General features: G+C 40.2%; 3 protein-coding genes and 1 long non-coding RNA gene across 12 annotated transcripts in view; 1 reads left to right on the forward strand and 3 right to left on the reverse strand.

Moving 5' to 3' along the window:
* Positions 1-27,425: 27,425 nt before the first annotated feature.
* On the reverse strand, positions 27,426-42,298 carry FDX1 (ferredoxin 1). Its single transcript, XM_027653142.1, has 4 exons — positions 42,126-42,298; positions 36,304-36,428; positions 33,303-33,432; positions 27,426-29,520 (listed from the first exon to the last, which is right to left on the reverse strand). Exons 1-4 carry the CDS (start codon positions 42,293-42,295, stop codon positions 29,406-29,408), a joined length of 540 nt encoding a protein of 179 aa, XP_027508943.1. The 5' UTR covers positions 42,296-42,298; the 3' UTR covers positions 27,426-29,405.
* A 6,324-nt stretch (positions 42,299-48,622) lies between these two features.
* Positions 48,623-61,349, reverse strand: LOC113951758. Its single transcript, XR_003529267.1, has 3 exons — positions 60,804-61,349; positions 59,969-60,021; positions 48,623-49,760 (listed from the first exon to the last, which is right to left on the reverse strand). It is a non-coding gene; the product is annotated as an uncharacterized LOC113951758 (long non-coding RNA).
* A 278-nt stretch (positions 61,350-61,627) lies between these two features.
* Positions 61,628-106,190, forward strand: RDX (radixin). 6 transcript variants are annotated; one of them, XM_027653162.1, is made up of 15 exons: positions 61,628-61,763; positions 69,943-70,014; positions 78,734-78,817; positions 83,623-83,718; positions 84,834-85,108; positions 87,007-87,090; positions 87,566-87,712; positions 89,210-89,306; positions 89,949-90,112; positions 90,732-90,862; positions 92,978-93,138; positions 94,096-94,188; positions 95,036-95,278; positions 96,278-96,438; positions 105,483-105,519. In XM_027653162.1, exons 2-15 carry the CDS (start codon positions 70,003-70,005, stop codon positions 105,517-105,519), a joined length of 1,785 nt encoding a protein of 594 aa, XP_027508963.1. In that variant the 5' UTR covers positions 61,628-61,763; positions 69,943-70,002. The 6 variants fall into 6 exon arrangements, with proteins under 6 accessions (XP_027508963.1, XP_027508979.1, XP_027508987.1 ...); XM_027653178.1 differs by lacking the exon at positions 105,483-105,519 and adding an exon at positions 100,961-100,988; XM_027653186.1 differs by lacking the exon at positions 105,483-105,519 and adding an exon at positions 100,964-100,988 and having other exon boundaries at positions 61,629-61,763.
* An 8,273-nt stretch (positions 106,191-114,463) lies between these two features.
* Positions 114,464-144,179, reverse strand: part of ZC3H12C (zinc finger CCCH-type containing 12C) — a 45,416-nt gene continuing 15,700 nt past the window's right edge. For 3 of the 4 annotated variants that reach the window (XM_027653240.1, XM_027653220.1, XM_027653229.1), the window contains exons 2-6: positions 138,067-138,833; positions 125,987-126,126; positions 123,354-123,588; positions 122,381-122,487; positions 114,464-121,603 (exon numbers count right to left, since the gene is read on the reverse strand). In XM_027653240.1, the coding sequence (XP_027509041.1) occupies positions 120,207-121,603; positions 122,381-122,487; positions 123,354-123,588; positions 125,987-126,126; positions 138,067-138,761 (2,574 nt within the window). In that variant the 5' untranslated portion in view covers positions 138,762-138,833 and the 3' untranslated portion in view covers positions 114,464-120,206. Of the gene's footprint in view, positions 121,604-122,380; positions 122,488-123,353; positions 123,589-125,986; positions 126,127-138,066; positions 138,834-140,639; positions 140,661-144,179 lie in introns of those variants that run through there. The other variant, XM_027653249.1, reaches the window with a different exon arrangement.

The following is a 144,179-nucleotide window of genomic DNA, read 5'->3' on the forward strand; positions in this document are numbered from 1 at the left end:
CCCTGCTGGCTACACTGCTTTTGATGCAGCCCAGGATATAACTGGCTTTCTGGGCTGAGAGTGCACATCGTCGCCTCATGTCCAGCCTCTCATCCACCAGCACCCCCAGGGTCTTCTCCACAGGACTGCCCTTAAGGAGTTCTTCTCCCAGTCTGTGCCCATATCTGGGATTGTCCCAACCCAGGGCAAGGTGCAGCACCTTGCACTTAGACTTGTTGAACCTCATGAAATTCCCATGGATCCACTTCTTGAGCTTGTGTAGGTCCCTCTGGGTGGCATCCCGTCCTTCTGTTGTGTCAACTGCACCTCTCAGCATCATGTCATCTGCAAAATTGCTGAGGTTGCACTTGATGATCTCACTGTCTGTGTCATACATCATATAATATATTAAAGTGATGTATTATCTAAATGCTTTGAGTTTGTATAATATATCCTGTTAAATTTTGCTATTATATATGTTCTGAATAAAATGTGTATTTTTGTACTTGCAAAAAACTGCTGCTAATTTTACAAGTTCTGTTTTGTTGTTACAGCACTGGTATTGATATGTATATGCATTCAATGCTATCTATTAAATATTATTTGTTATGTCATAAATTCAATTTATATTCTGTGTAATTTTTTTATCTGTCAGTTCTACAAGCTATTGCTGAAGCAAAAGTCCCAGTGATGCCGCTGCAAATCTTGCGTGAGGAGGGACTGAAGCATTTTTCTTCTGCTTTGGGTGGCATAATTCATACTGCATGCCATCATCCTGTGGACTTTTGTAAATTATAGTAATAGTCAAACAAGAATTCCTACCCTTTTTTTCTTCATCTAGAGGTAGGAGAGTGCTTTCAGCTAATGGGATGCAGTTAACAGTATGGAGGTGAAGAGAGATCTTTTGGGGTAATAGATATTACAGTCGGGAACAAGGAAAGGAGGGGAGCAAGTCACTGGATGAAATCAAGATTTATTCTTTAAATTTAGCAGCGTTATAGAGAAAGCAAGAATGTCAGGGATAAACTAAACACATCTGAATGTGTGTGCATGCATACAGTGCTTCTGAAATTGCACTGATTGTTTCCTTAGCTTTCTGTTTTCAAAAGCCCTCCCCAACTAAAATTAATACTGGCTGGTACTGGAGTTTCAGATCCTGTTCTGCTTAACTATGCTGTCCTGAAGGTGCTGATGTTCCTAAGTCACTCACGTGTCTGAAAAATGTAAACACTGTCCAATGCACTAAGCTGCTTCCAAGTATTATCAACATAACAGGCTTTTTAGCTCTATATGAAACAGAATGGATACTCTCCAGCTGATGCAGAAGAGGGAGGAAAGTCTGTTAACAAGGTTAGAAATACCTTTGCTTGAAAATATAGAATCAGAAGACTATTATTTTGGGCTCTAGTCCTGCAGATGTTGTAAGTAGAGCTGCATTTGTGGAGACCCACGTAATGCAATAAGCCATCATGCGCTTTAGAACAATACCAGCATGTATAATTGTGTGCAGGCTCAAAGACTTGACTGCAATTTGTTCTTCTTTTTCACATTCAGCTATTTTAATGAAAAAAGTACTATGCAGAATCTGATCTGTAATAGTCACCTTCCGAAGGTAAAATACTTCGTATGCATTTTGAGACCTGTCATATGCACCTCCTTCAAAACAAACAAAAAAAGATGCTATTTTGAAATAAAACAGTTACTCTGCATTTCTTTTTGAAACCGTAAAAAGCGTATTGCTGAGCTCCCAAGATTGCATCAAGTAGCAAATACTGATTCATTGCAACAATAATAAAGCTTTAGAAAATCTCTGGTCTCTGCAAAATAAATGTTCTGTCCTACAAATGGTGTCTTCCAGCAAGTCATTTATCTCTGCTAGTCTGAGGTAAGAGTATATCCAAGTGTGCTTCGATGTGAAACAAATTATGTGTCTGCTTTGAGCTGTAGCTAATGCTAGAGTGCTTTCAGCTTTAAATATATGGCGAACAAGTTGGATGTAGACCCAGCACAATTTAAAATGCACTTCTTCTTACAAGACATACACCCTGCTGCTGCATGAGGCATGTTCTGTGATGAGCACTAAAAAGAGCGCTAATGGAGAAGATCACTGTCTGCAGTGCCTCAGTGAAGGAATTAAATGCTGTTAAGATCCAAAATGAATTGCAGTGAATGTTTTCAGAGTGTCAGATGTGACTCTAAACACTACAGTAAGCAGCAGCTTTAGGTATGTTATTGTTGGGAAGCCAACAATTTAGTGTACAGGGGTCCCAGCTGCTCTCCTCCCCTGGGCACCCTGGTGGGCTGGAATGGAATCTTGGGTCCAAGTAATATTAAAAATAAAATTTTGTAACTTTTTTTATGTCTTTACTGATGGCCTCTGTGGTGGGTTACCCTTTCTGGATGCCCACCAAAGCTGTTCTATCACTCCCCTCCTCAGCTGGGCAGGGGAGAGAAATTACAACAAAAGGCTCGTGGGTTGAGACAACACCAGGGAGAGATCGCTCACCGATTACTGCCATGGGCAAAACAGACTCAGCTTGGGGAAATTAGTTTACTACCAAACAAATCAGAGTAGGGTAATGATCAATAAAAACCCAGTTCTTAAAACACCTTCCTCCCATCCTTCTCTTTTTGCTGCACTCAACTTCACTTCAAATTTTCTCTACCTCCTTCCTACCAGTGGCACATGGGGACAGGGAATGGGAGCTGTGGTCAGTTCATCACATGTTTTCTCTGCTGCTCCTTCCGCCTCAGGTGGAGGCTCCTCTCACTCTTCCCCTGCTTCAGCCTGTGGTCCCTCTCCCGGGAGACAGTTCTCCACAAACTTCTCCAGTGTGAGTCCTTCCCACAGGCTCCAGTTCTTCATTAATTGCTCCAGAGTGGGTCCCTTCCATGGGATGCAATCCTTCAGGAACAGGCTGGGTAGGTCCCTTGCAGGGTCACAAGTCCTGTCAGCAAATGGGCCCAGTTTATGTCTGCCTCCATAAACTGCAGTGGCTGCTTTGGAGGAAGTGCCCAAGTTTTAGTGACAAATGGTAGGTGAGACGTTTTCCAAATATTTTCTTCTTTCATGAAGTAGCAAAACCTTGTAGAAAATAATAGAATAAAAAGATGACTGAGTTAAAGAAGAAACATGGCAGTGACTCCTCATCCGCTGCTGTCAAGGACACAAAATGAAGCAAACTGAAAAATTACCTTGCTCGTTTGGGCATTCTGTCCCACAGGGGTTCATGTTCGCATTGTTAATGATCATTCTGCCTCTGTTTCACAAGTACTAACCATCATTCCTTTCAGATAACTTCAGAGATTAATATAATATAAATTTGGAGTAATTTATTCTCAACCTGCATTGAAAGTCTTTGTCTTTTTTTAGCCCTGGTAAAAGACTTCTGTGCCTGAAATATCACTGTTCGTGTTTATCAGGGGTTTTTTTGTGCGCTTTCCCATTTTTATGAGCTCTTCATCGAGCTCATAAATGCTATTCCTTCATCCCTGTAAATTTTCTCTCTCCAGAACAGCCCAATCCAGGAAGTGGAAAGACATGTACCATCTAATTTTTGTTTAAGCTAGTTTGTAGAGTTCAAGTGAAATACATTATAGGTCTGGGTAATGAAGCATGACCTTTAAACTGAAGTTGTCTCTCTATCTGTGACTCTAAATCACTGGATTTCTGTTAAGACCTAATGTTCCAGCTCCTTTTTTGTTCTAGGGACATATGTGGTCCCAGGACCTGGTGGTCCACATCTCATTTCCAGCTCTGTTTCTGATCTGCTGTATGACATTTGGCAAAGTTATTTGTCTCCTCTGTTCCCTGTTTTGCATCACTAGTCTTTTCTCTAAATATCTTGGTTTGTTGCTGGTGTTTACGCAGCACCCAACAAAGGGTTGGGTACCGGAGGTGAGGGAAATGGACAATGGTGCTGATACAATCCAGGATACCATTGGCCTTCTTGGACACCTGGGCATGCTGCTGGCTCATGTTCAGACACTGTCAACCAGCACTCCCCGGGTCCATTTCTGCTGGGCAGCTTTCCAGCTACATTCCTCTGTGGTGCATCACTTGTAACTGGCCACCAGTTGGATTTAACTCTATTCCCCTCCACTATCTTGGCTCAGACATCCAGCCAGTTTTTCATTCTGTGAAGAGTTCACCTGTCCAAGCCATGAGAAGCCACTTTGCTCCAGGAGAATGCTTCAGGAGACAGTGTCAAAGGCTTGTGTCAAAGACATGTAGCTCATGTCCAGAGGAGGGATAGCAATGTTCATCAAAGCCAGAAAATTTTGCTAAAAGTAGCTAAGTCAGACAAATAAATAAAATGTTTTGGGACAGATTATAATGATAACCCAGAAAATGTCTGAGAAACCAGAAAATCTATAGTCTTACACCCAATCTTCAGGTTATCCAATAAGCTTATATATTAGGAACAGAGGCTATGATGTTTTTTCTCATTATTTAACATATCCCCATCTCCTGTGTCCAGAAAACCTGAATATGCATAAGGAACTAGGCTCAGTGACACCACTGGACATCCTCATGCACTCACAGTGTTTTGAGGAATCATCTAGAGGGAGACTCAAGGCATCACCTACACTAGGTGCTTCTCCTTCATCAAGGGCTAACGTGGCAAGAGCCTGAGCAAGCAGCTGCAGCTGCATTGAGACTCCTCCTTGGCATTTGTGCAAGCCCACTTCCCCATGGAAGAGTCCTTTGCTCCTGCCAAGAGTAAGAGGCAGTGGAGCCTGATGTCTGCCTGCTAAGCAGAGCCCTACATAAACATCACAGGAAGGGAGCCAGCTTTCTCATTCAAAGATGTGCTTGCATGATTTCACTTACTCTCGAGATTAGTTACTGATGTCTCTCTCTGTATTGAGGCCACTGTCAAGCTAAACTAATTGACCCACTGGTGTCCAAAGGGGGAGACCCTTTGGTTAAAGGTGTTGAATATGTCTGTTAGGACATGGTTGCCACACAGGACCTAAAGGTTTTGGACATCATTTGTGTCTTATAAATATGTACAATGCAGTCTGCAATGATTTTTCCTCGATACTGGGTTTGCTCCAGGCCCTATTTTGTCAGTTTCATTGTGGCTTCACTGCAAATGTCAGCAGTTCCTTGAGGACAAGTACTCGGTAGCTGCTGCCAGTTGCATTAAGTTAAATATTTCAGAATTTAGCCATTCTGTGACCCTACATTGGAGAAGTGTTTTCAGTACAGAAATTGTTTCTCTGCACTTGATTCTCCTGTCACAAACTATTTCCATCAACATGCTACAAACCTACTCTCAGGCGCAGAAGTAATTCTGATGTGACCATTGAAGGCAAGGCTGCCTCCTCTTCCTCCTTCTCCTCCTCCTGGGTTTGGAGAACATCCATAGGATTCCCTGCTGCCCTGAGGACTGGGATGAGCAGTGGGGGCAGGGTGGTCTACCAGTCCCAATGTCAGCCAGGAAGGGAAGGGACAGGACTGTGCTGCCAACGTGCACAGCTGAGCCTACACAATCCCAGCTGAGAGTTTAGACAATGAGCCCTGACAGTAAGGGCTGAGGAAGGAAGAGTGACCTGTGACCTGCTGGTGGTTAAAGCCTGGACTCAAGAGGATCCCCCCAGGGATCAGAGTGTGATGCTCCCTTTGAGATCCCAGTCACCCCACCTGGTCCAGGGGAGCCCCAACCCATTCCCTTGGACTGTCAGAGAAGTGCGGTCAGCTCGGGGTTCCCCCACCAAGGCACTAGTGGGGCTGCCCCTCCCCAGAAGACCCTGCAGAATGGCAGGGATCCGTGCTTGCAGGGGCACAAGACTCAGGGGGCTGGGGGGGAGAAATATTTGAGGGCATTGGACAACCTCTTAGAAGGTGTTTTAAGGGGGCTGTAGGAATGTACAGGACTTGTTATGGGATGTTTAGGGTAAGGATCAAAGGCAGGGAAAAGGAGGGATCAAGGTGGACTGGGGAGGAACCCACATGAGAAAATAGAGGGAAAAGGGGATAAAAAGGGCCTGGTCTGGGTGACAAGTACACACTTCTCTAACTGAACCCTGTACCACATCACCACAGCCTGCCCTAGAGTCTTACTAAATATTTGTATGTAATAACACAATTAATTACTTATTACTAATAATAATTACTCTTACATTCTCTCAGTTAACCTTCTGTGTGGGCACACACTCTATTCTGAGAACGTGTGAGAGACCACCAGCAACCTTCAAGCTGGATGAATGGGCAGCAGCACTTGAGCCAAGCACCGGCAACTGGAATGGAATCCGAAACCTCAGAGGCTGGAGGGTGCCAGTGCCAGCACCTGGGGAAACTGGGGCCTGAGGGAGGCCAGTTCTGGGACAGACTGAATAGCTAATGCCAGGTAGCAGAGAGACCCATTTTCCATGTGTCAGTACACATTTCACTAGCAGACACCAATCCTGCAGAGCTGGAGAGGAGCGGTATCTGTCACCTGTGCTTGTTCACTGTGCAAGCACTGTGTGCAAGGGACTGCCTTACAACAGAGTCAGTGAACAGTTTTGACCAAGAAGGGGGTTTTTAAAAGTCAAATGCCCCATGGATAGCTTGCATAGGGGATGTAGTATAAAATGCTTTGAAAGGACTTAGTGCAGGAGGGGGTGATCTCCACAGATCCAGTCAAAGCCACCAAGGGGTCAGTCACTACCGGCAGCAGGTCAGATGGACCCTGACCTCACAGTAAGCAATAGCAGCTTTGTTAATGCTACTACTTAAATGTTTTATCTGAACAAAATGTTTTATCTAAAACACCACTGAAAGCACCACTGAAAATTCCCCTAGCAGAGCTGGGGGCCTGACTTGGTGGGGGTGGCAGGAAGGAGGTGGGGCTGTGCTTAGATGCTTTATTGGCACATCTGATTGGGAAAGGCATGTCTGACAGCATGCCCACATGCTGTCTTTGACTTGAGGAACCTGAGGTGCCCAGGCAGCCAAGGAAGTTCATGCTCCAAAGTCACCTTTCCAAGCAGGACTTGATTTCCACAGATTGGTTGTCACTGAAATATGCTCTTCATTGCTCAGGCCCATCTGAATATGTCTGTGGCATTGCTATTCCTCTACTAAATATCTAAATACTTGCAGAAATGTGCAGCATCTAAATGACATCATACTTTTCATACAGAGATAGAATGAGGAGTCTGGCAGGTCACCTTCAGCAGAGTGTGTGGGCTTGGCCTTAGCTTAAATGTGTAAATAGTCCCAGAGAAGTGAAATAAGAGTGCTTCTGCACTTAAATTCCTTACTGGACTGGAGCCCATGTGCCTATTTTCTAAATAAATTAAAAATGATACTAGATGTTCCTGCATTGCTGAAAAAAAAAATATTCCTATGAAGTTTCCATTTACAATTTTAACTTATATTACAGAGATCTATCTATTATTTTATAGAGACTTCGAAAGTACTCTTTCATTGTGTAAGAAATAATAAAAAGTATTCAATACTTATGCATTCTGCCTAGTTTTAATTTAAAAAAATAATAAAAAAAAGAAGAATTTGTCTAATAAAATGTTTGGCAAAGCCAAAGTCTGAATTTCTTGCATTTTTTTTATCTTGGGATATGAGTTTACGGTCCACTTGTCTGAAGTGTGTAAATTCAACAGCATAGTAATTGGTTTATTACACAGAAACTGGAGGTTCCAACTTTGCCAAGAATTTTTACTATGTAAATTCTTCACTTCTCTCACATTCAAAAAGCTCATAAAAGCCATAATTCTGAAAACACATCTCTGTGAATAAAATTTTGTCCCTGCCTTGGAGTGAGGAGACCCACATGATGCAGGTGCAGAGTGGGTCCCATTGTAAAACAGGTTGTTAGTCCAGGCTCATCACTCCAAGGTATTTACAGCCTTAATACAGCCCCCATACTTAGCTTTCTCTTGGGAATGCTTAGGCTCTTATGAAACGATGGGTGCTCTCAAATCTGATTTTCTTCTGTGACTGATGCAGAATCAGGCCCTGAGACCTATTTATTTTAAAACAAATTTATTTTATTGGGGTATATTGCAATGAATGGGAGAAGGTGGGAATGGCTGCCAAACTTTCAAATGCAGGGGACAACACCTCGCTGCTCTTCAGGTCTGTATCATCAGCTGGGATGTCAAATACCTCCTGAGGAGGGACAGGGAAAGGACAGTCCTCTAGAGCAGGATAGGGACAGAGGTGGTCAGGGACACTTGGAACCTGGATTCAGGTCTAGAACGAACACTGATCTGCTTCTCCGTCCTTGAAGCAACCCAGGAGACCTTTTGCTGCTTGTTTGCAAGAGAAACAGTTCGAAAATATCTTCTGGATTGTTTTCTTAAAAAAGGGATGTATTGGCCAGGTTTTGGTAGTGGAGTGGAGACTACAGGGTTGGCTTCTGTGAGAAGCTGTCAGAAGCTTTCCCCATGTTCAACAGAGTCAATACCAGCCAGCACCAAGACAGATGCCCTGCTGGCCAAGGCCGATCCCATCAGAGATGGCAGTAACACCTCTGTGCTAACATATTTAAGAAGAAAAAGAAAAAGTTCTTGCACAGATGGAACTGAGCTCAGAGAAGAATGGAGAGAGAATACGTGAGAGAACAGCTCTGCAGACACTGAGGTCAGTGGAGGAAGGGAAAGAGGTGCTGTGGGTGCCAGAGCAGAGATTCCCCTGCAGCCTGTGGTGCAGACCATGGTGAGGCAGCTGTGCCCCTGCAGCCCAAGGAGGACCACGGGAGTGCAGAGATCCATCTGCAGCCAGTGGAGGAGCACAGGCTGGAGTGGGTGGGTGCCCAGAGCAGGCTGTGACCCTGTGGGAGGCCCATGCTGGAGCAGCATCCTGGCAGGGATCTACAGACCTGTGAGGAGAGGAGCCCATGCTGGAGCAGGCTGTTCTTGAAGGACTGCAGCGTGTGGGAGGGACCTCACACTGGAGCAGGGGAAGGACTCCTCTCCCTGAGCAGTGGCAGAAACAACCTGTGATGAACTGACCATAACCCCCACTCCCCATCTCCCTGCACCACGGAGGGGGGGGAGGTAGAACTTGAGGAGGACAGAGGGGTGGGGGATTTTGATTGGTAATAAATTCAGTTGCTATTCCCAAGTTGAGTCTGTTTTGCCTGTGACAATAATTGTGATCTTTGCCTGTCCTTATCTCAACTCATGAGCCTTTTGTTATATTTTCTCTCTTCTGTCCAGTTGTGGAGGGGAGTGATGGAAGGACTTTGGTGGGTACCTAGCACTCAGACAGGGTCATCCCACCACAAAAGTTCATTCCTGGGATGGAGAAATCTCGCTACTGTCATCTCTTGAGTATCACATTCTCACTGAACCTAGCCAAGGTGTCTGCATGCTTTTCTCACTAGGTACTTGGAGGGCAGATAACACATCAGGTTTGAGGCAGGAGGCTGGATTGCTTTCATATATTTTCTTCTTGACAAATGTTATTACAAAATACCAGCCCAACTGTTACAGAATCAGACTGTTTCCTTGCTGATTTTGGCTTTTTTTACAGGGGTGTTATTGATGAAAAGGAACTGACAAAAACATGCACCTAAGATTTTTTTTTCTGTCAGTTTAGCTATTTCCAAAGGTAAAAAATTTGCATAGAATGATCTTTTTAAACAAAATACCAAGCCCTTCTTACAAAGGTGAGTTTACTGTTTAAAAGAAATAAACAGACAAAACAACAACAAAAAACAGCAAGCAAAAATTTTATGTTAAAAAGATAATTTTTAGTCATGCACTCATTTACCATGAGAGTTAACCTAGGGATTTAGTGACACATTGCCATGTTTCAGCTCTTCATTGGAGAATATCTGTTTCCGGTCCAGCTCCTAACATTCCCCACTGAGAGCTGTCCTTGAGAAGCTCCCCGGTGGTTCTCAGATCTGAATGGTTCATTGCTCAAGAACACAGACAGCACCAAATACTCAAGTAACCAATACTCTTGACAAAATTGCCCAGACCAGCAACTCTTTCTGGAGGTGAGGTGAGGACAGGGCTGTCCCATGCATCTGTTCGGTGATGGGACCATTCATATGGGAAGAACTTCCCTGCAGCTTTGACTCTGCCTCCCTTTTCCCTCCTTGAGGGCAGTTAGTGGGTGCAAGGGAGAGGAGGGCCATCTCTGCCTCCTTGCACAGTGATACCTGCACTTTTCTGTGTAGGTAAATTAGGCAAAAAGTTTTTTGGGCCCACATCAGCTTTCAACATCTTAAACCTGCTGGTAGCAGCGAGTTCATGGCTGAGCTCTGCCTGCATAAAATAGCCATCCTGGGGCTTTGTGTTGGATCTGCCACCTGCAACAAAGTGTTGATGAAGGGCCAGCTAAAATCCCAACCAAAGTGTCCCCAGGCCCAGGGCATCAAAAAAGCCCTGGGATCAAGATGTTGATAGGTCTGAGCCTATGTACTGCAGGACCTTGTCCTCCTCAAGCAGCTGAGTCACATCCCACCTATTGCTTTCCTGAAGCAATGGAGTTCACACGCTTTGAGCAACCACATCTCTCCACTTTTCAGCACAGAGCTTTTTGCTGGTTGCGAGTATTGGGGAGAGGTTTTAATTTGTCTGAATATCAGGAAGTGGATGTGTTTTATATGTAACATTGAGCCTCATACCAAAATCACTTCAGAAGGATGTCATCTCAGTTCCTTATTTGTGGATTTACTGTATGCAATTGGTCCTAACTGGAGTCTGGGCACTGTGTGAACCACCAGCATGGTGGTATGAAAAGCTCTATATACATATGCATGTGTGTGTATTCATCTATGTGGGCAGATGAGGAACATGCTCAGCATTGCTTATTGCCTTCTTTCCCATTCAAAGGTTTACTCAGACCACTAGCAGGACCTGGAGGCTGTCTCCCTCCTCCTGCTGCCTCCCTGACATGTGCACACACACTCTGACAATTAGCAGACAGCACAACGAGCTGTGCACTGTGGGTCGGTTGCCCAAATTGTTGTAAAGACACTGCTGGCTATGGAAAAGGGCATCAAAGAAAGCAGGCTGGGCTCACAGGCAGTGAAAAAAGGACTGTGTTCTTCAGATAATTTATTTGCAATGAATAATTCAGCTAGCTTTTGCTGTGAAGCTGGATTAAATACAGAGCATTAAGCACACTGAGATCCGCACATAAAGAGCGCTATTCACTCCTAGCACAAAGGAATATTATTTACTACCATTAATTAACTTCTACACAAAACCACAGCCATTTCTTTAGGTTCTGAGAAAGAATGGGAGCACAGAGCTGCTATAATGTCCCTTTGGTTTTCTCTCTCTTTGCAGACACCCATTGGCTGCAGGTTGATCTTGGCTCACTACGACATTTTTGGCAGCATCGTCCTGTGTTGGAGCACAGGCAGGTCGTTTATTACAGCAGGGAGGGATGAACCGAACCCACTGCCCCCTTGCCCTCGTGGCCAGGCTGTGCTGGGGATCCTGCCCCACAGTGCTGCAGCACTGGGTTAGTGCTGCCTCACAGCCCCATGATGACCCTGGGGCAGCACCCAGGCCTCCCAGTGCTGAGGCAAAAAGCTGGTATATGGTATAAACTGCTTAAGGGATTCAGATGCTCTTGGTAAAGCCTTAGGAGGCAGAAAGGCATTTGCCTTTGGGAAATGGGTTAAGGGTCTGGATGATCCATCTATTTAGTGAGAGCGTTTTTTAGATTTAATGAACCTCTGTGCTAATTAGTTCTCTGAAGTCTCTGCTTTGAAATACAAAGCTTTAGGATAAGCAGAAATGCAAATTCTCGGCAATTATCATTACTGCTGCAGTAGTGACTAGAGAGATGCCCTTTGCAAGCAGACAGGGAGATAGGGGGCTTGTGCTGGGTGGTTACGGAGCTTGTCTTCAGCTGTTACAGTATGCCCTTTGTGGGTGATGTTGTAGGTCAAAAAAAAAGGCTGGGTGGAGATTTAGATTTTTGGTCCAAATATTTTTCTGTTGGAAGACAAGGGTTTTGGTTATATTGAAACATTTCATAAATACACATCCATTTTTTTCATTTTTTCTCTTCAAGAAGTGCTGAAGCCCTGTTCCCTTTATCAATGAAAATCCACATTTTCTTCTGACATTTTAGATGAAAAAAAGAAATTTAAATTCTACATCAGATCTTGCTTCGATTTATGACATACTTTTACAAATGTCAAGAAAAAAGTTAGAAAAATCAATATCATAAGTGGAATTAAAGGTTCCATTTGATTCCATGTGATTTCCTTCAATTTCTCTTTTTGTTGAGAAGCCTCTAAGGCTTTGCAGCCCTAGCAACCTGCTGGGAAGAGGATGTGGGGTGGCTAAGCAAGGGAGAGAGCTGTCAGCAATCACACAATGCTACACCAACCAGCTCAGTCTGAATCTGGGGACAGAGCCCTGACAAGGGGCAGGACGTGGGATGTAAAGTGCCATATTTGACTGAAAAAATATCTGGCTAGGATATATCTGGAGCAAAAGACCTGGCTCCCTGCCCTGAGTCCAAGATGGTCAGGTAGTCCTCCTGTGCTATGATCCAGACAGCTATCCTGCCCTGGATGTCCTACAACCCCTCGTGGCTGAACATGAGCTTCCTGATGTCTTGTTATAACTCCAGTATTATCAGGTCCTTATGAATTTAGATTTTCCTATTGATGTGTAGAGGGGTTTGGCAGGGGAGATACCTTGCCCAAGCATCATTTATTTGAAATGTCCTAGGATGGTAGATGAATCTGCACAGGGTTGGAAGATGCCACAGAGGACGTGCAGGGCCCCTGAGCCCCTGGGACAGCACCTGGAGACCAAATAGGGTCTACAGCCTCCAGTATGGCACTAGACATCTATGGTTTGGCAGCCAGATGCTTTCCTGGTTCTTGCTTTAGAGGAGTGGATTCATTCTCTGTACTCCTCTGACCACAGTGACTATATCCCCAGGAGCTACCATGGGAAATCAGCACTTAGCTCACATGTGGACACCTGTGTTTACACCCCTAATCCTTGGTGGACACCTGAAGAGCCCACACCCAGCCTGAATCCCAAACTCACATCCCTTTTATCCTACCACTGTCTGTAAAAGCATTTTCTCAGTTCAAATCTCTAAATGGTCTTGAGGTTCAGAGGCAAACAGGGAAGGAAAGAACCTTGTGGAGCCCCTTTCCATGCAGACAGCCATGGGGCCTTCCATCTGCTGGTGACAATTCTCCAGCAAAACTAAAAGGTAGCTGTTTGTCCATGACGTATTTCCACTATTCCCTGTAAGTATGTCATGCTGCTTGGCATCAAACCCAAGATAGAGAGTATCTACTGCCTCCTTCATCTCCTTTTATTGAGGTAGTTCTCAGACTAAGAAAATAATGAGGAGGCAAAATAGACAGACAAGAAGTACTTTTTACAATAGATTTTTCTGAATGAAGTGTTTTGGTTTTTTTCCAGATTTCTCTTGCTGTTTGAATTGGGAAAAGTTTGAGCAGGAGAGAGTATGGGTCCCGGCCAGCACATGTGTGCTTGCAGAGCAGGAGAGCTCCACTGGGCTCAGCCAGGGAGACCTGCTCTGCACCCAGAACCATCATTACTCTCCCTCTCATGGATATTATGGGGAACTTTTCACCAGAACAGTGACTCAGGCTTTATTTATTATTTCTCTCTAGTCAAATGAACTCTTCCTCCTTAGTTAGGCCACTGAGAAAATGCTTTTACAATGACCATTAGTGTGCACCCTCAGGAGCCAGTGACATGCTGAACAGCATCTAATGGAGCAAGAAGAGTGAGAATCTCTCTGTGTCAGAGAAATAAGTTCAGACAAGGAGAGCAAAGCACACTGATCTCATAATGCTCTGAAACACAAAGGTCAGAGCTCTACATTCAGCATCTTGCTCCAGGAATAATTATTGGAGGAGTCTTTTCTCATTAACCATGAGGGACAAGTGACCATAGCCCAGCTTGGGACGAGGGGTAGCTCATCTCACACTGAGCACACATGTACACTGTACTCATGGTTGTCTCCTGGGATGTTTTCAAGCCCCTCCATTGTTCCTGTGACCCTGCAAGCTCCCAGTAACTTCCTGCTCCAGAGCAAGTGATGTAAGAGGTCCCAGCTCAACTCAGTGTGATGGTCTGGGAGTATAAGGCACCCATACCAGCCATCACACATATCCCCCAGAGTCATAGGGGCTCTCAGGAATAGTGTTCCTTGCCTTAGTCTGTGAGCTGGCTCAAGGCAAAGTTGCCTTGCAGCTGAAGGATCTGCAGGACTGGATCCAGCCTGCATTTTTCTCTGAAACTGTACTTACTTTAAAGCAGTTTATTACATAGTTTTGGACTCCAGTGTGACATGACAAAAATGAACACTTCCTCATGCTGTGAGGCTGTGCTCAGACATCAGTGAGGGGGAACTCATGCAAACATGTTGCAGAAATAGGAATGGTGATTCTTAATAATTCCTTCTTGAGATGGTGAACTATTTTATTTCAAAGCTCCTTTGCTTAGATGTTGTTGAATGATGTCAAAAAGACATTTCCACTGCAAGCTGTACTCAATAGCTTTCCATCCAGGATTGTGTGCTTTTTAGAGAAGGGAAGGGAGGAAGAACTCGTACTTTACCCAATGTAGTATGGCTGTGCCAGAGGAAACAGCCAACAATGGAGGTACAATCACTTACTCCTTTGCCTGCCAGTCCTTGCAACTGCCAGAAGTTTCCTACAGAAAATCTACACTAGTTTTTGTCTGGAGAGTTCGCTGAGGGAATCTCTGTCATAAGCTAAAGAAAAATTGAGCTGCTATTCTTTTAGACCAAGAGCACATTTCACCCTCAAGGGCTGTCTGTGGGACGCTCTGTAGACCAAATTGCTTCTGTGCTTATTAAATTCTTGGGAAGCAGCTCAGGGGTGCAGGGGCAGTAAGCAGGGAGATTGGGTGCCCCTATCCTAGGTCTGCTGATTTTGTGGCTGCCAGAATGTCTTAAACCCCTTTTTAAATTAAACCTGGGCAGACACCAGTCAGCTGCCATGTGTAGGACAGAGTTGATGTTCCCCCATGTAGAAGAGAGTTTTTTTCTAACATAGTCCATGGGGACTAGTGACTAGTCATTCACTAAAGGGAAAAGACTTCAGTGATGATGCTTGCATGTAAGACAAGGAGCCGTGATTGATGATGGGAGAATCTGGGACTCAGATGTGTGCAATGACTGAGGGATACAAAGGAGCCAAAGCTGCTGAACGTGCCATGCATTGGAGACCTAAGGAGGACTGTGGGATAACATTCGCATATGTTATTTCCACAGTTTTCAGACCTTCTAGTCATGGCCACCTAAGATTTTCTTCTGAGCCATACTGCACATTTTTTAATGAAAATCCTGCCTAGGGAAGTGCGGTAAACCAGGGGCCTGCCATACATGACAGCCCAAGGGACCACGGTGAGGATACAGGACATGCACGACTTACCCAGGAACAGACTTTAATCAGACTCCCAGTCCTCAGTAGCTGCTTGCAACTCCATAATGCTTACTTATTTTGTTCAGGACAAACACACAGTGATTACCAACAAAGAGATAGTTGTGGCCTTAATGTTTAATAAGTAAGCAAGCAAAAAATGCATTTTCTTTAGCTGTGCCTTCATCCAAGAAAAAAATAGGCTCATTACTGGGAGTTTCCAAACACAGCTCCTGCTTTCTTCTCACTGCTGAACCAGGTCATTTACGCACAGATTGAGTGTCAACCTTATGTCTATTTGGACCTGAATTTGATACTGCTAACTGAAGGAGATGACCCACTTTCCTAAGGCCTGGGTGAGGTTTTATCTATCCAAGAATTAGTGTTAGGTTGGTGCTGGGTTTCCTCTACAGCTGAAGGATTGTCCAGAGGTGTCTTCTCCCACTCTGAGCTGTTCTTCATGATGAACGAGTGCCTTCTTCAACCCCCCCAAAAAGTGCCTTGACCTTCCTACCAGGTAGATGGAGGTACTTCCAAGTTCAGCCAAGTGGTGCTATGACACTGAGGCTCCCTTGTGGGGGACTAAAGTTTCCAAAGCCTAATCCAGAGCACATGAATTTAAGCCTCTTCTGCTCTCTGTTCACTAAGATCAGGTGCCTGCAGAGAGCAACTTAGGGGGTCTGTGAATTGCACATCCCAGAGACTACCTGAAGCCAGAGGTGCCTTTAGCAAAAGCACTGCAGCTGTCACCCACCACAAAACCCCTGCCTTGGAGTACCAAGGGGGCTCCTGTGTGTCCAGGTGCCCTTTGAACCCCTCGAGCTGCCTAGGGGTGGCCTACTTTTGGTCTTGTAGAGGTAAGAGCAAAATGTGGTAGGGTGGGGTGAAATTCACAGGTAGAAACCTGGCACAAAGTAAGGGTCAAGTTTTATATATTTGTCCTTTCTGTTCCCCCACAAGAGCTCCATGGTCCCACTGAGCTTCTGACACAGGGAACAAGCTGTGATTTTTAAAAGTAATTGCCTGTGGGAGATATTCTATTTTTATCCTTTCCTGTAATAAAAGCTTTCCAATAATGTCCTCACTACTCATCAGCATTACCAACTAAATTCATTTAAATAACACAGTTGCTGTATTATCCTTTTAACTCCCTGCTTACTTCTTGATAGAAATGCCACATTTCTATTTACAACACTGTTGTATTTATACACTCTCAGGGAACCTTCCAAATTTCCTAAGATAGAAAGATTCTCTGTTGTGAAGGGGACTGTCCTAACCTGGAAAACAAGAAAACAGCACACACACAACTCACAAATTGACTGAAAATACACACTGTAAAAAAGAAGAGATTATGAGTCAATTTGAGCTTCAAATTCCATTTGAACTACAAGGATTAAGCAGAGAGTATGCATTAAGGCACTTGGTTTTATAGTCCCTGATAAAGCTGAGATTCATAAATATTTTGAGCATAGAGCTCCATCAAATATAAGATATAAAACCACCCTAAAACAAACACAGGCATAGCAAACACCCAGTGAGGAGGAAGATCTATTGTGAGGTACTCAGCTAGACCTAAGATGACTGTCACTCTTCATCAATACCCCTCCAAAAACCTCAAAACCCAAAAAAAACAACAAGGCACCTGCCTCCAGAAACTATAGGGAAAGAAGTAAACCATAAAGCTCCTCCGATCACCCCTCATCCTTTGTCATATGGACTTTGTCAGAGAGAAGGTTTTGGAGAGACATACATACTTATCTTCTGCAGGTACCTTGGTGGTCACAGGGCTGTCAGTGTGTCCTTGCGCTGTCCCTGAGCCACAGCCTCCCACGAGGGGCTGGGCAAGGCAGGGCAGTGCAGGTAGGGAGGGAGCACACGGCCCGGGGGGCAGAGGTGCACCATATCAAGCTCCCTACATGCAGACAACTAAAACAGCCCCGGATCCACAAATGGAGAGATTAGAAGTCAACCCTTCAGCGCTGGCAAATGGACCTGAGGGTTTGCACACTCTGAGGTACAGCATAGAAGTTCTTTGCCCATGATGAAGGTGAATCGCAAAAAAAAATTATTGGATGAAGGGCCAGGGCCAATTAAAAATGTCTCTAATCCTCCCACTCCAATTTCCGTAATTTCCCAAGACAAATGATAGCATCTGAGTTTTTACATACTTTGTGCAGACTGACAGGAAAACAATGAGACCATCTATCCCCCCAAGATCATACGTTTTCTCCTCTTTCTGGCTATATCTTGAAAAATGTTGAATAACTACGACATAGTTGATGGGTCATACCTTAAAACAACTTTTCTTAGAACTACCTTTTTTTCTCCACAGCCTCTCTCGCCCTCCAGGCACCTCCCAGCCATTCCAATCTCATCAGCAGAAGCAAGATACCTAGTGTTCCACAAACACCTAATGGAGACAGATCTTGCCAAAGCACACGCAAAAAAGGCTGATACAGCTCTACAATGTGTCCTCGTGATAGAAACACCAAAAACCATGGACGATAGTTGTGTTCAATCAAAATGCCTTTGTGGAAATTATTTGAGTAAAAACTAAATGACCATTAGTGACTAAAACTGACTAACTGGGAGAGTTGATAAAGACCCAGAAGTATCCAGTTACCCACAAGAGATGGTAATCCACAGCACTCCATTTCTGGCTCTCAGCTTCTGATTTTCAAGGGATACAGCCACCTTCAAAAAGTAAAACTTGGAAGAGATATTCATGATTACTTCAGACACTAAATATCATGAACTCTATGAACCTGCTTATTTTTCCAACTTGGTGGTGTCTAACAATTATTATTTTCCCTTCTCAGCCCTGATGTCTGAAGAGCTTTTTTCAGACTTTTTTCATTTGCTAGGAGAACAGTTCTGCATCCTAAAGCAACATATTCCTGCAGTGGCTACTCTGCTCATGCCAGGGAAGGACACATTGGGTTAACATATATCACACCAGAAGCTCTACACTTAAAATAACCTTTAAACTAACTCTTCAACTAAATCCTTGCTCCTAGGATTTTATTTATAAAAAAGAGAACCAAACCCACTTTTATATCCCAGGATCCTCCAAGGATCTGGTGACAGCGCAACTGGCTGTAGTTTGGGTTAACTTTTAGGTTTATTGGTACTTGACTCTTTATGAGCAAACACAGCTGAGAAGCAGCAATTTGATCTGCACTCAGTTTTCATTGGACTTTTCTCTACAAATTGCCAATGCTGACTGACTTTTCCTGGTAGGCTTCTGACTGACAGCTCCTTTCTTTAAATCCATTCTTAATGTTTTAATCTGTAATACTTTTTACTGCTCAGCTGCTGAAGCCATCTTGTATCCTGACTCTTCCTGTGAGTACCAAGTCCCCACGGTGGCTCATTCCCTCAGGGGTGCTGGCACTTAGTTGCTGGCCGGGGTTAAACCATAACAAGACAATGTCCAATATGACACTAATTCTCTCTGTTATCCTTCAAACATGCTGAGCATTGTCTAGTGGCCACCTGCCATGGACTCATAATCACAATAGGCTCTTGGCCAGGAAGATGGAATCCACACCTCCAGTTCTTTTTGGTTTACTTGTTTACTTCTTGGTTTTTTAATTGGAAAAAATTTAAATTTTTTCCCCCTATAGATCATATTGAGAAATTGTCACATGTGCGCAATACTCCTGGTATCATACTCGAGTAAAAAAAGATGTTAATGACAACTGGTTTGTAATGTATCATGAATTATTTAGCATATTAAACCAATGAAGTCTTTGAAAACACACCAACTTTCAATACAATCCATTTCCTCAAAAAATCTGGACAAGTTTGGCAATAAGCTTACCAGATACACTAGAAATTTTATGCAATAATCTTATCAGATGCACAAAGTTTATGCAGTTGCCTAATCAAGTACACAGGGAGCTCAAGTGGGTGCTCTCTGAAGGTGCCTTTCAACCCAAACCACTCTGAGACTGTGTGACTCCCCAGCCAAATATCTGGGGTTTATAGCCCTCTGTCTGTCATTTTGGAAAACATTGCAATGTTAGAAAAGATATTTTAGAGCCTGTGCTATAGTGAGATAATTTCAGTATTCAGATTTGGAAAACATTATGAACAAGCTTACCAGAATTAAATGGTATCATGTGTAAACCAGCAGAATTGATTTTCTGCACATGCCTTTTAAATGAACAGATTTCACTGTATGAAGAGCAACACAAAAAGAAAAATATTCAAATTTCACACTTTTTTCCAAGAAAAAAAGAATTATTTTATTCAGCAGTTTATTTCACATTTTCAATGAAAAAAAATAAAAGTAGTAATTGTGAAAATAATGTAGACTGAAATTCAGTTTGGAAATCAAAAACTTCTGGCCAGGACCTTGAAAAGTTGTCAGCAATGGAGATTTTTGCCAAAAGCCCTAATACCAAGGCTATGAAGTTAGAAAAAGAGCACTTTGACATTACAGATGGCATCAGAGCCATGAATACACCTGGGAGAAAATAGAGAAGCATGCCCCAGATTTCTGCTGCTTTATCTCTTCAGAAGCAAGTATGATAACATTTTTAAGGAGCACATCAAAGTTAATAGCACTGGAAGAGAGCCATGCCTGGCAGAGGCAGCATACAGAGGATGCAGCCCTGGATGAGGCTGTTCAGACCTGTATTGAGTTTTGTATGTAGTGTCGCCTTGGAGTTTTTGATTTTTAAATTTTTATAGGTTTTAGAAGTAGTTATGTAGTGAATGTAAGTTTTAGAAGTAGTTGTATTACATCCCTTGCCCTTTAGCATAGTAGTTACACATATACCCAACCCTGTTACCCCAATTCCATATCAAGTCCCCTAAATTCCAGTAGTATATTTAGTCTTCTTTTCAAGGTAGGACTTTATTCTGGTTAAGAACATCTGCCCCCTGGCCTATACAACAAGATATCACCCAGGACTTTGGAAAGCCTCCAAGGACTTTATGTGCTGTGAAGAAGAAGATGAGGAAGAGAGGGTCCCCAAACGCCCCCAGACTCAATTCCCGAGGGGCGGGGCGGGGGTGGAAGGGGGCAAAGGCCGGGGGATGGACGAATGGGGACTGGCTGGACATCATTATAAAATTATAATGCCTGGGTCAGGGGGTGTGCGCGTGGTTTGTATCTTCATTAAAACCTTCCCTTGTCTTACCTCCTCCTTAGATTGCCCCAGAGTTTTTTTCTCCCTAAATCTTTTAGGCAACAGTAGTCACTAATTATCCCTTGCTGTGTGCTCAGCCATCCAACACAGCTCCAGCACTTTGCAGCAGGAGCTTTGGTGAAAGCCAAACAGCAGAAGAGTGAGGTTTTCAGGTGTTGCAGGGCTCTGAGAACATGCCTGATCCACAAATTCATTTTGGTTGTTCCTCTGTGGCCTCGTGTACCAAGCAAAGTTATGGCAGGGTCAAGCCCTGGGTTCCCCCTACAGCTCCTGGGGAATGGAAGAGGGGCCACAAGCAGTGCTGAAGCACAAGGATGCGGCACTGGAGCCAGGAGCTGCTCCTGCACCCCTTCCCTGTTTCCTTTGGCAGCTTCTGGAGGGCTTGTATTCTACCAGAATGTTACCCTACCAGGATTCCAGGCATCATGGTTACTCAAAAAGTAAGAGAAACCTGAAGAATTTCATTATTACTGAAATGAGCAGAGTTTGCTTTCAATGCAATATTGACTTGTGTGGTATATTTTTGCAGGACACCTGATTTCTGTCTGACAAAGAAACATCATAAAAATGACATAAACTGAGCCAAAAAAACCCTGAACAGATGTACCCACTGAGTGAGTGGAAGTCATGAGAAGCTGCAGGCAATGGAGTGGGAGGGAAACAGTCAATAAATCAGGAGATCTCTGGGAGAAGCAGCGTAGGAAGTAACAGCAGAGAGGGCTGGAAGCTCAGTGCATGCACCAGTGAGGCCTGGCCAAGTGGTTTATTTTTATTTCTAAATATTCAGCATGCCCTGGAAGGAATATTGTGGTTTTCACTTCTGAAATAGTACTGTGGCTTGTATTAAATATAATTTGTTTCAACATTTTTGCTAAACCAAAACATACCAATCTGTTTGTTTTGGAGAGGTGAGGAGAAGTGGCAACGATTGGCTAAAGGGTCTTTTTCTTCCCTCAGTGGATTTGGGCCAATTGTTTACAGATTCAGACCTGCTGTCAGAGCAGCATCCACTCAAATTTGCTGCCAGAAATGAACTCCTTAAATAATACAGGTCTCCTTCCAAGCTTGAAGGTGACCACAAGTTTACAGCAAAAGGACCTTCCTGTGTATTTATGATTGCACTCCAGATTTGAAAGGGCAAAAAAATAACATGGTTTGGGAAATAACATCTCATTGCAGAAACCATGAACTACTGGCAGTACGTTAAGTGCTGGGGCAGCTGCACTTGCACTGGTTACACTGCAGCTCAAGCTCACCTCAGGCTTGGACCTGATTTTTCACTCACTAAGATTTGGGGAAATTATTTTCCTGGGGAGTAAGAATTTCTGGCACATGACCCTCAGAGGAAGGTTAATGTTACAAAATTCCCATGATCTAGAGCCATTATGGAGGCTGTTCAGCTGGAAGGAAGTGGAAATGGATTAAATCTATTATATGTGGCAATGGATTTGCCATATGCAGAATGGAAGAAGTCCTGTCAGAGATGGACTAGTGAAGAAAATGAGAGCAGTTCAAATGTTACAGAAACCGAAGTTTTTAAGGTGGTTTAAACAGGTTTTAAAATGGCTTTTACCTTTTTGCAGAGTCACTGATCTTCTTCCCAACACCCCCTGTGCTCCCACACAAGGTGTCCTGAGATGTTTCCCATTGGCCTTTGTTAAACCCTTTCTATTGGCTGTTGACCCTTCACCTGATGGTTTTTTCTATGTGACCCTGAACTTGTGATTGGTCCCCTTTTGACCCTCCTGAAAGCCTTATAAACCCCTACCCCACAATAAACTTCCTCTTTCGTCCGTCCCTCCCTGGCGGTCTGTGTGCTCCTTGCGGGGTCGCAGGGCCACGTGCTGGGGCGAGGGGAAGGGCATTCACCTCGCAGGTAATGGGCTAGCAGCCTAAAGCCTGGAGATCTCCCCCATTCCCACTAATCCGTCGATTATATATGGTGGCTTTATGGTAAACCAGGAGCAGCCCAGTGCTGGGCAGTTGGCAGTACTGATTAACCAGTTATATAATGAGTGAAATACCATAGCAAATATCTGGCAGTTACTCTGTACTTTTATTCTAAGAATTAACTCCTGCTCCCCAGTAATTGGTTTTCCCACTTTATTTCTGTGTGCTGCTGTAAAGAAAGGTCTGTGATGCCTTGTGCCTCCTTTAAGCATTTTTACCTCCAAAAGTAAGTACTATGATGGGCAACTCAGAAGTTAGACCTTTCCCATCCTTCTTATCCAAAGGCAAATACTTGATAAAATGCAAAACAATAGAGAATAAAGACCAGTGATGAGATATGTAATAAGGTAATTTTTAATGTGAAAGTTGCATTCAGTGCTCAGACACAGGCTGTTCAAGTTGGACATACATTTTCTGTATACATCACTCAACAGAGGGAGATCTCAGTCTCCTGAACTTCCCTACCAGGACAACATTCACCCTTGGAGCAGCTCTATTCTGCGTCCTCAGATCTCTGCCTCAGAGACTCCTGTGCTGCTCTTCTCCTTGAAGGGCAGGAAACTTTAAGGCAAGAGACATTGTTTTTTCTTCCCCATGCCAGGACAGAATGTGTTTTTCCTAGTTTTCTGACAAAAATCCAATGGCTGTGATGATCATAACAATTATGTTGGAAGAAAAAAAAGCTGATATTTGAAGAAGAGACTCTCCTCCAGCCATCCCCTGCTGTGCTTCCTCCTGGGAGTCATCAGTCCCTGGAACTGAATGAGCTTCCCCATCACTCTGAGCTACCATATGCCTTGTCTCTGTGACACCATTTGTTTTCTTTTACAGTTATTTTCATCCATTGTTAAACATTCCTCTGAGATGACACCTTCTACCTTTATCTGCAGCCAAAACCCACTGCTTGCTCTCTGGGTGGTATATGTCTGCCTCTCTCCTGGATCCAAGAAACTGCAGCTGCATCACTGTGATCTTGTGTCAGCTTTCCCTCTCGCTCTTTCTCCCCTCCAGTCAGAGTTTTCTAGGAAGGCAATGCCCTCGTTCTTCCGAACCATTACCAGTAAAGCCTGTGAGCACTCACCAGTTCAAAAGCTAATGTTGGCTTACCTATGCAAAGCAGGGCTGTTAGTTGAGGAAGGGTAAAATGAAAGCAGGCTGCTAACCCGCCTCTGAACCTGCTCAGATGCGCTTGGACGGAGTAAGTACATCTAACTTATCTGGGTGTTCCTTTGATCCAAAACTGGATCCTTGAGGAGAGCCATTTTTGATCAAACACAGCCTGAAAGAGGAACGCCATCTATGGCCTGACATTTTCTTCAGTGATAATGGCACACACTTCTCCAAACCCAGAGATTTCAGCCTACCAGCTGCCAGTGGCAGTTTGCTGACAGTGGGAAGAAAATCAATTCAGCCATAGCTGCAACCCAGGTACAGCTGCCACAGGTGCCCGCAGACTTCCCTGGAGTACCTGGAAGGGTTTCCTTACATGGCACCAGCACCCCATGTTGTTATGACTTCTCATGTGTAATGCATCCTCTCTTGCCTGCTGCCATGCTGAAGAAACCAGGAGCACAAATGTCCCATACTGAACAGTGTTAAGTTACGTGATTGACAGCTCGTTGCCACGAACAGAGGAACCATGACAGGCAGAGGAACCCCCAGAACCTCACCATAGCTGGCTGAGCCTCTGACAGGGCTGTTCCCAGGACTGTCATGGGGATCCAGTAGTCCCACGGCCAATGACAGAGGCTCCCTGTCAGCTCCCAGATGGAGGGTGTTGCCTGCAGGGCTGGGAGCTCATGGGACAGATGGCTGGAGCCGTGTTTTCTGTCTGCGTTTCACCGATGCCTGTGTGTCTGTGCATCTGTCCGTCTGCAGGACCACATGCTCAGCCTTGCCGCGGGCTGGGCGCGGGTACCCGGAGCCGTGGCAGCCCGGCCTGACGCAGCAATAGCTCTTTTTCACTGTAACACCAAAGCCGCGTTTCTTTCACAGCAATAGGCATCCAAGCCGGCCCCGCAGCAAGCAGCTGCATCGAGAGTGGTACCTGAGCTGGGCTCACTCACACACACGGCTGCTTTAACATGCTGCGCTGCTCCCGTACGTGAATTTTAATTCCCGCGAGCGCTGTGCTGCAGGGATTTACCACCTGGGATCAGCACCAGCCCAGAGAATTTCTGGCACAGACGTGCTCTTTCCAAGAAATGGAAAAGCTCTGCCGTACTTGAGCAGACCTAAAGAAGGTCGTACCAAGCCTGTTCAAAGCCCTTTTTATCCTTTCTCATCTCCAGAAGATGCGAGGGATGCGCTCTAGTGGCTGCTTGGGGGAGAAGGCCTCGCGCTATGGAAGGGGGTAGGCACAGAGGGGATCACGCTGCCCGGACTAAAGTAACATGGCACACGGGAGCACACGGGGCGTGTAAGGCTCAGAGTAACGTTTTTACGGCTGGGCTGAGGCCACGGGAACTTCCAGAACTGTGGAGGGCGGTCCCAGAGATGCTTCACCGAGCACAGTGAGGCAACAGCTTTAGATGAAGAGTTTGGCCCACTTGCAAATGCTAAATCACTGCTGGCTAGAAATGACTTTTAAAATATTTTTAAATTTGGATTAGTTCACATCAAAAAAACATTTAACTTCATAAAAAAGCAAGTGGGTTAGAAAGTAAACCTCAGGGTTCCTTTTAATGCCTGTTCTTTTATGGACAGATGACGCTTCTTGTCGCTCTCCCGGCCGTTCAACAGGGAGAGAAAGAGCACCAAGGCACCGCAGCCCGCAGCAGCACATGGATCTACATGGCCACCCACAGAGACAACAGCCCCCGCCACAATGCAGGAAATTCTCATTCCCCTTGTGCATCTTTTCAGATCATTTGAGGAGAATCATCTAGAGCAGCTGCAGACTCTTCCCAATGTTTTCTACTATTTGGTATCTCATGACAGCTTGAGTATCTCTTCTCCTCCTTTTTTCTTCCAAGCAATGAGGATTTTTCTTTTGTCTCCCTTATCTTTGTATACCACATCGTCCCCTGTGAGGGCAAAACACAGGCTATAGAGAATCCCTCCCTGCCCTAGGCCAGGCCTGTGAGCAGGGCAAGCACTGCCACTTTCACTGCATCTTTTTTGGACACAGCATTCTCAGCTTGCCTCTAACTGGGATGTAATTTGAGTTTGAACACAGATGCCTTGTATCTCTTGGTGCCTGTAGCCAAAAATGGTGAACTTTTAAGATTTAGTTTTTCTGTCTGAGAAGTCAGAAACTGCCTGGAGAACTTGCCTTTCTCTCTCATGACAGCTTGCAGTCCAGATGATGGGAACTTCTGACATATCAAGATGTAGTGATGCGGCAATGCAAGGCACCCCCTTCTTTCCCCTTCAGACATCACACAAACACACCAAATGTCACAGAGGTGGGGACTGCTGGCTTGTGCCTGACTGTGGTTTAAGGGGGTGGAGGGAAGGGACACGACCTAGAGCCACAGACAAGCTCCACCCCACCCTTGGGAAGGCAGGATGGTTTTGGACTGGCTTCCTCACAAACCCAACCAAATCCAAAGGACCTTTTTAACCCCAAGCAACACAAGACAGCACAGCCCACTGGTCCCCTAATTCACTGCTTCTGAATTAAAGGTGTTTCAGCCCCAGACTTTGAGCATGTGTTATAAACTAACAGAAGCAAAGACAACAAGGTGGGTTTTGATGTGCTCATCATTTTTGATGGGGGAGAGACCGAAGAGACCCACTGACTTGATGTTTTAACAGAGAAAGGAAATGGTTTTAGAAAGCAAGTTACCTGTAATCTTTATTTGGATAAGGAAATAAATATGTATTCAACTAGTTTTGATGGTATAATTGTGTGTCATTGCACAAGAATTCATACTTACACTGGAATGTGCACCATTAACTATTAAGTTCCACTTTTCACCCAGAAATACATTCAATGGCTTGGAGAAGAAGGAAAAAAATCCATACAAACAAGGTGTGTCAGAAAGAGGTCAAAAATAAGATTTATTTGCAAATCATTTTGACAATAAACTAGTATCTCTGAGCTGTGCATTTTGGGGACTAGAAGTCAGTTCCTTTGCCCTCTGAGATTTCCATTTGCATGCAATATGGGAATTCAAAACGAAACTTCAAAGTGTCCTTTTTTGCCTTGCTGTGCTGAGTAATTCCTTCCACAGGCACACTACAGGAGAGTCAAAGTCTTTGTAATGAGAAGCTATCACAAGCAACCTTGTCTTAGAAAGAAAACTGTCACATGAGACCTGTTTCACATTTGTTTTACACAGTGTTAAGCACTTCAAGATTCCCACAAGAAGTGCCTGGTGCTGTATGAAAAACACCTCAAACAAGCCAATAAAAAATTCCACCACAAATCCAAAACAAAACCCAAGGCAACCCTAAAACTCACAACTATACTGAAACCTCAAATTTCTTTCTGATGTTAAGAGTGCACAGTGCGTCTTGTTATGACCCAAGTCCCCTCTCTTGGAAGCTAATGAGCTGTGTCTCATGTAAAAAGAAAGAAAAAAAAGTTGAGATTTAATAATGATGACTACTGTATACAAGTGAGCTCAGTACAAAGGCAATCTAAAGTAAGATTTACCTTTGTGCCTGACTGTGTGAATGCAACCTCTAAATTACGGTTAGAGTCACAGCAGCTGAAGAGGAAGACATCTTCAGCATCTTCAGAACATTTCTTCCATTTATGCCTGTGCTTCTCCCTGACCTTGATCTGCCTTTCAAAAAGCCTGGAAATTTCATCTCTGAAGTCACAGTTTGATTTAGATGAGCTCACAAGTGTATTCTGAAAACCCTACATGATTAAGTTCTGAACAGACAAGTTACTGCATCTTGCATTAGGGCAAAGCCCAAAGGTAACACAAGGAAACAAGGTAACTCAGAGAGGAAATCAAAGAATCTGACCCACATCTATTTTCAATACAGTTCTAGAAAATATTAATTTTTATAAAAAAAGAGGGACCTTTTTTCCTGTTTATGAAGCTCAAAACAATCCCAATATTCCGCACTGTAAAAATAATTTCCCCCCCTCTCCCATATATATGTAATAATACAAGAAAAATGTCCAGATATCATTGTTAGCAGTTCAAATAAAGCAATAATGACTGCATTAGATCATTCAAATGTAAATAAACATTGTTTATATATAAATGTATATAAATATGCCCCAAATATCAAAATTGCCTTATAAGGGTAACAACTCTTGGTTGTTCTTTTAAGTATTTACGCAAAGCTGGAGAGAATAATAGTCTTAGAGACATTATTTTATTTTGGGCTAGTTTAGAAAGAGTAAAACAATATTCAACTGGAAGCTCTTCATCATCAGTCCACATGTCATCCCACCATGGGTTCTCCCGATACCTTCTGGGGAACCAAGTCCATTTTTCTGGAATAAATATACTTGGTAATTTCACATCAGCCATTACTGAAATGATCCTGAGAGCAAGGCCCAGAAACTAGGAATCTCTTCAAGCTGAGCACCCTAGCTAACATCAGACTGCCTCCTGCATAAGCTCAAAACTGAGAAAGGGATAATGATTTCAGAATAAATCTCACATTGACAAACACTGCCCTGTCCAACATCTTCAGAGAACAGCAAGAATTTATCATGGGTAAATTTGCAAATCCAGTGGTTATGTTCTCCCATTAGACACCTCCAAGACTTCACTCTTCTAAGCCCTGTGTATCCTTTTATTTCTGGTGTAGTCAAATGTAAAAACTGTTGAGGTTTACTGACATCTGATTTGGGCAACAGTTAAGCTGCAGGTGCCAGCATTCTGCATCAGCCTGTACTCGTTTCAGCCCGCAGAATAAATTTCTTCCCAGTAGCTGGTACAGTGCTGTGTTTTGGATTTATAATGAAAATAATGTTGATAACACACTGATGTTTTAGTGTAAACATGGCTTAGCAACAACTAAATCAGGGACTTTTCAGCTCCTCACCCCACCCCAACAATGAGTGAGCTGGGGTGCATAAGGAGTTGGGAGGGGACAGAGACAGGACAACTGACCCCAGCTGATCAGAGTGTTGTCCCAGACCAGATGGTGCCATGCTCAAAATATTAAACTGCGGGGGAAACAGCGGTCACTGCTCAGGAACTGGCTGGGCATCAGTCAGCAGGTGGTAAGCAATTGCACTCTCCATCACTTGTTTTGTATATTGTAACTCATTTATCATTATTGTTGTTGTTTTCCCTTCTGTTTCTGTCTTATTAAACTGTCTTTGTATCAACACATGAATTTTACTTTTTTTTTTCCCCAACTCTATCCCCCACTCTGCTTTGGGTGGGGGGCAGGCAGTGGTGGGGTGTAAGCAAACAGCTGAGTGGTGTTTAGGTGCTTGCTGTGTTGGAGCCATAACATGGCCCCTAGAATTCATGGGTTTAGCAGTATTTCGCAAGACAAAATTTGACAGATCTCTTTAAGATTCCAAAGTTTGGAAAACTCCTACCCTGAAAGTCCACTATTTGCTGAGGAATTATCATGTTTACTGAGAACGTGAATTAACTCTGAGCATACCATCTTTAATGACAACACTTCAAAAAGACCCCATGCAGTCTCACAAGTTTTGTTCTCTTACACATCCATGTCTGAAACCAAGAAATACTAAGAGGTTTTTTTAGGAGGAGTTTTGTAGAAGTGATCCAGTTTCCAAATGTCATTAAATGTTTTGGCAGAATAATTTTATATGAAATCTGTAATACACTTGATAATGTTTATAATCCAGTGATTACTTACATGAAGTATTATTGCATTTTAAGCGTAAAAATATAAGAGGTTCTATAAAGAAAATTAAAATAGCATTAATCTAATATTGATAGTCATATAAAATAACTCACAATTATGTAAGTTTCCATATTTAATTACACATTTAAAAATAAGTTATAAAAATAATTAAGCTTCTTTAAAACCCCCAAGGTATTTTCTTTTAGGAGTTTTTACTCATATCTACTGATTGTCTAGCATCAGCAACAGCTTCTGGTACTCGAACAGTCATATCATTCATTGATTTCTTCAAGCAGATTTGGCAGCCTAAACGTGATCTGTAGGGAAATATGACATTGTGGTTAGTTCTAGCCCACCAGACATCTAACAGCATTTAACCCCTTATGCCTCCAACATTCAGCCACCCCAAACACATCATGAACTACAAACAGCCACTCTTGTGCATGGTCTTAATCAAGCCCCGCAGCGAACCGCATGTGTCAACACAAGGGTCTGTGTGGCAGTAACAATGATTTATGTTCAGTATCAGAGCTCAGCACACTGGAAAGTCGCTCACCAAGTACTTCCTGCTTACTGAGACAATATGTAATAAGGGTGACCCTTCCATTTTCAGTGGGACACTAACAGGTCAGCCAGGTGCATCTGGCATCTCTGAAGAGAAGAAGGCAAAAAAATCTAAATGAAAGCCTCAGAAAAAGCACAGCTTAACCTCCCTATCCAGGGTCCAATGTTTTCAAACTAAAAAGCTCAAGATTGGGTCATTAAGCCAGAAAAGTAGGAGTGAAAAGACAAGAAACACAGGAAGGAGAAGGATAAAAGGATAAAACACTCAAGGCACTCGAGGAGATGACATCCTTTTTTTTTCTACCTACCATTCATTCTGAACAAAAAAAAGATGTTGCATGCAAGCAATTAAAATCAAAGTATTTAATACAATAACAAAATTCTGCAGACATCAGAAGCCGCTTTTATTGCTGGGATATCTATATTTCAATGTTCATGTCTTTGTACTTAAGTATAGAATATTGAAAACATCAGCAAAGATGGGCAATGTTCTGTAGCACCAGTTCCTGGAAAGACACTAGCTAGCTGACAGCCTATTTCAAAAATCTAAAAGTTACCACTCTCCTGTCCACCCCTCCATATGCATTTATCTGCACCTTTTAAGTCCAAACATCACTTCCTATTGCTCAGTAGCACAAGATCCTCATACTTTTTCACCAACAGTTTTTGATATTACCACAGAGCAACACACACTATACACAAACCTTACTCTTCACTGTGTTTTCCCACATCTTCCACAAACATGCTAATTAATACCTAGTACTTATCACTTTTAGATCACACTGTTGATCACCTATTATTACCAGACAGCCTAATACTTCTACCTTGTTAAAATATAATTTTTCTTAATGAATTACTTATCCTTTACAGGGCCTTTGCTCTTATCCTGTTGCAACTCAAGACTTAGTAAAGTTTTACTAGACCTAAATAAATTACATGAACTGCAAGATCTTTCTTGGCACTCAGTGAGTTATCTGAAGAACTCCCATATCTGCTTCACTCCTCTACAAAAGCTCAGTCGAATTCTTTCCTTACCCATAGTAGACAGTATAGACTATCTATAGACATCTGATTAAAGTGTCCAGTACAGAACTTCAGTGTATTCTTCAGTTTCAATGATCTTTTAAAAGTTGGGTTGCTGCCTTCCCATACCTTTGCAGCAGAAGCAGTTTTAAACCAACCAATTAAGCCTTGCAGACAGTTCAGAAATGCCAGACTGAATTCCTGTAGAGCTCCTGAGTGAATGCTACCTAGCCATTACCATTTGTTACTCATTCTATTTATCTGCTGTAATACTTCCATGGACATATCAGTTTGAGAGAAGATCACAGAATACTCCAGGAAACCTTTTGCAAAGAAACCTTTCAGTGCATGGACATCCCATAACATCTCTAGAGACAAAATAAAAAAAGAAACTTTGCTTTTACGTTATCTTTTTCTATTTTAAGTGCACCTTCTACATCACCCATCAGCTCTTCATGTAGACAAAGCTTCCTGCTTCTGATAGCTTAGAAACAAAAATATTTTTTCTACTTTTTACAAGCTGTTTCTCAGCTTATTTTTTGCTTCAGCATTCTTCTTACACATTTAACTTGCCAGGGTTTGCATTCCCCTTATCTTACTACTTTTAACCATCTCTACTGTTCTGCAGTTAATCAAAACTATTTAATCTTAACCTTTCTAATTAATTCCTCATTTTAAAAAACATGACTTTCATGGCAGTTGCTAGCTGAAACTTCCCCAAATACAGAGTCACTGATAAAAATAAGCTTTTATCCTTGTACCTATGACAGAGCATAGAAGTGCATCTCCATTACACAAATCTGTATCAGCACAGGAGCCCAGGTAACCTGCAGTAAATATCAGTCACTTAAAGCTCCACATTCCAGAAGAGTCATCCTCTCACACATTTGAAAGGTCCCTGGCCATAGGAAGAACACATGATGCTAGGAACACCTAATAGAAGTACCAAACGTGTTCAGAGAGTCTAAAATTTAATTTGGTATGAAGAACTTAGAGAGAAAATAGAAACATTTAAACAAAGAGCTCTGGCTTTTTACTGTTTTTCAGTTCTTCAGTAAAATCTCCTTGCTTTAAACCTTTAAAAGATAGCCAAAGGAAAAAGATTTTTATTAGATCATTTGCCTTCAGAGCTATTTAGGAATTATTTTGGTCCTGAACCTAAAAATTCAGGAAAATTATGGTAGATGGTAAGGGTGAAGTAAATTCACACTTAATAGGCTTATGATCTTTTCAAAACCAAAAATGGGTTTTTGTGAGACAGGAAGAAGAATAAAACAAAAGAAGCTGCAACAAGTCTCTCGTAGTTTAACTTCTTTGCCTTTACAACTTCCCACAGAAGTTCAGATTAGTCTGAAGTGAGAATGTGTATTGTTATATAGAAATGATGAGTATGGGATTCCCATTACTGATACAAGGAGATAGATGAATTAATTCAGAGTGCTTCTTTGCAGAGACATAAAAAACTCTATGCTATACAGGCCAGGTATAAAGCCTCATCATCACTGGAAAGATTCTCAAAAACTTCAATAAGCTGCTCCATTGAAGGATGAAGAAAAGCGTTTATGAAACCTTGTAAGGCACAGCTGCCTACTGTTCATGGGGGCAGGGTTTATGATAAAGGCTACTTGTACACCAGCAGGTAGAACAGCCCACTAGGAATGGGTCTGTGATGAGGATGTGACAACCTAATTACAAGATGTGTGATGGTGGGGGTGATGCAGAACCGAGGGTTACTTTAGACTACCACTAGTCTAATCCTAATGCCTGTCAGCAGTCAGAGCACAGTTCAGGATCAGTTTCTCCCAAAAGGGAATCTGGCTTGTGTGCACCAAGAGTACTTTGAGTCAAAGCATGACAAGTAGGTACACGGACATATGGAACACTGTTTGTGCTAGAGAAGGCTCGGAGGAAGGATCTTAACAATGTACATAAATACCAGAGAGGTTGTAGAGTCTCCATCCTTGGAGATATTCAAAAGCCGTCTGGACATGGTCCTGGGCATCGGATCTAGGTGGCCCTGTTTGAGCAGGGGGTTGGGCCAGATGACCTCAAGAGGTCCCCTCCAACCTCAACCCTTCTTTGATTCTGTGAAAAGAAGATCTGACCAAAACCTAAAACACTAATGTTAACACATTCACTAGCTACAGACTAACAGAGACAGTAAACAGAAGGGAAGAGAAACAAGTACAAGAAAATTCAAACACAGGACAGCAGCAGCAGAGCTTTCGTTGAAGGAATTGGGTTTTCAGTTATACTTTAGTATCTAACATTTCTGCACCAGACACCTCTGAACAAGTACTGGCAACTGACGCTTTTCAGTTACAAAAGCAACACTGACATCTTTTTAGTATGAATTAAGATAGACAATATCTAAACTTAGCAGTCCCATTTTGTGTAACAGAATCCAGCTACTCATTAAAAGCTAATTAAGGTGCTCCAAGAATATTAGACTGCCCCATCTGCAAACCCTTCTCTCCATTCTTTGATGTAGTGAAGTGCTATGTTGCCTTACGTTTCTGTGAGGCCATATGCCAGGTCCAGCATGTCCATCTCTTCATCAGTAATTGCATCTAGTTTCTCAAATATGTGGTCTTCAAATATTAAATGACAAGTTGAACAGGCTAGTGTTCCTTCACATGCACCTAAGGAACAGAATAAATCAAGATGACAGAAAATCCAAGTTTCAAATTGCAGCAGAATTTCAAAAGAAATCCTACATATATAAGTGCTTGTCTCATACAAGAAGTCTCCGTTGATTAGTAAAATTAATGTTTTATATATTCTCACATTCATATACCTACTCTGCATTCAACTGTCAATAGTATTTCTACAGTTCCTATAGCATTAAGATTTACTTAAATATTTTAACTAATTTACAGCATTTAACTAATTCCCTTTCCACCTTTTAAAGAAAGAAAAGTTTTATACTATAAGAATGCAAAAGCAGACAACACTGTCAATCAACACTACTTGATTTATTTCCAAGGCTAATCCTTATCTCTCTTTTTCCCATGGTTTTGAGAAGGTTTCCTCCAGAAGTTTAACAGAAGATACCTGCTACACCAAAAAAAAAATTCCTAAGAAGTACAGGAAGGAGGGAATTTATACTTGGTGTTTCTTCTCACTTAACAGAACACTAATTCACAGTGACAAAAGTAGTCAGGCCAGAGAGATGGTTTTATCTGTGCTAAAGAGGTCTACATGTATTATTATGAGGCAATCCAGTACAAGTCAAGGATCTAATAATTTGCTAGGGTTGAGCAGAACAAGCATCAACAACACCTACATGCTACAGCAATGAGGTCACCACAGGACAGTAAAAGTTTGAACACTAACAAATTTGTCACTGTGTTGGGCTAACACTAAGTTCTTCACATTGCTGAAAAAGAAACATGCAAGTTTAACAGGGCAGGAAAGGCTGAATACTGTGGAGAGTGGGATTGGGGCACACAACAGGCTCCAATTTAAATTGATAGGAGAGAAGCAGGTAACACATTAGCCAATTATCATTTATTTACTCATTTGTAGGGAAGGCAGAACCAAGAATACAGTGACCCCATCACCTTTGTACTCGTAAGGAAATAAGGGAAGCAAGATCACAAGCATAACCACTGCTATGGAAAGAAACAGTGGAATTTATCATCAGACAAGAATTACACACAAAATCACCATGCTGTTACATGCATGCAGTAACAGTATCAACAGCATATATTCAAAGTGAGCATGACACTGTACTAGAATATTTGATTTTTAAAATATATCACATCTTCAAAGACATGTTAAAAAGTAGAGTTCAAATAGAGCGCCAAATACAAAATTTGTCTTGTCAGCAGTCTAAGGATCTTGAACATTGGGAAGGTGAGGGAAGGAGCGAGAGGGGAAGGAAAGAACTGATCAGTCTCCTTTGGACAGTGGAAGGTCTCTCCACAACTGTAAAGCTAGCAGTCATAAACAAATTGAGTGCAGCCAAATCATTCAAGAGTTTTATAAGCCTTTACACAAAGATATTTCTATTATTATTACTGCACATGGGATGCCCCCTAGTGATAAACAAATAGGTAAGATTTATGTTTCACTTTTCCCTCAGTTTTTCTCTAAACAAAGAACACACATTTTTCCTGTGTTATTTCTCCGCCCTAGTATGATGTTTCATTAGTAAGTGGTTATTGAAATGGGACCAGCATATGTTATAATTAAAGATTGCTACAGTATTCCACATTTTTTTTTTCAGTTTGGCTTCTGATTACTGACAGCATCATTTTTTCCCACTTCACCATAATGCCTTAACATGGTTGATATTTACACAGAGAACATTTACTGTAGGATACAGACCAGCCATAAGCCTATGAGTCATTTAGTAAGTGACAGATACAGCTAATTAAACCAGTGCATTAGATGTTTTTAAAAATGTCTCTCTTAAGAGACAATTCTTCTTCCCCAGACGTATGCAGCTCTAGATATAAGAGTTGTCTCAGATATTAAGTGTAAGATTTTAAATCATATCAAAGATTTCATTACTAGCAGTAAAACTTATTTGCACTTAACTAAAACACACCTCAGATTTCAAACTGTGCTATAAGTCTGCTTTTTTTTCCTCCAGTTGCTTCCTATTACATGTTCAGTCCTGAAAATTGTGCTTCCACTTCCTACTTTAGTTCTATTAATTCTTCAGCTCATATTCATATAAATACCTCTCTGGAGGTATTTAATTGTCATTTCCTAATACCACTGGTTTGTATGGGCAGAATCCTACAACTTCAATGGAACTACCTTTGAGCAATGTGGTCTAGTGGAGGGTGTCTATTGGAGGGGGATTGGAACTAAACAAACTTCAAGGTCCCTTCCAACCCAAACCATTTTATGATGCTAACTAAGGAAAGTGCAAAAGTTTGAAGTAACAGGGAGAAGTTACAACTTCCTCCTATTTTGATTTTAAACAGAACTCATACCAAGTTAGAATTTCATGAGGGCTTTGGTCTCTTTTACTCTAGTTCTTTAATAAGAATTAAACTTCTCACTCTTCCCTGCTAACTGACATGGATTTGGTTGTTTATTTGTCTTTGCACTCAAATACTACAAACTGTGTTACAAAAAGCTTGATAATAAATTGAGACAGTATGGCACTACAGAAGTAACCAGACACTTTCAGAAATACACCAGTTTTGTGTTGCCTCCAGAACCTTTCAGCTCAGAAGAGTCTGCAGATGGCATCTTTCAGATTCCACCTTGACAGCACTCTGTTCACATTCCCCTCCTTTAATATTCAAGCCAAGATCACCTCAAATATTTTTTTTTAAAACTTGAACCAAAATATTCTATGCACCTGCAGGAGAAAAAAAAGAGGAGAAAATCCAAGTAAAGTACAGGTAGGTTTTATATAAAAATTCATATTCATTTACGGTTGGACTTGATCTTAATGGTCTTTCCCAACCTAAATGATACTATAGATACTTATGCATAAACTGGAAAGTAATTTCTAGACACTGAATACAGTTTTCAGTGCATCTACTTACCAAAACCATCTATGTCTAGATTATTATCAACAACAACATCCAGCAGTGAATCCCCAGGTTTTCCCTTGGCTGTCAGTTTGTCACCATCGCGATTTATGAAGTGAACAGTTATTTTATCTTCTGAGCTGAAAAAGAAAATTACATACTAGAATTAAAGGATTCTAGACCTTTTTAGAGCTTTGGCATTGATTGAATACTACTAAACTAATAATCACAATCAACTCTAAGAGCTGAGAAATCTAAGTTATTGCCTTTTAAAAGCTGTTACAGGTACAGGCATTTACTGGTGTACATTGAACAAAGACCATGAAAAACAAAAAAAACCAAAACAAACCTTGGTTTGTGTTTTGTCACTAAAAGCTATATGGGATCTTGATGTTTTGCCTTTCACCAAAGAGGATCAGAGCTATTTTATTTTAGGCACAATTTTTAACAAATAAAAGAGTTCATTTTAAATGTTTCTCTCCCCACCTTTCTGTGGACTCTTGCTTTGGATTTATGACATTTTTATTGTTCTCATCATTATCATTTAGCATAAATTGTAAGTTTCCCCGTTTCTGCCTAGAGTTTTAGATATTTTACTTTATTAGTTACAAAATTTACTTCTCCTCTCCTGCCAAAACAGGAAATACTCAAAAAACATTCTGCTGTCTTCAAGCACAGATTCTCTTAGGAGTTCGACTTGTAAATATTAATTCTAGTGAAGTTCAAAGTTTTTACATATTTTCAAGGAAAGAAGGTTTTGTATTTTTCTGCTTTGCTTTTCAGACAATTATTTAAGAAAAAACTCTCTTGCAGTCTGCATAAAAATGTCTTATCCTAAAGCTTTTAATATGAAAAAATTGATTTTTTTTGCATTCTGTATTATATTATTTCACATGCAAATTAAATGAAGGCTTTAAATATACTAATGAAATACAGTTTGTTCCATTTTAAGCAGACTATTTTTTTTCCTACAGTAAGTGAGCAAAACAAGAAAAACTTATTGGATGGACAGTAAGAAAGCCGCCAAGAGATGAGAAAAAAAAATGGAACAACCAAAAGGTAATGCAAAAATTTATGTTTCCATGTGAAATCCATACATAAGAACCACTTATTATTCTTATGCTTCTTATTACCTGTACTCATTTTTAGTAACTGTGGGCCTTGAGTGATTTATCATATGCAAAACACACAAGCCTGAAAATCAAGTCATCCTCTGTAAAACTAACCTGTAGAGCTGAATATTAAAGCAAAAATTTGAAAGTGGCCATGCTGAAACATCAGTGAACAAATTACTTTTGTAACTGGCTGGAAAAGAAAATGTGTTTTCGGCAACAGGAGTCCTAGGTTGTTATGAGAAACAACAAATGTTTGTTGCTGTAGACTTTATATACTTGCCACAACTGTAAGATCAGTTGGCAGCAGTGTGTGCCAAGATGATTCATTATGATGTCATGCTCACTTCTTTTGCTATCATACCTCAGTCCATTCTCCAGAAGGCAGCCACAAGCTATTATTAACAATAAATTAATTCCAAAATAATTGATAATGAAGGATTGACCTTGCTGATCTGCTGATCTGCAATGCATTTGAAGCATGCACTATAATAAAATTCAGACATCTTAAATATACATCTTTACAAAATGTAATTAATGTTGCACAGTCACCTGTGATATCCAAGGACCACCTCCAGCAAACCGTTCTGTGGGAGTTTAAGTCACCACTCTGCTTTTTGTTGTGCTCCTCTGCTATGCTAACACCTCCCACAGCAGAACCAAGGAAACAAGCACCCACTTAGATAAACTAGTACAAAATTCAGCACCTCCACCGGGAGTTTAACACTGGTGGGTTTCGACTGCATCTGGAAAGGGTCACATTCCGAGAGCCAAAGTAAACCACTCACAGCGTAATTTAAAATGGCTTCAAAAAGCCCTTCCAGAGGTCAAAGTACACTCTCCTTTGATGAAATATTTCTGTTAAGATGACAAACACAACCCTGACAGGAGATACAGTGAGAGATGTACTTGCATTTCTGGGCATCCTCAGTACATGGCAAGTACTAAATATTTATTCCAATATCCTAAATATACCCTTTACTCTATTATAGGATGAGATGATCACAAATAACACGGACCAAACAGCAGGATGTGTGTCTGTCCAATAGATCACTGGAACTTTTGTACATGACAAGTCGACTCCCTCCCAGTTTTCAAAACACATTTGAAACTGTCTTCACTCGTGATCACGCTTTAATCTGGTACAACACCACAGTGTCACAAGAACAGTCCTGCCCCCGCTCCTTTGTTCCTTCCCTCTCCAGCGCTCACACTGTCATGTGGTAAACTGGGCCGGGAAAGAAAACTGGTCGAAAGTTGATCCTCATAGGCCAATGGCTACATAGATGTCAGAACTGGCACAGTCAGATCTGACCCTCAGACAAAATTTAACACCGGTTTAGAACAGTCGTGTTCCTGCGACTTTATGATGCGATGACACAATCTAAGCTTTCCGATCAGATTAAACCAATCTCCTTCTGGAGTAAAAATGTGGGTTTGGCTGATCCCCACTTCAGTCAACTCATTTTGCTAATCTGGATGAAAATTAACCATAAAAACAAAGTAGTCCCAGCTGGACCAGACAGCAAAACTGACAAAAGTGCCACTGCCCACAGCAAAAATGAGGAAACAGCAGTGGAGCAATCTTACATTTGCTTCAGCCAGTTGTGGATCTGTACCATGGCTGTGCTCGCCTGATGGGTGTGGCATGCAGCAAGGGGACAAACAGAAATATCACTTCTTCACAACTCAGTGGCATTTGTTGAAGACTGATACAGTAATTAATCTTTCCACAGGACCTAAATCCACCCTGATTGATAACTGAAGCTAAACTTCATTTATTTGTGTAACGTTAGATACAGCCTTCTACAGTCTTGCAGGACTGTAGATATGATTTTCTGCTATTACCACCTTTACCACTTCTCACATAGCCAAAACATTTAATTTAGAAAAATCAGTGAGGCTTTATTGAGTGGTGAAAACACTTTCAGAACCGTGGTGTATGTAATAATCAGACTAGTCAGACATTCAAAACACACTGAGCAAATCTTTTCAATGACTGGGGGATACCATTAGAAAATAAAATTCACACCTGCATGAAACAATACTTAGGCTTTATAAATTTCAAGTAACATAGCCTTTGTCTACCCAGACATTGTTTGCATGAAGAAAAACAACCAAGCAAATACCGACACGATGTGAACTAGTCACAGGCAGTTAATATGAAACATGTGTCAGGCCTATGCAAGTATGAGTAGCCTCAGGATTATCAGGAAGAACAAAACATAGTTTGTGTTATCTGCATGGAGCATAAATATTCCAATTCATTCCCAGATAAACCAGATGAAAAACACAATTAATTTCTTCATATGGTTGCCACAGCACTATCAGCTTTTTTATCAAGCTTCACTATGACACTCTATATTGAGCATACTGCAAATGCACAGAAGAGCACAAGAGAACTGTAAATGCTGTTCATTGTCTCTCCCGTAAATAAAAAGAGTAAATACTGCAAGAATCCCGACAGCTACCTCTTCCTCCTTAAAAGAAGTGTTCTTTTGGATCTCAGATATTACTTCCAAGTTAGGAATCACCTCTTACATTCTTCCAAACAAAACATAAAGGTAACAACTGTAGCCTAGTGTTGCAAGTGGCAAGACCAACTCTGTTATTTCCAGATCTTTTAATAAACAGCAGCAAATCCAACAGCCCTAAACACCTAAAGAGTCTCACAAATGAAACTATTAAACAGGCCTCAATTAAAATACAAAGTTATAAACCTGAACTAATCTCTAAAGCATGCAATAATTATGCTGTGCACCAAAAACATTGTACAGCTATCCAAACTGGTATAAAAGAATTCTGAGATAGCTTCTGTTCACCCCGAAAAGAAAAGGAAGGGTAACAGATAAAAGTGGAACAAAAGAAAACAGAAAATGGAAATCAAAACATAATGCCTGATGCTTCACTGAAACCCTTTGGAACCTCTGCTCACAAGAATCACTTCAGGTAATGTTTTGTATGATGTTTTCACCCTCTAGACACAAATACAGCTGATTTTACATATACAAACAATGACGTATCTTGTTACTGGAATAACACTGGCTGACTATATAAAGGTCAGGAACTGGGGCTCAAATAATACAATGCCCAGAAAAGGCAGGACTAGAGAAAGTAACTCTCACATATATTGAGAAAACAATAATATCCGAAGATTTTCCTTTTCTTCTGATTCATTCAGCCAGGTTATGATACGGAATATATAAACAACACATTTGAAATACTTGCTTGCATAATCTTTTTTGCTGGTGTGCTTGCACAATGTGAATAAATTCCATTTGTATTCAGCCTGTTTGTGAAAGACCTCAGAGATTACAGGTCTACACTACTACAACTACTACTATTACTGCTACATTACTATTAAGTAAGGAAATGTTTTCCCTTCTAAGTATTCTTTTCCCCTCATTTTTACCCTGTTCAATAATTTGAATACCTTTTTAAAAACTGACAGTATTTTGCAAAGGTTTTTTTTTTTTTTTAATTAAAAATCGCAAATCGGGGACTTTAAAATCAACTGATCAGCAGCAGGGTCACTCAGAGAAGAGAGTGACCAGCAACTTACCCATCTCATATGGGAGTCCTAGACTAAAACATTAAGTTTGTCTCTCCATATGAAAAGTATCTGCTGGAACAAAGTCAAAAAGCACCTACAGGAGAGTTTAAAAGCAAACTATTGAAACAGCTTTGATGGTGAGGGCACTATCCCAACCCTCTTGAAACAGAGCAGGGTACACCCCTGATGCTGGGCAAGTGATTGCAGGTCCTGTTCAGAGTCAAGGAAACTTTTCTGACAACCAATTAAACCAGGCTTTTAAAATTTCCGCATTTTAAATACTGAAAATTTGCTACAGACTATGACCTGTCTTCAAATATAAAAACTACAAGCCAGAAGGCTGTGCATAAACAGTTTTTGACTACATGTCACAGAACTACAGTTAAGGACTGCGGAATATTAAACCCGTACAGATGAAATGCACTTTGAAACACCTACTCTTACATACTGGTGAGGACAGGAGGGGTTCTGCATACTCCGATCACAGAATCAATTAGTATGGCAAAGACCTCTGAGATCATAAGAGTCCAACCTGTGACTGAATACCACCATGTCAGCTAGATCATGGCACTGAGTGCCACATCCAGTCTTTATCCTTAGAGAAAGACGCACAAGTGCTCTTCAGTAGTGGAAAACTATACCAAAGGCTGAAGAGACCTTCAGTATTGGGCTCTCTGATATGCGCTGTATTTTTACCACAAGCCTAGTCAAGCTTCCAAAAATGGGGGGAAAAAAAGCAAGCAACTGCACTGCACGAATAAGCAACTTTGCTAAGGTCACAACCTTTTAGAGAACTAGCCTGAGCACCACGAACCCTGGTTTACCGTTCCACAACACCACAAGCCATTCCAACGGGGTTCCAGGTCACACCGACCCCGTGCCTCACCCGGGCCGACCCGCAGCCCCAGCACAGTCCTGCGGGGCACAGGTAGGATCTCCGAGAGCGCTCCGGAGCCACCGCCGGCGGACGGCGAGGGCAGGAGCGGCCGTGAGGGGCGGCGGGGCCGGGGCCCATCCCGGGTCACCGCGGGAAGGTCACCCCGCGCCAGGCCGGCTCGGGCGGCCCGTGCCACGGGCAGCCGCTGGCCCCAGGTGCCCTCAGCGCCGAGGCCCGGCCCGGCACAGCTCCTCTGGGGAGCTCGCCCGGTGCCTCACGGCCGCGACCCTCTTACCTGAGCACCGCCCGGGCAGAGAGGCTGAACGGCCGCGCTGCCCTCACAGAAGCGGCGGCGCTGCCGCAGCCCGGCCTCATCCCGCCCGCCGGCGAGCTGGAGGAGAAGAGCCAGCGGCGTGAGGAGGCGGCGGCGGTGCGGAGGAGCCGTGCCGGCCCCGGGGCGGCCATGGCGGCGGGACGGGAGCGCGGGGCCTCGGCGGCAGCGGGGCGGGGGCAAAGTCCCCCCGCTCGGGCGCGCGGCGGCCCTGCAGCCACTCTCACTGCCGGCTACGGAGCGCGCGGCCCGCCCCGCCCGCGTGACCGCGGGGTTACGCAGAGTGTGCGCAGGGGAGGGGCGGGCCCCACGCACACGGCGCGGAGAGAGGCCGGCGCCGGCCTGCCCGGAACCCTCAGGGCTCGCGGTGATTCCCGGTTCCAGACCTTAACCCTGGTCTGCACGGGAAGGTGGCGACGTGGAACCCAGCGTGTGCTGGCCCCCTGCCCAGTTGTGTCCGTGAGGGATTTCTTGTCATGTCAAGGACAGGGCGCTGCGCGGTCGGTGGCACACACGGTGGAGGTGTCGCCCAAAGAGCCTTCACCACATCTCCAGTGCCCCTGTGGGGGGCCCGACGTGCGGGGGACTAGGCTCCAGCTCCAGGCTGGGCAAGTGGTCGGTGAGACCTGGAACCCCATTGAAACAGCTTATAATATGGAACTCCCAGGGAAGTGGAGCTGGCAGCTGGGAAGACTGAGCTGTCCAACAGGGCTGCCACAGAGAAATTCCCAGTTCCTCATTACTATTTCTTATGACAACAGATCCAGCTCCTAAAACCCGGATGTCAGCAAAAGGACAGCAGCACTATCAGAGAATCTAACAGGAGATGAGCATTCATGGTGAATAGCACAAAGATGAGTGTGTGCAATAGGAAATTTTGAGATATCCTGAGCAGTTACAGACTGCACATGTAGGCTTAATTTGTCTCTCTACCAGTTTTGATTAGATGGTTATGTAGAAACCCTTTACCACACCCAGACTGGGGAGTTCTGGGTGAATGAGAAGAAATGGAGCCTGTAATTTAAAATAATTAATTCAAACAGGAGTGGAAATAAATGGGGGAAAAAAGGGAATGTTGTTTACCTCTGATGCTCTTGAGGTTGCTAAGATCGTTCCTGATACCTTATGATTTTGTTGCATTAGAGTAAGATCAAAGAGGGAGATGTACTAACTTGAACCAGTGCATTTTCTTTAAGGAGAGGAGAAGGTCCCGGTGGACATGTCAAGAGCCTACAAACTGCCCGGCCAATTGACTTGAATGTGTAAGTTTTCTCTGCTTCAGGTATAAAGCTGCTAGCCTCGAAGCATGACTCAATGTTGCTAGATGGATTCCCTTTACCCATTACAGATATGGCCAATGTGAGATTTTAGATAGTCCGCATCTTGTCTTTTACACTTTATTTCAGTTATTGCTATGTCAAACTAGCTTTTACAACACCTATGCTGTAAAACCGAATTTGTTTCATGTCATTATCCTTTACATTACAGTATTCTTTCCACAAAAGCAAATATATATGGCTCTCCCCATCTAGATTTAGCATTGGACTTTAAAAGCTTTACAGTTACCTACATACACGGTATATCTCCACATTTCAGCTGACATGAGACTGACCACATTTTCTACGTAATTTCCTTAGAAATTTTACCTGTCACAGAGGCTGCAGTAACTTTATTCTGGTTGCCACTGTGTACAATACGGGAAGAATAGCTTTCAGTTATTCTTTGATTACTAGCAAAATAATAGCATTTGTTCAATATACCACTCATAGAATAATATTTTAAAAATATAACTGAAATCAGTGCACTCAATATGTTTATTAAATCATATATTATTATAAATGCAGTTAAAATATGTGAATATATCATAGAGAAGTCACCAAAATAAATACTCTGAGGGCTTGATCCTCAGCTACTTTACTGGTATCCCCTCACCCACAATGAGCTCTTTTTCATTGGTTTCTTTTCCAACACAAGAGAATGTGGCCATAAATAATACAGTTTCTTTCAATGCTCTTACTACAGCATGGGGTCATATATACATAATCCTATAGCTAAATACATACAGCTCTAGCTGGACTTCTAATATTGTAAAGCCCAAAGAGCGCATCAGATAATCTAGTTTGACTTCAACCAGAAGGCTGCTTGTTACAAATTAATGGTTAATGCAGGAAATAAGTCTGAAAGGGACCCTCTGTACCTTCTAATGTTGCATGTGACCTCTTTGCTGTCACATGCAACTCAAGTAAATAAATAATTTTTAAACTAAATATTTATCTTTTTCCTAAGTTTTCTTGCTGCTGTTAATTGCACTGAAAAACAGTCGCAAAATTTCATTCCTTGGAAGTGGAGAATGCCAAATTATTTATCAATTTTCAAGCAATTTCTTTTATTAGTTTAGTTCTTAGTATAGGATTATTTATGCTGATTTTTTCCTGGCCAGGGCTGCTTATGAATTTAGTTTTTCTTCTTTCTGAAGTTAACTGATAATTTGTTGTACCCTCTCCAGCCCTTTTAATTTAGCCTCTGTTATCACTATTGTCCTACCTTTTATTTTAGCCACTGTTATTTCTAGTCTCCTTCCATAAGACAGGAAACTCTCACTGTTCTGGTTATGCCACTGAGCCATTTGTGCATATGTTGATTTGAATTCCCTGTTGTTAAACATGGGTGACTAGTTAGTACATTCAATTCAGGTCTTGTACAGTGTCTCTATTAGAAGCATATGGCCCTGATACATCCCAAGATTGTATTTGATCTTTTTTCATGTACAAATTAAATTAGTAGCCTCAAATCAGTGAGCTTTAAATCAGTGTGATCAGTTAATAATTTAGATGTCCTTTGATGCTTCTCATTAATGAAGCCATCATTAACAGCAAGAGTTCTTGATTTGCCCAAACTGAACAACGTAAGCTCTTTGAACTTCGCTTCGATCCGCTTTCAAGTGGGATTTTCATCCATATACTGTTTTAATGAAGAAGGCCATCAACTTACTTTACCCCTGTGCTGGATATGTTCCATAGCTCTGTTCCAGCCCTCTGACTGCCATGGCCCTGAGCACATTACCCCTTTGCAAAAGTTTACTTGGCAGAATCCAAGGTCAGCTCCTCCACTGATAAGAGCAGTTGTGAGAAAAGCCATAGCGAGGGCCTGCCTCTCCTTTCTCTTCAGAGCCACTTTTAAACTGAGGCCTTGTGCTGGCCCGTGCCTGTGCCAGCAGCTCTGTTTGCACCATCCCACATCTCCATGAGTCTGGCCCTGATCCAGACTTGCTGACTTGGCATCCTAGCTTGGTCTCGGACCTGCCTTGCCACTGCAGCCCTGCTGGGTGACCACTGGGCTGTATCTGACCCTGACCATTGTCTCTCAACCCAGTATTGGCCAGGGGTTGCTGTTCTGCATCCTGGCTCCTTGTTGGTGAGGTGACTGCTTTTACCCACCTCAGTATTGTGCTTAGCTCCTGGCACACCTTCTGTTGCAGAGTAGCCAGCTCATGCTGCTCCCTGGAACCTCCCACCCCCAAACACAGGGCCCTCCTAATTCCCTCATAGTTTGTATATAATGTACAGTTTTGGGTAGGCAAGCTGGAAGGAAATGGTGGAGCAAATTAGATCGGGACATCTTGACACAATAAGAGGAATAGAGTGAAATAAAGGAGAGAAAAATTACCAGCGGGGTGTACCTAACCTCTCTCTGAATCTCACCTTGGTTGTGTGAAGGTTTTTGTTGCTTGTCTCCATGGGATGTTCATCCTAATGGTAGAGCACTTTACGGGAGGCACTTCATCTTTTTTCATATTTTTTTATAGGTTCTTGCACACTGGGGAACAGATGCAATACAAACATTTCCCCCCCCCCCCCCGAAATTATACCCACCAATTCTTTACTATTTTAAGTTTGTATTTGTAGGAGGCCAACAAACCACTAGATGGCGAAAAGTTTCAGCAAGATAATGCATGGGTATTCATATGACCTTCTGTCCTCAGCTTCACCATTCTGTTTCTGTCGAGCTTCATGAGCTGGACCTGTTGGAATGAGTCCAGAGGAAGGCCATGAAGATCATAGAATCATAGAATCAGCTGGGTTGGAAGGGACCTCCGAGATCATCAAGTCCAACCCTTGATCCACTACTGCTGCAGTTGCTAGACCATGGCACTAAGTGCCACATCCAGTCTCATCTTAAAAACCTCCAGAGACAGTGAATCCACCACTTTCCTGGGCAGCCCATTCCCATGCCTGATTACCCTCTTTGTAAAGAAATTCTTTCTAATACCTAACCTAAACCTCCCCTGGCACAACTTAAGACCATGCCCTCTTGTCTTGCTGATAGTTGCCTGGTGATCAGAAGGCTGGAGCACCTCTCGTATGAAGAGAGACTGAGAGTGTTGGGGTTGTTCACCCTGGAGAAGGCTCCAGGGAGACCTCATTGCAGCCTTCCAGTACCTGAAGGGGGCTACAAGAGAGCTGGAGAATGACTTTTGACAAGGGAATATAGTGATAGGGCATGGGGAAATGGCTTCAAAATGAAAGAGAGATTAAGATTGGATGTCAGGAAGACAGTTCTTTAGCCAGAGGGTGGTGAGACACTGGAACAGGTTTCCCAGAGAAGCTGTGGATGCTCCAACTCTGGGAATGTTCAAGGCCAGGTTGGATGGGGCCCTGGGAAATCTGGTTTAGTGGAAGGTGTCCCTGCCCAGGGCTGGCAGGCTGGCACTTCATGAACTTTAAGGTGCCTTCCAACCCAAACCATTCCATGATTCTGCGATCATTGAGGCCATAGCGTGTAGTACCATGACAGTTCATAGAAATCCAAGGTAAAGCTGACACAGTCCTTCTCCTCCCTGCCTCTCCCTCCCTTTTGCTTTTCTAGTGTTCATGAGTCAGGTGTGGTGTAGATTCATAGCAGTGATTTTCGCAAAAACTAACAGGGAAAAAAAAAGGAAAGAAAAAATAACAACAGTAATTAGAGTCTCCAATGAAAGAAAAAAGTATTTCCAACTGCACAAGATTGGTGCTGACAATGAATTGCAGCCTGATATCCACTCCTCTTGTCTACTGGTGCCCAATTTTCTTCTCTGAAGAATGCTGTTATTAACTATCAGTAACACATTTTTGCTCTCTTCCCGGAAGTCCATACAGTTGTTTTGTAAGAACATATGCAATGAAGTGTAAAAAATTTCTCCATTGAGCAAGGATGTTGATTGCTGTAGATGCTGCAAGACATGTTGTGCTGTCAGTAGTGAGTGGACGAGTGATGTATGAGGTCCTGCATGCTGGTCTTTACTACCTTTGAAAAATACATTTTGTATAGATGTCTGCAAAGGAATGCGTTTACTCTTACTGGTAGACTATTGGTTTGTAATGGGAAGCAGCTCAGTTACACATGAGAAAGGCTGTTTTATAAGATTCTTGGAGAAAGCGTGATGCACAAAGGTACTGAGGCAGGAGGTTTGTATGCCCACCAGGAGGCATAGCCGGCACGGCTTCCGTCTTGCTCACAGCCCTGAACGTGCTGCACATACCAGCAGTGAAGGGAAGAAAAAATGTTCATCAGATTTTTACATCCAGAAGTAGGAAATTGAGAGATTTTTAGAATAAAAAATTAAAATGTGGATAACTGGCAAGAGGCTGAATAAAATGCATATAAGTCAAAATGCTCTCTGGTCAAAGGCTATAATTTCAAATAAATTTTGTTGCTGTTGTTCACAGTCATTGGAAGTCATAACTGATATGACTGAAAGATAAAAAACACTAATCAGTGTATAAAGCAATATTGGGGCTCAGCTTCTTATGTTTTTGTAAGAGACCAAATGAGATACTTCTGTGTACATGTGGAGAAGGACAAAGTTAGAATCACAGAATCATAGAACCATAGAATATCCTGAGTTGGAAGGGATCCACAAGGATCATCAAAGTTCAGCTTCTGGCCCTGCACAGGACCGCCTCAAGAATCATACCGTGTGATGCTGCAAACATTTATGCATGTGAGAGATCATTTCTGTTATATCTTAACAATATAAAAGAGATTACAAAACCAGCTAGAAGCTTACAAGTAAGTACTTGCACATTTGAGACTTCGTGGGAATCCAGGCTGTAGTAAGTTTATCAGTTATGCTGCTCTCCAGCATAACTGGAGTTAGAAATTAGGATCCTTCTCTCTGACACCCCAGGAGCACGTATAGCACATCAGGAATGTGAACAGTAGTTTTCAAAGTTGCTAAATTTTGTAATTTTTAAAATATTGTGCTTAAATCCTTCTTTTATGTAATTTCAAAATCTGGCAATCAGCTAGCAATTGAAAATCTAAACCTAAGGAAGGAAGAAGTTCTTTTCCCAGGCTTGAAGAGAAACCTGAATGCAAGAACAAGGAAAGGAAATAAAGACAACCCCAAACTATTATTAAGTCCTCATGAATTTTGTTTTTTTAATGCTTGTCTCATGACTTTCTGGGAAGCGATTTGTTGAAAGCCTTGGTTTGACAATTCTGTGCTTGGCTAGCTTGGGCTTGACCCAAGTCCCCTTTTTTCTTGGCAGCACTTGAAACAGTTGAGATGCAGCCTACGCTCCTTTGTAATCCAAGATTGCTTTGTGCAGTCAAGAACCTTTAAGCGTGGTAAATGAATAAAGTGACCCAAAGCTGTGGGGCCCAGCTCACAGTGTGGGCCAGCAGGGCTGGGGTGAGGAGCCAATGGCCTCCTGCTCTGCTTCCCTGGGACCAGCTTCCATGTGGGTTTAGTGCAGCTGACACACTTCTGCTGGTGTAGAAATTCTGGTTTACTTTTAAATTGTGCTAGTTTAGCTGGCAATAGTCCAACTGCTGTAAACTCATTTGCATAGAGAGAACTCATCTGATATTTCCAGTTCTTCAGCATTTCCATGAGCTGCTGCTGCACACCATAGAGATGCAGTGTGCGGCCACCTCCCACAGCAGGTCACGTCCTGCTGGAACAGTGCAGCAGCAGCGCCAGGCATTTTCGTGACCGTTCAGCAATCTCAGCAGTAAAGCAGCAATAAAACAATGCTCCCAATGTACTCCACTGGCTTTGCCTGTCGGCTCTCATTTCAAGACAGAGCACTCTGCTGGTGTATATATATCATATAGTAGGTTTCTCTTGCTCTGCTCTGAGGACTCTCAGCCAAGCTGTGGGCACAAGGTTCGAGTTAGTAATCCATATCAGTTCCACTGTCGTTCCAAATTGCTGAGGTAGTGCTCTACCCTATTGCTCTTTTATATACTCCTGTTTTTTACATAGAAACAAGGGTAACAGAATCACGCAGCTCTCAAGTCTTAAAACAGGCCAAATTCTGTGATTTAAACCAGCACAGCTGCGAAGTTAGCTGAGTCCTGCTGTGTTACACCGGCTCAGAGCTGGGCTTACCGTCACGATGCAGAGACCTGTGCAAAGACAAGTAAATGAAAGTCCATCTCCAGCTTTTATGCCCTCTGTGATTAATCACGATACTTCTTTTAGTAGCCTTAAAAGCAAATGTCTTTTAAAGTTGCCTTGTAACATCTTGATCTCACTGACTTGCTTGCAGTTGGGATTTCAGGACTGGCGTTTGTTGCACTTGACAGCTTTTATCTGTAGACTGCTATCTTGCTCTGGGGGGAGAAATTTGAACTCTTCAGTTATATAATGGAGAAGCAAATGCTTTACCAGAAGTTACTATTTGTTTGTTCAGGGAGGGCAGGGGTGTGTGGGCTGTTCCCTGGGCCACCACTGTTGCAGTCATTGCAGGCCTCCTTGTGTCTTTGCCATTTGTTAGCTGGACCATCCAATTAATTAGACTGAACTTGTTTCCTTTTGTGGCTACCCATCTTGGGTTAATAGTTTAGAGTGTGTGTATGAAAGATGTTCCTGGCACAGCGAACATATGAATAGTTGTATTCAAAAGACTAGTTTTACTGCATGAAAGACCAAGATGTCACACAACAGCTAAAGGAAAAATACTTGGATTTTTTACATCTGTATTATTACACAACATGCAAATTTTACTGAAGCAAAAATATGTCAACTCGAACACAAGGTCACAGAGTTCCATGCTTTTATTTAAGCGTATCATATTTTAATAGAAGTACAACAGAAGTTAGCAGTTAGAACAGCACCCACCCTCCAGCACCACATTGGAGGTGTATTTGACCATCACACAGGTGTCAGCCCACGTGACACCTGCAGAAATGCTCACGGGCAGTCCATGGGCATCCTGTCTCTATACCGATACACAGTGGTGCCCAAGGCTGAGCTGACATACTGTGAACCAGCCTCTGAGGTCCTCTGAGGCTCTAAGATCCCCATGCTGTAGTAGGTGGCTTGACACTGCACAGCTGGGTTTATGCCTGACAGGGTGCATCTATTCTACAGGAAGAGTGTGGAGCATCCCTCAAAAGACAACTGACATACGCCCACTCAGACCGAATATGGAACCAGAATTACCCACATCCTTCTTTGCAGTATCAGTGTCTCAAGTGCCTCTGCCTCTGCTTCACAAGCAAAAGAATCTGGGGAAAATCCTGTATTCTCTTCCCAGATTTTTGCTAGAGCTCTGACATCTTGTGTAAAGAAATATAACAGTCACAATTTAGGGTAAAAAGTATCTCGTAATCCATCTTTGCTTGATTTGCTGAATTATCTTTCTTGTCCAACAGATTTCTTTGTGGCTTTGCTACTGCGTAGGAAAAATGCCAGTCCAGTGGTTTAGGTTTCCCTGAATCTGGAAAAGCTTAGACCATCAGTTCTGCAAACCAAAATGCATAGCAGTGCTTTGACTAAAATGATCAGTACTACTAATAAGACTCATAGGCCTTGTGAGATTAACTTTACTCTGTACTGCAATAGAATGTAGTGAGCTTTTGAGTAATAGATTACTTTAGGTGCTACACAAATATTTTTGTAATCAATTTCTGAATATATTAAGATACAGATTATCAGGTTGAGAATCTTAAACTGATGAAAAAAAAAGGTTAGCAATGAAAAATCTCTTCCGGGGATTTGTAATGAGAAGCAAATGACATCTGGTTATCCTAACATCTTGAAGGCGGCCTGAAATGTCTATAAAGCATTGTTCTGAAGGCTTTAGTCTTAATGGAGAAATTTCAGCAGTTGTTCTCATGTGACAAAGTGAAGAATGCACCTACACATCAGTGCAGGTGACAGTGCTGCTGCTGGTTTTATTCACAATATCTGGATTAAAAGCCCTTAAGCAGACTTCGGGTGTATCTTCATTTTGCTTGTAAAACCACCTTAATAATATAGCCTCCCTTGCTATATTTTCCAGGATGTGGTGTTTCAGTGGCATCATAGAACTACTAATGAAAAAGACAGGTAAGCAAAAATGTGTTCTGCTCTGCTACTATTGGCAATACTATTGTGACTATGCTACTCTTTGAAAGATAAGCAGGTTACAGTGAGAGCTGGACTCTCCTCTTCCTTTCATTTGTATAGCAGGACTACTGCCATCCAATTTTGGATATGTGGGAGATTGAATATCAAAATGAGCCTTCCCAAATACAGTGAACTATAGAGAATTTTGGGAGGAACCGTGACAGACTCTTCCATAGGGAATGTCAGCACTTTCGAAGATATCTTAGTAGTTTGTGATTGCATTTTTAAGTTAGAAATTTTAATTGCTAAGCAGGGCCATAAACAGGAATCCAATTCATCATTATCATGGTGAATTTCATGAATTTCCCAAAAGCCTAAGTTGCCTGAAAGAACAGACTTCCTGTAGTAGTTAAGGATTTTCTGAACAGAACAGTTGTGTAATGTGTATTTCTTTCATTCTCCTAAAGGATACATTCTCCTAAAGGAAGCTAAAAATTGACCTTTCAGAAAAAGGTAGTTTGGAGCAATTACTTGCTTTTCAGCAGTCTCTTTGAAACTTTGCTTTACAAAATTAGACCTTAGAGATTCCTTCTTCTGTTTTTCCTCAAGGCATGCATAGTTTGATCACTGACATGCTCTCTCTGTGGGCTAAACCTAGTTTTATTGCTAAGAAAATGTTGATCTCACTGAAGCATATTACTTGCCATACAGCATTAGGTTCATTTAGCCCAGTTATGTATCTGTTGTTAATTCCCATAGCTTCTGAGAAGATGCAAAACCCAAACAAACCCAAACATATTTTTGACAGAATTGGGGTGATGGAGGTTTCATCCTAATTACTAACTTGCTTAAACTTTATGTTTCAAGCTGGTTTTTTTTTTTTTTTTTAAATCTTCTTGTATGAATAATAAGAGTATCCAGAAATACAGTAATTCGGGACAAGAGAATATTTTTCTTCCTCTTAGACTCCTGCTGTGCATTTTGACTTTAATAACATCCTAGAGCAGTGAGTTTCACAGTCTATTTTGTTCTTTGATAAAAAGACAACACTTGATTTCAAATATATGAGTTGTCAGCTACAGTGTCTGCTTCCTCTTGTACTACAAGATTAAGAAAATTAAAGCTCACAAATCACATTCTCTGTGCTATTTTTATGTTCACAATCCTTTTGCTAGACCTTGATGCAGAATTTACAGGGAATATTTAGAAAAAAGTGGCCTAAATAATACTGTACCTCCCATTTACAAACAGCTTAATAAAACAGAACTTAGAAAGGAGGAAAGTAAAAGAAGGGAAATGAGACAGCAATTACACTTTCCCTAAAAGACAGTAGTCATAACTGAAGAGTTGTCCTCTGATTTCTTAGGGCAGGTGACAGCTACTTACCTCCTTAGGTAGTACGTTGTTCATTGGCACTTAATGTCAATTTAGGCTGTTGTATGTTGAAGCTTTACCATGTAATTCGGGTTAGTTGATCCCAGTCCTGTGCTGTCCTTTCCTACTGACCATCCTTCTGGCTGTTGATTCTTGTTAGTCACTTGTTAGTGATTTTGTGCTTTTTCATAGGAGATCACATGTAAAGACACAAATTATACTTGTTGCCCCGGGAAGATTGTCTTTTACAGAGCTTTCCCTGCTAGGAGCTGCTGCAACCCCAGGCTTAAAGAGAGGCTTTAGATTTGGATGACTGCTAGCCTTGAGCACATTTACGCTGAGTTAGTTTGCCCAGGCTTTTCACACATTAATGCAATTACATCACAGTTTCAAATTTATACCATGTTTTTTTCTCGGTATCTTAACTTATTAACAAAGCATAACCTTTCAGAAGAAGGTTTCGAGCCTGCCCATTTCTGTTCAGCTCCTGTTCTATGCACAGCATGCCAATGGAGCACTCACCCCCCTTTTGGTTTTCCAGTCTTCTACAGAGCTTCAGAAAAGGGCTGGTTTTGGTTTGGTTCGGTTTGTTCAGTGGTTTGGGTTTTTTTCCTCTCCTAAGCCTCAGGCCTTCATATTTGAATCTTTTCTAATTTGTTTAATTTCTAAGGCAAAAAGTTCTAATTCAGTTAGAGGCCCTTTTTCCATGCCCCTTCAGTTTCTCCAAATATCTCCTAACTCAGTATCCAAATGTCTCCTAATCCTGTAGGCTTCTAGACTGCAAGAACCAGAGCTTTTTTTCTTAAACATTCTGTTGATCATAGCCCCGTGCTGTACTGTCTAATTGATAGCTATGTCTTTTCCTGGAAACAATATTGTGAACACACAATGTGCACGATTAATTTTTTTATATTCTATACCTTGTGTAAACTTACTTTGCCATTGTGCTCCCTGTACACAAACACTGATGAAATTTCCCCAGTCTTTTGTAGATTGACAACAGAAGTTTGCCAGGCACAGCTAAAGCAATGAGGGGGAAAAAAAAATCTCAACTGTACTTAAATGATAGGAAATTATGTACAGAAGCAAGAAAAGGCAGATCTTCAAGCTACCAAACTTTCATTGTCATGCAAAGCCACAATGGTTTTGACTGGCTCCATGTAGAAGAAATTCCATATAGAAGATAATGAGCAATCAATAGGGCAACTAGAGTAACTCTCCTCTTGATCTGTTAAGTGGGCATAAGGAACATATTTTGTTTAAAAGAAGCAAAGAGTGAGCAAACCAGAGGTCTTTGCAGGAGGGATGCTTCATCTCATGTAATTAAACTCAAAAGATGAACACCTGAGCTATAGAGATCCATGTAGCAGACAGATGTTCAACCTACTGCCAGAATTCAAGTTTGAGATGTAATGAAATTTTGAACTTTCAGATGAAAAAGGTAGTAAACAAACCTGCTGGTTTCAATATAGGCTGTGAGTAGCATTTAATGCCAAATATCCTAATTAATAATGTGTTATCAACAGTCTAATCTGAACAGTAGTTCAGGATAGAAGAGAAAACTTGTTCATTGTTTAACAAGATAAATGACTGGGATTGGTATTTTTTCTGCCTTCGTAGCGGATCTGTTTTATAACTACTTTGTCATCAAACTAGGTTCCTCTGGAAGTTTACTTGATAACTTTTAAAATCTGTTAGCCAACTTCAACCAAATACAACAAAGGTAGGAGCCTTGGAAGAAATTAATGTCCTAGAAATTTCATGTAAATAGCCACGTGGAAGAAGAAAAAGACGACTGAGAAGGAAACTGGGAAGGATTGACTGAGCAATCTTGTAACTTCTTGGTCAATGGGGAATCCACACCAGGCATAGCTCTCAAGTTTGCCTCAGCCACAGGAAAGAATAACAGCTACACCAAGTTAGTCAGTCACGGAGCTCTGTTTCCAAGCATGCACAACCTCAGCCAATTTAGTTTCATGGAGCAACTTAACTATTTTGGAATTTCAACTTCAGCAGCATCTGAAGTATCATATCTGCCCTTACGTACCATCCTCTCGGTCTCTGTTCACCAGGTAATAGAAAACCATTAGCAGAATTTAGATCCTTAAGAGGACTAATTTCCCATTTCAATTTAATCATATGTCATTGTTTTGGTACTTGTAATATTGTAGCCCACCTGGTTCTTCAACTGCCGTTGAGGTATCCTTAAGGATAGCCAAAGACCGTGTCTTTTAATGTTTTTTCTAAAGCAAATAAATACTCTTAAATCTTTCAGCCTTCCTTCATACACAGTGAAAATGAAAAAGAAGCAGCTTTTAAAAATATACTTGGAGACACAGCACACTGAAGATCTTAGCATCCTAGAATTATCTTGCCTTTCTCCTTTTCCTGCCTTGTTTCTCTTTGATGAGTTTCAATTAAGGGTGATTTATTCTGATAAGGTTTGATTGCAACATAGCTGCTGCAAGAGTATGTGCCCTCTTAGGTCGAAATTACCTTCAAGACTCCAAATTACATCTCTGTAGGTGTGCTGATGATAAAGCTTTGATATTATTCTAGTTCAGCAAATGAAGTGCCTTGATACATTCCTACTTGCTATGCTTGTGAGGTGAGAAAAAAAATCAACTTGTGGGGGTATCCACTTCAGCAATAGAGCTATATCTGTTTTTTATGACACATGCTTTGGCTAATATCAGCTCAGCCTTTTTGTTCCTGAATTCCTTCAGAAGTTTAGAATGTCTGTGGACTTAAGAACTTGTACTCAGTACTAACAGATTAACTCTGAAATAAGTCAGTGATTTCATTAAAAAAAAGAGAGGAATTGTATTCAGTCTCTACCTCTTTACGTAAGGTTCATGATGAGACATTTTGGAGTTTTTGCTGGTTTTTTTTAAGCAGAGCTTCCTGATTAAGGTTTAGCTGAAAACAACTTTGGCAAAAATTGCCATCCGTTTTCTTCTAACGAAAACATTTTCTTCATAAAAATGGGTTGGGCAGACTGTTTTTGGAATATCCCCTTTAAAGAGGTGATGAGGTGTTTCCTTTAGTTCTGCAGGCATTTTTTAATCTTTTGTGATGCTACTGGCACACCATCAAAATTTCCCATATCCAGAAAATACAGTTCTGAACAGTCTACATCAATTTTCACTCTTTTTTTTTTTTCTTCCCCTCCATATATATAAATATTCCAGGAAATTCACGTCTTAAAAAAAGGCTTGAATTGTGGGGAAATATGTACTTCTATTTTGAGGTTTTGACATGTCCATTTTGGTAAAACTAGGAGATGACAAAGTCTTAAGAATACAGTTGAAAAGTTCTAGACACTCCTTCTACAGTTTTGCTTATTTCTCCTTGTTAATAAAGAAGCAAGTAAATGCAATAAAATTAGAAGGGTTCGGGACCTAAAAATGCTTCAGTGATGGATTCCTAGTAAAAAGCTCTACTTTTTATTATTATTTTACTTATTCACAAAGTTGTATGGCTGTATTGCAGAACAGTGTACATGCACCTTAGGAGAAACAAAAAACCCCCCAAAACATAAAACCAACAACAAAACCACTGAAAAGCATTTGCTTTGGTTCTAACAGTTATATACGCTTTTCAGGTTTTCAAACACTTGTATCCAATTCCTTGGTAATCATATTCCTTTTTTTCCCCCCAGAAATAGGTTAATTAAAAAAGTTGTTGTCTCGATTGGTGCCTTTTACTGTGCTTAGTATCTTACATACTATTGTATTTTGTTGTAAATACTTTATACTGCTGAAGGGAATACCTCCATCATTGCTTTGATTTCCAATGCTATGGGCAGGACTCAGCTACAGCCACATTATAACCAAAATAAACACTGTCACTAAAAAAGCAATGTTGTCACTGTGGAACAACTTGTACTTGTCATTATAATTATAACTATGATAAGATAAAAACATTAAGTGGACAGAAGCAGGAACTGCAGCTAAATGTCAGCTGTTAGATGACAACCTTATGTATCAGAGAAGGCATGTTTGGGTGACATGACACAAGAGCAGTGACATGAGCTGATTTGTCCCATCTCGGATACAGGTGATCAGACAGCCTGCCCCAATCTTAATTGCAAGCAGCTTTATTTGTTAATCTGCCTCTTGTGCAATTACTAAGTTACAGAAACAAATAATAAAATTATAATGGTCATTGAGATTAGCTCATTTGGTTAAAACTTGGTGCTCATAACGCCAGGGTCACATGTTCAATCCCCTGTATGGGCCATTCATTTAAGATTTAGACTTGATGATCCTTGTGGATCCCTTCCAACTCTGAATATTCTGTGAGAAATAATAGATGGAAGGTAAGGGCTGTGTAATACACACTTTGTGTATAAAAATTAAATTAGTGAATCATTACCACAGAGATGCAAATACTGATTCACTTATAATGAACTGCTGAGATCCATATTTGGCAGTTAAAAAACCACACTCCTCTACAAGTGATTCTGTTACTTCCTGTCTTGAGCAGAAAAAGTATTAAAATTTGGCCCTGAGTGAGGCTGACACCACTGTGGTATCTCTGCTGTAGTACCACAGACTAAACACCCAAGAGAAAAACAAAAATGTGTCACTGGAAGAAGTCGTCCTGTGTGAGAAATGATCAGTGGTAAAGCCTTTGGGCTTCTCAGCCCAACCCTGGGCTTCTGGTGGGCACAGTCATCAAGATAAACCATGTTCCCCTTTAATCTTCCACCCGGAGGAATTGATTGGGCAGCAGGAAAAGACTTTTGCAAACAACGGTTCAGATTTTCAAGGGTAAAGGTGTCTGCTGGCCAGCCAGGTTACAGTGTTGATGTTAGAGGCTAAGCCTCTCCAGCTGGGTTATTAAATGAGCAGGTAGAATGGCCTGACACTGAGCCAGCTGCCAGCACTGTGCTTCAGTAGGTTATCCTGACCCCTGTTTGCCAGGTGTTTTGGTCAGGCTTTCAGGTCCTTTCTGTTTCCTGCATGTCTCCATAGAGGAGGCAGAATCCCCCTTCTTTTTGCACACTAGGTCTGTCCTTCTCCATCAAAACACTCATGCTATCTAATTATCCAACCAAAGAGTGCTAGACTTGGACTCCCTGACTTCTTCACTGGAGCTGAGACTTGTTGAGGTGCTGCCAAAGTGCAGGACCATGGCCCCGGAGGACACCTAGGTAAGCTTCACACACCTATGGTGTTTCAGAAAGGAAAAAGACAACTCCCCCAGGGTCACACCATATTTTGCCTTTTGAACTTGATCAAAGCTGAGACTGTATATACACATGCAATAAAGGCAATTTGGAATGCTCAGTGTTGCTACTGGAAGCCTTTTATTTTTATTGAAATCTGGTCTTTAATACCATGCCTGAAAAACAATTTTTGGAATTAGATACATTAAATTTTAAATGACAGACGAATTTAACAACAGACATAAAACTATGACTTCAGACATTTGTTTTAACTTCACCAAATATTTAAAATATCTGTGAATTGGATTCATCTAATGACTGCAAAATTCTTTAAATTCCCTTTGTTGCTACTGCAGCCTTTAAAAGGCAATGTAATATACTTGTTGTAAAAATAAATACGATTAATGTCCATTAAGGCAACATATCCTTTTATTGTTATTTAAATATTAACAAAAGAAAATACAATTTGGTTTTACACCATACAATTAGTAATAGTAAAATTACCCTGCAATAATTTTAGACAACGTAAGGTCTGTTTCTGCAAACATATTAATAGCTGAGTACATGTGTGTTGAGTCATATACATAAATATTCCCAGAGTGGCTAGCTTCCAGGCTGGTAGACTAAGTCCACATATAGCTTTCCATGTTAGGGGCAGAACTATACTTCTATCCTAGCTGATGGCATAAATCTTAATTGAATTAGCGGATAAAGTAAAGGTGTTTTGCATACCATTTAAAGTTAAAAAAAAAAATCAGAAATTCCTGATGGTGATTTTTCTTCTTAGTTCTCCTTTCCAAAATGCCTTGTCTAGTAAATGCCCCTTGAACTGTACATTTAGCTTTATTGAAAGTAGATTCTAACACACAGTGAAGACTAGGTCTTTATTGACTGCTTTATGCTTTTGCAGATGCACTGGAGAAGCATTTGCCCAGAAATCTTTACTTTCAAAAGGGATTCTAGGATTGATTTCTCAGATTGGGCAATGAAAGTTTAAAATTTGGTTTTTAATGAAGAGCTGTATTTTGGCATTGCTGCTGGAAGATAAACTTTTATGTCTTGCAGTTAAGGCATTCTTATCATTACCTTTATCTTTATAACCTGCCTCTTAAAGAACTGTGTAATTTAAGTTGATATGGGTATCTGAAAGCTCTCTTTATTGCCTGTAGCTCTTTCTTTAGTTTCATTTTCATGGCTACAAAGAACACGATCTCTAACTACACTTTTGTTTTTACTGCCCTGTTTTATCATACAAACTGCAATTTTACACCTTGTTAAGGAAGCAAGGTGAGAAGGAAATCACATTATACTGTTGACAAGGAAGATAAGGCTATTATTTATCTTGACATTTTTGAGCAATAATATTCTTCATGTAATAGGATAAGAGATAAAGCATATCCTGCGGTGATAATGCAGGAACTGAAAGGAACTTTATTCCTCATGCTATCAACACTAGTAAAGAAACTGGGCCCTAGTGGAATAGTCCTATATCTGAGCCAGTTTTGAATGGACTGTTTTGGAAGCAAAGCAAGCCTTTAGTTCGGTCAACTAAAGCAAACATATTTTATCTGTGCATTGCAGTGAATCATAGTTAATTTATTTAGGTGGCTGAGTGAAACAGGGTTTGTTTTCCTGGGAGTTTGTTTGTTTTTTTTTTCGTTTCCCTTATTCTGACCCGCAGAAAAGGCCGTTTGAACAGTAGGTTGCATACTAATAGTGGCTGGTCAGTGAAACTGTGTAACTGCAGAGGCTGCAAGTTACACTTAAGTTACACTTAGAAGAGTAACATACTGCAAAATATTCTATTTCATGCCAGGATGTTCTTCAGAATGAAGAACAGAAAGAAGGAGGAATTAGTCATTGTCACATCTTCCTTGGAGCAAAATGACACAAACAAAGTTAGAAATGAAATTTTAGTCCATGGCAGGAAATTGAACATACCTTTAATAGACTGAGATGTTCAAGTTCTGTGATGATGACTGTGAGAGAAATGCCTGTTTCAAATATACAATATAATGCATAAAATCATCATAGATTAAACTCGTTAAATGTCTCTAGAAGTAATTAAATTCAAGCTTATATACCTCAATTTCATTTCACCATAGTTTGTATTATGTAGTCATCTACTTTATTGGAATGTTCTTTTAAGTTTTGTCCAAATAATTAAAAAAATTTTGTCAATGAGGCTCCCACAGATTCTCTGGGAGATTATTCCTTGTTTGCCAGGCTGATCTCCTCTTCTTCCCCTTCTCCCCACCGCAAATTCATCTTAGAATGTTCTTTTTTATTTGGAAGCAGTCTTTAATTGAAAATTCTTCATAGTTCTTCCCCCAACCTTTCTTTATCAGACAGCCAGAGGGCAAGGTGTATTAATAGCAGCTGCATGACTCAGAGTTGGTAGCTCAAGTGGATCCCTTTGCACTGAGCTTTGCTGTTTGGCCTCCCTGGTTGGGTTGCCACTGAGCTCAAGCAGCACCTTCACTTTCTTGAAAACAAAAATAAACTGAAAAAGCACAGTGAGGGCTGGGATTGCCTCAACCTCTCTGTCCTTCAGAAGGATTTTCCTTACTACTATTTTCTTCTCCATCCCCATTGGGATTGTATACAAAAAACTGAATATATGTGCATGAAAAAAAAAGTGTGATCCCATCCCCCAGTACAACTGTTTCACACAAGGGAGTGATGGAAAAAGGAGAGAGGGTCCCATCACTGCGATGAGATGGAGGAGGGGAAGATGGTCAGTGCTCTCCACTCAAACTTTATTGCATGCTCTTACCCTGAAGGTATCCCTCTCGAGTCACCACAGCTCGACCCCTCCCAGGCCCTGGCTCTGCACACGCCGAGCCCCGCTCCTGCCCGCTGCACCCCGGGACTGGTGGTATCGCCAGCTCCGTGGCTTGTCATCTGGCGAAACACCCGGCCTCCCACCGCGCCCCCTGAGCGCACGCTGCCAAAAAGGCGGCACTATTTCTGGCGGGCTTCGGACGGGAAACACCCACGCTGCCGACTGCCTCCTCCCTGACTCAGGCTTCACCGACGTTTCCTTTCCCGCCGCCCGGCCGCGTTAACGGGAGAGCCCCTGCTTCTCCCCCCCCTCCTCACTCAGGCGAGCAGGGAGTTTCCAGAGGGCAGCTGTGCCGCTGGAGCAGCGGGCACAGGCACACACGTCACACGGCCAGGGCTGCGCTCGGGCGGGTTCCGCGGGGTCCCCGAGCATCGGCTCCCACCGAGCGCCGCAGTTCCGGTGCGGAGGGACCGCCGCCTCACAAGGTGGGGGCTCGCTGATGTCTCCTCACGGGAGCTCCCTGTCCCGCCCTCACCGTGCCCGGCACAGAAGGCGCGTCCCACGTCCCTCCCCGTCCCGCACGGGAACCCCTCGCGGCCGCCGCCCCCGCGCCCCTCCGGGCAGCCGGCTTCGTGCCGCCCTCCGCGCATGCCCGGCCGCGCCACGCGTGCGCAGTGCGGGCGCAGGAGCCACATCTGATAGGGGGGAAAATCCGAACGGCGGCGGCCGCCGCCATATTGCGGAGCTGTCACAGTGCCCGCCGCGCTCCGCGCCCCGGCCCCGCCGAACAGCGCGGGGCGGCCCCGCAGCGCCTCCTGCCCCGCTGCGAGGGGGCGGCGGGGGGGGACACACCGCCCCGCCAGGAGCGGGGAGCGCCGCGCCCCACGCACCCTGCCCGGGGGGGCTCGTCCACCCGCTCCGCCCGGCGCCGCGGAGGGAGCGGAGCCCCAGGTGAGGTGGGGAGCGAGGGGCGCGGGCGGGCTGCCGGCGGGGCCGCGGGCAGGCAGCGCGGGGGCGGGAGCGGGAGCCCGCCCGCGGGAGCTCTTGGTGGGCGGAGGGGCACCAGGCGACTTGTTGCAGCGGCAGGTTCGCGGCTTCGCGCCGCCCGTGTGCGGAGCGCCCGCCGCCTCCGCCCGAGAGGGGGGCGCGGGCGGCGACCCCCGGCTCGCTTGGCTGTGCCGGGAGCGCGCCCCGCGTGCCCGCGCAGCCCCCGTGCATTATTGATGTCCCCGGGCGGCGCGGAGGTTACACCGGAGGAGACATGTGGCAGCCGGGTCGGGCCAGCTGACTGCGGCGGTGCGGGGGAATAATAAGGAATTACTTCATAAACAAGTGCTGTGGAGCATCTGTTGCTGTCTATTGTTTTCGACAAATGTGCGTTTTTAAGAGTCCTTAAGTACTGACCGACGTAATGGGTGCAGCGGCGGCCCTGAATGAGCCTTTGTGCATTGTTTTTTGAATGGATTAATGTGTTGTACAAGTCGTAGGCATTTGTAATTAACTTTGTCTCTTAAAGTTTAGCGCAGATAAGAGGTTTTAGTTTCAGCTTGGTGGAATTTGCTTCTCTTTTGTCACTTTTCTTAATTTGAACGTGTCAAAAAAACCTCTCTTTGGACTCTATGCCAACACAAATAATCACTTCAGTTATAAGGTGCTATTAAGCTGTCTTTTCCAGTCTATGTAACACCCTAGACAAGTATTTCATGTTCCTCTTTTTGGTACAGGCTTTCAGAAAGATTCAGTTTTTTAAACCGAGTCATGGGAGTGGCAGTTCTGAGTTTTAATTAATTCTGCCTTTGTGGCTGGTTTCTGTCAGGCTTCAGGCGTGCACCTCACTCTCGTTTTGCTTTCATCAGAGATGCCTGCCGTTGCGTTTGTGCCACAGGAGTGTTTCGGGGATGCATCTGCGTGCACGGCCCCTGACGTGTTCAGAAGATCGTGGCACTGCCGTTACTGCTGTCAGCTCTGAGATAGTGCGTTGGCACCGCGCTGCCGGGCAACCTGTGCCACGGGCGGGGACGTGGGGCTGGAGCGCAGTAGCGTTATGGCTACTGTGATCAAGTAGTTTTTTAATCGTTAAAGACGGGACAAGTTGTAACTGTTTATTGGATTATAAGACTTACCTCTATTGATCTATTGATTTAGCATGAGAGGGACTGTGAGAAAAATAAACTGCAAGTCAGTGCAATGTTCCCAGATAAGCAACATCCCAGCAAATGGCAATTGCAAGGCAGTGGCATATTTCCAAGCTTTGTCCTAAAGCGGCACGGCTCTTCTATTAGGTTGGGAGACTGGAGAGCAAAAGTATAATGAACAGCTTTAGAAAATGCACGGAAAATGACGTGGTGTGACAGGTCAGGAGCTGTCCAGAGAGTTTTCCTTGAGTGCTGACTGAAAGAAAAAGTATAAAAGTGTTTGTAGAGTTGATAGAAAGAGTTCTGGTCTGACTATTTCTGCCGTTGCAGTAGAGAGCGTTTCAGTGCTTGATGGTGGTAGAACTGCCAGAAAAAAACTTTCACAAAACATTGGGTGAAGCTGTAAAGAGGGTGAGGATATGGATCCACCTACAGGGAACAAAACTGGAGGGGGGGGTAAGAAGTGTAGAGGTTATGACATTAGAAGGCAGTTCCTTGTAAAGAAAGTTCCTTTAACTTTTGCTAGGATAGGTATATGGCCTTTCTTCTTCAACAGTCTTGCTCTGCTTTTTGAGAAGGGGCACTTCTGTTGACAGAGGTGAAGAGGAAAGTTGTTTAAGGCATTATGTCTTTCTGTTGGATGTGTTAAGTACATCAAAGCTGTCCTATGGCTTTGTATTGCATTAGGAGTCTGTAGGAGTAGAGGAAAGGGAGGATTTTCAAGTTTGTAAATGTAAACAAAGCTTTATACAAACTTCTGAAGAAAGTGCTGATTGTTGAAAGATACCGACCCATTAAAGCAGCACTCAGTGTATCTTACATGCTCAGCGAGTTTACTCCAGAGCTGAGGGGGGCCTAGGTGAACTCTTTCCTTTCAACACCGAAGAGCTGCATTAGTGGGCTAACTGTACCACTAGGCTAATTTTTGGGTGTAATTTGAGTTAAATTTTTTTTTCTTTCTGCTTTAGATGTTTATAAATCACTCTGTGAGATGAAACATTCCAGTCATGTGGTACAAGGAAGAAGAAATATTACATTGGCCCAAAAAGGGAGTTAGTAATCTTTACACTAGACCATTTCAATTTAATAACTCTAGTTACTGTATATGGAGAATGATGTGAGTGGTCAGTTCACATTCATAAGTTTCCTTTATGTTATGGAACTAGTTCTAAGAGACTCAGCAGTGTCATTCAGAAAATATGGCTTGAGATGGCATTATACCCAGCATTTCAGTTATGTTGTATTTCTTTGCTAACAGTATTTTTAGAGAAAAGCTTATTTTGCTTAGAAACAACAGTACTTCCATCAGTTTCCATTCTTAATTTCCATTTTTGTTGGTGCATGGGATATACGTGGTAAGATTGGCTGTCTTGTCATTGTAGGACTCTTCAGAATCTTAGGGTTGTTTAGTTTAGTGCAGTTGCAGGTACCTGAAGTGAAGATTAATACTTAATAAATAGGTTAAATAAATGAAATAATATAATATTATGATAAAATAATACATGTATATTAAAATATATAATACATTAAATACTTAATAATTAAGATTAAACTTAATAAATATTAACTGTATGTAAACTGTATAGCATGTCTAAAATGTACCAGTTCACTAACTGGCAAAACTGCAAGCATTGCATGAATATTCTTTGACCGGTCTGTGTTGCTTTTAGTTGAACTACTGTGTTGGCATCTGCCAAATGTGCTTCTGAGGTTCTCAGGAACTCCAGTTTAGAAGAAATACCTCACTCTTCAAAATGTGTTTTCCTATAGATACGCTGAATGTGTAACATTTGTACTAGTTATACTGCAGTTATTTTTCAGGTACAGCAAACCTATCTTGGGTATTTCAGGGAAGGGAGGATTGGGGAAAATAGTGGGTTTAGGAAGGGAAAGATCCAGTACTCAAAAAAAAAAAGTTGGTATGTAAAACTCTACCTCTGATATCTAGCACTGGTCAAATCTCAATTATTGCATACTAGGTATAGAATTCAGCTTTTTATTTTTCTTGGGTTTTTTTTCTCTCTTTTTTTTTTTCCGCTGTGAGATAAATGTCTTGTTTTAGTTCCCCCATGGTTTGCTTATATTGCAGACAACTGTGTGGGCGATCTCTGTGTCCGTCTGAAAAAGATGTATGCAGAAGTAAAGTCTGTGGCAAATTAACTGCTTTATTGGACTGCAGCAAGTGTGTCATTAGGGAGCTGTTAGTGTGAAAGATGATTGCCTTGCAGGCATTCACTGCTTTGGAGCGGAGAGGTGTTTCTGTAGAAATCTGAGACCAGTTAGTCAGGTACAGTGGCCTCTAAGTTACCTATTGCTGCCTCCCCAAAGATCTAAAACCTTTAGGTACCGCAAGAAATGGAATGGTATAAGACTTTGAAAAGAGAAAGTATGTGAATTTTAAATAAGTTCCTGTAAATAAATGAGTTATATTGCTGTGGCTAAAGTTCTGTGTTCTCTGCCATCTCTATTCAGGAAAACAGATGATGAACCTTTTGCTTGAGTTTAGGAGAGATGCTGCTGGGAGAACTGCTTCTGAGAGAAGGCCCTAAGCTGTCAGATAGGGACTCTGCTTTTAAGTGCTGGTTCTCCACCAGCCAAGCATCCTGCTCAAGCCTTCTATCCCATCCTCACCTGACCTCAGACCCATAGCTGTGTGTATGAATGTTTCTTTTGAAAACAGCTACTGCATAAATTATTTGACAGAATTTTGGCATCAAGCATTTTATGCACCATCATTTTCTGAAGAAAGCTTTCTTTGTCATCTTTAACAATTGCTTTTTTTGTTGGCTTCTCTGGCATAACTGGAAACATGGATGATACTGATTTAAAAATCCTAACTCTCTTGTAGTGAAATGAATTGACATCACAGTTCTTTATTTCAAGAGAATTCTTGATGTTCTGGATGATTTTTTTTTTGTCTGTTTGTGATGTGGAGCCTGCTGATACTTTGGTGGTTTTTTTTTTTTTTGGTCCAGAGTCCAGATTAGTGCATACGTTGTTGAAGGTCTTCAGTGTTGTAGCGGTAGGAAGTCTGCAAAGTCACAGCCCTGCTAATCCTGACTTGGAAGAGGCACCTTTAGGAATTGAAATGTCAGAGTGAGATGAGCTTTGATGTGTAGTAGGTCACAAGCTGGTTTCAGAATCCTGGAGGTGAAAGGAATATAATTTCTCATCCCAATTGACTGGGGTTTTTTCCCCTCTATTTGCAGTGCCATTTAACATGAGCGTTACAGGTAATTAGTTACTTCAAAGGTAAAAATTAAGTAAACTGATACGGTTGCATCTGCTAAATATATATTTATCTGAAATGCATTAGTAGCAAAAGTGAACTCCCACTCCAGTAATAATAGTGGAGATGCACAATATTTTGCCTGGCTGTGACTTTTGGTTTCTTTTGACCAAATGTTTTCCTTATATGTGTTTTGTTTTTAATGTTAGCTGGTGCCAATAACTGGGATAGATAAGGTGCTTTTTGTTTTATTCAGTGCTTATTTGATTTCGATTTCTGCACAGTTTTAAGATCTGCAAACTTCTTGATTTTTATATACATATAATAGTTGCAATGTGTTGGTGTGATTGGAATGTTTTGAAGCTGCACAACATTTTGAGTATGAAAGGGTATAGACACAGGCTGTTTTTTGCATTATATATAAAATGGAAACAAGTTCAGCATAGTTGGCTATAAATTTATTAATTTTCTTTTGTTGTTTGTTTGTTTTAAGAAATGATAGTGTTTTTTTTTCTTTACTCTACTGAAAGATTCTGCAGCAAGCATTTCAACAAAAATACCTGGACTGCTATCTGTTTTACACCGATTTTTTTTTTTTCCCCCTGTTGCTCATATACTGTGATAATTTCTCAGGCCCATAAGATCTGTGAATCTGTGGGGCTCACAGTGAGACTTTATTTGTATTGAGTTTTGCACAAGAGGATTCTTGCTTTTTACTGATAGCTTTGTTCTCTTGCATGCAAACACATGTCTACCAATTGTGGTTTGATGACATAGAATTAACCTATAAAACTTTGTAGTTGTGTTTCTGATTTTAAAAATTACCCTAAGGTTTTAAAATATGTTTTCAAATAAGTAATTTATGGTTTGTTGCTAGTATTATAACAACGGCTTTGGGTAAAACCCAAAGCAAAAATTTGGGACATATTCATGGAAGAATTTGTAATGAAAAAATGTATGAGGGTATGACAACCATTGGAGAAAGGGATAGACATGTTCTTGAGATCTCAGTCTTGTGCCATATGCTGTCATTCCTCTCCTGGAGACTGGACTTCCTTATCAGTCATCTTACCATACCCCTTCTTTTCAATGCTAGTGTAACTAAAGACGCATACAAATAGTGTGCTACTTTCTATTCCTTTTGGTACTGTTGAGTTGGCACGCTTACAAAATGGTGGATGAGAATCTAATTTAGCTTTTGCATAGTTAATTAACTGAGTATAACTCTAGGGCTTCAATCTACCTTCAGTTTTTCAAGAAATGAACCTCTGCTGTCAAAAAGGTGAACACAGGGAATAAATACTACAGCTTGGAATCCTGTGAACTTTAGCAGATACTAGAGCTAGGCTTGTTTTGCTTTTTATTACTCCCTTGAATTTTTCCAAGGAGTACATTAGGGAAAGGGGGGAGAAGAGGAGGCAATCTATTCTGTGAAATGGAAACGTGCTATTGAATTTTTATCAAAAGTCAGAGTTGCAAGCACCTGATTTTGTTGGTTTTTTTTTTCCCCTCCCTGAAAGCTTTTGTGGTTTAAAAAAAAAAAGAGGGCAGGGAATTGAGGAAAATGTGTATTCATATTTTTCAAGGATATATTTAAAAGTATCTTGGAATAGTAGTCTTACTGCTGATATCTCGGTGTTAGAAAGATAAATTACTTGTTGGTAGAATTGCCTTGTTAAGACTGAGGGCTTGACACACTTCGATGGTCTCAGATGCAGGGGAAGGTTAACAAAGCTTGGGGAGAAGGATGTACCACTGATAGTGGGCACAGGGAATGCAGAATTCACAAGCCACAAGGACATTTGGCAGAACTCCCAAGATAAGGAAGAAACTAACAAAGCCAATTCAGCAATTGTGCAGGAATCAGCTCCAACTGGGAAAAAGGTAATTCTGGCAGGACAGAGATGGGGCCCACCAAGTCACAAACTCAATAGAAGAGAGTGACTGAGCATGTGGACTGATGGGCATGAGAAGAGAGAATCATTTAACCAATAGAAGGTAGAATCCTAATCAGTAAGAGCTATGTAGCTTGAAGCCAATAAACCCTGATTCTTTGTCTGCTGCAATGTATAAATGTTGTAAAGTTTTGATGATTGTGGTGCCAGCCTTTTGTGGGTTAGCATCCAGCTCCCTGCTTTGCACAGACTAGAATAAAGAAAGGGAGATACCTCATCTCGGCGTGTAAACTGGTGCTGCACATTGGGCAGTGAGCCTGTGTTTGGGACATTACTGATACTGTCCAGTTCTTGAGAATATCTTCTGGAATTAAACAAAAAAAAAATGTAATTGTGTTTATGCTAAGCAAATGTAGTATTATACCTTTATAGTTGGGCTGCATTAGTTATATCATAATTAATATAGCTTAAAGATACTGTTTTAATTTTTTAGACTGATTTCTTGTTAAACAGAATTTTGCTCTGTAGCTGCATTATGCCATTAGATTTCTTTTTCTGTAATCCTTAATCTTAACATTCATTTTCTTTATCAGCTAACAGCATTGATGCTTCTTAAATTCTCTTTCCATCCTTTATCTCTGTTTTCAGTCTCTTTTTTCAAACATATCTGTACAGGTTAGAAAAAGAAACAAAAAATGAAGTGCTGAGGCACCTTACTTTGCTGTGCAAATGTTTTTAGTATTTACTGTAATTCTGTAATTTTTTATTGCCAAGAAGCAAGGAAAATTAACTTTTTTGGTAATTTATATGTAAAAATACTTCCTATTTTAATTTTTATTTGTGAATGAAAGATAGTTTATATAAAAGTTTGGTTTTGATAACTGGATTACTCTTAAATGTTCTGGTTTTATCCTTTTTTTTTTTTTTCTTTTAACAATTCTGAAAATTTTATTCATCTGTTGCAGCCATGGAGTTATAATAATGAAATCTCAGGTATATTCTGAGTAGTATGTCTCACTCATTTTTCTTAGTATAAGTTTAATTCCAGTTTATATTATTTTTGAAGGCACTGTGCCGCTTTTGATACTCTTTGCAAACCAGCAACAGGCGTGATTCATGGAAGTCATTACTGTAAATATGTGCAAGAAGGTGTTATTACTTAAATTTATGCAAGGAGGTGACTAGCTGCTTGTTCTTTCTGAGTTAGAATGGACTGAAAGGGAAACAGAATGCTGTCTACCGGTAGTGTTGCAAGCATATTTTTTCAAGGCATAGAAACTTTTTGGAACAGAACACAATAGTGAATACTTTCATTACTACGTGGTCATAACTTACAGCCTTTCTGCTTAAAAAAAAGAAAAAGGCTCTATTTCAAGCAGAGCAGATATTTTTTTCCTTTTTTTACTGTGTTGGTGTACTTGCATTTCTTTTCATTTGGGGAAAAATGACTGTATCATTCCTTCGCTTGGAAAAATGGGTGATTTTATAGACATGAAATACAGTTTTGATGCTTTAAAATTGTTAGGTTTTTTCTTCAAGATGTTTCAAACTTTTTACTTCCTTGTAAATAGTGTTAGAGGTTTTTAGTAGTAGATGACGTCTTAAAAAGAATTTCTAGCCCTTGAGGAACTGTTGCACATTAGTGCATTAATGCTCTACAGAAAATAAAAAGGGTGTTACTGCTTGGAGACCTGTAGATTCTGGTACTGGCTAATTTAGTAGCTTTTTATTTGTCATCTTCTGAAAAGTGTATTTTGTACATGTAGAGCACTTTTTAAACTTGTTTTGGAATGTGTACTATTTGCTGTGATATATATATGAACTCAGTTTTGATTAATTTAAAAACGTCCCCCTTATTTTGTTTTTGGCAGAAAGGGACAAAGAGTTTGTAGAAGATTCAAGTGGACAGGAGACTACAGAAAACAGGAAAAATGCCGAAACCAGTAAGTAGCTGTTTTTTTCTCATCTAAAATCTAAGAGGGTTTTCACATTTCAGAGTGGTGATCTTATAACAGTTTTTTTTTGTTTTGACTCTGCTCTTTCTAGATTTCATAAGATCTGATAATGCACAATTGAAGTTGAGATAGTTTAGTACCAACATGTGGAAAAAAGGTGAAGAGAGCTTTGTAGTGCAAGTTTGCAGGGAACACACCTGGAAGTGGGAGCACTACTTGGAACCCATTTGGCTGGCAGGAGGAATGACTTTTCAGGAATTGTTGACTTTGAGATGAGCTAACATACAGCGGTTAATGGAGGCATAATTTAAACCTGACTCAGTGTCTGTGAGAATCAGTGGAAGGGTTTGCTGCAGGATTTGGTAAGGGAAGACAGAACATGTGTGAAGTGTCTGCACTAAGTTAGGTTGTAGTTTTACCATGTTAGAGGGGATCACATAGAAAGTAAGTTTTGAAGGGAGGAAATAAGCAATGTTTGTGGTCCCCTCTTCCTCTCAGTTCAGCTGAGATAAGGGTTCATCAGCTTTCTATCCAGGGGGAAAAAAATCTCCAACCTCTGTTTTCGTAATAATTCTAGAAGTCTTTGAAGAGATAATTATTCAGCAGTTTGATTCTTTTTCTGTCAGTGTAATACTGGTTGCTTAGGATTTCATCTGCCATGTGTTAAATGAGTTTTGGTTGTCTCTTCCTCTTCTGTGCAGTGAGCAAAACATTCAGGAAGGGAACCGAATTGTCAGATTATTTCTACTCAACTCAGTTAGTTTATGTAATAGCCTTCAGGCTTTCTTTGTTTACTGATGTTTCATTCTGGTAGTAGACTGGGAGCAGGCAGATCTTTTACTAGAATAAATGAGTCTATGTGCACGTGTTTACCACATACATATTTATACATAGATGTATAAAAGATTTTTGCTATTAATCAGAAATTACCTATGTTAATAGTCTGTATTGCATTATTTGCCATTATTTGGAACTGGTACAGCTTGATGGATAATGTGAACATGGGACTGTCCAAGGGCTAGAAGTTCTGTTCTGAGCTTTGTGGTTGGTCTGCTGACCAGCTGACCATACTTTGTTGTTTCTGTAATTTCTTCCTTTCCCCACAATGGATGAGGGACAATATCATAGCACTTGCTGAAGTTGCCTGCTTCATACAGAAGGCTGCACTATAAAGGGCAGGAAAATGAATTAGCAGCCTACTGTTTTCTGATCTGTTTGAGTGCTGGCTATGAGAATTGAGTAGTGCCTTTGATGGAGATTCTCAGCTAGAAAACTGTGTTTTAAGAATGAGACAAAAAGTCACTGTGAGCTCATGTGATTTCTGAGACCTTCAGCTCTGTGCAGCTATAGAGCCATGAAGTCACAGAAGTGATGACTAGAAAAAAAAAAGCCTGAATGAGGTAACTTCTTTTTAAATTCTAGGATTGGAACTGTGAAATTTGGGCAGGCAGGGTTCTCTCTATTTTAAGGACCAGAGAAAATTGAAGGAAATAGAGTTTTAGGGTTGTTCACAAGGAAAGCAATATCCTTAGAACTGAGATTGCAGGGGTGTTGAAAGAGCACACAATCCACCCTAATAATGGAAATTACCAGATCTTGGGAAAGAAGCTGGACTCATGCCAAAGATAATTTTTTTCTTTTATGAGGGACTTTTTATGAAGAGTTCTCATATATCTTTTGACGATGTAGGTGCATGTGAGATCTTAGAAGGAAGCCAAGTGAAAGGAGCCATTAAAAATGAAAATAAATTGATGACATTTCTCAGTGTCTTTCTGTAAACTGCAGGTTGCTGTACTTATAATTGGTAATCAGTGAATGAAGAGGTAGCACACATGCCAAAGGTTAAGTGATTTTACCTATAAAAATCAAACCTCGGATTTTGGTCTCTGCATCTTAAATGGTAGATGCTTTAGAGCTCTCTCCCCTCTTTTTTTATTGGGGTTTTTTTTGCCTTCTTTGGAGACTGTAAGAGCCTAGTCATTGGTTATGTTTAAGGAATCTGACGTTGTTCTTTGAAGAGTTCTTGCTGTTCTGCTTGGATTAGATAGTACTGGACTATAGAAGGTCTCCTGCTGTGGATATTTTATTGTAGCTCTTGGGAGTTGTCTTTATGGACAATCCACAATAACCAAATGTACTTCTAGTCAGGAAACTATTTTTGCTTTAACTCCTCGTTGTTTGTTCTTGAGAGCTGTTGCAAGAAGACTGTCAGTGTTCTGTAGGTTTATTGTTGGAAATCTTCTAAACTGAAAACTAATGAAATAATCATGGGTAAGAACTAAGAAAACCTGCTTAACATGACTGGTGAGATTTTTGACAGTGTTATTTTATCTCTTTTTCTGTATTACTGTGACCTATTTAGATTTTCTTTTTCCAGATTCTGTTCTAATGATCCAGTTGACAGTTTTCAGAAAAGTCTAGTAGTCTTGTAACCTGTGCAGTAAATTCTCCCTGTGTTTTTGGAATGAATTTCTTTTTTTGTTATGCAAATAACAAATAATTAAGCCATAGATCAGTTTAAATGAATTCAGTGCACACTAAATCACAGAAAACCCAATAAAATAGATGTTGGTTTCACTTTTTTTGCTTTCATGTTGAAAAGTTATGTAGTATTCCAAACAAAATTAGGTAAATGAAGACTAATAAAAGGTCTTGATGAATTTGAATTTTATAGCAAAAATCTTTAATTTTTCCTAGAAGTCTCAGTCTGAAGTAAGTTTCATTCCACTGTGAACGACACTATACATGGTAGTATAAGGTCATTGTTCTTGTGTTTGGGATTTTCTCTCTCAGAGGCTAGTAGGTTAAATAGCTTGAGTGAAAAGGCTGTTTTGCAAGGGTAAAAGTGACTTTAATATATTGTTCTGAGTTATTAGGTAATGTGTCTGAAAAATATACATTATTGAAACATTTTCTCGTTTGACTGCTTCATAGAAAAGTCTGTTTGTTCGCTTTGGCTGTGTTTGTAACAAAGTGACTTTCCAGCTTTTCAAGCTGTTTACTCAGCATATCCTCTGCTTCTAAGACCAAATAGTTCTGAGACTTAATATTCTCAGTTCTACCTAGCAGTGTGAAATTGTTTCGTTTAGCATCTGTTGTGATCCATTTAAAAAAATCGGTGACTTCTTTGTTTAATTAGGTCTTTGCAGCTGTAATCAAAATTTGAGCTGTTATAGGCCTGTTCTCCGTGTGCTTCGTTCTCTGCATGCTGAAGAACAGAATATTTGTTGACTGTTGTTTTCAGTGCTTTCTTCCTAAAAGAAGAGAGAGAAAATGTTTTTCGGCTGTATGCCATTCTCACAGATCTTCACTGAAAATAGAAACATAGAAGCTAAAATTAGACATCGTGGGTTACATAACTGTTAATCATTTCATAGGCTGAGAAGATTATGTTTAATTGAGTGAAATATTAGTTGCATTTATATGGCGTAAGAGGAGTTAAATTATTGTCTTTTTGGTGGCAGTTTGCAGCACTTTTGTACAAGAATGCAAGGCATGAAAGAGAAAGCATTACACTGGGGAGTAACAGAGGCAGATGTCAAAGTTACTAAGATTAAAAAGGATTCCTTTTTAGACTTATTCAACGTTCTACAATACTGTGTATTCAGAAGGCATAAATCTAGAATAAGATAGGGGTTTAAAATTTGAATTAATATCTACAAGATCAAGTTGATTTTTGTAAAGTGGTTAAAATAGTATATAAATTTTTTTACAAGAGTGGTGTTTTACAGGAAAATCTTTGAGACCGTGTAGTGCAGTATTTGAATTATGGTTTGAATATATGATTTATTTCTGTAGCATAAATAGACAACTGATGTCAGCTTGGAGGACTACTTGCTTTTGATTTGTCTATTAGTAAAATCTGTTTGTCATTATTCTGTAGCCTTCTTTTCCTAATGTTGTTTAATCCTTACCTTTTTAACTTATCTTCATAAAGTTTTTTCTTTCATCTCCTCCTATGTCTGCTTTGAGGTTGGTATGGAGAGAGCATGCTGTGTATATTTGTGCAGTGTGTAAAGCAGTGGGACTAATATACTGCTACTCCTTAACACAAATAATTTAATATGCAAACTGGAAATAGTAATTGGCTGAACTAGTGAGAGGAAACTCTTTGAACAAATTTTTTTTGCTATATGTGGTTTTCTTATGAATATGAATTGGACTGGTTTTTGTGGCTTTTACATATGACTAATTTATATTGCATTTATTAAACCAAAGCAAAACCCTTGGAAACATTTTTTATGTTATTTTAAGTGACTTTCTTACTAAATATTGGTACCTACTCAGTTTTGGACTTCCTGATGAAAGTTGAAGTGCCATGACTACTATCTGTGATCTATGACTGAAGTACAGTAATAGAAAGTATTAGATTATTGAGCTAATAGTCAGTTTTTATGCATGTTCCATGGACTGGGTCTGTGTTTGAGGAGAGGTTTAAAGGTTAGTGTGGTGATGGTATAAAATCCCATTAAATTGTAGAGGGTTAGTACAAGGAAGAGTAATAATATTTTTTCAAGTCCTTAAAAGTGAAAGAATATAACAAAACCATAATTCCCATATGAAATGCATGCTTTTATTACGTGTACATGGATGTTTGTTGTTCCAGATATGTTCATTGACTATACTCTTTATTGGTTTTGATAAATTACTTAATAGATAATTTGCTGTAGATTGGATTTTTTATGAATACTATTTTATGAGCTATGGCAAATGTCCTCATAACCCATTAGGAACATCTGTTGTCAGAACATCAGTTGTTCCTTTCCCAAAGAATCATCTGTACATAGTTATGTATATGTTCTTCCTTTCCTTTAGCAGTGTTTAATCATTCTGAAGCAGGTCTGGTAAAATACAGATAAACTCAGACTGGTAGTTTTGATGCCAAGGGCCTGAACAAGCTTGAGAAGTGGGCCAGTGTGAACTTCAAGGTTCAACAAGACCAAGTGCAAAGTGCTGTACCTGGGTTGGGTCAACCCCTGGTATGAATACAGGCTGGAGGATGAAGGGATTGAGAGCAGCCCTGGTGAGAAGCACTTGGGGTTGCTGGTGGATCAGAGACTGGACACGACCCAGCAATGTGCGGTTGCAGCCCAGAAAGCCAGTTGTATCCCGGGCTGCATCAAAAGCAGCATGGCCAGAAGATCAAGGGAGGGGATTTTGCTCATCTACTCTGCTCTGGTGAGACCCCATCTGGAGTGCTGTGTGCAGCTCTGGGGTTCCCAGCACAAGAAAGACATGGTGCTGTTAAAGTAGGTCCAGAGGAGGATCACAAAAATGGTTGTTGTAATGGAGCATCTCTCCTATGAGGAAAGGCTGAGAGTTAGGGTTGTTCAGCCTGGAGAAAAGAAGCCTGCAGGGAGACCTTATTGTGGCCCTTCAGTACTTAAAGGGGGCTTATAAAAAAAGGTGGGGACAAACTTTTTAGCAGGGCCTGTTGCAATAGGACAAGGGTAGTGGTTTTAAATTTAAAGGATGTATATTCAGACGAGATATAAGGGAGAAATTTTTCATGATCGGGGAGGTGAAACACTGGAACAGTTGCCCAAAGAGGTGGCAGATGCCCCATCCCTGGAAACATTAAAGATCAGGTTGGATGGGGCTCTGAGCAAGCTGATGCAGTTGATGATGTTGCTGCTCATTGCAGAGGGATTGAACTAGATGACCTTTAAAGGTCCCTTCCAACCCAAGCTATTCTGTGATTCTGTAGGGTAAAGAAGAGAACTGTCACAATCTGTTAAAAAGATGTGCGATCCTGGTGAGAGCAAGTTTGAAAAGCAGGAGTTGAGTGGATCTTGTGGTATGAGTAGTGGTAGCCTTCCAATGCTTGCTACAGGAAACCTTTACACATATCCCTTGTCACCATTACAAGAGCTCCTTCCGGTTCCTGTGTTTGTGGTAAAGTTGGTTCAGATTAGTGCTTGTCTTCATAATTTGTGGTTCAGATAATTTCCCCCTGTCACCAATGTCACATAAGGAGAATTGCTTCCAAGTAGCTGGGTACCAACAGCAGGTTATATGAGTGACAATCCATCGCTTCCTAGGTCTTCTTTCTCTTGCCTGTGTTTTCTCAATTCCCTACCTTATTTCTAATGTGGAAACTCCCCCCATGACTCCCGTTAATGTAGTTCATTAGCTTTATTTTACAGGCATGCAACTGACCAGAGATTTGATTTTTGTTGAGAGGATACTGTGTGATCAAGGTTTGAATTAGATAAGTAAACCCTTGGGGCTCAGTCACAGGTTTTGACAAAAGTAACCTTCTTATTTTCCATGCCCAGAAATAACTGAGGCTGTGAAACAATGTTACGAGGTTGTAAACGTGTGGTATTTGTATGCCAAAAATCTGAGTCGGTCCAAATGCCTTCAGAAGGAAAATGATCAAGTGTAGTGTTAAATTTCTCTCTTCTTAAATAATTCATATCACATTTTAATATTGCCATTGTTTAATTTGTGTCTTTCTTATTAGAACTGAAAGTGTAAATATTAATTATTAAATTAATTGTTAATTATTGTTAATTATCAAATTATTAAATATTAATTAGGTGATCTGTTAATTGGAAGTTCAAAGAAAAACAGAATTGCTAAAGACTTAAGCAGTTACTGTAATGTGTGTAAGTGGCCATGTAGTCCTAATGTGTATTTGTACCTATTGCAGGTGCAGAAGGTGTGTACTCTTAGAGCACTCAGATTTTTTGAGGCAGTAACATCCAGAAGTGAACAGAATCTACAGAGTTTGCCTCTGTATTACATCTATTGTTTTATTGTTTGAGTATTTTAGTTCTTGTGAAGGATAAACTCTCAGGTAGTAATTCCTGCATTTGTAGAAGATGACACTTGTTATGAGGATATTTATATAAGAAGTTTCTACTGCCTGCTGCTGCAATTAGTTGAACTTGCTGTGCTTTGTAGATCTCCTGTGATGCTTCTTATTTTGGCAATGGTGCTGTTATATAACAGGGCTCTTTGGCATTTAGTAAAGTTACTTTTTGGCCTTATTCTTTGTAACTTGCTTACTTGTAGCTGCCCTGAAACAGGCTTAATTTTTTAAATTGAAAAACTGATTTAGAAAAATTAAGTTCTTGTAATTAAGGGGCAGTCCCTCACACTGCAAATAGTGCAACTGGCGGGGAGTTAGACCTGCCACTTAAAATGAGTTATTCTGTTCTGTAAGGATTTTTTTTTTCTGCTCTTGAAATGGGCAGAGTGAGGCAATCTACAAAAAACATCTCTTTTTCCCTCTTGCTGACACACACCCTCTAATTTTTTTTGGCAATAAAACTTTACTATCAGTTACTCCAGAGCCTTCAACTCTTACTCCTTATCCGTGTTTGCACACACAAAAAAGTTTACTAAGCCCCTTTTATCATCTTTATTTGCAGGTCTGTAACCTAGAGGTCCCCAGACTCCTGCTACTCTTGTCTTGTGTATCCCCCTCATGCCCAAAGTTGTTTACCTTGACACTAAAGGATGGAGTTAACAAGCTTAATCCTTTCATGAAGACAAACTGTTATCCAGTTTTCTTTTTCGCACCTTTCATGTTCTGTCTTGTCTTCTTTTCCCCACACTCAACTTCTCAAAGTATTCCACCTGGTGGCAAAATTAGGGAAATAGTTAATGGAAATGGTTCACATATGCATAGATCAAGTACTGTAAGAACCGGTAATACAAGTCCTAATTTATTCCAGTTCCCTTTTTTACAGTAGTGAGAAATGAGAATATATCTGTGTGCCTTAAATAAGTTTCACAAGTTTGGTTTTTTTGCATTTATAGCAAAGTATATTTGACCTCTGACACTTTATATTGCTATGCACTAAAGATAAATAAAATGTGATACCCTGACAGTAGGCACAGAGGACCATTCTAACACTGATAAGACAGTACTGTGTATTTAGTACTTTGTTTTATTTCATGAAAATTCTCACTTCTGTGTATGCCAGTTGCAGAGAAATTGAAACAGACTGTTGTACTTCCAAGTAAGGTAGGCTTCCAGATATCTCCTGCAATATTTGACTTCTTGTGTTATAGCAAATAAAAACAGTGATTGTCAGGAGTCATCTGGAAAACGTTCCTCCCTTTCAGGAGAAGAAAGCAGTTCATTGAATGGTGGTACTTCAGTCTTGTATTAAGGGAAAGGAAGGGGATCAATATTAAGAGGAGTTTAACTTCTGTAGTTTGACTACAGGTGAAAACTTTGCTATTACTCTGTCCTGAGGTGTGAAAACTCTGGTCCTATATACTTTAACACTGCCAAACTGCCTAATTTTAGAAATGGCAAGCAGGAAACTGCTTGTCTTTTTATGTTGCCAAGAATACATACCTTAAAATGATATGTATATTACTAGAAACTGTTGCACACACTTGGGAAACCCTCTGAACAGTAATGCCCAGTAGCTGAATGTCCCAACATTCTTCAAGTGTTCGGTAATGTCAGCTATCCCATTAAATTAATTTTGAACTTTGTTCTCTTGTTTGACCTTCAAACCTAGTGGTAAATACAATCCTGAGTATGCTTTTATAGTAAATAAAAGATGAGATTTTTTTTCAGATTCAAATTTTCTGTTTCTCTAACTGCTGTGTTCTGTGTGTTCACAAGACCATTAAAATTGTTGAATTTACTTACCATATGCTGTTTCTTACAGGCTTATCACAGGATATAGAAGCATTACACTGTGACAGTATTATTTAAATGTTTCCTTATTTTCTGTAGGTCAATGTCAGAGTAACCACAATGGATGCAGAGTTGGAATTTGCCATCCAGCCCAATACAACAGGCAAGCAGCTCTTTGATCAGGTAACTTGTCTCTGTGTATATATGAGTACAAACACATAAAAGTATTGTGTGTATTAAGGCATAGTTTGAAAAAGCGAAAGTGTTCCCATGTACAGATGATGTTTTTCTTATGTTATCTAGGCTGTGCTCTGAGTTACTGTGAATTTCCTCATTACTTCTCGTGAAATGTATTGAATTCAAAGACAACTCTGTAAATAGGTTACCAGTGAGGCTTCAGGTGAATCATGTATAGAACTGTTTTGAAATTAATAGCATTTCTTATGTTTAATAATATTATAGTTGCTACTGCAGTATAGTTGCTAGAATTACATATATTAGAAATTTGAATGTATCAGTAAGTTCATTAATGAAAGCTAACTTTTTTTCCCCAACAATGGAAGCTGTAGATTGTTTTTCACTTCCCAAATGTTAGAACTAAATAATATTGTCCTATGAACCAGTTTGAAATTTAAATTAAAAAAAAAAAGGGAAAAAAACCAATAAGGCAAAATAATGACATTAATTTGCTTATAGATTACAGACCTATCAGAACTGCACATTCTCACTTGATAGTGTCTCTGTACATCAGTCAGAATGAATGATTTCTTAAAACAGAATTGTTCTTGCGCTCATGTGATACTAGCCATCAGAATCTTGAAACAATTTTTTGATCTAGGTTGTGAAGTGTTATAGAAAACATTAAGAATAGAAACTTGTCAGCGTGTTGTTTTGTTTCCCCAATATACCAATAAATATGTTTTGTTTAAAAAATGCAGAAATATCTGAAATTACTCTTCAAAACCAGTTCAACTAGATGACTAGTTATGTCTCGTAGAACTGTTGTTTCTGTCTACTCCACTTTTGATGTTTGAAGTATGTACTGATGAGTACTAAAAGAAAGTAACACATTGCAGACTTTTAGTTGACCTTTTAGAGTCGATAGAATGTCCAAGTATGTAACTTGAAAACAGGAGAATGCTTATTGTATGTAACACTGAACTTTTTCTTTTAGATGAATGAAATTTCATTTGCAATTTTCATTTGAAATGACTGTCTGACTCTTATATTGTCTGTCCCTTTCTCTAACATCAGTGGTAGTATGTCTTCAGCCTCTACATAGGAATAGACTTCATGATTCTTACAAGAATTCTTGGAAAAAAAGGAGCTGTCTTGCTTTTTGTCTAACCAACATCACCATCAAATAAAAGTATGGTATTCTGTGATGTAGAAGGCTCAAGCTGTTCCTTGTCTTCTGCCAACCTTTGCTATCTTCTGCCATGCAGTATCGGGTGGGGTGACATTCTGCTGTTTAAAATCTTGTGTCCAGGTAATCAGGTTCATCCAAATTGGGGCATTTGGAACAAAGATACAGCTCTGAATTTGTTTTCATGCTCTCTTCTTTGTTCCTCAGTTCATTGTGTGGTGTCTGACATCTCACCAACTCTTACCTATGGAAGTTTAAATTGAAAAAATGTCAGGTCAAGAAAGAACAACCAACACAGTTGTGTGTGAAGAGAGAAGCATTTTCAGCTTGATCTTAAATTCATATATGAATTCTACAGAGTAACATCAAGAGCTGAACTGTATTGCAAAACTGTCATGAAATTTTCAGACAAAAGTTATCCGGTTTCTCTGGAGAAAGAGAATTTAATAGCACTGTTATTGAAAGGATTGGCTTATGCAGAAGTGGTGAACATGACAGCAGACTTGATTATTGATTGCAGAAAATAACCTCTCCATGAATTTAGCTGCTATTTAGTGCTCCTCTACGTTTTTGGTGAACAATTTGTCCTTTTTTCAGTCGGTGTTCTTTTAAGCTTTTAATTGGTATTTTCTGGAGTTGTTGATTTGTTTCCCATTCCATGTGCATGCATCATCTACTAGCAGACAAGAATGCAGCATTTAACATCTGTGGCTTTCTCTTTTCCATTTGCAAACTCAGCAAACTTTTTATTTATTGCACAAACTTTTTTATTATTATTATTACTTGCATTTCAGAAGGTATTTTAATATATTTGTCATTGGTCTTTCTGTCTATCCTGTCAGCAGTCAGAATAGGCAAGAGAGGATCTGTCCTCCTGTAGTCAACCAGTTAAGCATCTGTAGCTTTCCTAGGAGAGGAAGAACCCTGTGGTGGGTATGTTTCCACACACTGGTGGTATTGCTGGGGTTGTTGTGTTGTGTTAGCACTGGGCTTTAGTAACTCTGGTTTGCTGTAGTTGCCATTCAGAAAGAATGGGAGGGTTTTCTCTTTTATTTTGAATTATACCCCGCCGTCCTTTCCCGATGTCTCAGAAGCCTTCCTTTACGGCCTTTTGGAAGGTGACTGAATGAAATCCTTGTTAGGTTGTCTTCGTGTATATTTTGATTTGCCAAAATGTATATTATTCTGGTTGCTTTTCTTCAGTAAGTTTTTTTTTTGCCTATTAATAGTCAGGTTGTAGGATGTGATGGTAGATAAATCCGTTTTACAGATGTGATGAAGACTTGCATCTTCAGCTACTTAATGAAATGTCTGAGCGAGATTCAAACTGCTAAGTTTCTCATTCTGTACTTACTGTATCATGCTACTGCAGTGCATAAGTGTGTATATTAGCTTGGTACAAAGTTTCAGAAAGTTTTTCCTTTGGCCCGAGAGGCAGTGTAGGCAATGCTTTTTCCTTATTTTTGGAGTCTGAAGTAAAACAGGCTAATATGTAAGTTGTTTTTAGCGTTGATTTGCAAGCACGTGTAACTCTGCAGTGCTGTATCCAAGTTGTATATAAATAATAAGCAGTGTGCATCTCAGTGAAGGGCTGTAGTTAGTGGGTGAGAGCAAAATGTTTTGATGTGAGCATAAGCACGTCTCCTTATGCCTTATGGGCAGAGCTGTTGAGCATCTGCAGCTCTTTGCAGCTCAGAGAGCTGATAAGGTACAGAGGCTCAACTTGGACAGCTGCAAAGTAAAGAGCATTCTCTGTCATCTGATAAAACCATAAGTAGTTTGATCAACATTACATAGGAGATCTGTGTCAAAAGAAGCAGCAGGTCTGAAATTTCGGTGTTGGGACACCAAATTTAACCTATGTTACTAGGACCCATAGTTACTATGTTACTAGTGACATACACTTATTCTTAATGTTTATGTTCTGAAGTAAATGATGTAAAGGAAATAACTGTGCTCACTAAAGACATCAGTCAGGTTGGATCTGTGAACATTGTCCACTTTGTGCTTTGGAGCTTGACGGTGACAGGGTAGAGGAGGAAAAAAAGGTGCACAGTTGAATGATTGTTAAGTGATAATGCAAATATGCAAGGCAGCTGAAGTAAGTTTGCACAGCTATCTTATGACATTTTCTAATTTTCAAAATCTTAATTTTGCAACCCGATAGTACTACTTTAAAATGGAGGAGGATCTATGTGTAAAATTCTATTTACTTCACATGCAACTGAATGCTTCCATAAAACAGCCTTCAGTAAAGCAGCTTGCCAGCATGGTCCAACCTGAGAACATACGTAAGTACTGCCATACGGGATCTTTTGGAGCCAGAGTTTGCAGTCATTTAATAATCTTTGCTGGACCTTTCTGATTAATTGCTTATTGAATCCATATGTGCTTTTGCTATGCAAGACTTGTAAAATAGTTCCACGGTTTTATTGCACTCTGTAGTAAAAGTGCTTCTTTTTGTTTACTTTGAGCCTGCAATGTCATGATTTCTGTTGATTCTCTTAATTCTTATATTATGAGAAATAATGAATAATCATTCTCTGTTTGCCTTCTACATGCCATGCAAGTTTTACAGATCTGTATCATATTTTTCCTTTCCTTGTTTCTCTGTCAGTAGCCCTAGTTCTCATCTTAGCTATGCAGAAAATGTTCCAAGTCACTGATCATTCTTTTCAACACTTCTGAAACATTTCCAATGCTGCAGCATCCTTTTTTTAAGTTGATGTGACCATCAACTTATGTAGTATTAGAGATTTGGGAATACCATACACATGTATAGTCATGTAACAGCTTTATTGCCTTTTTACTTTACAACTAGAGCTTTGTTCACATAATTTAAATTGTTGTCTTTTATGTACAGTATTTTGTTTTTATTAAATACCATCTTTTATTGAGGCTTGTGTTTTTATGGTTCATTCACAGGAAGGTTTTCTACAGCAGATTTTGTCACATCAGTTTCATCCTTTTTAAAAGTCCTGTGGGACTTCAGTAGTGGTTACACTACAAGTCTGTTATGAAAACAGAGGGTTTTTTTCTTTCTTTTTAACTATTGTATCCATAACACAATCTTCCCTCTATTCAAGGACAATTTTGTTTCTTTAGTAGCTTTTGGTGACAAATGTGATCAGAAATCTTATAGGAAAGTCATGTATGGTTTATTAGCTGGATCATCCTTATCCCTTTTATCAGTAACTCTCTTAGAAGGTTGTAAAAATATTTGAAGGAGCCGATTTATCTTTGTACCTCATACTTGTCCACAAATGTTATTCTTAATTGTCAATTTTCCAGTTATCTTCTGTAAGTGGACTTACTTTTCCATAGGTCTGCAGATCAGTTCCCAGACGTGCTTTCCAGTCTCAGGGTCCTGTTTACTAACTTCTGTTCCTCAGGTGCTGATGGACGCAGTAAGCTGCACGTTCCACTTGATAGTTTTGAAACACAGTGTTTGCATTTATGTAGAGCTCTGAGGTTCCATGAACCTGATGTTTTGCTACTATTTTATCTTTTTTTTCTTCTTGTAAGGTTTGATTACATTTCAGTTTGAGATTTGTTTATGTAGGTTAATTACCATTTAAAAAATTGTAGTGATTACTGATGATAATGGCTCATTTATCTTTAGGTGGTGAAAACTGTTGGTCTTCGGGAAGTCTGGTTTTTTGGGCTACAGTATGTGGACAGCAAAGGCTACTCAACTTGGCTGAAGCTAAATAAAAAGGTAACAATTCCCTAATATTGAGCCACGTGTACAGTTTGAAATATACTTTACAAGGTTTGCTGCTTTAATGCTGTAGGTGAGATATAGCTGAATTCAAATTTAGTCGAAAAATTGCTTTTCATTTGCTTTAAATGACAAAATACAGTATTAAATTTGATTAGTTACAAAAGAATATGCAAAGCTGCATCAGTATTTAATTTGAGGAGGAGATAGTTTTCAGTATTTACAGTACCGTGGTGATGCATGCATTAGGAAAACTGATTCATATGGCTGTCTTGTTCTCATTTAGCAAAACATAATAGAATAAATGTTTTACAGTTTGGGCATGTGTACCAGAACAGTTTGAGCTTCAGGAATTTGTATGTGTATAGATCTTTTAAACAAAGCACAAACAGTAGGCTTCTAAACTTTAGGTATCTAATAGGTAGATTGTAGGATAACTTTTGTTTTGTTTTGTTTTGTTTTTTTTCCAAACAGCATTGAACTCGTATCTCTTAGCTATTGGGAACCAGATCATTTTACTTTAAACTGTATTTGTGAATTTGAATGGTCACATCTTTGAAAGACCACATCTCATCTCTTCACAAAAATCACATTGATAAAGCTTTTCAATTCTAGAAAAATAACATGATTAAAGAAATTATGGTTTTTTCACAGGAACAAAGCACATGTATTTAGTTTGATAGTTCAAAGACTTTTAAAAGAATGCAACTTTACACTGACATCAGTGAAATGTGCTGTAGTTCTTCCTAAAGAAATGTTGTTAGACCCCAATTTGTTGCTTCCTGAAAATCATCCATGGATATAGTTTTTATTTTTTAATGTCTGTTACAGCTTCTTTTTTTCCAGATCTTTATTATGATAAATACAACTTTCACATAAGCCTACAAAAAAAATCTGTTAAACAGTCTTTAAGTAGTATTTCAAGATTGTCTAGTCTATCCAAATTGGTGTACTTGATTGTTCCATGTGAACCTTTAGTGAGTTCCACAGTGGGCTTGCTAGGAAGCACTGTGTTTCAGTTTAGAGTAGCTAAAGAGTTCAGTACTACATAATAATATTTAATATACCTTTTAGTGCTCTTTTTATTTTTTTTATGTATTTCTCTCCCTCAGGTAACACAGCAAGATGTACGAAAAGAAAATCCTTTGCAGTTCAAGTTCAGGGCCAAGTTTTTTCCAGAGGATGTATCTGAAGAATTAATTCAGGAAATAACTCAGAGACTTTTCTTCCTGCAAGTCAAAGAATCAATCTTAAATGATGAAATATATTGTCCACCAGAAACTGCAGTTCTTCTGGCTTCTTATGCTGTCCAGTCCAAGTATGCAGATTACAGTAAGGAGATCCATAAACTAGGCTACCTAGCCAGTGACAGACTTCTCCCTCAGCGGTGAGTGAGACTGATTTTGCACCACCTGCTGCATATAAACTTAATTATTGCACATTTTTTAGAAATGAAATATTAAGTGATAACGTGCATTTAATGATGGCTTTCTTAGGAGTTCATGTTTTGCTAGTAAAATTTGGAGATCCTAATTTAGACTTTAAATAATGAGGAAGTGTCACAGCCACAGGTTTCTTGAGACGTATTTCCTGTCCTGTCCACAAACACCTGCAGAGATTTAGTTGAACACACTCCCAAAATACTCCAAAATGGGTTAATGTTACTGGAGGCTTGCTTCTACTAAACTAAAATCAAAATACTACAATATAGAAGCAACTAAGATTCATTTGATATTCTCTGCTTTTGTTCATTTTAATGTTTTTGTACATGCAAATGGTAATTATTTCCTGAAAGTAATTGTAAAGTGTACTGCAAATAAAATACATTGCAGGAAAATGCTAGCCTGAACAGAAAATTCAGAAACTAAATTGTTGCTGTTGAATATAAACTCTTTTGTATCAATCACTTGTCTAATTGGTTAGGGAAAGTAAGCACCAAGATTACAGTCCTATTTCTTTATGCAGCTGAAACCATGCTCTTGGTGTGTTTGGCATGAAGAGAAGCATTGCAGCACAAATGTACAAAGTTAGATGGTTTTGTTAGTGTAGATGGATACATAGTGATATATTGTGGGCAAATGTGTAGTTACTAAATATGTAACATAAATCATCAAAGAAATGAGTGACATGGAGTAATTTGAGGTTTCTTTAAGTCATATGCTTTGTAAACTAAAGACTCACTTATTAGCATAACTAAGCTCGAGAATTTTCGAGCAAACCAGTAGGCATTTCAAAGATTGTGGTGAAGTATTGAAAGAAATATTTCTGAAAATGTTTTTTAAAAAGGCTGGTGAAAAGCTTGGGTTTGGCTGTTTGCTTCCAGCTTATGACAGTGAAGTCTATACCTTTTCCTAGAAAAATACCTTTTGCTGTGAAGGCAGGGAGATGTAGAGCCAGTAAAACTGTTACTACAGAGTATGTTCACAAATCTTGGTTTTTGCTCAGTTATGATGACAGTCTGTGAACATGAGAGTGCTTGGGTACAATGGAAATTCAAATACTTAAGATCCTTTTCAGTAGACAAATGTTCAGATGATTTTTTTAATTGTCCTTGAAAATAATTTCTCCAGGAATGCTTGAAATGCTGAGTGCATGGAATAAAAACATAATAAAGTTATCATATGCATTAGATTTTTTACCACAGTACTACACTGAAGGTTTTGGTGTATAATTAGTAATATAATTCCATATTATGGAAGAGTTGTATGACAAGAGTTATGTCTGCATAACTCTGAGTTACGTCTGCATAACTCTTGTAGACAAATCTCAAATATTTTTTATTTATTTATTTATTTATTTTGAAATAAAACAAACCAACACACAAAACCCCCAGAAAGCTCATCTGCTAACTTGTCTGCTGGTTTGTTACACTCAGGCTTCCATTCTGTTGTAGTTTGAAAGAAAAAGTGTCTTTGCATACCTGGAAATTAATTTGCAGCATTGTTGTCTGAGGATTCTATAGGTCTGCATTTTCAAGTGTTCCAAACGTTACATTTTACAACTTTACTGCTAGCTGAGATATGCCGTGGTGTGACTTTTATATTGCAAAGAATATAGAATACCAGGAAAAAAGAAGTGACTTTCACACTATTTTAAAAGTGTATTTGTTCAAATACAAAGTTTGTGTCTTGTTTGTGTCAAAAAGATGAGCAGTGTATAGGAAGCCATCTTTAAGTTTATTGAATTAAAGCATATGTTATGCTTTGTAACTAAACTTATTTTTGTAGCTTTAAAAGGTTAAATTGGTTGTCAGTGTCATTTAATAACAACAACTTGTATTCACAGGGTGTTAGAACAGCACAAACTGACAAAAGAACAGTGGGAAGAAAGAATACAGAACTGGCATGAAGAGCACAGGGGAATGTTAAGGTAATAATGTAAAAATATTTTCCCAAGACCTTTTATTATTATTAGGATGTATTTTAGGAGGTGGTATATTTGGTTGGAAAACGACTTTCTTTTATTCTGACCAGAGTAGGTGGTTATGAAAAACTTGCATAGAAGCTTCAATAAGGACTGAATTTCCAGTTAAGGTATCGGTTTACTTACATAATTACTGGTAAGGCTGTCAACTGCCTTTGTCCACAGTTACCTGCCTCTAAAATACATTTAGGGTTTCCTTAGCTCATGGGGTGGAAAGACAAAGTGCAGTGATTGGACTCTACATGGATACGAGGGTGTAGAGCTCTTAATGAGTATCTGAGTCAAACTACATGTGAACTTCAAAGAGATATTTAATTCATAAGTAAATTTTACACTAACTGGTTATTCTGCAGTTCCCTTATTCTTACAATGTACTCGTGATTTGTTGTCTACACTATAACAATTTTTCTTCTTTCATCAGAGAAGATTCTATGATGGAATACCTTAAGATAGCACAAGACTTGGAAATGTATGGAGTCAACTATTTTGAAATAAAGAATAAAAAAGGAACTGAACTGTGGCTGGGAGTTGATGCTTTGGGTCTGAATATTTATGAGCATGATGATAAGTAAGTGCCTAATACTCATTTTCCAGTTCTGTTCTAGGAGATGCTATCTGAGATTATACAACCCCCACCTTACTGTGTGTTCAATAAGATCTGGCAAAACAGGCTCTCAAAGACCTTCTAATCTATGTAAAAAATAAAAAAAGAGAGATAGATGTTAACTGCCAGAATATTTGAATTTTAAAGAATAAGTAGGGATGCAAAAGAAGGGAAAGGAAGAGCAGTTCTGTGGAAACTTATATTTACGTTGCTTAATATGGATTTATGACAACTAGACCATATTTGTGTGGTTTCTTTCCATACTTTGCACTCAAAACTTCCCCTTCAGTCAGGATGAAAAGTACATTTTGAAGCTGAGCAAGATATTTAATGAGAAACGTTTTGTAAGAGCTGTGACTAGAATGATAGATGTTAGAGCATGAAAAACTTTGGTATCTAAAAGTGAAACCTTTTGGACATTAAAGAAAATAGGTCAATCTCATGTCCCGATAAGGAGATCAAATAATCTGTCCTACCCGAAGAGGTATAAAACTGAAATGTACAAAATTTGAAGAATTTGGAAATAAAATAACAGACTTAATTATTTTCTTTTTTTTACAAAGTAAAAAGTTGTTAGTAGTATCTGGTGTCAACAGTCCATTCACAGTGATTCGAAGTGAAATGTGATGTGTCAAACTCCAGATAGCAGCTGTCAACTTTTGATGTAACTTTTGATATACTCTGTAACAAAATTCTGTAAGCCTTAATTACCATTAGATGGCAATGTAACTCCTGAAGGAAGGAAATACTCAGAAAATGTTCCAATCAGATTGAATGATGAGGCAGTTTTCGGTATTCTTTAACTCCTGATAGTTAGCAATCAAATACTTAAATATTTTCTCTTGCTTATAATTAAGATAATATGAATTGAAAAATCTTTCTGTGCAGATAGGAGAAAAATATATACAGGTATTGAAGTCAGTGCATAACATTGTAGCAATTTCTGAACGTGATTTATTTTGCTTAAGATATGAAGGAAATAAATATAACTTTAAATTTTGGAAACGAAAGAACACATCTTAAATCTGAGCTAAACTGAAGTACAGCACTGCTGAAAGCTACTTTAATTTCACTATTTAAAATGTCAATTTCTGAAATTTAAGTAGGTGTACTCTCTTTGCTGAAAATAAAATCATCAATGGCTTATAAAGAATCAGTACATGATTGTGATGCTTAACATCTAGCTGATAGAAGTCACAAATTAAAATTCCTTTTGTTATAGTGCCACGTAGTTTATTCATTATGTAATTAATTTGATGGAATAATGTGTTTACAAAAAAAAGTCTACCAAAATATACTTGAACTGTTGTTAATGTTTTAATGTAAACATAATGTTGTAAATGTAACATTCTAAACATAACTAAGTGTAATAGTGAAAATGATATGGGAATAAACCTTATTGGATATATATATAAAGTGCACAGCCTTGCTGCTTCTAATGAGAGCTTCTTCTCTTTGAAGGCTGACACCCAAGATTGGTTTTCCTTGGAGCGAAATAAGAAACATCTCTTTTAACGACAAAAAATTCGTCATAAAGCCAATTGACAAAAAGGCCCCTGTAAGTAGTGTGTAGAATAGTATCCCTTTGTATATGGATACGAAGACATTTAAGCCTGCAGGGACTTGGTCTGGCATTATGGCATGAGTAAATACTTTGTGACAATTATTATTCTTACTGGTGGAATAGTCAGTAATCACAAGGAAATTTTGATTTTGAAATATAGTATGTTTATTTTCTGTCCTTTCTGGTTGATACTGTGGTATGTTTATTTTCTCTCTTTTTTTGGTTGATACTCTTAAGTTTTTGGTCTTTTGTTAAGTCAACTTACACTTCATAATGTGTTGAAAAGACACAGTGTAAGATGCTAAATTCTCTGCCCCCCTCTCTCCTTTGCTTTTCTTTTTTTTGTGTGTGTTACAGCAGCACATTTCAGGAGATTCTAGGTCAAATCTGTTCAGAATGGAATAGAGAACAGTTTAATGGGTTTAGAATTTTAAATAAATTATATAAACCAGCTAATTTCTACTTAGAGCATTCCAGATGTAATCTTGAATTTATCTTACAAGTAACTAGATTTATAGATTATGGTGTTCGCTTGCTCAAAGTGTCAAAATACTAGTTTTCACTTAGCCAGTGCAAGCATGCAGTAATGCATGTATTTATTTAGATTAATGGATATACTGGAATTATTTTTGCTAGGATTTTGTTTTTTATGCACCCCGTCTGAGAATTAACAAGCGAATTTTGGCACTTTGTATGGGAAATCATGAATTGTACATGAGGAGGAGGAAACCTGATACAATTGAAGTGCAACAGATGAAGGCCCAAGCTAGAGAAGAGAAACATCAGAAACAATTGGAAAGGTAATTAACAAACTTCCATGAAACAGAAAAAATTCTCTTACCCTTTTAAGGAGTTAGAGAAGTATCAGGCATCTTAGAATTCTAGAAAAGAGAGAGCTGCTTTTCTTTACCGCTGTGTAAGCGAGTTTGTGGATTGCCATGGCTCACCTGTCCTAATAGAAAGCTGTATCTTTTTTTAACTTTCAGCACAGTAATAGTAGCTGTACCGTTGTTTCTCATTATGTTTTTTGTGAAACAGCGTTACGTCTCTTTTGCTTGATCCTTAGGGACTTTCATACTCTACAGGTGAACCTTTAAAACAAGTTCAGTGAAGAATGGCATGGCTTACCTTTTGTGTATTTAAAAAATAATGTTGCCATTTCTAACCAGACTAAACACCATACCTAAAATGCAGATATAATTGTGGATTTATGTGCTTGAACCATAACCAAAGTTGCTGGTCAGTTCTGTTTGTAAATTGTTTTTCTGTACGGTATTTTGAAACAGAAACTGAATTTGAAACATTTAAAGTCATATGCTTCTCTTCTAGCTGAGTAAACTGCAAAGTAGGCTACCAGCATCCGAAGAGTAGAATTTAATATCCTTGAGAGCAAAAAACTCTTTTTGCTGTTTTTTTCAGGGCACAATTAGAAAATGAGAAGAAGAAAAGGGAGATAGCAGAAAAGGAGAAGGAAAGAATAGAGCGTGAAAAGGAAGAACTAATGGAACGCTTAAGACAAATTGAGGAACAAACAATGAAAGCTCAGAAAGGTGAGCTCTTGGTGGTCATGGATTTCTTAAATCTGATGACGATGTTTAGTTTCGTTGGGTAGCTCAGTTCCACAGTTCTCTCTGTCTGTTGGAGGGCTGTTATTTTATGGGTTTTTTTACAAGTTTATTTTTCTAATAATAGCAATATTTGATGTAAAAGATATTCTTTTTTAGTGTTCAGATGATGGCGTGCACGCATTTGTGTGTATCTTTTTAAGATAAAATCAATTTCTAGTATGACAAAAATTCCAGTTTAGTAAAAAGGAAATTAATGCATACACACTTCAGCTCAGGATTATGTGAGGCTTAAAGTGCTGAAAACCTGGAACTGGAGGGAGCAGGGAAATTAGAGACGAACATTCAAAGTACTTCCTCTAGGTTTTTGTTGAATTTAGCTTCTAATTGGAAATGCCTTTTTCCTTCATTTTCCTATTCCCTTGTAAGATCTGAGAAACTGAAAATTAAAATCTTGTCAGACTTTAGTGACAAAATACGTTTCACCAGTGACAATTTTTGTGTTTAATCACCTTGTAGAGTCCCTGCCTCCATGACTTCTGAGTCCCTCCTCTCCATGTTGTTTTGGGGTTTTTTGCTTCAGGTTTGGCTCACATTCATAAAAGTTTTGTTGCTCCTTTCTTTTCCTAACTGTTGGCTCAGGCACGATAGAGAGAATCACTGACTAAATCTATACAAATAAGTTGCCTGCCACTACTCTCCAGCTCTTCCACTGCATTTTTCAGTCTTTCAGTGCAAAATAGGTTGGACACATCCAGACAGGTAACACACTAACTGTGCTGTGGAGTTGTTTTAAGGGAGAGCTGTTTGGCCCAGGACAAGAGTCAGGGTGATTCTGGAGGTTTGACAGTATACATTTTCTCATAACTTTTGTAAGTGATATAGCCTAATTTCTGATGCAATACATAATGTTCATGTATTGCTGGTCTTTTTAGCCTTCTGTTCATGTATGGAAAAGTCTTTATGAATGGTGTCTGTTCTGTAGTTAACATGGTAGTTTAGTGTTCTCCATCTTCATGGAAAGGTTTGTTTGAGCAGTGTTTTCAAATAGTAACAGTTTTTATTTTATTTTCTAAGTTCTGCATTTGTAGAATCCCACATACTTGTGATGCTGTTCTTTTTAATTTTATAACTGAAGTAGTAGGAAGACTGGGAAAACAATGGACGAATAATGGTTACATGAGACCTACTTAAAACTACAAGTGCAAAGATGAAGCATGTGTCAGCATACCTGGGAAGATGCTTTTCTAGTATTAAACCATATGGTGAAGGGCAAATGGATTGTTCCAAAAAACGAGTCATTGTTAAGGTTTTCTGGTGAAGGAGTCTATGGCAGCTATGGCTAGCCAAAAACACAGTGGAAAATTTATCATTAAAGTCAGCAAAGAGCTTTAGAAAGACTTTTTTGTAGTCACTTAATTTTTCACATCAGAGTAGGAGCGTAGTTTGTCTGTTTAAATCTTACGTTGCAGTACTCATAGATTATTACTTCCTCCTATTTCACAAATGGTTCTGCCCTTTAGATTTCAGTACTTTGCTAACCAGGCAGCTACACAACTATTATCCTTCCCTTGATTTAAAACTGTTGTCTTCTTTTGTATAGAGAATTTTTCTGACCCTTGGAATTGGTCTTGGGTTGTTTTGCTGAAGGCACATGCCTAAATATTCAGCTGCAATTAAGGTATCTGTCAGGCAGTTCAATACAGTAGAAGAGTTTTTTATTTTTGTTTCTACAAGAGAGTGTGATTTAATGTACATAAAATCTCCTCACTAGTAAGAGTGAGGGTGTATGTTCATGTATATGTACATATATTTTGGTGTTCAATTTTATCAGTGAGGTGACAATTTTCTGAAACACTGGACTGTCAGAAATGTCAGGTGAGATGAAGTATATATCCAAAATATGTTGAGGGGGGAATCAGACATGTAATAAAGCTCCAGGTAGTGTACTCAACAGCTTTTCTTAACTTGAGGCAACTTTGTAAATCTTTGTTAGTGTTGTAGGTTACTTTATTTTGAGCGTGTTCCAGCTGTTATCTGTGTTACATATGAGGAAGACCTTGGTAGTGATACTTTGTCTGCAAACTTTCCTCTTGACAGAGCTAGAGGAACAGACTAGAAGAGCTCTAGAACTGGATCAAGAACGAAAGCGTGCAAAAGAGGAAGCAGAGCGCCTGGAAAAAGAGCGTCGAGCAGCTGAAGTAGCTAAAGCTGCTCTAGCCAAGCAGGCAGCTGATCAAATGAAGAACCAGGAGCAGCTAGTAAGAGATTTTAACCCTATTTTTTAAAAAAAAATCGTAAAAGGTAGTTGAAAATTTAGCTTTTATTCTTGTTTATGTCAAATGAAGAAGTACATTGAAACAGGTATGTGAGATAGCATTACAGATTGTTGTTGGGAACTGCTTTAGAAAACTGCATTAGATTTGCCACTACCTTGCAAGACAAAAATAAAACTCTGGAGCTGCAGGAAATAAAATGAAGACGACCTTTCAGACTGACAGCACTCGTTACATTCTCTTTCTAATAGTGACAGGCTTATCCAGCTGAGAACAAGAGTAATTCCTTCTGCTGTCCACTGGGAAGCCTGTTCTCTAGGACAGGTCTGTTCTGAAGCTTGGTGGTGGTGGAGAGTTGGTGACACTGTGTTTTGTTGTGGTTGGGGTGTTTTTTGTTGTTGTTGGGGTTTTTTTCTGTCCCATTTTCAGCATTTGCAGAATATTCTCACATTCTTTGCTAGACTGCTTGTAATTTGTGCATAATAATCGAGAAAGTCATGCAAATAGTAGAAGAAATGATTTCTCAACTATAAACCAGCTTTTTGTCTTCTGCAAATTTAGCGCACAATTCTGAAGGGAAGATTTAGTTTAGTAGTACTGAGATTATGATCCAGAATCATAATCTTAATGGTGGGACCATTAAGTTGTATTAGACTGAAACAGCTTGAAATACTAATTTGTAACTGCAGCCTGCTGTTTCCTGGAAAGCTTTGGAAGTGCAGAAGATAAATATTTTTTTTTCGACTTATTTCCATCAGGCAAGAGTACTCTGGTTCATTCCCTCTCTCATGTATGCCTAAAATTTCTATTTTTAGCAGAGAAGTGATGGATGGTAACTAACTCTCTTTAAGCCAGATCACAGCAAAGGCTCTGCTTTCTTCCACTGCAAAGCCAAAACGATACCAAATGTAAACTTCTACTTTGGTTTTTTGTTTGTTTCAGGCAGCAGAAATTGCTGAATTCACAGCCAAGATTGCACTTCTGGAGGAGGCCAAGAAAAAGAAAGAAGAGGAAGCTTCAGAATGGCAGCACAAAGTAATGAGCCCATGCTGTGTGAAGTCAGAACTTCAAAGAAACTAAGGGAGATGAGTGCGGAAATCCCACTGGAAGTTCATGTGGTTCAATCTCTCTCTTTCCCTTAGGCTTCAGAGAAGTCTTTCTTAAAGGTTTTTGTTCTCCAGTCTGCTGAAGACAGCCTGTGCTTCTATTTAACTCATGTCTTGATATTGCATAGTTGTGAAGGGAGGGGGAATTCCCATCACAAAGGCATGGTCAAAGATCAGAAATGGTTTTCTTTCTATGGTGATGAAATAGATTGGAGCTTTGTATTAAAGGAGAAAACACCTCAGGAGGAAGGTGTATAAAATCATGAGTTGTGGTGAAAGGATGAACCGAAACAATAACAAAGGCACGTGACATGCAACTGGACAATAATTTAAAGTAAAATTGTATTTCTTCACAAAATCTGCAGTTAGTTACGGAATGGGAATACTTACTGTGTGCACAGGTTCAAAAAGTGATTGAAAAAATTTTCATAAGTTTCGGTTGAGTATGAAATTTGAAGATATCATCTTTGATTTAGGAAATTTCTGAGCCTTAAATTTCAGGATGCTAAGAAAGTTAGAAAGCAATCAGTATGACTGCCCTATTCTTTCACTCTTTTCTCGTCTACTGCTAGAAATAGCTTGACTCTGGTACAGCTGATTTTGAGTCATGTCTTTTTTTAACATGTGTCTCTATTTGACAATTTCCAGTGTGTAAGCTAGTCATCTTAGTTATAAAGAATAATTCCCATGTGTCTGAGAACACCTCAAATATTTATTTTTATTTTTCTATTGACAAATAGTTTTAAAAGATGCTAAGTACTGTTTACTGTATTTAGGCTTTTGCAGCCCAAGAGGACTTGGAAAAGACCAAAGAAGAATTGAAATCTGTGATGTCTGCTCCTCCTCCACCCCCTCCCCCACCAGTTATTCCTCCAACAGAGAATGAACATGATGAACATGATGAGAACAATGCTGAAGCCAGTGCCGAACTGTCTTCTGATGGTGTTATGAATCACAGGAGTGAAGAAGAACGGGTAACAGAAACACAGAAAAATGAACGTGTTAAGAAACAGCTCCAGGTAATGAAGATTCATAGTTGTATCAAGATAATTCAGGCATTGGGTTTTCATTCTTTTTTTGTCACAAATCTTGTTGAAGTTATGGTGTGCCAAGGAAACAGGCTTTTTAAGATTTACTAGGTTTATTACTAATTTACCAACAAATATCATTCATAGTGTTCTAGAAGTGGAATAGATAGGTTGTATGTAAGATTGTGCTTTATAGCTTAAAAGCATTGGTATGTTGTTGCATTGGCCAGTAAACGTGTCTAATAATTATATAATGTCCAGGACACTGAATGTTATAATGCTTTCCTTTCTCAATACCAAATCTTATTAAATGGTATGAACAGAAGCTTGCTTAATATTATTTGTGTGTGTTTGCAGTCATTCACAGATGTTGCAAATGCAAAAACTCAATTATACCCATTTTGGATTAATCTTATTTCCCTGAAATGGAGTGTTTCCTCCTAAAAAGTCTCACCCCTTGAAGTATAATGTTTTATGTTAGTGGTAACTCTTTTCCGGGTTATGAAATGTCTTTTTGGGAAGAAAACAGAAGAAACGGAAAGCTGCTACTTTTTCTGGTATTAGTATCTTAGTAGCATGTATGTGTAATGTTGTTCCTGCTTGGTTGTCACTGAATAGGATCAGGGAGAAATAGAAGAGCTGTCTTTAGTCAAGCAAAAATTTAAAAATAGGTGATTTCCCTACTTTATCCTGCTGATCCCTTTCTTCTTGGATGCATTGGTGTATGAGGCTTTGGTGGTTTTTTTGTTTTTTTTTTTTTAGTTTGATGCTCATGCTTAAGTAAGGAAAGAATCCTATGCTCTCCTTGTCTTTCCTTCTGCATTCTTTCTGATAGACCTCACAACTTGAGTTACTGAACAGCACAACAAGCATTTCATAGGTTGGCATTCAAGAAATTCTTATCCAAATTGCAGAGTAGTTATTACCAGAAACTCCAGAATCCTTAAAAGATTAGTCAGAGCACTTAAATATAAATATTTTATTCAACAGGCTTTAAGTTCTGAGTTGGCTCAAGCCAGAGATGAAACCAAGAAAACACAAAATGATGTCCTTCATGCTGAGAATGTTAAAGCAGGCCGCGATAAGTACAAGACTCTCCGACAAATCCGACAAGGCAATACAAAGCAGCGTATTGATGAGTTTGAAGCAATGTGAGAGCTGTTATTTTGCATATATGTTCCTCGTAAAGCTGAACCACCAACTGAGAAAAAAAAGCAGGCCTTTGCAGATTTGATGGATTGCACCCCACTTTGCCAAAGCACTTAATACCAGGTTGACTACAGTGACTAGAAGACAAATTTTTAGGGAAGCTGTTCCGCAGTAAGGCAGTCTATCAACCCTAGGTTTTGGGGGGGGGAGGGTGCGGAGGTTAATAGCACTTTTTTCCTCATTGTGTTTTCAGTTTCTTTGCTTGTTTTTTGTTGGGTTTTTTTTTTCCCCTTTGGAAACAGATGTGAAGCATATAATGACTGACAAGTGTATATATTGCTTAACTTTAAGAAATAGAAAGAAGAATGGAACTGAACCTAAACTGGATAGGTACTATTTCAGTATGAAGTTTGAAATTAGTTTTCAATGTTAGCTACACTATTAAGAGTTTGATATTTGCCGACTTTCAGTTTTGGTTGTTTTTTCCTTGTTTTGGTTTTTTTGTTTGTTTTGGTTTTGGTTTTTTTGGGGTTTTTTGTTTGTTGTTTTTTTTTTTCTCCCAAGTGAAATTCTTTGGTGTTTCATATCCTGTCATCATTGATGGTTTTCTTTGCCTACCTGTTCACAAAGGTCTGGATGGCAGGTGGTAGTTCCAGGAAATGTTTTTAAATGGAACACTACCTGTGGGCAGCACATGGCTGCTGATAGGCTTGAGTAAGTATTGATTTCCTAGATAATTCTTTTAGATGTGTAAAGTGTTCTAATGCAGCAAGGAGGAAAAAAATAAACAAAGCTTAATGTGCAATTTGCTTGTAATTATTTTATTTGCAGTAGGGAGACCTGGACCTTTCTGGCAAGGGAGCATATGAAAACATCAGTCCCAGGGAGGGGACAGTATCCTACCTCACTACTTTGTACATGATGACCGGTCCTTCAAACACCATGAAAAAACTGTTTAAATTGACTATCACTACACAGTGAATAGTCAATTGCTAGGAGCCTTTACTCCTAGGATTTTATTTTACTTTAGGATGGATTTATAGTGCTAAGTACTGTCTAACTGCCTTCTGTTGAGTTTAAATTGTGAAAACATCTGATGTATTTTAAAGCTGTAACCTGTCACTGGTATGCTATCTTCTGGGAGGGGTGCAGAATGTGAATGTCAGTCAGCTTGGGTTTCCAGATACAAAATGAAAGTTCCCAGAATTGGAGTAGAAGTGTTGTAGCTTCAATTTTCTGTGAAGCTAGTATTGTAATTGTCATATCTGATGTCAGATCATTAAGTCCTTTCCCTCTTGAAAAGGAGACCTGCTTTTTTGAGAAATTTGCTTATAAATTGAACTTTAATAACAACTTTGCAGTTAATGTGGACTGCAGTTATCCCTTATGTTAGAGAACTCTACTAAATACCTACAGTGGAAGAACCTAACTTTCTCTAAGGATGGTTCAGCTTTTATTCCTGTTTGATATTATGCACTCATAAATTTACACTTATCTATTAAAATTTGCCATTTTATTAAACTTTTTTTTCATGCACAATAGGTTTAAATTTCTTACAAACAGTCCAACTAATTTTTTTTTATTTTGTGGAGTAAAAGTTTGGCTATGTGGGGTGACATCATGAAAATGAAATAAAGATACATTAATATATTTTTGGTTTGTGGGGCTAAACATATCTGCTTCACCTTGAAGACTGATGTGCAGATGCTGTGCACATGCTTCAAAATGCTGCTTGGTGGAAGTTGGTGTTTCAACTTGCAGTGCATTGTAAGAACAGTTTTTGTTTCATAGGCTTCATACACTGAAGCTTAAGCAAATTTCTGAAGTATTCAAACAGTTTGCCATAGCAGGTGAAATACTGTGCTTCCAGTGAGTTTTTGTTTTTCCCTGGAAAGTGTGCAGTAACACTGATACATCAGTTTCAGTGTTGGGAAAAAACACCAGTAAAGTTTATTGTTCATAAATCTACAACATATAGGGTAGGGCTAAATGAATTAGATCCATTTATAAAGCTGTGTGATTCTTTTTTTTTCTTTTTTTTTTTTTTTTGTTTTGTTTTGTTTGTTTGTTTTGTTTTTTTTAAATCTAAACAACCAGGAACAACCATTTGTAATACAGACTTTCACAATGAACAAAGTGGTAATAGCTGCTGTCACCAGCAGTTGGGAACACTTACTGGTGCAGAAATACTAAGAATACATTTAATGATTACTTGGTGAAGTAATTTTCCACATGCTTTTTCCTTTAGCATCATGTTTTTGTGTTGTACAATTAAGCTACAATTACATCTACTATTTTGGATAACATTCATTGGTTAACAATAAAGAGATAAAGTTAATTTCTCTGAGGTCCATTGTTGTTATTTAATGCCCTTTATTTCTGACAGCTTTACTGAGCACACTCCAGTAGTGTTTTCTAGAGAAGTGTACAAATTTTGATTGTCTTTTGTTTCACACTCTGGTCAGAATGAAAAAAAAAAATCATTGTATCCCTGGAGAATGGTGTTTTGCTTAAGAAATTATCACATACAGTTGGGAGGAAGCACTGGTGTTTGTCTATTCAAAATAGGATGTGAATCATCAGAGCAAATTTGCTCTCTTGAGAACAGAGGGTAATTTGGCCATATAAGAGCTCTGTGGGAAATGTAAGAACTTTCAATCACTGCCTACATAATGCTTAGCCCAGGATAAGTGAAATTTAGTTTGATGGGTCAATATCTTAAGCACTGAGAAACCTTGAAGTGTTTTTTTTGATAACTGCACATTACAGTGGACAGTGCTATCAAATGCATGTGTGGCCATATGTTTCAGATAAGAGCAAGTTAATGGGCTTTCTCATCTGTCTAATACACGTGGAAGAGTTCCATGTAAGTAGGTATACAAATAATCTGCTAAGCAGTTCTTGCATAAATTAGACCTCCTCTCAGGTGACATTCTGTTCTCATATTTGTTTGGCCTTATACTCAGTACAAGCACATGACCCTTTTTGTTACTCCATAGGGCAGAATTGCTATGAGGAATTAAAATGTTTACTTCATGCTTTTAACTGTGCATATTCCTAGTTTGATATTTCTCTTTTCTTGGAGCCCCTCTTGCTGAAGCATTAGATTTGAGGTTTGTGACTTTAGTTAGAGAGCTTCTGCATAGGTATGTAGCTTCAGAATATTGTGCTTGAAAGGGGAGGTAAATGCTTTAAGGGATTATATTTTTAAAAATATGCCTTCGAGGTGGAGAGAAAAGGATGCAAAATAGTGCTCCTGTTTACAGGCTAGACTAATACAATTGAACAGAGTGCCTCATTGTGAAAGAAGATATTCTGTCTTTTTGAAGTAGTCCCCTCTTCACATCAAAACCTATATTTTCTGTTGCCCATACCAGTTTGAAAAGCATTATTGTGCTTTTGCTTCTGAGTAAAAATATCACCATAAGAAAATTGAAAGCTTCCTTACAAAACAGCAAAGTTCCCTTATTAATAGAAGTTTTCTCATACACATAATTTGTCTTGGCTAGGTGATAGGGTTTTCCTGGAAAATGTAGTAAGTGTCAATGGATCAGCATGCAAACTGTGGTGATTTCTTTGACCCCCTCAGAGCACATTCTGCTGTTTGTGCTTGGAGATGGAGAGCACCTGCCTCCCAGCCGAGATGCTGTGCTGGCTGCCAGCTGGGCCGGTGGCTCAGGAGGGTGGTTCTGGCTGGCCGTCGTGGGCACCTGCCAGTCAGTGTGTCCCTCTGCTCCATTCCCAAGCAGCACGGAGCAGTGTCTTTCCTCCCCAGCCAGTTGGTCTGCAGGCATGTGAGTTCTATATGACTGGTCCTTTTCTTAGTTTGAGGACCCAGTCAGCAGCAAGGAGCAACTTAGGTCTGGAAGGGGCAGCATTAATGGTAGAGGGCTCTAAGAAGGAAACAAAACACAAATGTTATGTGCTGTAATCCCTTACTGCCCCACTTATTCACTTGTGTTAAAGACTCATTTTCAGTGTACTACTGCAGTATCTGTGTGACCAATAATTTGTTTAGCAAATTCAGCAGCCAATTTGCTGGAGTGAGTTTCACTTTTCACTTCAACTGGGCTGAGTCTAGATCTAAAGGCATAGGCCATTTTTTTGATTTTGTTTTGATTAGTGGCATTTGTCACTTGTGTTCATTTTACTGTTTGAGTTGATAAACTGCTGCTTTGGAGTGCATTTAGAGAAACTTTGGCTTTTTTTGCTTTTTCTTCCTTCCATGCAAGGAGATTGCTGCCGTGCCAAATGTGTGTGTTTCGTTCAGTGTGAATGAAGTGGGCTCACCAACCCCAAAAGGGTTTCCCACCAAACCATCACATTTCTTCACAAGAAGGGACCACAATATCTGCAGCAGTGCCTGCAATATTCTAGATATTCAGGAAGAGACAGCCCACATAGCTCATAGCTCAGGAAAGACAAAATTAGCAAAAGGAAATGGAGCATTTTGAATTGCTGCTATTCCATGAGGTGTTTATATTGGCTTTTGTAAATAATGTGTCAGAGTGTTTCTTTTCACAGCAGTAGGCTTTAGGCAGCAGAAGAAACGAGGGCAGATGGAAATGCACATCAAAGGAGAAGGCCTGCTTGGTGTAAATATTCCTAATGCACGTGTGCATAACAGTTAATGTTTCCTGTGCTCTGGATAAGTGGATCAGGTGAAAAGAGATCAAGCTCAGAGGTAGGACAATTGCATTGCTTTTTCTGCTTTTTGGGGTTTTTTTGTTTGTTTGTTTACTTTTAAGCTACCGTATTTACAGAGGAGGAGGTGCCATTATCTGAAGGCTGTTAGAAAGCCTGCTGCCCAGGACCAAAAGGTCTTGGAGTTCTTCAGGCCTTGTGCTCCCAGACTGGCTTCTGTATTATAACTTGCTAAATTTCAGCAGAAGACATTCTCTGCAGTCTGGTAATTTTGCCTTAGCACGTTTGTGCATTGACAAGAGCTGTCTGTGTCCATGCAGTGTTCTGGCTGTCCCACTGCTTGTTCCAGCAACACAAACCCCCTGTGTACCCATGTGAAACAGTAATCGCACCACAGGCTCCGTGACTGCATACGCTGAACTCTGCGGGATCTTGTATCCAATCTACAGCTCCCTATGGCCTCAGCTTTCACACTTCTTATTCACCCTTGATTTCTTCATTAAACTTGATACAGTATTTAACTTCTTAATCTCTAGCTTCAATAAGGTTCTACTAAACTGCACTTCCAGTGAATTGTTGACTACTGTGTCAAATGTTTTCTTAAAATACATTATACTGAGGAGTTGAAGTTGCCACACTTTATTCAAATAGCACTTTGATTAATTAATAATCCCTGTGAATATGGTAATTCCAGTTGTATTGCCAGAAAGAGATTAATTTGCATTGGGACTGAGGCTCAAAACTTTTCTGCCAAGCCTATGTTGATCTCCAACAAAATAAGTTGAGAAATAACACCCAGAATATACAGACCAGCCGATCCTGCCACCACCTTTATTTAGGGTTTTGGGACAGGACCCTTGTTCACACATCAGAAAAATTTCTACAAATGGTAAGAAATTTTTATACTATTAATTGGCACTTCTGCTGTTTGTTTTCTGTCTTTAATAGTTTTTCTTCAGTTAAATTCACTTTTTGAATTCTCGGATCTCTTCTCTTGTGAACAGTAGTTCGGGCATCCATCTTACTGCTCTGTGCTAATTGTTGTATTCCATAGCAATTTGGAAACACACCTCTTACTCTTCTTCTGCATTTAGGATCTTGGTGTTGTTTTCAACAAAGCCAGTGAACTCATCTTTAAATTTAGAGCAATTACTGCTGCTCCTTGGAATAATCTTTGGATTGATTTTGGCTACATGTCTTCTTGTCAGTTCACACATGGCATATGCCACCCTATAGAATAAATAACTGTATTGACTAGGTAATAATTTCTGGTAGCTTTCTGGAAAACAGAATGTCAGAAAACAACTATGTTAATACAGAATCTGAATTACAGTGTTTATACCTAGGAGGTTCAGCTTTGAGCCCAGCCCTACTCAAACACACAAGGGAGCATGTGGAAGAGAAGTTCAGTGCTGTCGCTGTGTAGCTCATCTGTCTGCGTGGACTAGGCAAGAGAAAGCACTGGAGCAGGATGGTAATGCCTGCCCAAACAGCAGAGTTATCAGGCACAACTGCGTGGTGCTGTGGCTTTGCTTTTCTGCACAACAGGTGTGCTGGATGTAAAAATACTGGGGAAAAAATAACAACAAAACACCTCCATGAAATAGTTGGTTTTTCCTGTGGAACCTTATTTAAGAGAGTTATGCTTATATTCCTGCCTGGCTTTGCAGGTCACCCTGGTAAAAACTCAACTCCTCTATAGCATAAGCGCAGATACCTGAGAGGAGGAGTCGGGTATCCCATGGCTCTTCAGCCCATCTTGTCTTTAAGAAGCTGTTGCAGGTGTGTGGGGGAAAGGTCTTACACCTGTCTCTGTTCATTTTAACACTGGGCCATGAAAATAAAATCTGGAGAACCTTCTTTCTGCCAGTGACTTCTGTATCCTTTGGGGTGGCCCTTTCGTATGTGTTTCTCCCACTCTCTGGACTGGTTCTTCTCACCTCTCTTTTCTGCTTTACTGCTGGGTTTGGCCTTGTCTTTGGTGTTTTGTTTGGTTTTTGCTTGTTTTTTCACTTGCTTCTTTTTCTTGCTAATGTGTCATGCCATGTATTTCATCCAAAGAATAGATTTCAGTTTAGATCACTGAGATCTTTAATGCAATTAAATAACTTTGTTTCAGTAGGAGAATGCAAATTAAGACAAGGAAAGGCAATGTTAGGTAATTGTTAGTTCAAAAACATTGTGGGGGGAGGTTTAAGCCTTAAGTCTTAGCAAAAAAATATGTTGCATTAGCTGACTACTTAAACTACAAGGTGAAAACTAAAGGCAGACAGCTACATATGGCATGGTGGACTTCTCAAAATACATTCATGCTAGAAAAGTAATTTGGTAAAATTCACGAGGCTTTTTATTTATTTGCATTTACTGGATTATTTAGAGAGCACTAAAGACGAAAATATTGTGTACTTCATTCTTCAGTCATATTTCCTTTAATTGCTTCTGTTGTGGCTTATTCTACCAATTTAAAAGTTATTGTACCAATTTAAAAGTAAAAATGCTTTTTTTCCTCCCTGGTGATTTTGTAAAATTTTGTGTTGCCTATGACACTGTAACTAGCTTGGCAATCTGAAGCTTAATGGATGAAACTGTTTTCTGAGGGAAAGGTAGTATGATTTGCTTTGTGTTTAACCAAGCTTGATAATTTGTGTGTGTGTGTGTGTGTATATATATATATATATGTATACACATACATACTAAAAAATGCGTATATAGCATGGTTAAACTGGAGATTTCTAATACAGCATGTGGCATCAGTCCTTGTAATGGCTGTATTAAAGTGAAATACACAAGTTGCTACTTATATAAACTTTGATCTTGAATAGTTTTAGAAATGATACTTTTTAAAACTGTGTTTAAAATATGATTTAATAGAATATTGTAGCAGGCAGAGAGTGAGTGTGGTTCAGTTTTGTCCTTGATCTCAAAATCAGGTCTACTTACCTGCATGTTTGATTTTAGTTTCCTGTGAAAGCCAGTTGTGTCTGGCATTCTCTTAGTACCAGGAAACACTTCATTGGTTTCAGTGGTGCCTTCACAGCCTACAGTTTTTCACTCACTGGCAGAAACTGATTTCTTCTCCCCACTCCTGTCCAGGAAATGCTGTCAGACTTTTAAAACACCAGAGACTTAACCACACGTCTTATTGGCTTATGCTCAAGCTCTAGAAGTTCTCACTGACTTTCTGTGCCAGAAAATGATTTGTGTGGGAAACAGGCTGTGGTGTAAATTTGATGTAATGTTCTTAAACGTTACATGTTCTAGCTGCATTTGTAAATGTAAAAAAGAGTGCTACTGAAGGCTTCTTACTTTTAAGTAGCTATTCCCCCTGCTTACTAATGACAAAGAAAATCTGGTAATTAAGTATTTTTCCTGACTCCTTTTAAATAAAATTCTGATATATTAATACTTAGAGCTGAAGTGTTTCATTCTCTAAAACAATTAGATTGAGAGGTTCACACTGTAAGAAGGCTGAATGCAAAATACTGGTTATTATTATTATATTTAAGGAAGTAATTCTCCAAAAGGAAAGCAATTTTCAAGCCACTTCAGCAATGAATTGTAAAAATTAACAATGAATTGTAGCAATTCAACAATGAATTGTAAAAATCAACATGGAAAATACACAGTTTTGAAGTGTGTCCTCACTGAAGTAAGTTTTGACTCATTGTAAAGATTTCCACCACAGAACTTTAGGAGAGAAATCAATTTGAGAGGTTTTTTATACTGTCATCACCTTTTCTCCAAAAGGCTCATGCAAGGCAACAAACTGAATAAACTAAGCACTAGAGCTTAGGAGATGTGTGCAAATGGCACATCTACTGTGCTAAAAGGAAAAGATGTCTGAAATCATACTGGCTGTGATTGAATGTTCTACAAATATGTCCTATATTGGGTGTATTTGGGCACAAGGCATCTTACTTAAGCCACCTTTGGGAGCAGTTTTAACACAGTCTTTTACCTATGTTGCACTCAGCTGTGCTTTGTGTTACCTGCAACAGCAAATTGGTCCTTTAGAACTACTCCCTGGGAGGATTTTCAGTTGGATTCTTTATACTGCTAAAATTTTATATCAAAACTGAACTGGTACGTGCAGAAATTTGGCATGGAAGAGTCCTTAAAGAGAGTTGGACCTGCTCGTCAAGCTGAAAGTCAACAAAGACGGGTTCTGGGTGTTCCTGGGGCCTTGGCCACAAGAATCATGTGTTTCTTAAATCACTCTGTTTCTAATGCTCCCTCATTCTGCTGACATCTTAAGAAAGAAAGTTCAGTCAGAAATTAAATACGGAATAAGTAGAGGGAGTGAGGTATGGCTCATGTGACATTGCTGCATATTTCTATCTATTGTTTTTGTTTAGTATTCTTTTGCTAAATCTATTTGATCTCTCTGTGTCTTTCTATGCAGGTTACAAAAGTACGATCTCTTGCAGCCCTTAGGATAGGAGCAAGGTAAAGATCAGCAGAAGACCTGGGGTCTGCCAAGGCCTGCTATTGCACTTCTGTAAATCCGGACAATATACAGCGATTTAAATTAGGTGCTGCCTGGTCCGTGAAGAGTTTTTGGAAGGACCAGGAAGTGCTGTTACAACATTTCATTAGTGTTTCGTTCTCTCTGGTCTTTAAATCTTTCCTTGTGGTCTTTTCCCAGGAGAAAATTAGCTTTTTGAAGTATTTAAGCTGTTGTTCTTCCCAGGAAAACAGGAAATAATACTAATATGTTAATCTTTAACATGTAATGGGATGTGCTAGAGTGAATGGTGATGTGACCTTTCGAAGTGCTTGAGGGATCCTGTAGGCTTTGCTCACGAGTGTTGTTGTATGGGAAGCCTGACTCTATATCCAGCCTGGGTAAAGTGTAATAATAGTAGATACTTTCCAAGTTTTATTGGTTTTCTACACAATTTCTAATAGCCTTGATGATACATGAATAGTGTCAGGTAATTTTCTAATGTAAACCTCCCAGTTTTACTATGTCTGTACATACATGTGCAGTGTAAGCACCCGTTGCTCCTTGCCCTTTTGTACGCTGTCAGGATGTGCATACTGTGTATACGTAACTGCGTCGAATTGTGCGCCCTGCACAAAAGCCTAAATAAATGGGTTTTAACATTAATCCGGAGAATCACTATTCATTTGACAATCAGTGGTGCTACTGAATTTTCTTTTGCTTCTCTCGGAATTTTAATTAATTTTGTTGCACCGATACAAAGGGGAGTTTTCTAGTGTTGTGCTGTGACCACATAAGCCAATGGGAGGCTTTATTCGCAAAGAATGGATTGCTCTTGAAGGAAAAGATATCTGGTAATTAAGGAAGCTTGTAATTGAGTAGATGGGCATCCAAATTATTCCTAAATTCAGCTAGCACCCCCTGGGAATGTAGAAAACCTCGGTATATTCCTCACAATGTGCCTTGTGTTCCTCACAGTGCCTTCTTGCACAATGGCCTCCTGCACTGGGAACTGTGCGGGTAGATCCATCGAAGGACTTGGATCTGAAACAGCAGTGCCAAAGCCTTACAACATGTGCCCAAAATCATTAGCTGATAACTGCCCAAGGAGGGAGCTGCCTCGATGCTGTGCAAGCATCTGGGAAGCTGGGTGTTGCTGGGAACAGCCCTCCAGCTTGGCCAGTGGAGGGGAGGCTGTGTGGGTTGGGAGCCCTGTCCCCTATTCTTTGGGACCGTGGGTGGGTAGGGTAGGCTGTGGGTCATTGCTAGCTTCCTGCTGAAACCCCTGCAGAGCCAGGGGCTGTCCAGAAGGAAGCTTCCTCTGCCTCTGACTGGTACACCAGGACACCAGCAGTTGAAGCAAGACCCTGGCTCAGCCCTTGGAAGACAAGGTACGGGTTTAGGATGCCAAGAGGACCATAAAATCCAGAGCTGTGGAATTTCAGGGGCTGCTTTGCATATGTGGGACAGCACTGGGGTCTCAAGACCAGCTTGCTCAGCACTTGAATGATTCTTGTAACATTGTTTCTGCAGCCTCCCTCTCCCTGTGTGACTCATGTTGGCAGTAAGAGATGTTCCTGGTGCTTAGCGGATCAAGGCACAGTGACCTCCATGAGTTTTATGTCTAGCAAGATTTCGAAGTGTTTCTGCAATAGCTGCCACTTGGAGCAGCCTTCTTTAGGACTGTGTTTGCTTCAGGTACCAACAGTGAAAGGTAATAAGACCCTTCCATGCAAACGCATCTTCAGTACAACCACAAAATGTTCCTGAGGATTTTACCTATTCTTGTGCTGCCCTTGCTGATGTCTGCCTACAATGCTTTTTTGGCTTCTCTTGTCAGTGTTGAAGTTCTGTGGTGCATGTTCTGAAGAGGGAGAATTGGGCAAGATGAAATGTAATCATGTACCTTAGCAGCCAGATTTAAAAACAGAAACATGGAAACAGTGATTTTGATGTAATGAAAGCTTTGGGCTCACTCTCACTGCTGATTGTAGTAGCATTTGTAGCACTGCTGATTTCTTCAAGCTGCTCTGGTCTAGCTATGAGTGGCAGCTTGTCAGCTGGAACGTGCAAGTTCACACCTGCTGCTGGGAGCTGGCAGGAGCTGGTCCAGGAAGGGGTGGCAGCTCTCCACTGGCAGCTGCTGGAGGACCCAGCCTGGGGACAGCACCTCCTCTGCTGCACCAGCCACTTGATATGAGCCTTAATGGCTGGAAGTGGTCACGATCTTCCCTGTGGGGTGGCAGTTGTGCCTGTGGTCAGATACAGGAGGTTTCTCAGTCACCTCTGCGCTGGTCTGGATTTTGCCCGGATGAGGATGTTGTTGGAATAGCAGAGTGATATTTACCTGTAGGCAAAGATCTGTCTGAAGTGTTGTAGCTGAGTTGTGTGATGGAAAGTGCTGTCCTGTAGGGAAGGAAAACATGAATTCAATCATGCCTGTGAAAACCTGAAATCAAAGAGCGGTGCCTGGTCTGTAAGGCAGGAAGCAACTTGATTGCCACTTGAAAGTGGTGGTGTCCTTCCCTGTCCCTCTCTTCTCCATGCCATTTCCACACTCAGTGTCTGGCCAGCAGTTTTGCTTGTCCTTGTGGAAGTTCGACATGGGTCTTTCCTCTGATTTTACAAGTGCTTTTTGCATTTGTGATGGCAGCAGGGTCTGGATTTGAAAGCAGCCAGGCTGCAGCTGGCCTGGGCCAGGCAGGCACACAGTCCCTGGGGTGCAGACACCCTGGGTCTCTGGGTTTGGCTACTCGCTGCCCTGATTGCAGAGGGCAGTGTAAATCTACAGCCATTTGGGGTTTTTTCCAGTTTTTGTGATGGCGTGACTGAAGTTCTGTTGCTGCTTTGCTTTCCATGGTTGATGTGAACTGACGAGTTAGTGAATGAAAGCCTGCACACCTTCCCAACTCAGCAGCATCCTATGGCAGCACTTGCTGACCCTCAGCTGTGGAGTGGTATCCCATTAAATTAGTTTTGAATGTCAAAAGGGTGGGGTGAGCAAATTAACTCTCATTTCAAGTCTGATCCAGACTTAGAATAGGGTAGCAGCCCCATTTCCTGGCAGCACGTGGCACACTAACACTTTCCATTTCTATCATGATGACATTTTCCTTTTTCTGAAATAATTCTATGGATGTAGCACATGCCAACCACAAACAGCTTTGTTGCGTCCTGTGTGCGCAGAGTTTCAGCATTAATTAAATCACTTTGTTGCAGAAGGAGCCAAGGGGAGCTCATTTAATCTGGTATTAAATAAACAAAAAAGCAAACATATCATGGCTCTCTGCAGTTCCTGGAGCATTTGCCTCTCTTCAACCATGGTGACCACGACGAGAGCAGGGCAGCCTGCGAACACTGTGGGCAGGTTGGTGCTGAGGGTCACCGTGGTCTGCACCCTACAAAAATCCCAGAGTGTTTAATGGTGTTTAAGCCCCAGCAGATCTGTGGTTGTAGTCAGTCTGCAAACATGTGGCTCATGCCAGTCACCAACAGTTGCTGGAGCACAAGGTGCTGCTCTGGTTTATGAGGTGGCTGCAGTGGGAGGTCAGGTAGGAAAACTCACTGTCTGAGGTGGGGAGTTCTGCTACTTAATTCAGTTCATTTTTTTTTCCCTAGAAAAATAGAATTTCTGTTTCAGAAAGTGGTAAAATATACATTAAAATCCAGGACTGTGAATACCTGAAAGCTTTGTATAGGTGGATGAAAATCAAATTCCTTCTCCCTCCTCACAGCCACCCTGGCCAGACCCCAATGTAATTTCCCCCTTTTCCAGCTGCTTCCTAAGGGCTGGAATGCTGGGTCACCCAAACCCCTGCTGTCAGGTCTGGTTCCAGGGTGCAGTTGGGGATCTGTGTAAGGTGAGCCCAGCCAACGTAAGGAACCTGCCTGGTGAACATTGCCAGCTCCTTATCCCTACACTCCCCTTGCTTACACTTCACCCAGCTCATGTAAATTAATAGCAGCGTTGGATTTCCATCATATCTACCTGCTGCTCTTGGCAAGTTCAACTCTGATCTGGGAAAAAAAAAAAAGCTTGACTGTTGCTATGGAGACCATTAGATAGAGTGATACCAGGAACATCTTCCACACTGGTACCACACGGTGCTCACATGTAGGTCCCAGCACTCAGCTGCTTGCTGTGGAGGGAGCGGGGCACTCCCCTGCTCCTCAACCTACCCCTGTAATGCTCTGTGGGACTCCAATGAGGACTGATCTCCTGGGTCTCCTACAATCTGGATTTAGGCAGGTCTTTCTCAGCTTGGAGCTTCTCTTAAGCTCTCTTTGAACAGGCTTGTGGGTTGGACATGTCCCCAGGAATGGGCAGAGAAATGCAAGGCAGCAGCTCCTTCCTGGTGCTGGCTCTAGGACTCTGGGAGCCTACTATGCGACTGGAAAGGCTCAATGAAACGGGGTGTGCGACAAAACTGGTTGGTGGAGGAAGTTTCAATCATTTTCAACGCTTCTGCTGCTTGTTCTGCCATGGCAGGTGTGTTGGGAGTGGGTCCTGAGGTTACTTAACACAGGTCCTCTGTTGGAGAGCGATGGTGACATTTAATGCATGTGCTCATAATGTCCCCAGTTCCTTGCCAGCTTTTTCGCTACAGTCAAAGCAAAGGGAGTAGTTCATGCACTGTGGCACAAAATCTCTAAATGTCCCTTCCATTTCTTCAGCAGAGAGTGAGCTCAAAGATTCTGTGAGGCTGGAGGATGCTGACCAGAGCAGCCGAAGTGACAGTTTGTCCTGCTTGGAAATGATCTTGCAAGGAGCATCCCTGTGTGCTTGTACAACAGCCTCTCCTGTAGCTCCTCTAGACAAGGTCATGCAAGTTGTCGAAGTTCAGGTTTCAGCTCCAGGATGACTGACAGAGCCCTTTCATCTCCAGTGTCACAACACTTCAACCTGCATCAGAGGCTACTCTGAGGCCTGTCAAGCTGACATGAATTTTGTTAAAGCTACCGCAAGAGAAATTTTTAACCTGGTGCCAGACTCTCCAGGCCTGCCTTGCCTGATGCAGGCAGATCCTTATGAGACTTAGACACTTGACTGAACTGGGGAAACTCGGTGTCCTTGATCAGCCCAAGAGAGAAATTAGAGCTGTGGAGGAGAAGCCTTGGGCAGTGGTATGACCACTATCCAGAGAGACCAAACTAGATTACACAAACACCAGCAGCTCAGTGTTTTGAGCAAAAAAGGGCTGCATTTGGCATTTGTGAAGCAATCTCCTAAAATGAAATCCAACCTATGCCAGCAAACCACCTATGAAGAAACCAGCCTGTCTAGGGACATGCCAAATCACACTTGTGGCTTTGTAGCTCTTCTGAATTATCCAGTTTACCAGTTTCCACAAAAATAAGGAATAAGTGTAACTGGTAGTGTTTGTGAGGTCTCCCTGAAGAGTTACAGCTGGGAATACTGATACTTAAAGCAGTTCATCAATCAAGATCATTTCTACTGCCCTTCCCTGAGTGTTTAACAATGCCACTGATGAACACCCTGTATGGAACAGAGTGGGTGGATCTTTACAACCGCTTGCATCTGGAAGCTGGGCTCTGGGCATCCTTGGCCCTCTTCCAGGAGAGAAGAGCATGATGGTCACCCAACATCTCACAGCTCAAGAGCTGGAGCATCCTACAGTTGACAGTCAAACAGGGAAGTGAGCAGTGCAACCACAGAAGTGGCAAATATTTGTTAGTAAATAAGTAACTTCAGTGTACTAAATAACTAAGTAACAGAAAGGTTATAACTGTTCATTAGATCTTGTATTGGGCTTATGATCCAAGCTCTGGATGTGCTCCAGGCCCTGTTACCTCTCACTCTATACAACAGCAATGAGCTGATGGTTGAGGTTGGGCATCCACCCAACCTCACTGACTGCTCCTCAGCTCTCAGGAGTTACAGCTCTTAGCTTTGGAACAGCACAGTGTCAGTGTATCTTCTGCCTGTAGTTTGCTTCTGCATCCAAAATGAGTGATGTGGGTTTTTATCTTCCTTTGTCCTAAGCAGTGCCTCCAAGTGACTTACAGGAAAAGCAAAACCCATCTTCTCCTTAACTCACCTGACTGGAGGCTACAGAGCAAGTGGAACAGAATAGGGCCCTCAGAGAAATGCATGTGGTGTCTTGGGACAGCTCTGCTCAGCCTGATAAATGCAGCAGAAATGATTTGGAGCTCTGACCCCATTAAGTGAGTTGTTCCTTTACTTGTGCTTTGGGAGATCAAGCCTCTGCCCTCCAAAATTGCATTTTCTTGCCAGGTGAATAATATGACTGTTTTAAAAAGCATAAAGGAAAGCAGCCGGAGATGCTATTTAATTTCCTCATCTACTGCAAATAGACGATTTCTGGATCCATCATGTGGAGACATAACAAAAATACTTTAGAGAGAGACTTCAAGCACCTGGCCAAAGGAACCAACAGCACTGCCATGCAGATCAGCAGCCAAGGAAATCTCACCTTAACAATCCCTCCCTTCCCACTGGAGATGTGATCATCCACCCAGATCCCTCTGTCTGTTTCCACACACACTCTTTGTTCAAGCTCCAAGCATTGATTTACTGAAAAGTAGCTACAACAATTCAAATAGCATTCCAGAAAAAATGATGTATTTCCAGGTGGAGAGTGTGAGGACTCAGCTGAGCTGAAGGCAATGCAAGCACCTGGGCCAGCCATGCCCCAGCCTGACTTCTGACAAGGCAACAGAGGTGCTTAGTGTCCAGCAGCAGATCAGAAAAATGCAATGCAAACAGGGACTGGTGTGTTAGAGGCTGAGCAGCCTCACACCAGAGCTTGCAGAAGAGCCATGAGTTCAATCCAAGCAGCATACCAGTGATATTTCCTGGGATGAGACCACCTCATCCTGTGAGCCGGGAAGCACCATCTGCCCCTTGCATTACATGCACATGCTTCCCATCGCTTCTCCACTCTGCTGCTCTTGTGATCAGTCTGGTTCATGCACACCAGGATGAGTCTGGAGATCAGCATCCCCGGAAGTCCATCACTGCAGTGTTTCCACCAAGCTGCTGGGGAGGGACCTTTATGTCTCACTCCAGTGCCTCTGCTTGCCCTGAGAGGAGGCACAGCCATATAATACACTCAGGCTGGATGCAGTGGAACAGCACATTTTCACAGCTGTGTAAAACATTTGCATTAAGCAAACTACTAGTGGTCACATCTAATGAAGGGCAATACTTTGTTGTTTTTTATTTTTTTCAGGAGAACTGCTCATTTTATCTGCATTCATACCAACCCACTTCATTCTGCACTGCAGGGCTGGCAGGATGCTCTTATGCCCACACATAGGGCTGGATAGGGAATGAAAAGGGTCCCAGTTTGGACGGCTAGCCCTAGCCAGGCACTGTAATTTGGAAAAATTACAATTCAACAGCTTTGTGTGTTTTGAGTAGTCATTTTATCAAGCTTATAGCACCTTCTGCTGCATCTTTGCCTTCGTCAGATAGCTTCTATTCTAAATTTTATTCTCTTCTATTTATCCCACACTATTCAGAGTTGGGCCACACTAACAATTACTCAATTGAAGACAAATAAATATGTAGCACTAGTAAAAAGGAAACCAGGTCCACTGGCATAAGATCTAAATCCAAAGCTTGTTACTATAAATGACTGATGTGTCTACTTAACCCTAGAGGTTTAGTTTTCTTGGTAAGCAAAATTAAGAGAAAGATTCTATTAAATATGAATTACCACATTAAAAATGAACTGATAAATATATAACCATATGTTTATATATGGGAACACATAACATCCTTATCTCCAAATTAGAGAGACATGGATTTGATGGATGGACTATTCAGTGGATAAGGAATTAGCTGGATGGATGCAGCCAGAGGGTTGCAGTCACTGCCTTAATGTCTAGGTGGAGGCTGGTGAGGAGTAGTGTCCCTCATGGCACTCTCTTGGAACTGGTGCTCTTCCATATATTCATAATTGACACAGATGAAGGGACTGAGTGCACCCTCAGCAAGTTTGCAGATGACACAAAGTTGGGTGGTGCAGGTGACATACCTGAAGGATAGGATGCCATCCACAGAGTAGTTCAGCAAGTCCAAGTGCAAGGTGCTGCACCTGGGTCAGGGCAATCCTAGACATAACTACAGACTGGGAGAACTCACTGAGAGCAGACCTGTGGAGAAGACTTGGGGTTTCTCGTGGATGAAAAGCTGGACATGAGTCAACAATGTGTGTTCACAACCCAGAAAGCCAGTCGTATTCTGGGCTGCATCAAAAGTGTGGCCAGCTAGTCCAGGGAGGGGATTCTGCCCTTCAGCTCTTGCAAAACCCCACCTGGAGCACTGCATCCAGCTCTGGGGCTGCCAACACAAGAAGGACATTGACCTGTATGAGCAGGTCCAGAGGGTCACAAAGATGATCAGTGGGCAGGAGCACCTCTCCTATAAAGTCAGGCTAAGAGAGTTGTTCAGCCTGGAGATGAGAAGCTCTGGGGAGAGCTCATCACACCTTCCAGTACCTCAAGGGGGCTTATAAAAGGGAGAGAGAGGACTTTTTATATGAGCAGATAGTGATGGGGCAAAAGGCAATCGTTTTAAACTAAAAGAGTATAGGTTTAGATGAGGCATTAGGAAGAAAATCTTTACTCAAAAGAGGGTGGTGAAGCACTGGAACACGTTACCCAGAGCAGTTGTGGATATCCCATCCCTGAAAGTGTTCAAGCCCAGGCTGGATGGGACCCTGAACAACCTCATCTAGTGAAAGGTTCCCCTGCCCATGGCAGGGGGGTTGGAACTTGATGATCTTTAAGGTCCCTTCCAACCCAAAACTTTCTATGATTCTATGTTTGAAACCATTCTAATTTATTCAAAGTGAGCAGTTTTGTTGTGCAGGTAAGAACACAAAGCTAGCTATAACTCACTGCTAACTGCTCTAGAGATTTTTTTTTTAATTAAACAAAAACAGCCCATCAATGAGGAAAATGAATCTTTATTTTTTTTTTCTCTAAAAGCAGAATCCATGTACATGGTTTTTTGTATGGTTTAAAGGTGGTATGAAGATGTGAACAGTCACATCACAGAAATAATACAGGACAAACCAGTGAAGGAACGAAGAGCCAGTTTGACAATTGCTTTATCAAGTAGTCCAAACATTATTTTTAACTAATGGTTTTGCCAGAGTGGACTTCAGGACAGTATTAAAATCTTACCTACTCAACACAAGTCCAGAGGAAATGAGTGGGAAAAGAACTACAAAACACAATTATTGCTGCCGTATCTGAATTTGTTTCCTTGCAGGATATTCTAGTATGCTGGGAAAACAGTTTTAAAATATCAGTTTCATTAAGAATGTCATTCAGATAAATAGAAATTAACCAACCAGCCAAACTAACATGGTAAATTAGACTTCATCTGAGATCAAAAGAAAATGGGCTGTTCTACAAAAAGCAAAGAGGTTTTGTTTTATAAGGCAAAGAGTTGATCGTTATACTTTGAAACACTGAGAATAGATGTGCTTAAGCAGCTCAGGAAATTTGGGTTGTAGTTGTTCCCAACAACTGCGAAGGGCAATCCTGGCCTAGTGACCTGTCAGCACCAGGGAGATCTCACCTCTCTTTGGGAGGAGGTGGCTCTCCAGCTGTGCTCCTCGAGGCCCCAGCCCTCCTGCACTTATACAAACGCCAGTTTTACCCAGGTCTTCTCTAACAGCAGTAGAATTGGCCCATGCAAGTACTTCTGTTGAAGTCAGGTGTATGTGTTCATGTTCAGGAGACTGGGCCCTCCAAGGGCTATTGAGTACAAGAGGGAATGAGAACTATTGCAATCATTTAGGTTAAAGGGTAGACAAAGTAATAAACACTTCAAGTGCAAGTTATGACAACCCCTTAAGACCTGAAAATGGAAGCTGATAAATTATTTAAAGCACACTCTTAACTATGAACCACACACTGTATTCGGTAGTGCCTTTATAAATACCTACTTCATAAGTCCATGTGTATCACTATATTACCTTATACTGCACAACAAGAAAAACCCAGCATACAGTAGGATGTTTCACACCAAAGGGACATTTCCCATGAGATTAGGTGCCTAGATCATCGGTTTCTGATGAAACCTTAAGATATATGAAATGTATTCTAGAACATCTGAAGATGAAGTCTGAACATCTCTCATGTTACTAAGCAAAAGGTTATCTGGAGCAACCATTTCATACAGATGATTCTAGATTTAGTTACATGATTAATCTAAACAATGTGTCCATACATATTTAATTTGAAGAAAATTCTTAAACTATGCCTCTAAAATTTATGAAGTATATAAACCACATGATTTTACATTTATAAAACCTCAGCCCTTTTATAAAAAACAAAACAAGGCCATAGTTTTAATTTTAAATCTACTGGTTTTTCTTCTCAGCAGTTTTAGTTCCTATGATACAAAAACCACAACAAACAGCACTCCACCATGGCCTTATAATGCCAAGAATAAATTATCAAGTCACACTGTAAATAAAAATAAATAATTTCTAAGTTATTTTTATTAAAAAAAAATGGTCTCTTTAATTGCACAGTATTTTAAATTTTCAGTAGCAATGAAAAGTCATTTGGGTATTTTTCTAAATGCTCCAGAGAGTAGGAAAGCACTGTGTCTCACTTTTCAAGCTTTACACATCGAAAATACCTCAGTCAAACTCATCAACTGATAAAACTGAAATATTTTGGCAGTCTCTTACTGTGGCAAGATGCTGTGGTATCTCTCACCCAGGGCATTTAGTCCTCTGGTGCTCCCCTTGCTGGGCAAATGCCCCCAGTTTCCTGTTCCAAGTGAGGTACTCTGGTTTACAGTGACAGCTTTGATATTTTTGGAAAGGTGTTCTCCATGAGTTACAACTTTCCCAGCAGAAGTTCATCAACAGCTCAACAACAGTCCACATCCTCCAAGGCTGCAAAAGTCTCCTTTGAGGGCTTCACCAGAATGGCACACCTTCTTTTTGGGTGTCACATGAACACATCAGGCTTTTGGCTCTCCCCAGACCTATTCTGCAGTGGAGGACTAAGCTACAACTCAAACATACCAAATCAAACAGGACACCTGAAAAGATATGATCTTAAGACCATTAGCAGTATCTTAAACCCACTTGCCAAATAGACGTGTGTGTATATACAAATATATATATGTGAGTCCACAAACTTTTTTTAAAAAATAAACGACAACAAAGTGATTAATACTGCCATAGCCTGGGCATGTTTAGCTCAAAGATAATTATCTACAAGACATATTTAAAAACTCTAAATATTGGCAACAAGTTGTTGTATAGAAAACAGTTGTGGGCAGATGCCTAATGTATGTGTATTCAAAATACTGTGTATCTATATACTATTACTGATGTAGCTACAACAGCTTGGGATTTTATCTAAAAATACAGAGTTTCTGCTAAGTATCAAAACAACTCTCAAGTACTGAAGACAAGGGAACCTGTTGCCCTCTTCTTAGCAGAGGGACAGCCCTAACTTGAAGGTACTTAATCCTTCACTGCACCTCTACAACTCAGCTGGGGTAAAGACAGTATCACTGAACTACCTTTACTATTTAAGTATCATGGGACATTACAGGTCAGTTATTTGCATCAATGCAATGACATAAACAAAGGTTGTATTTGACCAGTATAATTGTGTCCATGTTTGTTACTAGTGTCCTCTTTAAAAGAGGACTGATCTCCTCATCATGGAGGAATTCACATGCAACTCCTCAATCTGTTATCTCAGCAAAACAAAAGGAAGTATATTTTGTCCACAGTAAATTTGCTTTATCCAACAAAAGAGAGTCTAAGGAGAACTAGCACAACACTAAAACCCACCAAATCACTCCTGCTCTTACATTTTTAACGCATTTTCAGTGCTTGAGCACAAAGCGCAGAATCTATTACAAGAATTCTCTACCAATCAACACACTTTTTGGGATTCAATACACCATTGAGCGTACACAGAGGCAATCAGTACTGACAACTCAGGTCCGGGCACGGCACACACGGTCCCACGCACCTCCTTGCACCATTATCACCACATGGCTAAGCCTGCTGGTCCAGTGCTCTAGGCCAGACTGCCACATGTACATGGTAGGAAGCATTCTGATGCTCACGTGATAGAGAAAAAGACAAACCACTTCTATTATATGCACATGTTTCTGTTCATGCTTAAAGGAATTGAACTTTTGGCAGAAGTAAATCCCTACACAAAAAACAAAGGTAGAAACCCATTAAAAACACAAATATAATAATTGCATTATTAAAATAGCTGTATCTACACTATGGTGTAGTACTCAGTTTAATTCGATTTAAAAAATCTTAGTGTAAAACTAAGATGAGACCCATTTCCCAGTCCAAACCTCAGCATCAGCGCTGCATCAATCTCTACTTTAAAACATGCTCTACAGATGATGACCAACCAAATCCAGGGAAAAACTGTTGCCACAGGTGAAGAGGTCTTCTCCCTAAACAGACAATGCAGGACAGATGGTGGAGAGCCCCTCCGGTATTGCCGCAGGGACGGGCAATGGCAGAACCTGCAGAACACCAGCAGTGGGAGCTGCGGGAGCACTACGTCCTGAATTGGTTTGCTGAACATGGTTCAGATTATTGGATATTTCTATAGCACAATGCTCTTTAGAAGCATTTACCGTATACCCAAACTCTACTTGCTGCAACACATGGTGTCGCACAAGTAGTGAAAACATCTTCATATTCAAAGGTGCTTGGACATAATTTTCAGGCAGCATTTTACCTTTATTTTAGTGGGTTCCCACTACAAAGATTTTAGAAGGAAGATGCCAATAGCTTACTTTTTCTTTTTTATATATGAAATTGAGACAGACACCTAAACGAATACCTACTGTTACTTGCCTAAGTCTATTCTATGTCTGAAATCTCTAATTTTTAAATAAGGGATAAAATGTTGCCCAAAAGACTAGTTATAATTATACACTTGTGTTTCTACTAAATCTAAAAATCAAAATAGTTCTCAGTTAAAAAGATACAATTTGTATCAACAGTAAAAGGTACTTTCTGGTTCTTCAGGGCCTTACTTAAAATTCCAGCAAGTGTATCAAAATTATCAGCTGTAATAGTGTAAACTGGTGACTTTTTTTAAATACTGAACATTGTTATCATGGATGAAAACCTAAAACTGTCAGCAACTGATTATGTCATGTAAGTACATCTGACATCAATTGCAATATCTATTTCTTTTATTTATATATATATATATGTAAGGTTATGATGAGGTGCTAGTAAAACCCATGATTTAAAACCAGAAATATCCCTTACTAATGCTAAAACAGACTTGGTTTGTCTGTTTCTAAAACTACACTATTTGTGGCAAGAATCAGGCCTACATGATGCAAAAGGCGAAAAAGTAACTTCAGGAATGCATATGGTATCTTCTCTCCCCACAACCCTCCCCTCCCCAGCCAAAACAGAAACGAAAAAAAAAAGTTTAAGTTATTATTTTGAGCTACAATATCATTACCATAGTGCAGTTAATAAATGTTGCATATCCTGAACACACAAAACCTTTTCAGGCCAGCCTTGATAAATAGCAAGAAAAATCAAACAGTATCTTAAATACAAAATTTGCATTGAGATAATTAAATTCATTTAAAAACAGGTAAATATTTTATGAAAAACCATATTTTATCCAGTACAGTTATGCAGCAATACAAAGAAAAAACACATAAAACAACTAAACATGACCCTATGATTTCAGGTCCTCTTCTACTGACCAGAAATACACAGAGCTGGGTAACAACACAAGGGAACTGATACAGGGTGGCCTGATTTGAGGCGGTTCTGAGCATTTGCAGCTTCTCTTACCTTCAAAGGGGGATGAAAATACTCAGTACCTTTGAAAATCAGGCATTAAGGCTTTTACCATATCCATAAATTAGTAAAAAAAAATTTTTTTTCCTCCTCTGTTTGCATCTGATCTTACTAATTGACTGCATCAACAAAATATGTAACTATTTAAAATAAACAAAGAAAATAATGAAAAGTGCCATACTATAAATTACCAATATATTGTTATCCATTTCACTGTTAACTGGTAACTTAATTATTTGTTTAAAAAAATGAAGTCAGTGCTGCAGTAAATCTTTGTTTTCTATAAACAGATGATTACAGCACAAAAAAAGCTCACAAACCCAAACAAACATACATCAGACATACTTCTGGTGTTGTAAAAAGTTCACAAACTTGGCTTGAAAATTGCTTGCCAGAAGTAGCAAAATCCTCTTTCTGTAGGTTGTTTTAATACCTCACAGCCCAAGGACAAGCATCCAGCAAGTTAAAAAACTAAACCAAAAATCCCAACAACATGTAACAAGGATAGAAAGTGCTGCATATAAACCCCTGATGCACCAAAGATTATAACCAGAGACCACAGATTATTTTTATATATATATATATATATTAATTTAAACTGGAACATCCTCCAGCTGTGAAAATAGCCATTTAAAAATTTTCAAACTAGAACACAAAACATATCTGGTACTTCCAATGCATGGGGCTATACACACAGACTCCATGATACAGTATTTCACATAAATGGATTACTATATAACCTCCTTGCTGAGAAGGAGATCACAAATGCTATTGTAGCAAACCTCCCTCAGCGTTAGAGCTGAGCTGAAAACTACTAGACACCACAAAGATGCATCATCTCTCAATAACCTAGCTGAGATTTTTCCACTAAGATGGCTGCAGCGAGCTGCTGAGCGTCCGTCACGTGAGGGTTCTTCTTCATGACGATCCTGACAAGATCAGGGGGGAAGATGTTGCAGAGGTTAATGTAAACCTTCTCGCGGGTGTCTTGGTGCCTTGGAGGGTCTTGAGGGATTCCACAGTAAGGTACACGCCAAGTCTGGTCCTGCTGTTCAGGGAGGCTTTGGAAGGCAAACTGCTCATAACACGGCTGTGTGGGGTTACTCGGCAAGGAGTAGGTTTGGCGGTAGCCATACGCATCCATCCCATAACTCTGCCTATCCCAACCTCCGAGCCCATCTTGGCCAGAATAAGGCTTTCTGTGTCTTAAAGGAGAATTATCATACAAGCGTGAGTCTGAAATGCTGTCTATTCTCGTGGATACAAGGGCTCTCCCCAGGTGCATGGTTTTTGAATGTGGCGAACTCTGAGATGTGGAGTAGTCGTTTGGACAGCTAGACCGAGCACCGACTATTGGATGCTGCAGATGCACAGCCATGTATGGAATAGGAGATTTGTGGTGATGCTTTGGTTCTTCATGACTATAGCTTTGCACTCGTGCAAGAGGCTCGTGATAGCTCTGTAGGAAGGGTGGAGTGTTAAGGCGGCCATGCGGGTGCATATGTTGGCACTTCAAGTTCTCCTCCAGCTGTGGGTCAGGCGAACTCATGTAAGAGCGATCGCTGTAACCCACGTAGGAATCACTACTGCCACAGCTAATGCTCCCTTCACTGCTGCAGTCGGAAGCTACAGAGCTAATCCTATAATCTGTGTCCAAGGAGAAGCGCCTTTCAGGACTACGTGGACCAGATATACTTAGATTTGAATATGCACTCAGCATAGAGTAATACCCTACATCCACCGGAGATTCACATTTTGGATACTGGTCATAAGGCATTGGCGTTCCATGATTTTTGGTTGCCATCATCACTGTAGGATACTGGCCCTGTGGTCTTTGATCCTGAGGTGGGAAGTGAACTCCGGATGGAAGGCCGTTAGTTAAAGGTGCAGTACTTTGGGCTTTTCCAGCAGAGGAACTTGGTATACTAACTAAAGAAGGTACAGACCTGGTTTCCAATTTGTTTTTGGTGGGAAGCTTTTCCTCCAAGTCTTGATAGACTTGAGTCCTTATACTAGGATCCGATTGCCTCTTTGGAGCAGCACGCTTCAGCTCAGAAGTGCTATCATTTTTAGTGCTACAGGGAACACTATTGCTTTTTACCAGTCCTCCTTCACTTGTAGTTTTGGCAGCTGTGCTTCTAGACATGGCACGAAGTTCATCAGCTACAGATCGCTGAGGCTGATTTCCTCTTTCTGGATGATAGTATTTGCATTTGTGTCCATAGGTACATTTCTTCCCTATTAGTACAAACATAATCAGATAAAAAAACCCCTTCAAATAAAATCTGTTTGAATTTAATGTAATAGAAATAATAATAAATATCAACATCACATAAACATCAAATAATAGAAATGCCTCTCATTTAAAGTTTTACTGTTGTTTCGAAAAGTCTTACAAATGGTTTTGTGTGACATGGGGCATGATCAAAGATCTCTCTTGTATTGCAGAGAAAAAAGAGGCAGTGGTAGTGTGCTGCAGCTAGTGCTCTAGGAATGCAGACCAACACTACCAGCCACATTTTGAGCTGAACGTGACACTGTCAGTGTACCTGTACACACCTGCTGTATTGGGCCAGGACGATACGTAGGCAGAAAACTTAACAGGAAAGTCCCCCAGAGTCACAAGACCAGCAGGTTTCAGCTCAGTCAAGATGCCTGTAGGGTTGCTCAGTAGCTAAACTTCAGACAGTTCACTAAATTTTCTGGAAGAAAACCTCATTGTCTTATCACATTAGAAAAGGGCTTCTGGAGCCTGTAGGATTTAGGTGTTGTTTTGGATCTATTCCTATGAATGATTAACAAAGTTGCTCCGTAGATAGAAATGTTCTCTAACTAGCACATGAAAAAAAATCACTTCAGTTTCCACCATCAGCTCAGCATTTGAACCACTATTAGGCTAAGACAACAATGTTAAAACCAGTGTTAGAGTTTTTATTTTTGGCAGTGTTAAAATAAAGCAGGAGCTTGGTCCCCAGTCCCAGCAGTACAACAAATTGATGGGTTAAATCAAATTACCATAGGGACATGGTTGCTTCTTATGTTCTGGCACAATAGGCTTCTTCCTAAGAAAATTGTCCAGACTTGGACCATGGCGGCCAAGAGGATCATCAGGAGGCATAAATCTATAAAAAAGGAAAAGTATTACTGAAGCAAACAAGCCTTTCCATACTCTTTATGCAATGACCAAGAACCTCATGACTGTGCCCTACACCATAATCTGCCATCTTGTAATTTTTAAGCCTAGGTACCTTGAGAGCAGTTTTGGCAGGCCATCTTTCTGCTGCAGGTACTGCCTGAGAGGTGAGTCATAGAAATAGTCTGCTTCAGTCTAGCTCAGTCTACGCTCTGTGGCAAAGCAGGGCTGCACACAACCCGTCCCTAAATCAAAAGTAAGGGTAGCAATACAGGTAGCGTTTTCTTAAAACACCACAACTAACTTCACAAAACTGTGCTGTCTGCCCAGGATTCTTGCATCAGTGTTCAGGCACTCATACACAAGTGTCTGCTCAGCAGAGTACGTAGTCCCTCCCATCATAAGAAGCCACCTGTTGTAACTGCAGTTGATCTGTACGCCAGGGCACAAAGTTACTATAGATAGATCTAATCAAACAGTTGAACTACAGACCTCCTGAGGTTCATCTCAACACGTTCTTTTCTATGACTCTAGAACTTAGGAGTGTAACCACAGGCACTCAGAAACGCTGGCTCAGTATATCAAGAGATTTGAAATATTATACCATAGCATACATCAAATATATATCAGCATACATAAAAAAAGAAAAAATAGCATAAAATGACATAAAGATATCACTATAAAACCAGAGGTTTGGGTACTTTTAATTAGAAGAACAAATCTAAGATTGACTATTCCTCCTCTTTTTCTACAGGTACCTAATGATTTGGGTGTAAGTTAAAAAAATCATACAAATCTTCAAACAGTCCTTTCCTCAATTATTTTAGTGGCACATATAAAGACAGAATGACTTACTTGTCGTTAACAAATGAATACATCAACAAGCGCTCATCTATGAACTTCTTCCATTCTGGCTTTTCATTAGCTAGATCCCTGTAATTATCATTAGAAACAATGATGCCATCTGACTCAAAGGCCAACTTCACTATAAATCGGTCATCGTAGCACACCACCCTTCTCCCTTGCACTCGTCGGGATGGTGTGAACACAAGAATCTTCTCCTTTTCTAATTTACGCAAGATTTCTTGATCTACAAGGAGTAACAATCAAAAGTTAAACAAGGAAGAAGAGAAAAATATGTTTGTCTAATCTCTAAAGACATTAGATTTGAGGAAGAAAATCCAGACATTTAAGACTAAAAATGTCTTTAAATGATTATAGTGCAGCAGAAGGTGTCCGATATATGATATCTGAAGTTAGAGTCAGCAGTCAGCTGGCAACACTTTCAATAAAAACCCACAAACAAATCAAAACCTCCTGCTCCACACTAGTTCTCGAAGACTAACACAAGGAGACTTCGTTCACATTCCTCTGGTTCAAAAGAGGAATCAAAACACCCGTGAAAAACTCCTCTCCTTGAAGGAGTGGTTTTAAACATCACTGAATGTTTCAGTGAGTAGGAGGAATATAGCCAAGCCATGGGTTTCCCGTAACTGAGCTCCTAGGTGAAGACAGACCCTTTTCATCTATTTGTGGTACCCAGCAAGAAACACGTTTTGAAAGAATTCCAGTAGGTCACATTAATGGGACTGTCTCATAAAAGTCCCTGCCCATCAAAAGAAAGGGTTGCTACCCATAAGTACTAGAAAACCCACATTCAGTACAAGCACTCAGGTTCTTCACAAATATTAACAGCATTCCCCAATAATACCTCTGATGTCATTTTGTAACCAACAGCAAAAGTGGTGGTGGTTTGGTTTTGGTTTTTTTTGTTAACATCAGCAATAGTTCAGATTGTACCTTTCCTTGAATGGTTTACATATTGTTTATACATAAGTTCTTAACAAAGCCAAACAGATTTCCCTTTAATCCTGCTAAATAAGCATATTTAGCATTTTATGTAATTTCTTCTTGTCCTACACAATCTGTCAGTCACATATCCAAAAGCATTTTCTCTTTGTCTGTGTGGAAGCTGGAGATCCCAAGGAGCTTTGAAAGAGGAGGTTGTACCTAGCACTGGGGCACCTACCCCTTATGTTAATTCTCCTACCTATCACCCTCCTCAGAGCAGACAAGCTATGAAAGAAAAATATGCAAAAAACTAGGCAACATCTAAACCAGCAGAAGAGTATGACTCATGGCTCTTAATAATGGTTAAGATCTCAAATAACTCAACTGTTTTGTAGCATAAGAAACTTGACAGGGAACATGTTCCATCTGAAAATAAAAAAGACTCCAACAGAAAGAAATACAGCATTAATATTACGTACAGGCAATATATTTGATACAAGCATTTATCTGCTTAGTAGAAAAAGCACAAAATTTTAAATCAAATATAACCTTTTTGTATTCACCCCTCCACAGTATGGTAAATGAGGAATGACAGTGTGATGGAAGTTGATTTTTTTCCCTAGTAAGAAAGAATAAAAAAATCTGCCATGTGATGACTGGCAGGTACTAATAACAAAGATGTGGCTGTTGTTTAGTCCAAGAGGCTTCTCATGAATACTGACAGTCTAGAGCCATCCTCACATTAGTCATCTAGGGCTTTTTCAAAATTCCAGGTGGCCACATGTTCCAGGTGCGTATCTCTGGAAACAAGAGTGTCAGCACAATGTATTTCACAAGACTGGTAGCACACAGGCTCCCTGTATCCTGACAAGAAAACTGAAGAACCTCTGTTTTACAGAAAATACAATAACCTGCTTTGATCTTCCTCCCATTTTCAGGGTCCATGATGACACATGGAAAACTGATTTCTCATTATTAGACAACTGGTCAATTCTGTGCATTGCTACTTTCTTAAAACTCCTTTTGGGGCTTCCAGCCCTATGCACACTTCTAGCTGATGTCACAGTTTATTTCTAAGTAGTCAAATTTTTATTACTTAGCCAAGGGTTATTTTAACCCCCAAATTCCCCTCTGTTTCATCTTTAGGGCAGATGGAGCATGCCTCTCCAGCCTTCACACAGAACCTGTTAGTTGCATCAAGAAATAAATACCTCTACACCAATTTTTTTTTCCCTAGATAAACATATTCAAAATTAAAATATTCAAAATTTTTCTCACTTGTTAATGTCAGGATAATTCCCATAACCCAAAGCACAGGCAGTGACTCACTGCAGGTGACTAGCAGACAGGCCAGCCTGGCAGAATCTGCTCACCACAATAAAGATCACCCAGCAAATGACTCACTTCAAACCCCTTCACTACTAATGATGCACACGTATAGCAGATTTAAAAAATGGCAGTTACATTCTTTCAAGAAGTAAGTAGCAACGTTAATGGAAACTTGATCAGACGAGCAGAAAAGGAGGACTTGGAAAGGGCATTGCTTTGTCTTTTTCCTTCCTGAAGATCACAAGGAAGTTACTACCCCAAAGATATTCTATCAGAACCTTTTATGTCTAAACATTTGTTCATTTGAGCAGTAGCACTCAAGATGTGCAAATCATCAAACAAGCCACTGAAGATGGAATGGAGCTTACCTGTTATAAGAGCATCAGGTCTTGACTGCTCTTTCCTCCATGCTGGCACAAACACAGTAACATCCTTGTGGCCTCTTTCCAAAAACCAGTCTACTGCCAATTTGATTCCTCGACAAGAAAATACTTCTTTGTTCCCGTGGCTGAAACACACATTCGAATTCTTTATTAGATGACTTTATTTTTCTATGACCATAAATGGAGCTCAACAAAATGCAGATCTCAAAGCCATGCTCTTCACTTGCTCCATGGTTCCTAAAGCCAGCTGGGTACCACTCTGAGCCTTGCTGAAACATGGCCATCACTTGCTCTGTGGTGTGGGAGAGGGGTATTAAATCTGCCAAACATTTTCATCATCTGTACACAGATTCGACAAGTAAGGAAAGATATAAGCAGGGTGTGTTAAAAATCCTCATAGCCCAATGAAAAGTATGGGGTATAACAGGCAGCTTGGAGACTTGATGAGGGAAACCAAAAGGCCTGAAATACCAACATGGGAGCGCAATGTGTTTAGGAAACGCTAGCAGATGAGTACTGAACACTGGTGCACATGGCAGCAGGGGAAGAGACAGCAGATCCCTGCTGGAAGAGCTCTGTGAGCTCTCATGTGAACAGAGAAAGAGAGAGGAGAAGGTCTCCAAGCCCAAGGGGATGGCAGGCACTCTGCAGGACAAATTAGGCAATCTGGAGAGACTGTCCAAAATCAACATGACAAAACTAAGAATTTGCTTCATGCTGCACTTCAGAAGAAGAAATTAACATGTATTAAAAAAGCCGTGGAGAGACAGTTAAACAGAAACCAATCAGACACAAGCAAAACAAAATATATGCATCTGTTGTGCAATAACTGTCTGAAGTAAGGCGAGAGATGCAATTATGTCATATTCTAAAGGCAGACAAGTCCTTGCCCAACTTTTACATCCAGTTTCAGGCAGGACATATTATAAAAGACACAGACGAAATGGAAAGAATCCAAAAGAAAGTGAAATGAGACCTATGGGGAAAGGTTGAAGGAAGTACATTTAGTTAATCTGGAGGAAAAAAAGCAGCTTGTGGAGGAACAAAACAATCTTCAATATATAGGAGTTAATTAAAATAGAGGAGAGCAATCAACGACTGAGTGTCCACAGAAAAGTTCTGGGAGCAAGGGGCTGGAAGGTGGTTGCTGGGAGAAGAGGTTGGGTCTGTCCCTCACTGGGCATGCCCAGCTCTAGCAGGCTCCACAATGAAGGAGAAGGGAATGAAGGAACACTTAGGCTCAAAGAAAAAAAGGTGCTTCATGAGGAGCAGGTACACTCCCAGAGGGACTTGCAGACTGTGGAGAACAGGAAAAGTGCAAGAAGAAAGGAGCAGCAGAGAAAAAGTGACTCCAATTCCCTGCACTGCTCAAGGCTGCTCTGAAGGGACTGATTGTCACCTGCAGCCATGAAAAGCTGTGAGAGATGTCTGAGTGAGGCTGTGATGAGGTAGCATGGAAGACACATATTTGGAGTTAAGAGAGCCTGGGAGAAGGAGAGACATTCTCCCCCCCCCGAATATTTTAATGTTTGCCTCTTTTGTTTCATAATACCTGATTCAGAATTAAATATTTATGTTAACTGGCTATAAATTAAGTTAAATTCCACAAGATGAGTCTGTCTGACATAAAAAATTACTCAGTGAGTGATCTCCCTGTCATTATTTTGACCCAGGGGTTTTCTTGCTTCTGTTCCTCTTGTTTTCTCTCCCCCATTCTGCTAGGAAGGGGCGAGCCACAGTCAACTCACCATAGTCCCGCTGGATGAGGACAGAGAAGTCCTTAACTAGCATAAGGCACTGTTAAGCACTATGCTAGTAAAAGCTTTCAACCTGATCTGTGAGACAGTCTGGGCATAGATTTTGGGATCTCCTCACTGGACACTTTGCAGAACAAGTTAGACAGCTTCTCTGGGGCCATTCTGGGTTCTCCATGCATAGGAGGAGACAAGCAACTTGTCTTTTGTGAGGTCTCTCCCAACCCCACAGCTCTGTGTAGCACAAGAAACACGGGGGCACGGAAATAAGCTATCACCTTTCACTTGGTTGGCTTGTTGTGTATAGCAGGTATGCCACAACCTGCTTTCCAGAAGGGTAAAAGACAATTCTTTCTCCATGATTTGTGAAGGGGACAATATTATGACGGATAGCCACAGGAATTTTAAAAGCTCCTTCTACTTGCATGTTTTGAGGTAAATGCAACCACCAGAAAGTTACTGAAAAATACTTTTTCCCCCCTCAGTATGGAAATTTTAAGTAGCTATTATTTCCAGCTTTCTAAAACATAGCACTGCTGTATGTTTCTTGATAATGAGGGAGACTGAGTAATTGTGCAATGGACCAAGTGCCAAAGTAAAAGTGAGAAAAACTTTGTAACAATGTTCAGATTCCAGAAGTCTGTGAAAGAGGTGGTGTACACATTCACCTGTGTCGAGAGAGAATGAGTCATGGCTAACACCTCTCACAAAGCAGCATCCTCAGCAGAGGCTGTGTTGAAGGTCACAGATCCCGAATAAAAGAAAAAAATACGTAAAAAAAAAAAAAGGAAAAAGGAAAAAAAATAGCCCACTACCTTTAACTGGATTTAAGTGAGGAACTGTATTGTTTCCTCCTCTAATGATACTGGAGAGAATACCTGGAGAGTTAGTTATATAAGATATTGCAATTGTTGCCAGCCATAATAATAAAAGGTTTTCGATTTTAGCTGGCATGGGGTACTCTAAGGATAGTTTCAAATCCATCTTCTGTGCCTACACTAGGAAGGCTGTCAGGAACGATACAACTATGTACCTCAATATCCTGTTTAGCTATAGTTACAGGCCTCATATAGGGTATGGTTATAGGCATCCCCTGTTTTGGTTTTCATGCAATACAGTAATGTAATTACCATTACACAGTAATGACACTGTAATAATAAAACATAGACCAATATTTTTCCTAGGCACTGTTTTATACTACACAACTATTCTTGTGCTTGTTTGTCTGAAAGAGTAGTATATTTGTGTATTTCAGGACTTACTGGGAGTCACAGACAGATGTGTCGTGCTTAAAATTCACATGCACATATGCACAGCAAAAATGGTCAACAGTATTTCAGCCACAGAAGGTCGAATTACATCTCCCTGCAACAACACAAAATCAGAACACCTGGTGTGCATTCAGTGCCCACTGGGCAGCCATAAGGCCTCCTTTGCAAAGCCTGATACAGGACATTATTGCACGTGCTATCAGCAGGTGGTGTGCAACCACAAACATATTGTGAACCATTTTAAAACAGTCAGGAAGGGCTTGTTCCAGCTACTAAATTCCATTGGAGTCACTGTGCTGTTATTACTCTAAACAATCTCCATGGTTTTGAATGGATAAAACCATTTTTCACTCCTGACACTGAACAAAAGGTGAGTTAGGCTACATTTTAGTAATACTATGCTTCTTCCCATAAGTATGAAAAATCATTTCTGGAATGAAATCCTGGACACTCTGAAAGAAATGGATGTTCTTGCCTATTGCTTTCCATTTTCTTGTAATTCAGGCCACATTTTTAAAGGCAGAGGGAATAGCCTAATACAGACTATTAAAATTCTTTCATCCAGAACATAAATTTTAAATATACTTAAACTCTATGAAACAGAAATGAGGAATGCATCACCGTGCATACTAGCTATTCTGCACCGCTGAGCAAGTGAATTTATAACTTGTATAAATCTTCACTTTTTTTCTGCTCCTTTTCAGATGCATGCCTAAGCTGATAGCTGAGTGGGTACAAATTCCAAGAAATTGAAATGATTAGTGAAAAAGTCTGTGAAAGAGACGTGCAATTAAAATTTGTTCTTTTGGTTTGTTGTCATGCAGATTTGATGCTCTTCATTTTGAGATTTTTGTGCTTCATCAGCTTTATGATACACCATGTGGTGAAAAGACTGGAATCATGCTGCTGCTTCTGACTTCTTTTCCTTCCGCTTAGTTGTAAAAAAGAGGAGAAATGTTTGTACTTCTTTGTTAAGAAAAATTATTTTAAAAATATCTTCCCAATTATTAAAAGTATGTGAAAACTCAGACCACTCAGGTTGACAGCTGTAACCCTGGGTGAGATATCAGTGTATACTATGGTTCTGCTTGCTGATTATGTTTAATCTACAACTCCTAGTTGGAAGATACAGTATATTCCTTCAGAAATGCCTATTTCTCTTTCATAGTATGCACGAACGATTCTTTTAAACATCACTTTTATATTTGGCCTGTTGATAGTTGTAGTTTCATTTTTAAATGGAAAAAACCCACCTCCTGGGCAAAAATCAATCAATCATTTTCTAGGCTAGGAGAGTTAGTAGAAAGTGGTGAAACATCTGATGAGAACACTTTCATTTTCTCTGTTACCTTCCCAGACCCTAGATCTTCTCCTAGATTTTCTAGCGACTGTCTTGAAAAGACTTGTTGTAGGCACTCTGAAAAGTCTGACTGCTTAGAATACCTGTAAGACTTCTGGTGTACTCTAATGCAACATTCAAACCAACACAGAGCTCACATTTTGAAAACTACAGCAAACATACACATTGATGACAAGAGCTGAGGTCTACAATAGGGCCTTGTTGCAATATGCATACAGGTTTTTATACAACTGAAATATGCACACATCAAGGCACTTCCCATGTAAAAGCATACTGATTAAAAGCAAGAACTCAAGCATATACCTGCCCAGTATGAGATATTACAGAGTTACAAACCAGTTTTCTTCTATCATATCATAGGAGGAAAACAGTGTTCAGTCCATAGCACAAACAGAAAATTTCCACCCTGTATCATATCAGTGACTCATAACCCTGGCAGCCTGGCTTTGTAACGAGCCTCATCCCTTTAAAAATTTTTTTAAGCTCTACTAATTTCCTAATCACAGAAATCATTTGTCCCAGAGCACTTTTCAGTAACCTGGGCCTTCTATCAGCCCTGCATTTGTTCCTTATAGATATATATACTGGTGCTGACAGGAAGAGTTCCCAAATGTTTTTGGGTTTGTTTTTTTTTTTAGCCCATGGCAAATTACTTCAATGCTTTGAGGTCTCTGAAGGAAAAAAAGCCTTGGAAGCTGTAGGGCTTCTAACGCCAGAGCACTCTATGGGTACAGTAAGCACTGCCCCGGGCCAGACCTGCATGTGGGTGTCTGACCGAGCCAGAGTCACGCACTCAGCAGTCAGAGGTCAAAACAGGCAAACAGGAGCTATACTCAAAGCTGCCAGTGACAAGCTCCTATCCACATGATTGTTACTTGTTGGAAAAATGTTTTTATCTATTCCTTACAGTGACATCTCAAAATAACCTAAAAAAAAAAGACAGACGGTGCTACTGAAAGATGTCTGAATCAACGTACCAAGATACAACCATGTCTACCAAACTCAGCAACACACAATCTAAGGAGGAGATAATGCAGCTAAACTGTTAGTTTTTTAAAATACATAAGCAATTACATTTCCATATGAAAACTCCATGTGGCATAGACAATTGAGCCATCCTTTGGTTGACACAATTTGCAGTTGTGGAAAAACTTCTATGTAGGCAGGGTATCAGTGAACCTTTTACTACAGCCAAATGACCTTCCTCATGGTTAATACAAGGGGACATGACTCAGTTGCCTGAACAGAGATATCTAATGCTGGTTAGGCACCCTAGTAACACCTCCTTCAGCTGACTCCCATTCCTGAATGGCACTGGGGTCTGAGCCATGACTGTCAGGCCTGGGTGTATGTTTCTGATGCCACCAAGCACCTAGAACATCCACAGGTGGACAGATGGTTCGGCATGAAAGCTGTAAGAAAATTGTAAAATATCTGTCCTAAAGTGGGAATGTATTTAACCAAAAAAAAACCTTCCCAAATCAGCATCTTCCTCTCACAAATAAAAATTACGTACACTAGTTATCTAGTGGTGCATTTCCCTTGTGCAATTATGTATAATTAAGGACTATTTAAATATACAGGCCAAGGTTTTCCAAAGAGGGAAACTGAAGTGCATCACCTTCCTGGCCTGGGAATCCTAAGGGCGAAGTTTTGAGAAGATGTAATTGCTCAAAACAAGATTAATTGATTTTGATCTGCAAATCAAGACGGCACATGATCAAAATACTTTGATTCTTTTGTCTATAAAATTCTGAAAGTGGTTGGTTAAAAATAATAATACAGCAAGTAAAATATCCAATTATTTGCTTATCAGTGTTATCTTCACATTGCACTCTTTGTAAGCACAGCAGACTTCTTTTTTGCCTATATGTTTTCAATATAAAGTTTTCTATATATTTGAAACACTCTTCTCACTTTTAGCAAAGAAAGTCTGAGGGCACTCAAGGTAGCCATATGGAACAAAAGTGAATTATTTAAATAGTTATCATTTCCCCGCAGTATTTGTAACTAACAATTCTGTTTCTTATTCCTTACTTCTTGGTGGCAAAAGCCTGACTTTGATTCCAGCAAAGAGAAGTATCATAGCAATAACCAATTTTAGGCCATTTTCAGCATTCCAATCTTATGCTTGAAAAGGACAAGCAAAGGCAAAGGGCTGTGCAAATATGCTGCACATGTTCTCTCTTCAGAAGCAACTCCTTCACTCTCAAACGAGCAGTAAAGGGAAGTCTTAAAACAAAGGGACAAAAGAGAACCTCAAAATCTTGTCTCTGGAGCCTCATGGAGAAACAGGACCTACGTCCATCACAAACTGTGGAGGCTCAGCTGAGGAAGCTGGGGATGCATAAAGAGCAGGTCCAAGAACGTACTGGAGAACAGACAGAGGTAGAGGTGACAATGACGATGAAGAGCTTGCAATGTACTGTTAGATGGACAAAGATCGCCGCCTTTTGCTTACCTCAGTTACGTAAAGGGTAAATTTAGGGTAGCTAAAATCTCATCACACAGGGATACAGAACTACTATTGACTGAAATACGTCCCCTGTCTATTATCTATGCTGTGCAGCCTACACTAAATACAGTCCTGAGTGCATCTTTATGGAGGACAAATGCCTCTCTGACTCACATGGATTAAGGCTCTAAATGAAGATTTTGCATTACAACAAAAACCAACCCACCTTATGAAGCAGGGTTAGAGCTACACAGTTCTCTGGAAAGCTGACACAGGTCAGTGCTCAAGTATGGTACGACTGAATCCTGGGTCCTATTCCTTAGTACAGCCTCACTCCTTGCTGTGGGAAGGGTCTATCAGAAGTTCCACAGCAGCTCTAGGGGATTATTTAATTTGCTGTTCAGATCAGATTTTAAGTTTATGCACACACACATGGAAAAATCAGTCTCATCTGTAAGAGCATTTTTAAAAAAGACTTTGTGTGTGTGAGACTCAAACATGTAGGCATCTTTCTTCTTCTGGAAAAGGATTAAGTCAAGACTAGGAAAGCTAGAATAACGAAAGAACAAGACCAGATTTTAAGTATCCTATAGAAACTAAACAGAAATTCTTCAAGTCATAGCTGGCAAAAGCCACCTTTCTGCTATTCCATTGAAAGAGGGGCTTTGCTTTATTTTTAAAACTTTAACATATTCATATTTTTAGAGCATATTGGAGCTTTAAACTTGAAATACACAAGATGCATCTGATCACCCATTTTCAGTTCAAGCCACGAATGACAAGCAATGCCATCTCAAAGTATAAGAAAAGCTTTCCAAGCGTTAGCAAAAGGCAGAAAAATTGGGAGTGCTGGCTTTTGCTTAACCTACAGTTTGCTAAAGCAGCTTGTCTGGAACAGTAGTCACCAGACTAGACCAGCATGCATGCTGGCTCCGGCTGGCCAGAGGAAGTTATTCTGCCCAAAGCGTCATTCTGTGCTGCTCTCAAGGAATTCAAAAATTCACCCATCATCAATTGACCAGATGCAACCAGTTACACAAATATGAATATCCAATCACAAATCAGATATATCCTTCCTCCACACAGGCCAGCACAGTGTTTGATCCTTCCAGAAGAGGACAGCTGTCTCATCCTACTTGTATTATTAGAATCAGTCACCTCAACCTTCTCTACAAAACTTGCCCTCCCCATCAAATATATCCTTTAAATGAAAATTAGTAGTTCTTAGAATAATCAAATATGTGTATTACAACAGTATGGGAGAAAGAATATAGATCACACTCTAACCATTCCTGTGAGAACAAATGAGAAAGCTTCCAAGAACATCTCTTGAAAGACTATCTACAGTCTTGCTTAGGGCACAGGCCCATTTCTCTTTAGCAGTTCCAAAGTGAACTCATCAGCCATAGCTTGGAAGAGCAAAGAGGAAAGAAAAGACTGTGACAACTTATAGTTACTCATAACAGGACCCTAGACATTCAGACACAAAAATCTGAACAAGATTGACTTGCAAGCAAATCTCCCTCACTTCTTTGAACATTACTCTTCTACATGTAAAAGCTGAAATCTTTCCAGTATTTAAAATGCTTATTTACTATTAGCTATTTTCTTGAAAGGGAGAGGACAACTGGTTGCACAGCTGGTGTCAGCAACTGGGACTTGTCTTTTATACACATGGGACTGGCTTCCATAATCAAGGACTGATTTCTAGGAAAAGGTGGGATGCACTTGACCAAGCAGCTAGTTGGCAAAGGTGCTTTTATTCTGACCAACACAGCAAGACATGAGCAATCCAGGAAGCTTCTGGAGTGCATTGACAGTAACTTCTTAACATGGGTGACTGAGGATCCAACAAGGGAACCTCCTCGACCCTCACACTTAGAAATAAGGAAGAATGAGTCCAAGATGTGAAGGTCAGGGGCAGCCTTCGCTGCAGAGACCTTGAATGGCAGAATCCTGTGAAGAAATAGCAAGGCAAAAAGCATGATCACTATGCCAGACTTCAGGAGAGCAGACTTTGGCCTGTTCAGGAGAATCTCACAGAGAGAAGAGTGCACAAGAGAGCTGGTTGATTTTCAAGGATCACCCACGCCAAGCTCAAGACTTTGCCCAACTTCCTGCACCACAATGTGCAGGAAGTTGGGCAAAGGTCACAGGGCAAGACTTTCCCTCAGTAGACTTTTGGGAACACTGAAACACATTACTGCCAAGCTGTTGGGCCTTGATGCAATGCACTCAAAGGTGTTGAAGGAGCTGGCCAATGATACTTCAATGCCACTCCTAGCAATTTTTTAAAGGTTGTGGTGACTGGGGATGTTACTAAGGTCTAGAAGAGGGAAAATATCTCTTCCATTTTCAAGGAAGGCAACAAGGAATAATTCAGGGAACTACAAAGCTGGTCAGCCTCACCTTGATGCCTGCAAAGGTGATGAAACAAATCTTCCTGGAAGCCCTTTCTGTATGTAGATTGGATGAAGGTGACTGGAAACAGTCAGCAGGGATTTATGAAAGAGAAATATGCTTGACCAGACTCATAGCCTTTTATGGTGAGATGACTGGCTCAGTGGATGAGGAGAGCAGTGGATGCCGTTTATTGTGGCTTTAATAAAGCTTCTGACAGTCTCTTCTAACAGCCTCACTGACTAATGAAGTAGGGGCAAAACCAGGGGACAGAGAGATGGACTGAAATCTGATTGCACTGCTGTACTCAAAAGGTTATGATTAGTGGCATAAAGTCCACCTGAAGGTCAGTCAGTATTGGTGTACTCTAGGGACTGACATTGGAGAAAGCATTGCTTAAGATCTTCCTTAATGACTTAGATAACAGGACAGAGTTCACCATCAGCAACTGCATAAGCAGGGGAGTACACCAGATGGACATAGTCCCATTCAGAGGGACCCTGGCCGGGGTATAGAAATGGGCCAACAGGTAGCTCTGCAAGTTCAACAGAGTAAAATGCCAATCCTGCACCTGGGGAGGACTAAGACTAGTCATCAATACAGGCTGGGGGCCAACCAACTGGAAAGCAATGTTGAAGTGAAGAACACTGTGGTTCTGGTGAACAGCAAGCTGATCATGAGCCAGCAAGGTGCGTTTGCAGCACAGAAGACCAATAGTCTCCTGGGCTGCATTAGGAAAAGTGTTGCCAGCAGGTCAAAGGAGATGATCCTCCTCTCAGCCTTGGTAAGACACATCTGGAATGCTGGGTTCAGTTCTGGGCTCCCCAGTATAAGAGACATAGACAATACTGGAGGAAGGCCAATGAAGGACAACAAAGTTAATCAAGGGACTGCAAAATGTCATACAGTGACAGTCCTTGTATGACAGGGACTCCTGTCATACAAGGAGAGGCTGGGGGATCTGGGACTGCAGCCTGGAGAAGAGAAGGTTTGGGGAGATTTTATCCATATCTATAAATACCCGATGGGAAGGAATAAAGAGGACAGAAACTGACTTCTCACTGGTGTCCAGTGATGGGACAAGAAGCAATGGACAAAAAATGGAATAGAAGAAATGTTGCATAAACATTCTTACATGAGAGCATTCAAACACTGACCCAGAGAATATGTCAAATCTCCATCCTTGGAGACATTTGAAACTCAACTTGACATGGCCTTGAACTGCCACTGCTCTGTGTAGGGGATCTCCAGAGATCCCTTCCAAACTGAATGGTTCTGTGATTGCATTTGGTAGAAAATAAGTAAAGACCTGTTAAATTTGATTCTTGGATACAGAAATGTTCTATTAATAGATTTAATCTCTTTTAGGGCTCTGTATGCATTTGTATTTGGCTCATTTGATGTAGGTGGTCAAGAAAGTAAATTGAGCATAGTAAGGCAGGTCCTAAATATTTATGCCAATAGCTGAATGAACATTAAGGAAAACTGACAGATATGGAGTTAATTCTGGAATGTGTTCAATGTAGTTTGCAGGAGAAGTTGAACCTAAGTCCACCCACCAAGACTAAGCTGCACTAACTAGCTAACACGCAACTGGTTTGGATTTATGTGAAATACAATAAAAACCCATTTTAGAAGTCTGAGTATCTTCTCGGTTGAGCACTAGAATAGTGTTTGTTCAACTGGACTTACTTCCTTTACAGTTTAACTTGAACAAAAAGATAAGGAATGACACATCCAGTAGAAAGAACTCACAGACATACCCCCTATTAAAAAAGTAATATCCTAGCTTTACGGGCTAACTCATCTGCTTAAATAAACAAAACCCATTATATTGGTGTAAGTAAGAGGTATATTTAAATTTAATTTTTAAAAACCTCATTTAAAGGGAATTGACTTGATTAGAAGCCTTAAAAAAAAAAAAAACAAACTGGAATGACTGGGGTTTTTTTAACCCAGAAATGTCTTGTATTAAGAAATGTCTTTTATTCCTAAGCTAATAAAAACCACATTGAGTCGTCAGAATATTAATACTGACCTTCTAAACCATGGTGCTAGTAATCAGATAATCCTTATGAGTTACTCAAATAGTTACTGATCAATTTATCGTTTAATTATTTATATTGCCATAACCCCTAATCTCTCAGCTCTGCCATTTCCTTCTCTCTTTTATCACGGATTAAGTAGGAACCTCTCATCTTCACAGGCAAGGTTTTTGATATGCACCTAAATGACTGGGATCAAGATTAGTAATGCTGTAGGCAAATGTGCCATCTGGGGGCACATAAGTGAAAGTCTAAAGCATGCTAATCTCAACAATTAATGGCAATAAAACCTAACTCCAACATTGATAATCAAGACCAGTTTTATGGACAGACCAGTTCTCATACATTAGCCTACCAAGAAGTATCTCTTAAGCTGCTTAATTCTACATCACTATTTTATAATCTTAAGGAATCTTACATCTGCTTTAGCTTTCTGTACGTAACTGGATACAGCAATTGCCCACAGCAATTGTGCCTGTAGCAATGGTGCCTACCAAAAATTAATTAAGGACTAGACTGGTGGGAAGAAGAGATTTGATAGCTGCCTACAAAAGAAGACTGACACTAACATAAGGTTGTTGTAACAGTGAGTATAAACCAAGGTAGCCCTACAGATCTCTAGCCTGATTATGAGATTGGCATACCGTGTGGTTGATAAAGATGCTTGCAAGAGAGCCTGCATGCAGTTTTAGGAAGTTATACCAAACATCAGTGCTTGAATGGGGCAAGGCCATTCTGTTTCCATTTAAATAGAAAAGCAAAACCTTCATGGTCACATACCTCATTGCAACATTGCTGCCATCAATAACTATTGGCCTCAGGTTGTCACCATCCTCTGTCACATCCTCCTGCAGTGGAGACTCTGACCTCTGAGACTCTAGGGAAGACGCTTCACGCATTACACTAGTGTTAGCATTAGTTACAGTCTGATCAGTCTCAGTTTTATTCCCAAGTTTGACAAGTTCTCCCAAAATATCATTTATTAAAGCATCAGTACCAAGTTTATTGAGTACAAGTTGAACCTGCTCTTCAGAGTAACCCAGCTTAAGTGCAAACTCCAGTTTGGTTTGATATTCTTTCACCACATCAGGGGGCTTTTTGACTTCCTTAGGTACTATCTGAGCCTCTTCTATCCTAAAGTCTTGCAAGATTTCATTTCTTTTTAGTATATGAGGCTCTAAGCAAGGAGATCGGCACAGCTCTCGGTGAGTCTTAGGCAATAAATGTGACTCCGATGCAGAATTATTCAGTCTCTCTGAATCATTATCAGAATTTGTGCTTTCTTCAGAGTCACAGCTGGAGCTTCCGGAAGTCTCTTCAGATGCCTCCTTTTCTACATCTTCTTTCCTAGAATTAACCTTATCCATTGTTGGCTTCTCCACCACTGACCAAGGTACAATTGCATTTATTTGTGTGCCAGTGCTCCCCACATAAAGGTGGCCTAAGTCATGCCCCAGATGATCCTTCAAGCCCATGAAGCTGCTGCATGTACTTGACTCCACCTTGTTGTTTTTCTTGTATTCCTGAATATAAAGTGTTCCGTATTCCTAAAGAGAAAACAAAAATGTTGCAACTGGTTACATGCATTACTTATTTTGTATTTCCTTGCTGCTTCCTCAGAACTGCATTTATTCTCTCCCAGCAGAGAAACAGGACCTTTTTCTTTCTTTAAACATGGGAAACTTTCTGTGGGAAAAACTTTTCCTAAGGAACATCCATAGCAAGTGGACAAATAACTAACCATTCTGAGTTTATCAAATGTTTTTACTTATACAATTCTAGAAATGGATTTATGAAAGAATACGAAACCAAACACTGTAAGTTTACCTACTGTAGCATAGAGACAGGAGACTTGTCATGACTTAAAAACAATGAGATATTTCTTCTAGTTTGTCTATATTATAACAACGAAAAAAAATATGTGACTCTAAAATACAAGTACTAGAAAAGCTTTTTAAACTAAATATCTCAAACTACGTTGAATAGAAAGACATTAGCATAACACTAGATTATCTATCTTATTATTAACCGAAAACATGATTAAACAAAAACTTATCGGCCCTGAAAGACACTATCTGTTCAAGTGAATACAATCAAACTATTTATGAATTCCCTTATAAAGTTATAATTAAGGCAAGAAAGACTAATTGCTCTCAACAGAGTGCTGTATTACTAGCACATACAGTATTTAGGGACATGGATAGATCTAATGGCCAACAAAGCCAACGGAAGTCTTTGCACTGATTGCAACAGATCATTCATCAAGCCAACAAGTCAACAAAACTAAAAGCTGATTTCAGCTCTTGGACTAGACAAGGACAAGCCTTTCGCTGAATCAAAACTATACATATATAGACAGGAGTCATTTAGGAAGAATGGAAGAAGACAAGTTGCAGTTTTGTGGACTTCATACACTTGCCATATCAGTCTTTCTGGAGGAATTTTGCATAACAGTAATTATTCAGAAGGTAGCCACCCAGTTCATCACAAAGATTACTTCCACAGCCTACACTTAAAGGCAGATTGCTACCTCTTTCCCTTACTTTGTTCTTTCAAGCAGGAATATTTGCTAACTGCTCCAATAAAGAAAGTAAAAGATAAACTATTTCTCATAAATAAAAATGGACCATATGGACCAATTGTACTGCAGGGTTACCATGAAAAAGAAGAATTTAAATTAAGGAAAGACTATGAAACAAAGAGTTCTTTCACACTTCCATCTTGCAAGGCAGAATATAAAACAAGATACAGAGGCAAAGGACTTCATTTGAACTTGATAGATACACTACAGACACAAATTTCATCAAGGAGGACATACTGAGAAAAAACATGTCCAACAGAATCTCTTGACCTATACTAATACAAATAATAGGTATATCTCATGCACAGCCAAAATACATTAATTCTGCCATCCCCTTGCAGGAGCATTTAAGAATCACCCAGTATTTTTAAAATACAGTATACTCTGCTCTTCTTGGGATAAAAATTTACTAGTGTGCACCAGAGAAATTCATCCAGGATTAAGATTAGAGAAAATCGAAAAAACACTCAAATTCATGGTTCAGTAAAAGCAGACTCTATAGGCATTGACTGCCAAGACATCACCACTCTGGTGGAGCTTTTTGGTTATGAGGCACAAAAACGTACTTTACCTAGTTAAAATAACTAAATCTGTCTGTCATCAATGTTTTGATCTCCAACACCTTAACCCAGGCAAGACTGATAGAAAAGAAAACAAAATTTTACTTAAATATTATCTTGTTAAAAGGTAGTAGGACTGTAATTCTCAGGCAGTGTATTAATGAATATTGCATTCTCTTATCTCAAATACAACAAGAATTTAGGAAATTAACCTTTTCACATGGTGATTTATTAACTAAGATAATACACCCGATAGCACAGAGATGGTAACAAATCACAATATCCCAATAAAAGGATACAGTTAAAAAACCAACACTGTGGCCTTCACAGAACTGACACCACAAAAAAAAAAATAATTAAAACAAATCGCAAACAAGCAGCCCCTATTGGAAGCCAGGCTGCTTAGCAACTGGCCTCCAGTTGCTAGGATGCGCTCCTTTAACATACCATCATGAATACTAGCACAGCGAAAGAATAATTTGGTATGAACAAAAGCCCATGAAAGAGAGCGGGACTTAAGTGCGTCTGGTTTCCCCTCCGAGAACAATGCAGCTGCCAAACCAATCTGGAAGCCCCGACATCATTGTTCCACCAACCCCACAATCTGCTCTGACTCGAGGAAGTCTAGTTAATGGGCAACACTTTTAAGCTGGACTGAAAAGTTGAGCTGGCTCATGTACTGCTGCTGCAGAATACAGGGAGATAATGGGTCACTGCCTAAATCCATGTACTGTGAAATGTCATTTTAGCATTGAACTAAAAGTGGAGGGAGGGGTTTTTTTGGAAGGGGGGGAAGAGGAGGTTGCATATTAACAGCATCAAATAATGAAAGTCTGAAGTACATAGATTAGAAAGAGGATTTTTTTTTTTTTTACTGTTGGTTAAAATAATACTTAAGTCATTCTCCAATCGCTTCTTTCTTGAAGTTTAAGTGCTTTACAGCAACTACCAGCATAACACCCTCCAATGGGATTCAAAGAAGTCACTAGCATATGAATGTGTCTGAAGATCAGGCATTATATGAAACGTACTTTAGATGATTTGCACATCAACTGCGTATGAAAAATGACTGCAGACTGAGCTTGGTCCATTGTTAGAAAATATACATAATCAGCCTCACATCTATCTGCTTTAAGTCTCCTGTCAATCTCCATCATGCTCCAATATACAATTGTTTATTTTGCACAGAACTCTACTGTTTTTCAGAAACTATTTAAAGAATAGAATAATAAAAGCAGTAGTATTAACATCTCCCACATATAGAATATTGTCACCATCCTATTGCTTTAAAAGGGTAGTTAAAATTATGTTTGTACTGCAAACCCAAAGCTAAAGATTTTTTAAATAGTTTTGCACAAGCAGTACACTATTCCTGGCATTTGGCCTAAACCCTGCATGCAAACTGTAATTATTTTCAGGCAATTTTTTACAATGCCTGTGAACTTTGTACATCGTATCTGTGGTCAGTAGCATCTCTTAGAAACATTACACTTTGGAGCTCCCATCATGATGTCCTTTATGAGATTCATTGACTAGAACCATGAAAATCAGATGTCACTGTTGAATGCTGCCAATTATTTTATCTTGATTTGGTTATTGAAGAGCAATGTGCCAGCCAGTCAATTTGAATGAATTTGTATTCTAAATAAACACTAGTGTACCTCTATACAGGACAATGAAACTTGTGAAAACTAAAAAAGGTCACATTTATCCAAGGAGTAACATCAGCTAAGAACTCCTTTATTTAAAATGAACCCTCATTACACACATATGGTTTTAAAGTACGCTTTCTGATCAATGCAATAGAGCTAAAAAAAGTATCTGCTATGAATTCTAACTCAAATGAGAGCCAAACAAACAAACAAAAATAATAAAAAAAAATTCCTGTCAAGGAAGTCTTCAACTTTTGGTTATGCTCATCACAGTTTAGTAAAAGAATTTTACGAAATTTTATTTATTAAAAAGTCAATAAAATGGGTAACTCCCAATTTAGACATAGCTATAACAACACAAGGTTTAAACTGTAGCCTGTTTAAAAGTACAGTATCTCACATTAGGTTCACTGTTAAAGGCCTAAAATACTGTGTCAAAGACATTTATCGAGTATAAATGTAATAATCCAGATGAGCACTGGGCTATTACATTGTAGAAGCGTAATCTTTTCCCATTTCTTAGAAGTCACCACTATTTTCCACTAACCATCAACAAGCAGCCTATTGATTCACCTTCACACAAACCAGAAATATTTCTCAAAGGAATGTGATTTCTCAAAGGCAAGTAGATATCTAATCTTTTACTGAGTATTCAGAATTTTTTCCACTTACAGTTGAGCATAAGAGAAGCAATTTAACGCAAATTTAGTTCACAAAGGAAAATAACAAAGAGTAATATAGTGTGTCATGTGGCACAGTATAAGAGAAACTGTGTATTCTCAAAAGACCATCAAAAAGTTTCTAACGATACATTCTACAAGGAAATAGTTCAACATATTTTCACATAGGCAGACTTCTTCTAACTCTTCTCTACATGACATGGAAAATATTGAAATCAGTTTGTTGAAACACTCATTACTTGCATAAACAGAAGTGCAGAGTTGATCAGAAAAGAAAAAAAAAGAATGTATCCAAAAGATACTGCAACAATGCAAATAAAATAATGAATATGTAATAAATACCTACTGCTGTAGTTTCTATGTATTTAATTACCATTGTATTTCAGCGAGTGCTGTTGTCTGCATCATTCTATCCAACAAAGGAGGGATGTCCCATTGAACAGATTGGTTAATGCTCTGGGGCAACAGATGTCTACTGGAACTGCAGGAGACCAGCAACTGGTGGCCTGCCCATCTTCTGAAAACTTTCAATAGACTCATGCATATGTTCAAACAATAGGGCATGTGGTAGAAATGCAAACCTCTTTTTAACCCTTTTATATGCTCTCTTTCCCTCCCAACTGATATATGAAGCTCTTTGTTTTGTTTTGTTTTTTCTTTTCTTTACAGGATCCTTGGAACACAGGCTCATGGAGTACACTGTGTTTGTTCTTCAGCCTAACATCTGAACTCAAAACATAAACCAAAACAGATTAGAAACTTTATAAAAACAGCCAGGCTAGATCTGACACACTGATAACTAGCTTTCAAAGCACAAAACCTTTGACTGGAACATCTGAGAGCATCCTAATGCTCTATCTTACACTATAGTATCTTCAGATAGCCCGCAATGGAGCTCTTCCCATTTTCACAAATACAGGAAATTTCACCCATTGTATGGTATAATGGAAAACATCTTTAATTTTTTTTCTTAAAAGCTTTTTCTACTAGTTACAATGTAAGTAATAGCTTATTTGCAAAAAAAGGGTAAATACCTATAAAGTTGAAACCTCTCCATCTCCCCACTGGGCTAGAGAGAATTTGTTCTGTTGATGGCTACTGCCTACCATTTTCAAATTCTGGGAAATGCACCATTACCGATGCTTTTGAAAGTTCCTTAGTAAAACACACTGGGCGAGATCCTTGCTTTTTAATATACAAAGTCTTAAGACATAACTGCTTTTCTTTCCCTCTTTTTCCAAGAGACACCCAAAGTGTGCAAATCTCAGCTGACACACACACTACCTCATTGTCCAAATGCAAACTGGTAACACTGAAACACCTGAAAGGTGAAACATCCCATTTGTGCAGAGAGAAGCCCATATACTTACGTTCGCTGGAAAACACACAGACATTAGTTTTTCGTAGCTGTTCCAGAAGC

This window comes from Corapipo altera, unplaced genomic scaffold, assembly GCF_003945725.1.
Source record: "Corapipo altera isolate COAL_440 unplaced genomic scaffold, ASM394572v1 0, whole genome shotgun sequence".
In the NCBI taxonomy this organism is placed as follows: Eukaryota; Metazoa; Chordata; class Aves; order Passeriformes; family Pipridae; genus Corapipo; species Corapipo altera.

Coding starts and splice junctions, on each gene's coding strand:
- FDX1 (XM_027653142.1), bottom strand. CDS start 42,295: ATGGCCGCCCCGGGGCCGGCACGGCTCCTCCGCACCGCCGCCGCCTCC. Junction 36,429..42,125: donor TCTGCCCGGGCGGTGCTCAG/GTAAGAGGGTCG, acceptor TTTCTTTTTCAG/CTCAGAAGATAAAATAACTG. Junction 33,433..36,303: donor TCTAGACATAGATGGTTTTG/GTAAGTAGATGC, acceptor TCTGTTCCTTAG/GTGCATGTGAAGGAACACTA.
- RDX (XM_027653162.1), top strand. Junction 89,307..89,948: donor CAATTGACAAAAAGGCCCCT/GTAAGTAGTGTG, acceptor TATTTTTGCTAG/GATTTTGTTTTTTATGCACC. Junction 90,863..92,977: donor AACAATGAAAGCTCAGAAAG/GTGAGCTCTTGG, acceptor TCCTCTTGACAG/AGCTAGAGGAACAGACTAGA.